Source organism: Mercurialis annua, linkage group LG6 (assembly GCF_937616625.2).
Source record: "Mercurialis annua linkage group LG6, ddMerAnnu1.2, whole genome shotgun sequence".
NCBI classification, from domain to species: domain Eukaryota; kingdom Viridiplantae; phylum Streptophyta; class Magnoliopsida; order Malpighiales; family Euphorbiaceae; genus Mercurialis; species Mercurialis annua.
Window position 1 is genome coordinate 43,411,950 of NC_065575.1, and position 142,995 is coordinate 43,554,944.

Genomic DNA, 142,995 nt, shown 5'->3' on the forward strand with positions numbered 1-142,995 from the left:
TCTTACAAAAATTAACAATTGAAAAATAAAACATTTTTGAAAGTTAAACACCGGAGTAGATAAAGCAAGACATGATGTGGAAATATCGAAAAAAAGAAAACCATTAAAGAGCCAGGTTTAACCAACCAACAGCTAACAGCACACACAGAGCGAGGATTTAGCTTAGAAAGAATAAATGTATGTGGCAGCTGCTTCCTACGCATTAAATCAAAGATTCAACCAAATTAAAAAAGATAGGATTATTTACATTTTCGGTCCCTGAACTTTTTAAATCTTCTCTTTCCATATCTGAATTTTTATTTCTATTATATCAGTATTTCATTTTATTAGAGTTAATTTCATAAAAGACCACAACTTTTACATGAAGTTTCATTTTTAATCACGACTTTTAAAATTTGACATTTAAAAACACGACCTTTCATTTTATTTCAAATCTATCATAAAAGTAAATTCAGTGTATTTTTTTTGACTAAAAATTACTAAACCTGCATATTCTAATGGAAAAATAATATTAATATTTACTGCCGATTTATAATTTGGGTATTTTATTAATGGTTTAGTGAAGAATTTAAATAACAAAATTACACTGAAATAATAGATTTGAAAAATAAAATAAAAGGTCATAATTTTATATAACAACTTTTAAAGGTTGTGATTAAAATGAAAATTCACGTAAAATTGTGATTTTTTATGGAATTAGTCCTTTTTTTAAATGTATCAAATGAGTGTTTTTATTTATTGTTTGATTGTTAAAATACGAATAAAGCCCAAAATAGATTTTAAATTTGCTGATATTTATTATTTTAATATTATTATATAAATAGTTCATTGTACGCACAATCATCATTTTTACTAATGTTCAAAGTCGTAAACTCACTAAAGATATTTGCTTGATATTCTTTTTGTCTCATTCTATTAGAAAACATTTCTCTTTTCAGGTATTTTATTATTTTCTAAATTATTCGAAAAGCCGAGTGCTTGGGAAAAAAACAAACTCACAACCTGAATAAAATAATGCATACCACTTATACCATTTGAACAATAACTCGTTGTTTTTAAGTGTTATATTATAATAATTATTTTTATTTATAGAATACACTTTATGTTAATTTTTTTACCATCTATAATTAATACATTTAGAGAGAATTTTTTTTCAAAAATATGATATATTTAATATAATATGAAAAAATAAAAGTAAAATTATTAAATTTCAGGGAGCACATCTTTAAAAACTTAAAATGCTACTCCTTCCGGTCCATAATATTTGTCGCACTTGAATTTTTTTGGGTCCATAATATTTGTCACTTTAAAATATTAAGAGAGCATTAATTGCTATTTTTCCATGTTTGTTCCTCATTAATTTATTAAAAAATACAATAAACAAATAACAATAGTATTATAGTAGTCATGTAAACAAATTTCAATGTAGGATTAACTTGGAAAAAGTGTTTATAAATTAAGACATATTATTAATTATTTTTTTAGTTCGTGTGTTAAAAACAAATGCGATAAATTTTATTGACCGGAGGGAGTAATACGGATAAAAAGAAAGTTCAGAAATCGAAATAGAAGATTTAAAAACTTAAGACGCCATTAATACAATAAAAAAGAGTAGAAGATGAGAGCATATGATTCTTTTGGCTGCTCCCCACACTGTCACTGACCTCACTTTCTTTTCTGCTTTGTCTTTTTTTTATCTTCCATTCTCACTCTCTCTGCACATTTTTACACTCCCCCCCATAACCCTTCACACCCATTTACCCATTTTCTCCAAAGTTCACTTTTCATCAAAACCCACTTTCAAAAATAGGGTTTATTTTATCTCCATTCCCAAAAGTTTTTCATTTTTTTTTGTTTTGGGTGTGTGTTCTTGAATGTAGTAGCAAATGGGTTTAATGGGCAAGAAAAAAATCAGTAATGTGTTTGTTTTTTTTATTATGATCTTGCTTTTTTTTAGTTACAGTGTTTCTTCAGCTCCTCTCTCAGCTTCTTCACCTGCAAGTCAGTTTTTTTTAGTTCTTAATCTTTATTTATGATCTGTGTTCTTGCTTAGTAACTGGGTTTTATTATTTATTTGTAAATTTTTTGTTTTGAGCAGAGATTGTTAGTGGGTTCTTTCAAAATGCGGTCTCTATGTTCATGAAATGGGTTTGGTCACTCAAAGCCACTACTAAAACAGGTTGGTTATTGTTATAGATCTTCTTTAATTCTATTTGATTCTGATTCTAATTTTGATTATTTTAATGTTGTTATGTGACAGCGATTGCTGGCCGTCCGATGATGAAGTTTGAGAGTGGGTATAATGTGGAGACAGTGTTTGATGGAAGCAAACTTGGAATTGAGCCTTATTCTGTGGAGATTTTGCCTAATGGGGAGCTTTTGATTTTGGACTCTGCTAATAGTAACATTTACAGAATATCTTCTTCATTGTCGCTCTGTAAGTGTGGGTTTTCCTGAAAAATTTATAGATTGATTAGTAATAATAGGTAGCACGGATACGGAGAAACGGTGTTATTTTACGGTTTCCTATGTACAGAATGAAGTTTCGTGTCCAAAACGTTTTCGGAACGGAACATGTTGATTGAATGGAGTGTCCGTGCTATCTATTGTTTTCTTTGCTGGATATTTATTTTATGGTTTGTTTAGAGTGTGTATTGATATAATTTGGTTTGTATTAAAATTACAATCAACTTCTGCTAATTCGTACTATCTTGCTAAAGTTAGTAATTAGGTGTTTGAAAAAAACTTAAAAAGAAAAAAGAAAAAACAGAACTCTAGCTTCATGGTTTGATAATCTGTCTTAACGGTCGTCCTCGATGAACCAACTTGAATCTGAACTACGATTCAGATCAAGGCTGACTGAAATCGGATTTCCTTAGCTTTACTTAATTTTATTTTATTTTCTTTTGGATGCAATCATGCAAGGGATGCAGTGATGCACTAGTTGCTTGTGCACTTTAGTATATAAAGCCAGTTGTCTCAAATAGCAAGCAATAGATCAATATATGTTTTAATCTTGTTTTCTAGTTATTTTTAGGGAGATTGGATCTAGAGACTGAATTTGGAAATTAAAATAATGCTTGTTTCTATATCTTTTTAAGTTATTTGACTCATGTGCTGGCTTTTGTATGCAAATCAAATTCAATAAATTGTATTTTATTTTTGGTGTTAGGTAGATTTGATCTAAAGAATGTCATTTAAAATATAAAATCATTCCTGCTGATTATATATGAAAAATTTATTAGAATGTTACATCAAGATTAACAAAGACAGTTTATGTACTTCATCTTCCCCTCAGTCTTACAGGATCAATAATTAATTAAATACGATAGCAAAGAGAAAAAGTACCAGGAATTTATATTGTTACGTACAGCATGATACTCCCGTAAACAAGACATAATTATGTACCATTGCACTTCTTTAAAATTCAGTTGCTGCACATACCTTACATCTGCACATTAGAATCCCACCAAGTCGTTTGAGAATTTTCGAAACTATGATATTTGATAGTATTCTGTCAAAATCGATTTCTTTAAAAATGTCTTGATATGATTGAAGTTTCATGTAATAATTCAACTATGAAATCATACGGCAGACAGCAGACCTAAGCTGGTTGCTGGATCCCCGGAAGGATACTCTGGACATGTTGATGGGAAGCATAGGGATGCAAAAATGAACCATCCGAAGGGGGTTACAGTAGATGATAGAGGAAATATTTATATTGCAGACACCATGAATATGGCAATCAGAAAGATTAGCGATTCAGGTAAATGCCATTCAAGGACTGTAGTACTGTGTCTTAGGTGTTGAGACTAAAAGTTTGGATTGAAGACACTGGTTGCTGAATGATTGAGAATCTTTCTGCAGGAGTTACAACAATTGCTGGAGGTAAATTGGGCCGTGGAGGGAGCCATGTCGATGGAGCAAGTGAAGATGCAAAGTTCTCTAATGACTTCGATGTGGTTTATATCGGAAGCAGTTGTTCCCTACTTGTTATAGACAGAGGAAACCAAGCTATTAGAGAGATCCAACTCCATTTTGATGATTGTGCTTATCAATATGAAAGTGGTTTCCCCCTTGGTAAGCAGATTATTTTTTACGGAAATTTGTAATTCTGTTAGTTGTTTGCTCAACATTACATCATTTATGGTAAAGTATTTTATTCTTACAGGGATTGCAGTGCTTTTAGCAGCGGGCTTTTTTGGTTACATGCTGGCTTTGCTGCAACGCAGAGTGGGGACAATTGTTTCGTCTCAGATTGTAAGTTTCACTATTTTATAATCACCGATAGCCTCGCTTTGATGTTAGTTCAGATACACTACTTTGAAAGGCCAAAAACTGCCTAGTTCTCTCCATAAAGCATTTATTTAGGGTTTGGCATCATCTTTTACCGGCTGACGGGTCAAATGTTTGTGTAATCTGAAGGATCAAGATATAATGAAAACAAGCATGTCAGGAAGTCCATATCAGAAGCCTCTTAAATCGGTTAGGCCACCTTTAATTCCAACTGAAGAGGAGCAGGAGAAGCACGAAGAAGGCTTCTTTGGATCCCTCGGGAAGCTTTTTGCCAATGCGGGGACATCTGTTGTTGAAATTTTAGGAGGAATTTTTCCCGGTTTCAGGAAAAAGCCGATACACTATCAATACCAAAGCCAGCAGCAGAAGCACTCTAGCACTTGGCCCGTTCAGGATAGCTTTGTGATACCAGATGAAGATGAGCCTCCTTCAGTTGAAACCAGAACTCCAACACCGAAGAAAACGTATGCATTCATGTCCAAAGACGCAGAAAAAGTGAATCAGTGGCGGCAAGGTCGGGCTTTCTATAGTGGGTGGGATGATGATCTTAAGCAGCAGCCCCAGCAGCAGCAGCAGTACCACCAGCAACAGCAGCCCCAGCACAGCCAGCAGCAGCAGCAGTACCACCACCACCAACAGCAGCAGCAGCAGCAAAAACACCAGCATCATCACCGGTCTCAATCCTCGATCCCTCACACTTACTACGAGCAGAGCCATGAGAAAACTAACGAGATTGTGTTTGGGGCAGTTCAGCAGGATCAGAAGCATGAAGTCATCAAGCCTGTCGATTATGGAGATTCTATTTACAATCACCATAATCTTCGTTCTCGATACAATTCTATGGGGTACGCTAATGGGTATTAATCATATAGAAGAGATTTTGGGTATGGAATTAATCATTATAAATTTAGGATATAGGTATCAACATTTATTGTGAGGAGATGAAGGATTTGTTAGAGCTGCTTTAGTAACTTGAAAAGGTTTATTATTTGTGGTAAAATGTTGTAAGCCTGTTGCATAAAGTGGCGCTTCTATAATACTGGTGGAAGAAATGAAGCAAAATCTGCAATTTTTTTTGCCTATTGCCCTCTTTTTTTTCTCTTCTTCATCAAGTTCCATTTATATTTGATGGTTGATGAAGGAATTTTCATTGAAATCTATTTGCCTATACAAGTAGGTGCCTAGGTGGTGTATATAAAAGAGCAAATTACTATAATTTATACTTGCATCTCTCTTGTTTTAGGATCAAACTCTATGATCTCTCGTTAAAATTTAATAAAATGGTCCGCAATTTTGTTATATTTTACCTTTTACAATAATGTAGTCCCACCATTTTAACATTTTCAATAATCTACCACCTTACTTCTTATGCATTTTCAATTAAATTAAATTAAATTAATCAAATTAACAAAATATTTCCTCTTTTCAAAGGGGACAAGCAATTCAATGATTTGAGTATTTAACAAAAGGTGACGTGAATTCCATGCATGTGCTAAAAAGTAATTTATGAAAACAAAAAAAAGATCTGATTTTAACAACTATGATGTGATATCCATTATAGTGTTAATTATTATTTTTGTTAAATATGTTTTTAACAATTTCGTAAATTAGTTTTTTAATGTGAGTTTAACTGCTTAACATTGCTCCAACTATTCGATACTCACTCCAAAAGGAGCTGGATTTAATGTTTTACATCTATATAGACGAGAAATTCTTAGGTAGACTCAGTCTACCACGTCATCTGTGGACTAACCTATCATATTATGACATGTCATTAAAATAATGGCACTATTGTAATTTTGTTTATTACTTATTTACACTTTTGAATAGTAATTTACGATAGTACCATTATTTTAATGACGTGTCATAATGTAATAGGTTTAGTCTACAGATGACGTGGTGGACTAAGTCTACCTAAGAATTTCTCATATATAGACTATAATGATCAACTTTCATTTAATACCATTGGTCTTTATTTTGTTTAATTTATGTTAATAATGTGTATTTGTAATTTCTGTTACTTTATAATTTATAATTTAAGCTTTTATTATTCCTTTTCAACATTTATAATTTTATTTTATTAAAATTAAAATTAAAAATATCGTGCAAAATATTATATAATCGACTAAATTAAAAACAATATTTATATTCATTTTTTTTAAATTGACTATTTTCATATGGAGAAAAAATGTGTGCTACTAGTGGCTTAAGTTTAAAATTTAGTATGTTCATTTTTAAAAATATGTTATTTAGTGAAAATAGCTTGGACCGAGTTTCCATCAACTTTAAATTCACAAGATCTCTTAATAAAGATGTTAAAAGTTAGGGTCACTTACTATTACGCTCGTTAAAAGTTTGGATTACTTACCATTACGCTCATTAAAAGTTAGGAGTACCTACTATTATTATCCTATGGCTATATTTGGTTCATGGTATAGGTGTAGAATGAAATAGTTATTCCATATAAAATGCCTATTCATCGCGTTGGTTCATCAAATAGTAATTTTATGGAATTATTATTTCATAATTTTATGGAATAAATACTCTTTCAGAAAATAAAGAATAGCTATTACATTTCTTATATAAGTAATATTTATTCCATTCCACGGAACAAGCATAGCCTATGAGAAGTTTAAGTGTTGAGTATTAATTCTTCCATTTAAAAGATTGTTATTTCTATAGTTCTCTTTAACTAAAATCCCCAATAAAATACCTAAAAGTCAAGGGGGAAAGTAATTTTTCAAAATTAGGAGGAAAAACATTAATTGAGGCCTAAACTCATGCCATTTATAATAATTATCCCTAAAAGCTATTATGGATAGAAATACAGGTTATGGCATCCTTATGAATGAGAATGGCAATTTCTTCTTCTTTTTTGGAACCTGAAAGTAAGGCATTTAGGGAGTTGCTTATAAAGAAAACATGTAATATAATATAATCATGGCCTAATTACTTAAAAACCACCCACCTTGTAATTTTTTTTCATTTATACCACGACCTAGGAAAATTTTCATTTGTACCCTATTTTTGATTTTTATGTTTCGTTTGTACCCCAAGAGTAAGTTTTTTGATAATTTAATTAATTTAAAGATGAAAATATTAAAAACAAGATAGATAAATGATTATCATTAACATTTTATTAGAATGTAGGTTAAAAATGAAGAACTAATTTAAACTTTTTTTCAAAAAAAATAGGTCAATTCAACTCATTAGGGTAGAGATGAAACATAAAAATCAAAAATAGGGTACAATTGAAAATTTTCCTAGGTCATGGTATAAATGAAAAAAAATTACAAGGTGGGTGGTTTTTAAATAATTAAGCCTATAATCATAAACACCTTAGTTGAGAATAACAATACATAGGTACAAGTCTCGTGGAAATGAAAACCTACGCACTTACGGACCCTGCAAGTTACTCATCTCCTCTTCGTTAAACCTCGAGTCTCTATAAAAGACCTATCCAGTACAATTGGTGTTTCTTTAGCCACCTTAGCGAATCCCATTATGTTTGCCTCTATCATGGTATCTAACCTTCGGTTGCCATTATACGAAACATCACCCCCCAGCTGACCCTGCTCTCTGATCTCGGAGACGACACTGTCCTTCGAGTTTGAAGATTGGATGGGTTCATTAAAGCTCAACAAATCCTTTAATTCAGCACAAAGCTGTGATGTTTCCATCTCGGAACTATTTACATCAGAATCAAGCAACGATACTAAGGCCTTGCTCGGAATTTGAGAAACTATACGGTTGTTAGAAGTTTGAGAACCTACAGTGTTAATCCTAAACATAAGTGACAAATGAGACAGACTCAGCTGTAAGAGCCTCCTCAGGAGTGCACATAGCCTGGATTCAGCAATTGCGCTTCTGATGACGAAGGAGAACATCAGTACTGGTTTCACCAGATTGATTTGGCAAAGCCTCCATGTCTCGCTCCAATGAAGTGGACCGGAGCCTCCCTGTCTATAAAGATAGGTTAGGAAGGTGTAAGCATTCCGTTTTCTGAATAAACACAGTACAAGCACAGAAACTTACATGAGGTGCAATGTGGGGGCGGACCACAAACCCAATGGCAACTCCAATTAAACATGAGAGGACCAGCCCAGGTCCTAGAACCCAAATTGGAACTGCTCCCATTGCTGTGAAATTTGAAAATAACGAGTCAGACCTTGTATGCAAATGCATTAACGTAGATGATTAGTGCGTAGGATCAACTCTTTTTTGACACTCATACAGCCATACATAGCAACACTGATAATGGTCTTCACAATCAATAAGATGGTGGACACAATATCATGTTATTAATCACTAGTCTATATCATAAAAGTAAGAATGAAACTACTTTACACAGAAACCAGACTATTTTTTTAGAGAGATTAGAGATATAACGATAGCTGGAGAGTACTTCGTACACTGGATGGGCCCTTTCTACCAGAGACATAACAATCTGAAAACGGAAATTAACAGATGTATGCAGGCACATAGACATTAACACTAAAAGAATTCATGCTGCCGTTCAAGGTCACTCATCTTACATATATTACTGCTAAAATGGTAATTCACAATATACTAAAGAATTGTGTGGACCAGAAATATACCAGTTCTAACAAAACCATAAAATATACAAGTAATGAGTGAATATAGAAAATTCCTGGAATACAATATCTTAAAGTTAAAGCAGGCATTTTCTGCAGAACCCAAAATGAAACACGATAAAACATGCTTACCAGATTGTTTAGAACCAGAAGCACAATCATCAGGCTTAAGATCAATTCGACGAACAAGTTGATTCCCGTGATCAGAAATCAGCAAAGCACATTCTTGAGCAACAAAAGCCAAATCAAAATCACTCGAAAATGTAGCATTCTGCGCGAGACCATCCTCACGACCCACTCCCTTAGAGTACCCTCCAGCAATAGTACTAGTCCTTCCTGCAACACCAACAAAAACATCATCACAGTCAGTTTCTCACTAGCTAATATAAGAAATTTAACCTAGCTAGCACAGACACTTCATTCAATCAACGTATCCTGTTCCGGAAACACTTAGGACACGAAATTTCAATTTTACACCGTTTCGCTGTGTCCGTGACCAAAAAATATTACCTGAATCAGTTATCTTTCTTATAGCACCATTGTTTCTATCAGCAACATAAACATTCCCTTTGTTATCAACTGCAAAACTCTTCGGTTTGTTAAACCGGGCAGAACCCGCTTCGCCATCGGAAAACCCGGGAACACTATCTCCAGATAACCGGTTAATCACACTGTCTGCAAATTTCAACAACCAAACAATAATTTTCACTAGTGGTTAATAAATTTGACAGTTAAAAAATAAAGGAAATAAAATAAATTACCTTGAGAAATGGGGAATGATAGGGTGTAGAAGGCACTACGGGAAGAATCAAGGAGGACGAGATCGGAGAGATGAGAACGAGGGAGGACTGAGTGTGGACTTATTTTCAGTTTATGACCGTCGATTACTGTTGTTACTGTGTAGCCGTCTTCTAGTATGAGATCAGCTAACACCGAAGAAAAAAAAAGGTAAAAGTAATTAACGGAGGAGAAGTAAATGGAGACAAGGGGGTTAGGTTAAATAAAAAAAATTACCGTGATTTGGAGGAGCGTTGATGAGGAAGGAAAAAATGAAGAGGAGGAGAGGGAGTGGAGTAGGCATTTGACGACGGCGGCGACGATGACGGTGTTTTCCGCTAGTAGACGAGGAGGAGAGTGTTACTGGGAAAAGGGCTTATGTCAAGGTTAATACCTACAAAATATACTGAGGTCAACACTAATCAATATTAAAAATTGTACCCTTCGTGCCAAAAACAAACAAGAAAATAAATGAACAAATATGGATCTATAAAAAAATCAAAACGATTAAAAAATATACAGTAAATAATAATAATAAATTGAGTCGATTTACCTAATAAAATTTATTTACTTATCCGATGGTTAAAATCTTGTGAGCAAGACCAAAAATCCATTATCAATTAAAGAAAAATATGGACAGAAAGATGCGATTAAAGAATTAGTGAAAGATATGAAAGAATTGAGAGAGGGAAAGAGAGAAGGTGAAGTGAGGAGAGGAGAGAAGAGAAAGAGGCTGCTGGGAGAGGTTAGGAAATTAGGGTTTTATTTTTAAGAGGGCATTTTATAGTGTCCTGGATAGATAATAAAATTATGTTGTATAACTTCGGTTTTTCGGTTCGGTTCGATGACTGAATGCTAAAACCAAACCGAAATCAAAAAGAGTAATTTTTATAAATTCTAAATCAAATCAAACCGTTTTAACCATTCATTTTTTGGTTTGGTTTTTTTAGTTTGGTTTGACTCAGTTTATTAGTTTGGTTTTTGCTCACCCCTAAAAAGAGTAGAGTTGTCCATTTGCTTCATATATTTTGTTTCAAAATTTGCATTTATCGTCATCTATTAAAAAATATTAATAAATACTCCCAAGAGTTAAGGATGACTATTTGCCAAAAAAATGTCTGAAGATGGAAAAAATTTCCCCCAAATTCTAGGATTTACAGATTTCTCGAAATTGAAATTCAATAGAAGGCCAAAGATCAACATTCACTATATTAACAACGAGATTGGAATCCAGACTACAACCAATGACATTTGTCATGGCTACTCCCTTCCAGAAAGCATGCACGAAACCATCATTTGCTTAGTGGATAGAGGAATCGTGTCCATAGCAATTAAAGCTGGGTTGATGCACTTATGGAAGTGGAGGGCTCAAGAATCACAAAATGGCTCAATCAAATTGGGGCAGAAACAATCATTTCCTCTTAGTTGTGTATACGTAAAGGCCTTGTAGTTCTCGATATGGTCTTTCCAACTCCTCCTCTATCTCTATCGCCGCCTCACTCAATATTTAAGTGCTGTAATTTGGGCATGGATTTCTATCTGGCTTAACATACTATTACCCCCTGATTATACAGCTTCCTACCAACCTTTGATCACTGTGACTTTCCCAAGAAAAAATCCACCCCACATACATCATACCTACCGTACCACCAACAACCGAAATACCACCTGAAACAACAGATTCGCCCCTCTATTGAATACCACTAATTCCAATCTCCAGACCCATGACAACCAAGAATAGAGAAGTAGCGATAACCGGAGGCTGGCTACAAATAGAGCTGGCCAACATCAACCCATCACAGACGGAAGTCAAGAAAGGGGTGAAGGGATAAATCAGAGAGACCAAATCCCAAATCGACAACAGAACTGCCAAATGCTGAGAGAAGAGGCGGAAGCCTCCAGAGACACAGAGAAGATTGAGAAACAAAACCACAAACAGCCAGCTGGGCCAGAGGTTCCAACTGGAGAAGGAGGAAAGGGAAAAAAGATCGTTCAGGATAGAGCAACAACATCTGCAGACATGGGAAGACAACGAACATTGCTGAGAGGAGAGAGTTCCAACCCACAGGGGAACAGATGGGTGTCAGCTCATAAACCCATACTACCCCCGATCAGAGAAGAGAGATTCATCCCTGACCAGATCCAAAGTGCAAGACCATAAGGCATGGTAGCAGATAATATACAGCGAACCAATCAGATGAGGATAACTGAGCCAACCCTGGCACTGAAATGCAAACCTTCATTGGAAGTTGAGTGTAATAGACTCTCTTTGGCAGCTAAATTTTGTCTAGAAGGGAAGTACAGTGCGTTGGGTCTGAGTAATATGTTCAGATAGGCCATTCGGCTCTGAGGAGACATCACAGTGGCAAAATTTGCAAATAACATGTATACCATCCGGCTTACTCACCAGGTTGACTACAATTTTATTGTCGATGAGCGCCCATGGCTTATTGACAACCAACTGATCATTCTCAAAGAATGGCCAGTTGACACTCCTTTAGAGAGGCTAACTTTTGACACCACAGAGTTTTGGGTATAGGCCAAATGTTTTCCACCCAATCAACTAACGGTGGAAAATGCATTTGAAATTGGGCATCTCTTCCTCAGAACACAGTGGATGTGGATATCAACCCAACAACCCCTCTTTGGAGGCAATTTTTCCTCCGGATCAGAGTGGAAATCAATCTTCTAATTCCTTTCTTACCAAGGTTCTTCAACTCTCTAATTCAGGGTAGATTTGATTGGGTGTCCTTCGGGTATGAGAAGCTACATGATTTGTGCTTCTACTGTGGTATTACAGGACATAGCAAGAACTTTTGCAGGACCTGGATAGAGGAGGAAGAAGCTGGGATTCCATTCACAGGAACCTTCATATATGGTAGGGCCACTCCCCTGTTACATGCCCCTGCATTACACACACATCACATTGAGATGTTGAGATTCCAAGAAATGATGCAGGAAGCAGCTAGAGCTACCCAATTGAACAACACGGGGAGTAGTGAACTGGAAGGAGTTATACTAGAGAGGACTGAGTATGGACTTATTTTCAGTTTATGACCGTCGATTAATGTTGTTACTGTGTAGCCGTCTTCTAGTATAAGATCAGCTACCACTGAAGAAAAAAAGGTAAAAGTAATTAACAGAGGAGACGTAAATAGAGACAAGTGGGTTAGGTTAAATAAAAAAAATTACCGTGATTTAGAGGAGCGTTGATGAGGAAGATAAAAATGAAGAGGGGGAGAGGGAGTGGAGTAGGCATTTGACGACGACGGCGACGATGACGGTGTTTTCCGCTAGTAGACGAGGAGAAGAGTGTTACTGGGAAAAGGGCTTATGCCAAGGTTAATTTATATTATATATAAAAGCACAAATGGGGACATGCACATTTACGTTAATGTCCTTCTCACTTTATAAAATTTAATTATTAATTAAAAACTATTAAAATAATGTCACGACCCAAATTTATGAGTCGCGACCGGCACTAGGGAATGGGAGTGGTAGCTCCGAAACCCGTAGCAAGCCTAAAATCCAGTGTAAATTTTTTTCGCAAATCAAATCATATTTTATATATCAAAATATATGTGACCCCATTTTACAAAAACATCAGAGTTAAAATGCGCTGTACAAATACATAGACAAAACATCTAGACTACTGCGGACTGCTAGAATGAAAATCTTCTTTCATTTCTTGTGCAAATGACTTCCGAGAATTTAAAACTTCGGAAGTTTAACTTTCCAAATCATATCACGCTATCCCTGAAAAATGGGAGGAGCAACGGGGTCAGTATAAAACTGAGTGAGTTCACCAAATTACACGCAATATCACATAAAGGGTTAAAACCGTTGAAAAACCATTTATATATAGAAAATAATCCTTTGAAATCAAATTTCATACCTTCTTTACTTTTTTCATAAATTCATAATTTATACGTATTTAACATCTTTGGTTTCTTATTTTGGTATTAATATTTTTCTTTCTCGTTTTGTTGCAATAATTTTCGATCGAATCTTTAAATCTTAGGTTATATCGTCATGATTCTAAATCAAATTAAATCATTGACAAGTCTCTTGTGACTTGATCCTTATGGTTGGGTCCCGAGATAGTTCAACCGAGTTACCTTCAACCATGTGGCACAGTCCCGAGATAGTTCGACCGAGTTACTCATGCCACTACTTAATCCCAAGTTGTGAGTCCCGAGATAGTTCGACCGAGTTACTCACCAGACACGGGTCCCGAGATAGTTCGACCGAGTTACCTTCGTGTCTGCATTCAGACTCTGCACCCTGCAAGTCTTTTAAACTTAACTGTCGATTCATATAATTCCTATTGTCGTTTAATAGGAAAGTTTGCTCATAATATGCCTCGATCTTATTTCGTATTGATTCTCGATGTATTGTACACACTTTTCATTTCATATGAGTCCCGAGGACTATTATCGAGAATGGATGAGATACGGGTCCCGGGATAGTTCTACCGAGTTCAACCTCGTATCTTAGTTCTTATTATTGTGTGTACCTTAGTACAATTTTCATTTTACGTTTCTGATTGCTTTTGTATTCTTTTTCATTTTGTTGTATTGATCCTTTATGGACCATGACATGCACATTACAATCTACAAACATACATTTATAACACACGCACATATAGGTATTTGTTATGATTAATAGTACGTATAGGAACGTACTAAGTTTCTTTATAAATATTTGCATATTAGTACATATATGGATGTATTATATTCTTTTTATTTATATTTGGTTCAGTTCACAGTTTGTTACTTTACCCATCCCCGGTGTTTAAACATATATACTCTTTTCATTTACTTGTATTATTATCAAAATAGCACAATACGATAAAACATCATTTTCAAAACATACATATATATGCATTTAAGAACATACATTTAAACATAAAAATATTCATATAGCTTTCGTATTAAAATACGTAGCTTTATGAATATTGACGAGTAATTTAAAGTGTACTCACCACTTGCTATCCAAATTCTTCAAATAAGCACGACGATATCTCGATCCACTCGCCTCGAGCCTTATCGATAGTCGCTTCTTTGAGTCTACGCAAATTCGATAACGCTACGAATTAATAAAATTTCTAAATATAACTAATTTATCAAAAAGCTATTTTTCTAGTCTACTTCGGCTAACAAAACTCTTATCTAAAAATAGTCCGGCCCCAAAACAAAATTGACATTCTTAAAGTTCGGAATGTCGCCTACAACTTTTGTTTAGGTCTCGGAATGAAATTCGTACCCGAAGATGTCGGAATCTAGCGGAGAAGTTAAGACCTAAGGCTGTCCAAAAACAGCAGTTCAGATTACACAATAAACTGTTCTGTCCAATTTGAGAAACTTAGAGGCTGATTCATGGAAAATGCAAACTTAGACATTTATAGACGACATCGCAAAGTTTATGTAGCAACAAACGGAATGTAATTTGGAGTTATAAAACTCGAGATATTGCTCTTGCAATATCACTGTTATGCAGTGACAGTTTCTGCAAAAATGTCTAACTAATTTCCGTCAAACTAACGCCTATTTTAACAAATTAAACGAAATCCGGTTCGGGGCTATTTTAACATTAAAAACACAACTTCTCCAAAGTTCGAGGGCTGCCATTGCAGCCCTAAAAGGGCCGTTAGGTTCTGCTCTTAACGAGCAGAACCATACGCTGCCCCAAACAGAATTCTGCTTACGGCAGAATTCTGTTTGGCCGAGCAGAATTCATGGCTCGCTGCGGCATGTGAGGGGCTGGACAGAGCCTCATCGGGGCCTAGGGTCACAACACAAATTCACAACTCTCTTCTCATCACAATTTACTCAACAATTCACCAATTCCATAGTTATATATCATCAAACTACAAGCATCATGAACCACCTATGATTGCCGAACAATAAGCTACACAACTCGTCTATTTTTTTTTTATCAATAACTTTTTAATTTCAGAATTTACCTTGAATGCTATCTCATGGCTGAATGGTTCTAGCCTCCAATTCCCCATCAATATTGCTCAATTAAGCTCACCCTTCACCTTTCATAAATCATCAACCAAAAACCCTTAATCAACATCAATACCTTAATTACAACCTATCAATAATTCACCACAAATAACCAAGAATTCCTTAATTAGTAGAGCTTACCTTAATCTCCTCCTAACATGTGAATGATTTGTCCAAGAATTATTGAGTTTGGCAAAGAATTGAAAGTGGTAGGGTTTGAGAAAGTGGGTTTGGCAAAATGGAGCAAAAATAGGTTTGGAGTTCCATTTTTTCACTTTTATGTAACAAATGAAGAGGAATTAAGAGGTGGGGTATTTATATCTTTGGCACAAATGTCCCTTTTTGTCCTTGATGTTGTCACCTCCTAAACTTTGAATTCCTAGCTTATCTTTCGTCCAACTTAGTCCACTAATCCTTTAATCATTCAATTCTCGTTAAATTTCGTATTATTTATTTCTCAAATAAATAACATTAGTCTAATATCATATATTATCATTTTTCAATAATTTATTTTGGCAATTTTGGCCAAAAACGCTCAAATTTCCATTTTGAGCTAACTTGCACTTTTCGTCCAAATTTCATTTTAATGACTACCAATAACAACTTTATCGATATTATTTTCTTATTTTGAGAAAATAGAATAAAACACAACTTCCTCCGGAAGTTTGTGGTTAAAAATCCACATTAGTCCTTAAAGTGGCTAATTTGCACTTTAACCCTTATTCTTAACTAATCGTCAAACTATCTTCTAAAACGATTTCGTATACTTACAAAACTTGACGATCATTTATTAATAATATTTCACGGACCTTGACGTGAATATTATTAACTCTGGCTTTCCAATTTATTTTATTTTATTCCCTTTTTGTCTCGATTAAATCCAATTTATCGCATAATAATTTTCCATTTAAATTATTATTCTACGATAATTCCAATAGACATTCTTCGGTCTAGGTCCTTATTATCCAGTCCTAATATGATATTCTCGTTCTTAATCTTTACGATTATGCCTCGTGGCACTACACGTAATACCTCAAAAATTTAGGTTATTACAAATAATCATTGAAATTATCTATTTATAACTATCTTATATGGGGGGAGAACAGGCAAAATTACCATAATAGACTTCATTAAGGGTATAATTAATACTCTCCCCGTCCCATTTTATTTGTCCACTTCGTATTTTCATACATATTAAGAAAACATTATAAAATATATTAAGTAACTTATATACTAAAATATATAAGTTGCTTAAAATATACTAAAATATATAAGTTACTTAATAAAGTGGTAAATAACACTATAAACTCACTGCTTGTGAAGCCACATGATAATCCTAACAAGCGACTAACCCTGCGCGGACTCCGAAGCACGAGCATACGACGGGTCTAAAAACAAGACATAAGTTAAAATCCATACAACCCCTAACTCTAAAAATACTAGACACCACATAGGACTAGCATCTCAAATCACAACCAATATACAAACCAAAGTATACATACATCCATACAAACCAAATAAATAAGTTAAGCTTAAATGAGTTCTTCCTTTAAAATTAAAATCTAGAGTTCTTATATAACTTAAATAAATCATTTAAAACCAACTGAAATTTCTAAAATAGAGTGTTAGCCATAAACTACATTATAAGCTCAACACAACATGTCGGATGACACAAGTCCAACTACTACAAAAACTCCAACTGCTACAAAAACTCAAACAACAATAATAAAAGGTGTCCAACATGCCTACCTTTCATAAATTATAGAATTCAATAATACAATAAAATAAAATAAAAAATTAAAACACAATAAAAAAAATCAATAAATGCTAAATAAACAAGCCATAGTTTGGCCGAATTTCAGAGAATCTGGATTTTTTCTCTAATTTTTGTAAATCTATATTTTTCAGATTCTTTCATGTTAGAATTTCTTTAGCTGTGGTTTCGGCCTTTTTTTTATGGCCGTGGTTTCGGCCTTTCTTTTTATTTTTTATATTTCACATTCTCCTTTGCAGTAACAGGTCCTACTGCATTTATCTCCTTTTCTTCAATAGCATTCTCCATCTCTTTGATTCTCCTCTTAAGATCTAGGAGTTTCCTAAGATCAAACGAGGTAGCATTCACAGACACCACAGGTGGCAATGGATCATCATCAATCAACATTGCCTCTTTCTTTTAAAGAAACTTCAAAATTCCCTTGTTAATCCTGTCCTGGACGACATTCCTGAAACTCCAACAAACATTAGTAGCATGATTCCATGAATCGTGATACTTACAGTATTCTTTTCCTTTGAGTTCCTCCTTTGAAGGCGCTTTGTAAGCTTCTGGGAAAGAGATGAATTTTTCTTTCACCAGAAAATCAAAAATCTCTCCAGTCTTTGAAACATCAAAAGTATATTGCGGCTGTGCACTTGAGGGCTTTTTCCACGTGTCAGTTACTTTTTTTTACTAACATTGGGCAGATGCAAGATCCTGAGGAGTTCAAATCTGCTACAGCAATATCATGGCTCATCTCCTGAAAATATGTACCCATGGAAGTTTTTCTCCTGTGGTTCTCCTCTCTCAAGAGATCTTCATGTTCTGTGACTTTTGCAGCAAGTTCGAAAAAATCACGAAACTCCATCCCTTGGAACTTCTTTCTCAACTCTATGTCCAGACCCCTCTGTGCCAGCTTCACAAACTCGGTCTCTGGAAAGTACACTTTATAGCGACTCCTCAGCTTCTTAAACCTTGATATGAACAAATTTGCAGGTTCTCCAGCCCTTTGAGTTATTCTTGAAATTTCAGCAATTGAGATCTCAGGTTCTGCCCGAAAAAATTGGGTGTGAAACTGCCTTTCCATCTCCTGCCAAGCAAAAATGGAATTTCTAGGAAGGGTGGCATACCAAGTGAATGCCGCTCTAGTCAATGAGTTAGGAAATAATCTCAGTTTAAGATTTGCAAAATTAAAAACATTTGCTAACTCTCCACACTGTATGGTAAACCTTGCCATATGTTCCAGAGTTGATTGGCTTTCATCTCCCGAGAATAAAGAAAAGTCAGGAACCCTATAACCTCTGGGATATGGGTTATCTCTGTCAATTGTTTCAGGGTATGGCTTGTGAAACTTTGGCCTTCCCAATTGTCTTAAGCCGGGGCCATAGAGTTCTTGAACTATTTCTCTCACATCATCAATATCTACCTGGGGTTGAAACACAGGTGCTGGAGTAGCATTTGCTCTTGGGATTCCACCACAATTATTTCCCATATGGTTAAAGCCTTCATCATACACATTAGGTTGTGTATTAACATTAGTATGCCCGAAATATTGTGGTTTCGTTCCTTGATGGCAAGCTCCCTTGAGAGGAGTGCCTATCACCTTATTTTTACGATGAGGAGGAACGTACCATTCCTCAGAAACAAGGTTAACAATAGGTGAAGGTTGAGATGCCTTACTTGATTCTGCTACCTCCTGAACATGATTGCCAGATGCATGCCCCCCGAGTTTGACTTGTTTTGGACTCTTCTTTTCAGATTCCTCCTTCTGAGTCCAACTCCTCTGCATTTTTTCCACAGTATCAATCATGATCCTGTATTGTGCCTTGCTTTCTGTGGCCTGCTTCCTGGCTTCTTCTTCAAATTTTTCCTGCCTTACTTCCATTCTTTTGAAATAATCCATCATGTGAGCCATGATGCTTTCAGAAGAATCCTCAACCACTTTCTCCTTTCCTTTCTCTTCTGCAGTAACAGGTCCTACTAAAGGAATAACATTTTATGGCGCCTCTTGATTTTTATTATTCAAAGGCGCAAGTGACTTCTCAAACTGTTCAACCACCATGTGAACCTTTCCTCCTGGCCCTGCTGTTGCAGGCGCGCTTTCCTCCTCCTGAGAGTCGGATACATCTTTCCCTAAAATACTGCGAGTCCTTGGAGCCATCTTCTGACGGTCCCACTAGGCGTGCCAAATTGTTTCCCTGTTTTTTAAGAAAACGGTTGGTGCCTTTGAAGTGTGTGCGAGCGTGCCAGAGGTTGGACCTCAAATTGAAAATTAAAAATTGATCAAGCGATTGTGACTGATTTTCAAAGGACGTAAAAAATCTAAACGGTTTGTAAAGAAAAACTCTTGAAGAACTTTTAAAACAAGAATAAACTTCTGCAATTAAAATCTAGAATTCAAATTGTAAATGAAACTACTACTGCTGAAATAATGTCAAAAACAAAAGATTGAAATTGCAGAAACTGTAAAGTGTTTACAAAAGAATTCATAAAATAAAAGATTTTGGTGGTGATAATCTCCTGAGAGTATTGAGTTTTTGTTGATTTGGATGTCCCTTCAATCGTTGTCTTCTCTTCCTTTTTATAGCAGTCTGCAGAAACTGTCAGGTGATAACTGCTTCTTTAACTGTCCACGTCTTCACAGCGCTTCCCACTTCTTCTAAAAACTGCTCCTGAAATATCGCTTTACAAAAAGCACATGACTTCCTGGGCTTTGGCCAATTGAACTTCTGACAAAAATATCATTGGGCTTCTGGCCTTTTGAGCTTCTACTTCTGCTTCCCGAGTTATTTTGTTTGAACTTAACCTCTGAAATCCTATTTTCCTCAAAGGACAAATCTTGGTCAAACCTCTGAAATTAACTTCTCAAAGGTCAAATCTCCTGAAACCAAATTAATCTTTTTTGTCAAAGGTTAAGGTCAAAACCTCTGAGATTAATGGTCAAACCTCTGAAATTAACTTCTCAAGGGTCAAATCTCCTGAAACCAAATTAATCTTTTCTATCAAAGGTTAAGGTCAAAACCTCTGAGATTAATGGTGAAACCTCTGAAATTAACTTCTCAAAGGTCAAATCTCCGGAAACCAAATTAATCTTTTCTGTCAAAGGTTAAGGTCAAAACCTCTAGGATTAATGGTCAAATCTCTGAAATTAACTTCTCAAAGGTCAAATCTCCTGAAACCAAATTAATCTTTTATGTCAAAGGTTAAGGTCAAAACCTTTGGAATTAATGGTCAAACCTCTGAAATTAACTTCTCAAAAGTCAAATCTCCTGAAACCAAATTAATCTTTTCTGTCAAAGGTTAAGGTCAAAACCTCTGGGATTCATGGTCAAACCTCTGAAATTAACTTCTTAAAGGTCAAATCTCCTAAAACCAAATTAATCTTCTGTCAAAGGTTAAGATCAAAACCTCTGAGATTAATGGTGAAACCTCTGAAATTAACTTCTCAAAAGTCAAATCTCCGAAAACCAAATTAATCTTTTCTGTCAAAGGTTAAGGTCAAAACCTCTAGGATTAATGGTCAAACCTCTGAAATTAACTTCTCAAAGGTCAAATCTCCTGAAACCAAATTAATCTTTTCTGTCAAAAAGGTTAAGGTCAAAACCTCTGGGATTAATGGTTAAACCTCTGAAATTAACTTTTCAAAGGTCAAATCTCCTGAAACCAAATCAATATTTTTTGTTAAAGGTTAAGGTTAAAACCTCTGGGATTAATGGTCAAACCTCTGAAATTAACTTCTTAAAGGTCAAATCTCCCGAAATCAAATTAATATTTTCTGTCAAAGGTTAAGGTCAAAATCTCTGGGATTAATGGTCAAATCTCTGAAATTAACTTTTTAAAGGTTAAATCTTCTGAAATCAACCTCTGAAATCTTTGAAATTATCCACATAGCTTTTTCTATCTTTTTTAAAAGAATATGGGCTTTTATGGTTTTCTGGCCATATTTTTAATTTTGGTGCAAAGAGGATCACATCTAGCTAACTCATCGGCTTCAATGTCAGCCACCGCATTGCTTCAAAAAGCAGCTCAAATGGGTGCAACTTCAAGTTGTAGTAATAATTTGATGAGCTTCTCTGTTGCTACAATGGCGCCGTCAACTTTTTCTGCAATTCAGACACAAAGTGATCATCATCAGACAGGAAGCAACGATGGGTATGTGAATCAGTTTTTTAATGCAAACGGCGTGAGTATATTTGGTAATGATGACCGTGAAAATGAAATATTCAAGAACAAGAAAGTTGCAGGTTCTTTAATGGAGAAAATAATAATGAAAATGGTGGGTTATCATCGTTAAGTGGAGAAGTGATAACCGTTGATCTCTTAGGTGTAGGAGGATCAAGAAAAAGGAATATCAGTGAGTTACAGTTACAGAAACAAGAAATGCAAAGTTTGAGTCATCAGTATGACTCGAGTAGTATGATTGGTAAGTGATGGACCAACAGGCCCAGATGTAGCCCGTCTAGTTAAAGCCACAAATGATCATCAACTCTTTTGCTCAAGGTGTATTTCTGAAAAAATCAGTATGCTCAGTTATTTGTTGTTTTGTCAGATTGGGTCTGCACTCTGAAAACACGTTATATTCGGCAATGGAAATGCTTGCTCGTAGTCTTCACTATTTTGTCCTTTATAGAGAGCAAATGAAGAGTGATGGTGGAGAAGTTAATCAACAATTCTTAACTCTTGTTTGCTTTTTATGAAGGATAAAAGATGACGACTTTCTCCCTTATTAATCTGCATCAACATTGCTTCACCCTTCCCCATAATGGCTGCCTGACTTTCATCTTGACGCGGGTAATATTATTAGCCAAATTTTATTCAAATCTTGATCATTTACTAATCTTATTTTCATTTTTAGTGGATTTGAAGAACTTGGGATTTATCTTGCATTTCCCTTTGAAGTATTTTGAAGTTCAAATACTTTTCACTTTGAAGTTCAAAAAAATGCTGTTTCCATTTAAAAAAGAATTGCAGTATACTTCTGTAGAATGTTATTATGCTTGAGAGTTTATGATCAATATTTGGTTTATACATATACGTTAGCTGCTTGTTAAACTGATGAGACTTGCCCCTTTAATGATTTGAATCTTTTGTATGAACAAGTTAAAGCCGTGATCTTTTTCTTGCTGTTCAAAACCCAATCTGTAGCCATCTTAACCAAATCTAATAACCAGCATCCAATTTTCAATCAAAGAAACCCGACATACTGCTAAAGGTAGGTAGGAGACAATCCAGAACCAAATATTTACTTCTCACGTTCTTGATCCAGATTCGTTCTTCAGTTGCCTCTTTTGTGTCACTCTCGAACATATCATTTACAGAGACGGCAGAAAGTTTCTTTTTTCGGTTAGGATTAAGTTAGAACTGACAGAAGAAGAACAGATGCCTTTAATTACCGACGGATATGTATGAGAATAATCAAATAACAGTTTTAGTTTGCTAATGTGGATTTGTTTTACCATGTATGCATCTATCTAGACGTATTTTATGGTGCTCACTCGGGTTTCACATAGCATATAATATTTTCATCCAGGACTTTTAGTTTAGATATTAATTTATAGTTCAGGGACTACAAAAAAGACTAAAGTCTTATAAAGGATTAGATAAACAAAGAATACAAATTACAGGAGCGGGTTAAGCCTTTTTGTTTTCTTAAGCCTAAATATGCAGTAATTAAATCTTTATTTAAGGTACAAACAAATCAAAAGGCAAAGAAAGAAACAAGAGAGTTTGGTGAGCTGCACCAGAAAAGAAAATAAAGACTTTCAAATTAGAGGGTTTAACTCAAATACATATCTTAATTTTTGTTATTTTCTTTCATTGTTAATGTCAAATAATACAGGTGATGATGGAAGTTTCTCTTCTGTTGTTGGAAAAGAAGTCGAAGAACAACGACTGAATCACCACTTGAACTCCATAGCTAATTCAACTGCAACTCAGAAAAGGAAGAGGAAATTACCTGGAAACTCAGCAGGTAACGTATATATATATTGCAGGATGCATGTTTTGAATTCTTTGTAATTGATTTTCCATATATTTTCTGTATTTTATTGGCTGCACCATTTTATTTCTACATGATATACTCTAAGAAACCTACTTTGATTTTGATTTCGTTTGTTGTTTTGAAACTGGTGAAAAAGAATCTATTAAGACCTCTCTGCAGCTTCCTCTCTCACTCTCACTTAATATTTTTAATTTTCTCAAAATTATTAATGTTCTTAAGAACCTAATTACACACTAATCATATATGTATTTGTATATTTTCATTATTAACATATAAACCGAAACCCTGAAAGTCTAAAATAAACTAAAAATCTAGACTTGTACTTGTTCATACTTCAAATCCAATGAACATATTCATTGATCAGGCGTGTTAGAGATTGTAATAAAATTACTTCAAGTTGAATTTTTGGATGGATTGATTACTTAACACTTTTATCCACCATGCGTATAGCTCAAATGGTAAAAGAGTTGGAGAATTAGTTGGGGGACAAACAATGAGGTCATTGATTCGAAATCCCATTTCCACTTGAAATTTGTATAATACGCTGGAATTGATTGTTACGATTCGTATTGAAGTTGGAATGATGATTGGCTCCTAAGCTAATTTTCACAGAATTTATTAATTCGTATGGATCTGAATAACTCGTAAAAATATTCCTCATTAAAAAAAAACTATTAATTGCCTGAAGTTTTTGTGTAACCATAAAGTAATTCAAGCTGTGTATATATTTATGCAGACCCTAGTGCAGAAGTTATTGCATTATCACCACACACACTTATGGCTAAAAACAGCTTCCTATGTGAAATTTGCAACAAAGGTTTCCAAAGAGACCAAAATCTGCAGTTACATCTAAGAGGGCATAATCTACCATCGAAGCTTAAGCAAAGAACAAGCGATGAAACCAAGAAAAGGGTTTATGTGTGTCCAGAGTCTTCATGTGTTCATCATAATCCGAAACGAGCATTCGGCGATCTTATAGGAATCAAGAAACATTTTAGTCCAAAACATGGTGAAAAGAAATGGAAATGTGAAAAATGCTTAAAGAAATTCGCTGTGCAATCTGATTGGAACGCTCATTTCGTGACTTGTGGTACCAAGGAGTATAAATGTGATTGTGGCATCATCTTCTCCAGGTTAGCTCACTTATACCAATCAAACTGAATTTAATTAGGTCGTAATTTAGTTGATTTTGCTCATATGACAGCCATATTGAATGTTTGTCCTTTTTGTTCAATTTATTGGATTTTCCTTCGATAGGATATTATTTAATGACTGGCATGTGAGTAAAATCATATGTAATTTATTCAATTATGAAAAATTGGTTACAACTGAAATAAAAAATTTAAATCAGGGTATAATTGATAAAGTTAAAAGATTTAGTTAGAATTGATAAAAATGCACATGTTTAATTTTTTGTATCATTAGGCCTTTTCATTATCTAGTTCATTTTTTAACTAATAAAATTGCTAAACAACATGAATTAGTTAATCACGCTACTAATTACATCAGCTTGTCTCTTGTTCATGAACGAGGATTAAACATTTTAGCTGTAGTTTATATTTATTATTAACTAATCAGTATAGCGTTTTGCATTGTATTTGATATATAACTAGAATAAATTGCTAGCTTATATATCTTTGAGTTTGTGTTTGACTAATGTGCAATTATGAAATCATTATTTGAAAATAAAGTCTTAATCATTATTTTTAAAATGTTAATTCAATAAAATTAGCTTGTTCATTATAATCAAAATGACTAATTCAAGTTTCAAAGTTTGAATTTGTGTGGTCCATACAATTGGATTGGACGGCGGATTATCTTTATTTTTGGGGAAAATATATTTTTCTTAACAAGGACACCGGTAACTTACACTAACCTTTCTTGAACTATTTTCTCTCCAAATCATCCATAAATTTTAATTCGTATTTTAATAGGGTCTAAACTCTTATTTAATTTGGTCGTTCATGCCGTGAGTTTCTCATTACTCCGTTAATTTTCGATGATGAAAGTCCATTGGATTACATGTCAGCCAACTTTAATTCTATTGAACCCATAGAAAATCTTAAAATTTCTATGGAACTCATTAAAATCTCAAAAAAGAAAATCACATTGCTGGAGGATTTTCTATTGATTTAATAGAATTTTTGAGATTTTAATGAGTTAAATAGCATCTCACCTGGCCTAAATGTCACGAAATGGCCTATCAAGTCAAGTGACACGTTATCAAATATTAACGGATTTAGAAAAAACTCACGGCATGAACAACTAAGTTCTTAAATAAAAATTTGGGAACAATTACTGCTGTACGAACTAACATTTAGGGACGGTTAGTATAAATTACCCTAGAACACTATAAGTCTTTTGCCATATATATCAAATATTATATCCAATTAGCTATTAGCTATACTTACAATAATCTTGCAAATTTCTTTAAATAGTATATGGTTGCTTGATTAACTTATTAATTTGGTTAGATTTATATAATAATACGATGCAGGAGGGATAGCTTCATTACTCATAGAGCTTTTTGTGAAGAAGATATCAAAGCAAGCCGGCCGCCAATTATACCCAATCTCATATCCATGCCTATTATAAACAACACCACCCATGAACATCAAACTTCTTTAGCATCCATTTTCAATCATCTTGACATTGAAACACCGTCAGAAACCATGTTTTCCGGCAACACTTCAGCTAGCCTTCTTGGTGGTGCAATAATGTCAAATTCTTCTTCTTTTCCTCCCCTTCAGATAAATGCAAATTCATTAGCTAGCCCGGCTTTAATGTCAGTTCAAAAAGCAGCTCAAATTGCTGCATCTGCGAATTTGACAAGCTTCTCTGTTACTGGCGTCACACTTTCAACATTGTCTGCAATTCAGACACAAAATGATCATCACCAGATAACATTGGTGGCGGATTCAGAAATGTTTCATGGTGTGCAAAAACATAATATGGTATATATTTTATTATAGTTTTATAAAGTTGGGATCCATATTAATTGTATTATTTTAAAAAATTAATATGCTCTGCATAGGACCGCTCATGCCAGAAACAAGGAAAAGGAAGGTGAAGATCGAGTCATTGCTTTGACCATATTTGAGAAGTCTATGTGGAATGTTTGAGTAATGTATATAGGATAATCTTTATTTATCCCATCAATTTATCTTCGAAATACTATTATCCTCGTGATTTTAAAAAAAGCCGATTGTTTTTTCTTTGATATTTGATTAAATGTAATTTCCTCTTCCGTCCGTTAGTTTCATTGTCATATGGTTTGAACAAAAAAAGGGGTTAATTTTTTATTTATTTTTTTAATTTAGTTTTAACAATTAGATCTTTTGACCAAATCAACTTACGGACTTGATTAACAGAGAGAAAATAATAAATTTAGTCGAATAGTTGAATTTTTAAAAGTTATGGAGATATTAGTATCCCGGGCCTATACGTGGATCAACCTTTGAAGTGTATTATTAATAGTCTTGCTAGAGAGCAAGATGAAGAGGGATTTTGGCACACAAGAATTAGTAAGCAAAATTTAGTGTGAATGTAGAAGAAATAATAAAAATAAAAGTTAATTTTCAAGTGTCTAGAAAATTATTTTATATTATGAACTGTAAAGAGTGGTTGGAGATTTTAATATAGGCTCATATTATAATAATCAAATGCCAACATGCATCCAAAAGTTTAAACCAAAAATATTTGATAAATTGTCAAGTGCTGAATATCTTTTTATGTATGGTTTATATTAGGTTTAAACCAAAAACATGCCAAGTGGCACATTAAAATTTTACCAAGTGGCTATTATTCATTTAATATTAATATAAAAATTATTAATTATTAATTATTAATTATTAATTAATAATATATAATCTTGAGCTATTTAGAGAAAATGAACAAAAACATGCCAAGTGGCACATTAAAATTTTACCAAGTGGCTATTATTCATTTAATATTAGTATAAAAATTAATAATTAATATTAATAATTTAAAGTTATGAAATATGAAAAGTTAAAACTTGCAATAATTTAATATGTTTCATAACCTATAAATATTAATAGTATATCAAAACTCTTAAACTTTTATAACTTTAACTAATTTTTTTTCAAATTCCATCCACATCAAATTTATAAAACTCTATAAGTCTAAATTTTAATTAATTTTGAGCCATTTAAAGAGAATAAACAAACACATACCAAGTGACATATTAAAATTTTACCAAGTGGAAATTATTCATTTAATATTATAAAAAAATAATAATTAATATTAATATTTTAAGTTATAAAATATAAAAAGTTGAAACTTGCAATATTATAATTTGTTTCATAATCTATAAATATTAATAGATATCAAAACTCTTAAGATTTTATACTTTAAACATGAATAAAAACTTTTCAAATTTCATCACCATCAAATTTATAAAACTTTATAACTCTAAATTTTATATAATTAAACTAAATTTTTAAAAAAATTCATATTTTTAATATATAATAATATAAAAAATTCAAATCTCATAATTTAAAAATATATTTTATTGAATATTACATATATTTAAAATAATATTATAAGAAGAATCAAATTATGAGAATTATAATATATTTTATATTATTACATGCTAAATATATGACAAAAAAATTAAATTAAATTTAGTTAATTAAAATAATATTATAAATTTGATGGTTATAAAATTTGAAGAGTTTTTATTTATATTTATAAATTATAAAATATTAATATATATATATATATATATATATATATATATATATACACACACACCCCCCTAATCATAAACAAACATGGTTTTTTTAGAGTTTTTTATAGTTATTTCTTTCTATTTTTTCACATTTGATATTGTCTAACATTCAACTATTTTTCACGATAAAAGAACTTTTAACCATTCATAATGAAGTACTCTTGGAGTAAGTATCGTTTATTTTTTTGATATTATTTAATTTACGTGTATCGTTTTTGATGTTATATTTTAATTTATTTTGATGACATGTGGTCTAACTCGCAAAAGAAATCAAAGAAACGAAGATTGAAAGCTATTAAAATATATATGTTTTAGATATGAAACAAACTATCGTAATTATATGATTCCAATAATAATTTTTATCTTATGAGATATGATTTCAATAAGAATGTCGATCTTATGAGGTTCATCAAAACATTTCAACGTAAAATATTATATGTTTTTTTAATTTAACTCTTTTTACATTGAATTAATTAAAGGATGACAAATATTTTCTAAGAAATGTCCTTTTTATTTATTTATATGACATTTTTTTATTTTTTTACTATATTTATAAAAAATACACTAATAAAAATTTAATTATTAATTTCAAATATTTAGTTATAATATTGTTATTTATATGTTATGGAATATGATTTTGTTTGAAAATAAATAAAAATAATTAAATTTAATCTTATTAAATTTTTGAGTGTCCTGATTATGAATGAATTTTTATGAAGTTTATGTGTAGTTATAATATATGTTCAAAAATTATGACATTTGACTCTATTAACGTTTAAAATATATGAAGAGTTTTTATTGTACTGAAAAGTTATGAAATTTATTAGATTTATAAATTAAAAGATAGAAAATATTTTTTAAAATTATTATTAAAACCACCCGCGCAACGCGCGGTCATCGACCTAGTATTTATAAAATATTAGGTTAAGTCAACTATAAATGGGATAATTTCAAATTTGGTATCTTAATTTGTTCGAAAATGACAATTTAGTACTTGAATAAATATTTATGACAATGTAGGCTTTTTTTAAGAGAGACATTTAGGGTTTGAACGGGCTAAAAATTGATAAATAATTATTTTTAGGGACATTGCAAAATAAATACTAAAGTTTTTATTTTGTAACGATTTTATCCCATTGTCGAAAATATTACAAAAAAAAATCATAATTTTTTTATTTTTTGCATTTGTAGTCCAAACCGTTTTTCAAAAAAAAATTACACACGTGGCAACCAAATTAGATACATGAATTTACATATTAAATCCCAAATTTTTAAAAACGTACAAATAAAAGAATAGAAATTTGTAAAAAAAAAAATCATTTCAAACTTTATTTATAACATTATTATGATATTGAATTTTTTTTACTCTTTTATTCTAATATTTATTTCAGTACTCTAACTGATTAAAATAAAATAAAATAATATTCTTTCTAATTTTATTTTTAAGAAATTTTTTCTTTTGTCAACGGCTAAATTATTTTTAAAAGCTGTGGTAAATCATGTATTCAAAACCATTTAAAACTGTTAGAAATAGTGGCAAATTTATTGCTTTTACAAAAAAATTGTGCCTTTTATAGAAATGTCTATTTTTTGCTAAATGTTTGCAAAAATATATTTTAAATTTTCTTTTCTTTGCAAAAATATGATAATTTGGTAGATCATTGTTAGATTATTGGTAGATAGATTATTTTTATTAAAATGTTATTTTTACAATAGTAAAAAATTAAAACATATTTTTATAAAAAAAAACGTATAGGGTATAATTTCCTCAAAAATATTGGGAATATGTTAAAAATACTCCGTTCTCTAAAATATTTGCAAAAATACTTCGTTTTTTAAAATATAGTTTTTTTACCCTTTTTTCAAACATTTATTTTTTTACTCTAGAATTTTTTTTACTTTGAAAATTTATAAAAATACTCCGTTTTTTTTTGAAACTGTTTAAAACTGTTTTATAAACGGTTTCAAAAATGTAAATTTAAAAACTGTTTGAAACCTATTGAAACTGTATTAGAAACGTTTTTTTTTTAAATCGGTCTTAAATTATTATTTTTAAAACCATTTGAAATCCCATTAGAAACTGTCTTTGAAACGGTTTATAAAACAATTTCAATTTTATTTTTTTTGAAACCACGTTTGAAACTATATTCGAAAACGGTATATAAAACAGTTTCAAATTGTGTTTTTTGAAACTGTTTGAAACTGCGGAGTAAAAAAATAAATATTTAAAATTTTGAGGTACGACTAAAAATATATATTTTTTGGAGTATTGTGGGGTATTTTTATAAATATTTTTAATTTTTTAGATATTTTTGCAAATGTCCCAAAAATATTTGATATATCAGGACCCAACAGGCCCATCTTTAGCCTGTGTAGTAAAACCCATAAATGATCATCTCTTCACAGACCAATATTTGAGGAAGCACAGCAAAAATTGTGTGGCTCCAACATTTTCCCAAAAAAGAAACCGAACACTCCTACACTATCTTTTTCAGATAGCCATGGCACTGCATGATTTTCATGCATCCCATTGCAAAGCTGCCTCAGGTCAAAATAAAGAAGAATTCCCGAGGATTCCGGCCGAGCAATTCGCACCTTTAGCGTCCACATTCAGGCGACGATTACTGGTCGGTGTTGGCTCAGCTTCTTTAGTAGCCGTTGGTGCAAATTTTGGTGGAATTACAAGTTTTGTCCTCGGATTATCCCCGGAAAATGGTCGAAATCTTAAGCTGGATGTGCTTTACCCAATTCAAGGGTATGGCCGATGTATTCAAACGAATGAAGGATTCGGTTAGTAAGTTGAAATTATTACGTTCATTTGATTGTGAATTCAAAACTGAGATTTGAAGCATTTTATTGATAACATGAATGGGGGAATCCGAAATCATTGATTCAATAGAAGAAAATAGAATACAAAAGTATAGAGGCTAACAATAGAAGAGAAAGACTTAAACCTTAAAATAACATAAGACGTCTTTATATAGGCAAAACTAAGCAATAAAGGAAAAGACCATACTACCCTACAATAGCATATTTAATTACGCTAACATCCCTCCTCAAACTCATGATGCGATAGCAATGAGCATAGAGAATTTGTCAGTCAAAAAACGAAAGCGCAAAGAGGATAATGACTTAGTAAACAAATCTGCAAGTTGTAAGGAAGAACAGACAAATGGCAATGTCAACGTACCATTCTGAAGATGATGGCGAGTAATATGATAGTCAATCTCAATATGCTTGGTCCTTTCGTGGAAAACCGAGTTATGAGCAATCTGAATAGCACTCTTATTATCACAGTGTAAAAGAGTTGGTTGCCGCAAAGAAACACCCATATCAGCAAGCAACCATCGCAGCCAAACGATTTCACAAGTAGTAGAAGGCATAGCACGATATTCGGCCTCTGTTGAAGACAGAGATATAACATCCTGCTTCTTACTTTTCCAAGAGATAAGGGAATCACCTGGAAAAATACAAAAGCCAGTAGTGGACTTGCGGTCAGTAGGATCACCAGCCCAATCAGCATCAGAGTAAGCACATAACTCCAAAGATGAAGTAGAGGAAAGTAAAAGAGTCTGAAACTGAGTGCCACGGAGATATCTCAAGATGCGAATAACAGCAGCCCAATGAACTGTAGTAGGAGAAGTAACAAACTGACTGACTATGTGAACAGCATATGCAATATTAGGGCGAGTGATAGTGAGATAACCCAAACTTCCAACAACTGTTCTATAAAGACTCGGATCTGGCAGTGGAGACCCATCAGAAATAGAGTACCGCGCATTGAGCTCAATTGGAGTATCAACAGTCTTGTTATCCGAGAGGCGAACACGCTCAAAAATATCAGAAATATACTTAGATTGAGAAAGAAGATACCCTTTTGGAGAAGAAGCAACTTCAATACCCAAAAAGTAACGAAGGGGACCTAAGTCTTTTATAGCAAAACTTCGAGTCAACTCGGACTTCAACAAGCTAATCCTAACAACATCATCACCTGTAATAATCATATCATCAACATAAAGAGAGAGCAATATTCGACCAGCCGAGGTACACTTGACAAACAAAGCAGAATCATGGTTACTCGAAGAAAAACCAAGAGAAATAATATAGAAAATTTCTCAAGTCAGGCACGGGGAGCCTGTTTGAGACCATAAAGAGCCTTTCTAAGTTTGCAGACTTCACCAGGTTGATGATCAATACCAGGAGGAGGAACTATATAGACTTCTTCATGAAGGTCGCCATTCAGAAAGGCATTTTTAACATCCATTTGAGTGATATCCCAATGGAGAACAGAAGCAACCGCAATCAGAGTTCGAACTGTAGTCATCTTCGCAACAGGAGCAAAAGTCTCCTCATAATCCATACCACATTCCTGAGAATAACCCTTAGCAACCAAGCAAGCTTTATATCTTTCAATAGATCCATCAGCCTTAGTTTTAATCTTATAGACCCAACGAGAACCAATAGCACGTTTTCCTGCAAGAAGAGACACTAAATCCCAAGTATGAGTTTGGTGAAGAGCAGTTAGCTCCTCAGCCATAGCATGCTGCCAAAGAGGATCAATAATTGCCTCTTTGAAAGATGAAGGCTCAGAAAGACAATGAATAGAAGCAAGGAATGAAGAAAAAGAACTGGAAAGACAAGAGTAATCAAAATCAGGTTGTTTAGTAGACTTACAATTTCGTACAAGATAACGATGTTCAGTAGTATCCGCAGTCTCAGAAGATGATTGGGTAGTGACTGTAGTTGAGGGGCCAATAGGAGTGTCAGGATGGGCAGCAAGAGGTATCTCATCATCATCAGCAGTAAAAGGATCAATGGAAACAAAATCAGGCATAGATATACTGTGAGAACGGTCGGAAATTGTAAAATAAGGAATATGTTCAAGAAAGACAACATGACGAGAAACATATAGCTTATGACTAACTGGATCAAAACAACGATACCCCTTTTGTCCTGCACCATAACCAAGAATAACACATATAGCAGACCGTGAAGTTAACTTACTCCGCTGAACATGAGAAAGAAGAACAAAACATGTAGAACCAAAAACACGAAGAGAAGAATAATCTGGAAGACAACCATACAATCTCTCATAAGGAGACAAGCCAAAATTTTGAGAAATATGAATTCTATTAATCAAATAAACAGAAGTAAGAGTTTCCTCCCCCCAAAATTCACTAAGAACACTAGCAGACAGTAAAAGTGACCTAGCAGTCTCAAGAATATGCATATGTTTCCTTTCAGCAACCCCATTTTGTTCAGGAGTATCGGTGCAAGAAGTTTGATAAATTGTGCCATCTAAAGAAAGAAGTTCCTTAAAAGTATGAGAAGTATATTTGCCCCCTAAATCACATCTAAAACATTTAATAACAGCTGCATGTTGAGTTTTCACAAGAGAGCAAAACTCATTATAAATGCTAAAAAAGTCGGAGCGACATTTCATAAGATAAATCCAACAATAACGACTGCAGTCGTCAATAAAAGAGACATAATAACGAGAGCCCCCCCTTTGTAGAAACAGGAGAGGGTCCCCAAATATCAGAATGGATAAGATCAAAAGGTGCAACAGAAAATGTATTACGTTTAGGAAAAGGCAAACAGAAAACTTTGCAAATTTACAACCACTGCAATCAGAAATATCATGAGTTTTTAAATCTCCTAAAACTTCTGAAGACGCTAAAAATTGTAAACGAGACCTAGAGAGATGACCAAGGCGAGAATGCCACAAATAAAACCCAGAAGAAGACTGACTCAAACTAAAAGACGAAACATCCACAGCAGGAACAACAACCGTAATCTTAGAAGTTTTGAGCTGATCCAATATATAAAGTCCTCATTCCCTATGGTCGGTCCCAATCACTTCCCGAGACTTTGGATCCTGAACATAACAAGCAGAAGAAGAAAAGGAAACTAAGCAACCATTATCACAAATTTGACCAACAGAAGTAAGATTTAAAGTAACACTAGGAATATGATAAACATTAGATAAGGACAAAGAAGGTGCAATAACTGAACCAACACCTTTCAAGGGCATAGGTGTACCACTCGCACTCATGACATGAAAGGAAACTTTAGGGGTCAAAGAAGTAAAAGATGATAAATTAGATGGCATATGATTAGAAGCACCAGAATCTAAAATCCAGGAGGAAGAAGATATACCTGACGAACTAGATGACAAACCTATTTGAGATGAAGCTGACATTGCATGCGGCTGAGATGCAAGAACTAGTGAAACTGCTCAATCATTGATGGATCTAAAGAAGAAGTCGTCAGTGCATTGTGAGGGCGAGGAAGAAGAGGAGGTCCATTATGAGGAGCTGGAGGTCGGTAACTCCATTGTTGAGGCTGTTGATGGGGCTGATGAGGCTGTTGCTGAGCATACTGCTGCTTTCCTCTACCCAACTTTGGACATTTTGATTTCCAATGACCTTTCTGCTTACAAAAACTACATTCACCATGAGCAACAGTTCCATAAGGCCTAACTTGAGAATTAAAATTTGGTCGCGGAGGCATGGCGAAGACTGATGGAGTAGAGACCATAGAAACTTCCTTTGCAGCAGACGGTTTAAGACGAATTTCCTCAGCCAAAAATTCACTAACAACAGAATCAACAGAAGGCAGCGGATTGCGATGAAGAATTGACCCACAAAGTCCTTCAAACTCATTACGAAGAGCCATTAAAAATTGTACCAATCTCTGCTCCTCTCTTCGTGCAATATAAGGCCTAAAGGCGCGTAATTCAGCAGATTATGTGAGAGCCAGTTGATCCCACAAATCTGTCATAGCATCATAAAATTCCTGAATACTCATGCTTTTCTGCTGCAGAGCACGAATATCAGACTCCAACTGGTACTGTTTTGCAAAGTTAGACTATGTGTACAGTCTAACTAGATGATCCCAAACCTCCTTAGCTGTCTCATACTTTGCTAACTAGGTACCTATCGAGTACTTAACAGAATTATTGATCCAAGTAATTATCTTGGAATTAGCAACTTCCCACTTATCTAACAAAGACACATAATCAGCAGCTGTGCCATCCGCAGGTTTAACAAAAGCACCCGAAATATAACCCCATTTTTGTTTACCCTTCATAAAAAATTTCATCACATAACTCTAATACGCATAATTTTTACCATCTAACTGAACACTAACTGCTTGAAGCGAACCATCTCTAGTTTCATCCATAGTAAATAATCAATAGAAAAATAACAAATTAAATCAACAAATCAGAGAGAACAAACCCAAAAGATGAGCTGAGAAGACGATCAACAGAAGAAAAAAAATCGCCAATCGGACGAACAACCAAAATTAAATTACCAACAATTTCGAATAACGAATAATCACCAACAGACGCGCAATCACAAAAAAATCACCCAATACCATGATAACATTAATGGGGGAATCCGAAATCATTGATTCAATAGAAGAAAATAGATTAGAAAGGTATAGAGGCTAACAATAGAAGAGAAAGCCTTAAACCCTAAAATAACATAAGACGCCTTTATATAGGCAAAACTAAGTAATAAAGAAAAAAATTATACTACCCTACAATAGCATATTTAATTACGCTAACATTTATGTGGTGGAAAACAGAGTTTATTTATCCGGCGAGTTGGGTCGGTGATCAGACACTACTGTATCGAGCAGCTGAGAAGAAGGAATTAGAGAGATCAATTGATCCGCCGCCTCTTTATAATGATAATAGACGGCGAAAGAATGTGAATGAACCGGTTGTGGCGTTTGGTCCGCCGGGTTCTAGCGGTGAGCTTAATGTTAGCGTAATTGTCTCGCCGGTGCCTCTTGATTTCAAGTGAGTTTCTTCTGCTTTGATACCGTACTTTCTTATTTTTACAGTTTAGTTACCGAACTTCAAAACATAACAAATTAGTTAATGTGGACAGTTTTTTTTAACAAAGTACGGTCAATTTATGGCTACGTGGCGGCCGGTTTGTGCTTTAACTCCCTCTTACCATCAATAATATAAATCAAAGACATCTCAATCCTTTACCATGTGACGATTTTACTCTCCTAAATTTGAAATTTTAAAGTGAAATTCGGCTGCCATGAGTCACTAAAAGTATAGTACATTAACTAATTTATTACGCTTTATAAATTAGTTACCAAATTGTAAAAAAAGTGCATAACTGGATAACCCTCGGTATCAATTACTCCAATTTCTCCTCTCAAGTTTCAGCTCATGGTTAATTCACTCTTATAAAACAATGCCTTTGAATTTATCAAATGCAATCTATTAGCTGAAATTTGTAAATTTTAAAAACAAGTTTTAGGGCTAATTGATCAAAATTGATAAATTCACAGGGTTGATTTATGACAGTTAATTTTGAAGTAAACTTATCATGAATTACAATTTGAAGGGGTAAATTGATAGTAAACCGAAATCAAATCGTTGGTGTTTGATATATTAGTATCTCAACCTTGCAGGATAGAAGCGTTTGGAGGACCAAAGGAGGTGGGAGAAGCTATAGTTAAGACGATAACCGCGTCGACTTCATCTAGTCGACGACCGGATGTGAAAGGAACTTTGATAGAATCGAGCATGAGGGGGATTCTTTAAGGAATGTTAGGTACTACGAGCTGGAATTCAGAGTCGAAAGCCCTTCGTTTCAACGTCATAACGTAGCAGTTTGTTGTGCTCGCGGTGGCCGGTTATACACCTTAAATGCTCAAGCACCAGAATCAACATGGAAAAATGTTTCAGCAGATTTTCACAGAATTGCTGAATCATTCAGACTCATAGCTTGACATAATTCTAACAAACACTCGCCAGTCCAAAAAGTGTTCTGTCTGGTTTCCTGTCTTCTGTAGCAGTTAATCCTAACGGTATTAAAATGAAGGCACAAATGTTGAATATTATACAGGTACAAATCCAAAATGTGCTGAGATTACAAATGTTACATTTGAACATATCTATACATTTAAACGGTTCTATCAAGCACCATATAAGGAAGATTTTGACAATTAATATTTTCTTCTATATCTAAATTACAATTACTGTGCATTAGAGTTCGAGAACAACTTATCTCTCTTTGCTTAGAAATTTTCTCCAAGTTATCAGAAACTGCTGCAGTTAGATTAGGATCCTCAAATCCTATCTCTGCACTCAGTCTGCAATAGAAACATAAATCTTTCAGAATTCCGACAAAGGTGCATAAGACATACAACGAGTATTTACTATAATTCCGTTCTCGTTATTTGCTAACAGGAATAAGAGAATTAAAACTTGAAATTCTGACAAAAAAAAGTGTAGGCAAATTTCAGGAACGAGTTGCTTACTTGGGATCAAGACCCAATTAAAAACTAACAAAATTATTGATAGGATCAGATTAAGGAAAGCGAGATTGGAAGAAAATCCCCAGACGAACAAAAAAAAAATTCTAGCAAAAGGAAGCACTAATACTTTTAAGGAATATTTTCTTTGCCTGACCTCTAAAACTTGAATTTTTGTTTCGTGATCATTTGGAAGACAGCGTATTTCCTCAGCCATCCTAGCAGCCTCTCCCACACTTTCAGGTGACAAGAAATCAAGAGCCAATAGAACAGTGGACTGCAAATAAAGCAATAACACAACATTAATTAAAATAAGGCTACTTTGAACAGATCTAAATTAAGCATAGAAACGGCTCAATGAATCACGATTTTTCATTTCCTTTTCCGCTTCTTTTGGACTGTACCTTTCTGTTTAGTAAATGAAGTATATTTTTTACTGCCAACTTTTTTGATTATTGCCCGACCTCTATTTATGATCATGCTTTTCACCATTAATTACAATTGCCTGGGCTCGTTAATGTGGTAATGATAATGACTATCAATGAATTGGAAACCAGTTGAATCCAACATTTGGAAGTAAATTATACAAAAGATTAACATCTACTTAACATTTGCATTTGAGGAGCATAGATAAGTTTAGACAATGCTCACCTTAAGATTCCTCATTTGGAAAGGGCATCCTGCAGGAACAAAGACAGCTTCCCCCAATTTCTGTTCAAATGACCATGGCTCAACTCCTAATATAGAAAGAATCATAATTTCCATTTTAGACCAAAAAAGTACATTACTTATAAAGGATCCATGATAAAGCATTATTGACAAAATGGCAAACAAATGCGATGAAAACATCAACATTATCACCACAAGGAAAACAGTAAAGATCAGCTTCCCCCAATTTCTGTTCAAATGACCATGGCTCAACTCCTAATATAGAAAGAATCATAATTTCCATTTTAGACCAAAAAAGTACATTACTTATAAAGGATCCATGATAAAGCATTATTGACAAAATGGCAAACAAATGCGATGAAAACATCAACATTATCACCACAAGGAAAACAGTAAAGATCAGCAGCATTAAAGAATCTATATCTAGGATAAAAAAAAGTAAAGCATACTACTTGCAACAGAAGCATTGCGTATCTATATGCTTTGGAAAATCAAAGAAGATGGTCAAAATGTAAAGAAGTTCCTTCAGAAACTAAATAGTAGCCTACATAGTGTGTTTCAAGAAAACTAGCGATTACTGTTTGACCATGCATTTGTACATCAGAAGAAACAAGGCTTAATACATCTGCGTGTCCCTGCACTTTTCTGTTTTTGCACATAAGGTCCCTGCACTAAAATATCCATCATTAAATCCCTGCACTTTAACTTCCATCATCCCCATGTCCCTCTATTGAGGCGAGTGTTGACGCCGTTAACGCACTTTCAGTTTTCTTAATTTTAGATCCCTGCACTTTTAATTTTTTAATGTTACGTCCCTGCACTTTTAATGTTGAGATTATGTATAAATGTGCACTAATTTTTAGTTTAATAAAATTAAATTTAAGTATAAAATATTAAAACTAATATTTTTAAAGGGTACAAATTTAACATATTTAAATAATAATAATGTCAAAAATTATATCTTTTAGCTATTATTTTATTGAAAATTTCATTCATTCTTACTGAATGTTTAATGTATTATTATTCATCTATAAAAAAAAATTATTTATTTATTTTATTATGTTGAAAATAAAAGTGAATTTAATTTTTTTAACAAGTAAACATTAACTTAGAGAAATAAAACGAATTTAATATTTTTTATTAAATAATTAAAATAATATTCTATATCGATAAATTTTAATTTTTTAAATAATATGATAACATCGCACTTAGAGGTGTAAATGGACGTTGATCTTGATATATGTCAAATTCGAAGTTGAGTATGTTATATAAACTTACAAGTTCGAGCTATCTACTTCCATTTTTAAAGGAGACATATCAAGCGGAAGTCTGAATGAATTTCTAATTTCTTAATAATTTTTTATGTTACCTTTAATTTTTTTTTTTTAAACTACTGTTGAATATTTCTTGAGTAAGGGCCTCATTCACGAAATATATTCTAATATTTAAATCATATTTATTTTGATAAAATGATTGTTAATATAATTTTATTAAATCTTTAAATTATAAATTACTTAACTTTAAATAAAAAATAAAATTAATTAATTTTTTAATTATATTAAAAAATAAAAGTGAACTAGATTTTTTATTTTTTAAAAGTAAATATTAACTAACCTAAATAAAACTAATTTTAATAGTATTTATTAATTATTAAAATGATTTTTTATATCAATGATTTTTTTTAAATAATATATAACAACATCGCACTTACAGAAGTAAACAAACGTATTCTCAAAAAAAAGTAAACAGGCGTCGATCCTCATATATGTCAATTTTGAATTTGAGTGTTATATAAACTTACAAAACAAAGCTGACTGCTTCCATTTCTAATAAAAAATAATAAATAATAATATTTTTATTAATTTAAAAAATATTTTTATTGTTAATTTAAACATTATAAAAAGTTAATTAAATTGCATTAACATCTTATATTATTAATTAAAAATTATATATTTTTTTAAAATATATATATATTAAAATAAATTTTTATATGAAAACAATTATAAGGACTTTGTTTACATAAAATTAAAGTGTAGGGACCTTATTTGTATAAATCAAAAGTGCAGGAACCTTATTTGTATATATCAAACTACAAAACTGAATACTAGTCTCATTAACGGCGCGTGTACTGCACGCGCTAACAGAACCTTAACAGAGGGACCTTGGGATGATGGAAGTTAAAGTGCAGGGATTTAATAATGGGGTACTTTAGTGCAGGGACCTTATGTGCAAAAACAGAAAAGTGCAGGGACACGCAGATGTATTAAGCCAAGAAACAATTTGTAAATTTTGAATGCCATATATAGCTTGTCCGATGCAAAGTAAGAGCCTCAAATCAAAGATATGCTCCTCAAGGAAAAAGGTCTTAACATGTCATTGGTACCACAAAAATGCAAATGAGTTTACAAAAGAAACAATGACGACATATTTCTTACCAAATTCTTCCCTTAGCTTGCTTATGTGATGCCCATTCAGGAAAGATGTTCCATCATAAAGAGAATGTGTCACCTGGCATCCATATCACAACATCATTAACATGCATTAATAGAAGCCAGGAAAAAATGTACACTTTTAAGATGCACTTAAAAATTGATCCCCTACATTGTCAGGCTTGCCAAAATCCATAGGGTGTTTTTGCAAATATTTAACCAATTCTGGAACATCCTGCCGGCGAAAGATATCCCAATGTACCCCTGGACGAGTTTCTTCCATTAATTTTTTATCCTTTATCCTCTCAATGTCATCATTTTCGTTGTTAGCTTCAACCTCTTGATCATCAATTCTCTTAATCTCTCCCACTTGAGTTGGAATTCCAACCCCTTGATCCTCCTCCATTATCTCAACCTTATCTGCAGGTATCTTTGTCTTATTTTGCATACCATGCCCACTAGGCAAAAGATCAGGCAACATTTCCTCGCCTGAGATTGTATCTTGGTTGAGTGACTCATTCCCTTCGAAACCTTTTGGCTTCACTTCATGCATATGAGCCAACAGATATACCTGCACAAAATTCGCCAAATGCCATTACACATTATTTTGTTTACTAATTTACCGTCCTAGATCAAAGAGGGGTTAAGAATAAGATAAGCATTTGAAAAATCCCTTTGTTGGTTCTCTAATGCATTTAAACTTCAAACAGCAGCAGTACATAATTTAGAGATTCAGCAAGTACTCACCATGTCACGCATTTTGTTATGGAGATTGGTCACCGAATCTCCTCTACCAAGTTCCTCATTGGTCCCATAAGAAATATAAATTTTGGGTCCAGCGTCATTCTGCAAGGAATAGTGAAGCAACTTTGCTGCAACATTCAGAAGACCCAACCTTGAATGGATATACTCAAGAAGAGGCAGTTTACTGATAAAATCAGGTCTCTGATATAATAAGAACTCTTCAGAAGCACCAGGAGGAGGCCAATCCTTCAACTTCAACATCTGTAGCGAACCATCTTCACCCCTTCTTCCTTCTGAGTATCCTTTGATAAACTGACCAAGTTCAATATCAACCTGCAGGCACATCAAGCGACATGGAAAGAAATCAGAGTGAAATTAATCAACGAGCAGCACAGATTAATTAACTGACATTTACAAAAACACATGGACCACAAACCAAAATAGATAGAGCAGAACTCACCTCAGACAAGCTTAAAAAATCTATGGCCTTCACAATTCGGTTCCCGTCTTTCATTTTCTCATCTGATGTTTCCTGAATTCCCTTCCATATAACCATCGGATTCCAGCTGGAACTAGATAAGCTATCAAATAACTTTTTCACAATAACAGGCTCGCCCTTGACCCAATGTTTCCTGAATTTGTTTATCCCTTCAGCTTTTAGATCTTCAGATGATGGACAATATAAGATATTGTCATCACTGTACTCCCTGTAAGCACACTGTGTGGAATCATTGAACCCGGACGTAGACAGAGTGCTAGCATTACTGACCTTACAGCCAGTGACCATTTCCTCCACATTTTTCACCAATTTCGCAATCCAGTTCATCTTAAAAATGCGACTTAGTTTCAGTGATGAGTGATTACAGCCACCATACTCCTTCGGTGGGCATGGAATGCTACCATCAGGGTTCGCTTTCCAGCCAGGATACTTATCTGATATACAAAGTCTTGCTCTGGAATCTTTCACTTGCTTTGACACAGCCTCCTTGTCTTGACTTCCCCCAGCCATTTGGTCTTCTACTGCATCATGTAGTAATGCTTCCCGAAGATCTTGACAGCAATGAAGACACAGATCATACAGGCAATTTCCACAATGCCGATGATAATCAATGATGGGTATCCTACATATGTTGCTGCGAGAAAATACATCACAGTGAACTGCAAGCTTGAAAATAAGGAGTGGTCACAATACTTATATATCATGCAATAAACCCCACTAGAAATCAGACGAGCAAACAACCAACCTTATGTAATTAATCAACAGAAGTTTCTTGAAGAATGAGATTGATGAAATAAAAATAAAATATTAGATTATTTATAACAAAGAGAAAAACCAGCCTCCTGATCATATTACATATAATGGAACAAACACATCATGAAAATAGAAAATTAACTAATTTCCACAAAAAGAAAATATAAGCAGCACAAGTGCCCTTATCAGCACATCTGCTCATCCGCATTCAATTTGGCCCTGACAAGATCTATATCAGTTCCTGAAAACATAAACCCAAATTCGTAAGCATGGTAAAAAAAACTTAAAACAGACGGAAATATGTCATAGAAACATTGAAATCTTACCATGAAACTTTTTCTCCAGTTCTACTTCAAAACATTGCTCTTGATGGATCTGCTTAACTACAGGAAGAACAGAAGACAATAGGCAGTAGAGATACTGCAACTTGTCTAAAACAGGTATCTCCCGTATTCTTACCTACAGCTCATAGAAAACAACATAACTGGTCTGCATAAAGAAAATTATTTAATTTTTTTTTACTATACAGCAAAACACTGTAATAAAGTGAATGCCCCTTTTAATTTTAAACCTGGAAAACAAATACCTTGACCATATTATCCCCTCGTAAGCACACCTTGCAATTACAAATACCATGACATGCAGGACAAACCTTCTCAATTTCTTCCAGTGAGATATCTGAGTACCTAGAAGTAAAGAACTAACATTCATTATGCTTCCATTGGAAATAAAAGCCATATGCCCAAGAGGTAAACCTCACCATGTAGAGATACAATGATCACAAAAGCCTCTTCTGTCACATTTGCGAATCCTGATCACTCTGCTCCTATCAATTCTTCGACACTGATGACAAATTTCGTCCACAGCATCTTCGATAGAATATGTACTTCCATCAGAGTGTTCCTGAAGCAACATGTTCATCTCAGCATTGACAAATTAAAACAGGATAGAAAAAACCAAACACAACATAAACAGCATCACATTAAGTTGGGGTAAACATCAAATCATGAAAATACAAAAAAAAATAAAAATTGCTAACCATCATAGCACTGGCATCAAAGCTCCTTTGGGATCTACTCCTGGATGAATCTATAGCGGAAAGAGGCGGTGTTTTGTAGGACTTCCAAGTCTCTTCAAACTCTACATCTCTTTGCAAATCATCGTCATTTGATCTTAAAGAATTGCGCATAGACGAACTCCTCACAGGTGTTTCAGGCGAATATTGAGCCAGATTGTTCTCTTTATACTTCTTAGTCGGAGGTGAATAGTCCTCAATCTTCACAGTAGTGAACGGGGTATCAAAATCGTCAATCTTACTCTCCAAGTATATATCAGTTTCCCCCAACGATTTCCTTTTCGCCTTCTTTAAACTAGCTCGTAAAGAGGAATTAGCAGCTCTCCTTTTCGCCTGGATGTAGTGTTTCTCACACACAGTTTTATCCGGCATAGACATGGCAGTGCATCTCCACTGTTTCCCATCCGACCCCTTGCAACGCAAATCATCGGAAATTCCAACATTCTCCTCGCCGTTCCCGGAAGCTGACTGTGGGTTATTATCCATCAAATAGTAAAGATTTAGCAGTACTAATAAACCCACCAGGTTTACGCCCAAAAAACCAAGCTGAAAAAACCCAATTAAACCTTGTAAACTACAACTCAAAATACAGCAGCAATTAAGAATTAGGGTTTCAAGAAGTGGAGAGAATAATAGTAAAGGGGGCAATAATACCTAATAATATGTAATAGCAGAAGGAGAAGCGTGCTGCGACTGCGAGTCATTGAGAATTTTAAAGTTTTACTAATTTTGCAGAATTTTCTGAACCTGGTCTGAGTTTATTTAAGTTTTTTTTTTTTAAAGTTTTTTTTTCGGACAGCTTGGGTTTTTCATGATTCCATTCAATACGTTCATGGGAAATTCTAACCTAGACCTGGTCCATGGATTTTCCATACACCTATCCAATGATACGTTCATAATCTCGCCAATATGGTTATTAACGTTTATGGTCATGTTCCTATCACTTTCTAACTGCTAGAGATTTGATTCTAATCTTTTGAATGCAAGGCCTATTTTTTTTTTGCTCCTAACACTCTATTTAGATGAGATGAGTTGAAGTGTAAGTAATGGAAAGGTAAAAAAGGGTAAAAATAGAAAGGGAAGGGAAAGGAAAGTGCTTACCTTCCCTTTGTTTGGGAGGAGAATTTTAAAAGAGTGTAAAGTAAAGGAAAATTAAATAATAGTATAATTACTAAAATAGTTTTATAATTTTAAAAAAACATAATATAGATTGAAATTGGATATTATATTTATTTAAAAAATTTATAATTTAATTTTAATGTAGTTACCTATGTTTTTTTATTAGAATTTTAAAATTTTTAAAAAACAAAATTTTTTTCATCATTAAATTTAAGCAAATTAATATTCCTGATAAAAATAATTAAATATTAAATGATATGTGTTGTAGTAGAAAAAATTTATTTTTAACGGTTTACATATTCATTACCATCTTAATTTTTTTAATATATTATAAAATGAAAATAAGCAAATTAAAATAATAATTAGTAGTTAATTTACATAAAAAATAATTTTTTAAAATAAAATATAACTATATTTTTAAGTCTGGTAATATTTTACAGACGATCAAATAAAATTAACAGTTAACTTCATATAAAATAATAACTTCTACTGTTATAGCAAATAAAAATAAAATTAATATTTTTTGTTTAAAATAAAAATAAAACTAATAAAAAAGCATTAACATCATTAGTTATTTCATTTCCATCACTTACACTCCAATTTGGAGTGTAAGAAAAGTGGGGGTTTTCATGAGTTGGGAGCGTAAGACTTCCCTTCCCTTTCCCTTCCCCTTCCTTTAAATTTTATCTTCCAATCAAGGGTAAGTAATTCACCTTCCTTTCTTTACCCTCCCTTCCCCTTCCTTACCCCCAATACAAACAGAGTCTAAACCTCTTGAGTTTTTCCAATATCTCTTATGGTTCTCTATTTCTATTAACTATATCATCCATGATTTATAAAGAAGCCTCTATACTATATTTCAGAACCATATTTTACGTGTTTTGGGGCTAACTTCCCTAAAAATTGATGTCTTCAAGTTGTAGGTGCAGAACCAGCAGCTATTACTCGATGAGCTTTTGCTCGTCGAGCCAGCAACTAGGGCGCGGTGGGAGGCGCGTTGATCCCATTACGCCTAACTGCTTCTTGCAATTTCCAGAAGAGGCACGATGTGAGAGGCGTTGGCTTCTTCATCGCACACCTCATCAATTTTCATCGCCCCTTATGAGCAAAATCTTATTTGGGCTTCAAACTAGTGTTTTAAAAACCGAACCGGTGGCCGAACCGGTAAGGCCACAGGTTTCCAGTTCAACCGATTGAACCGGTTCACTGACCGGTTTAACCGGTTTAATAAATATTAAAAAAATTGATTTTTTTTGGATTTTTTGGTTTATTACCTGTTTAATTTCTGATTTATCAGCCTATTTTTTGATTTTTATAGGTTTAAAACCGGTCAAACCCGATCCAATCAAAAGATCCGGTTTTTTCAGTTTTGAACCGGATCACTGGCCGGTTACCGGTTCAACCAGTTCAACTGGCCGGTCCGGTCCGGTTTTTAAAACACTGCTTCAAACCTCTTGATTTTCTATATTGTTGTGTTTTATATCTTGGATCACTTCATGAACCTGTCCGAAAATTGTATTGGCCTTTAATTCAGCTTATTATAATAGGCTTTTAGTTAAAGCATGGGTTCAACAACCATATTAGTAAAAGTTGTATGTCGCTTTTATTAGACTCTTCGTGTTTGATCCTACCTTAGAGCATCTCCATTGCATGTTGTATTTTTTATGCTATTTTTAGCATAAAATAAGATAAAATGCTACATATAGCACATATTATTAAAATTTGCTCCATTGCAAAATGCTAAACTAAATGCTAAATTTATAGTTTTATAAGTGATTATCATTATTGATGGCAAATCTGTAAATAATTTAGATATAATAAAATTTACCATATGCTAAACTTTCTAACAAATTTGGCACAAAGTTTAGCATATGCTAAATTTAGCACATGAAATAGAAGTGCAATGGAGATGTGCTTTTTATACTAAATGCTAAATTATAGCATTGTGAGGTATTTTAGCACTAGAGTGGAGATGCTCTTAGTATTTGTTGGAATCACTGATATTTATTTATTATTATAAAATTATAGTTCAAGTGTATTTTAACTATAAATTAAAATTTAGATCCGACGAATTTGAACTGACTGGACAAGCAAACCGCGATGCGATAGTATAACATTTTTAAGAGTAAATTACATATTAAATCACAATTTTACATCTCTTTTTAATTTTATCATGATGTTTGAAAATACATATTACGAACGTTGTCATATGTGAAATCCTACGTGTTTTTTCACATCACTAATCGTTTGCCTAGTTAGCCGAAAGTTTTTAAATTTTAAAATAGTGATAGATTTGAAAAAAAAAAAGGTGGTGATTTTATATGATGATTTTTGAGAATGTGATTAAATTGAAAAGGAGTATAAAAGTTGTGATTTAACATGTAATTGATCTTTTTCCTCTCAAATAGAAAACCCTAAACCGTCAAGAATTTTTTTATTTGTTGCTTTGACTGCCATCAATAATGTATTATTGCTATTGGTGGGAGCCATTTCTTTTTTTTATTGCTTTATTTACATAGAATAAAATAAATACCCGACTCCTTTTTCATCTTCTTTGTTTTTGTTGGTAAATTTATCGACGAGGCACATCATATCAATATATATACGATTCAAAAGTCAGAGATAAATCAAGACATTTCAAGACTAAAGATGATATTATTTAGAAGTTATATTAGTTTTTTGGGTTAATTACTGATAAATCACCAAATGAGATCCGAGCTCCACAAACCTATACAAACAGCAAACAGAGGTCAGAAAGAACTCCGGTGGGGGGTCACCGGACGTTCGCTCCGACGCTCAAGTAAGATTTCTGAGTAAGGAAGAAGAAGAAGAGAAAAGAAGAATAGTATTTAGAAAATAGAAAGAATTACCTAGGCTTTGTCCTTAAACCCCTTATTTATAGTTAGGGTTTGAGGGCAAACCTTGCCTTGCTGGCAGGCTTTCCCTTGGAGTGGTCCCTGAAAAACGGTTATGCCTACGTGGAGGATATTCCCCGTATGGAGCGAAGGTTGTTAGGTGTGTCAGGTGGAGGGAACATTCCTCACGCACCTGTCAGAGGATCTTCTGTGGTCCCAGGATCTGATACACGTGCGTGTGCTCGTGGGCAAGATCTCGGAGATCGGTCAGAGCCTGAAGCCCGGATCACTTGGACCGAACTTACATATTTCTAATTTCTGAGCTTGAGTGTAGCTCAAAGCTCGGGTCGTCTGTACCGAGCTTTCATGTCTCTTGTCTAGAAGCTCGGACAGAATCCTCGATCCGACCTTGTCAGAAGTACGCGTCTCGGATGATGCTCGAATGTTCATCGATCCGGTGACCCCCCAGGTCGCGTGGTCTATGATTTAGGAGATGGTCGGAAGTCGACGTCAGGTCGGTGAAATGCTTGACTTAGCGATGTTCGTTCTTGGCGAGGTTGCTTCGCCCCTACTAGATGTGCTACGTTATCAATTACATATTAAATCATGACCTTTGCACCAAGTTGCAAAAATAACATGACCTTTTAAAAGTTGCAATTTTGGACACCACCTTTCAGTTTGTTGCAAATTCAACATCCGTACATTTTTTTGCTGACGTTTCGCTGATTTGGACACTCTAAGGGTGTGCCACGTGTCAGCAAAATGTGTACGGAACCAATGCCATATCCGGTTAAAAAATCTGCCAAAGTCGAGCAATAGAGATCCCTGCCAAGAACATCAAGAGTGGGGCTAAATATTTTTCTTAAGATAAAATTTAAGAACATGTCATATCACATACTTGGCATGAGTAGATTGCGATCCATCCCCCCATGCATATGAATGACGACATCCTCAAATCCTGCAAAATTAGTATGAAATCTAAGTTTGAGCAAAAGGACAGTCTTGCTTAATCAAGAATAGGGGTGCGCATTCCGCTCGAGCCAAATGAACCACCTGAGATTATGATTTGTTTCGAAACAAAACTGAACAAAACTAATCGGCTTGGCTGATTCTTTTAGTTTTCTTCGGTTTATACCAAAATTAAACTGAACCGCAAAATCATAACTTTTTATAACATCAAACCAAATTCAGTAATTAGTTGGTTTTTGCACACTCCTAATCAAGTATATAATGTTCATATGATCTTATGCATCGCGCCCGTGATGCATATGTAGCGCCCGAGATACAAGTCAAAAACCTTAAGGGGTTTGGTTGACTGCTCCATCGCGCCCGAGTACAGGTTTGTCGCGCCCGAGATCAATGGATCTCGCCCGTGATGCTTGAGGCATCTCGGGCGCGAAAACCTACTATTTCCTAGTCCAAATGTCATTTTTTCGATTCTCGCTAGAAAGCTCCGATTCGACCCGGAAAGGTTTCAATATGTTCTTACACACTAATAAACATGATTAGGCTCTTTAAATGATTGTCAAACTCAAAATTAGGGTTCAGATGGGACTTGGTCCAACAATCTCCCCCTTTTTAATTTTGACAATCAATTTACTCAAATGGCTAAGTTTATGGGAGTTCAAATGAACTTTGGCTCCCCCTCACTTTATGCACTCAAATTTTAAAAGAGTTGAGACAAGCATAAAATAAATACGGTTTTTAAAACTTAGTCATTTTCGTAAAATTTGCAATTTTTGAAAGATATGAGAATAATTTTTGTAAATGCAAATATCTCTCCCCTTTGTCAAAAACAAAAAGAGTTAAAGCATGTAGATCAAAGTAAGGTAATTGCGGAATTAAGAAAGTAGGAACATTAAGTGCGAAAACAAGTAAATTCAATACTTAGAGCAAAATTAAGCACAAAACACACTTTCATTAATTAAAAGGGCAATACAAGGACTAAGAACATGAAATAATCACGCAAACAATGTAATCCAAACACATGTAGGAATTACAAGGCATTGGTGGCAAAGGCATAAAAATGCAAAAATTAAAGAAAAAACATTAAAAACATGAAAATGCATGAGTATGAAAATGCAAAGACTCAAGCTTCCTCATCCGAGGCTTCTTCTTCAAGTATTGGAGTGTTGCCGGAAGATGGAGGAAATTGTGAATCAAACCATTTTTTTAAATCCCCAAAGTCGGATCTAAAATTGCCAAATTCCGTTTCCATCCTTGAGAAGCGAGAATCCACATTCGCCTCAAGTATGTTCATTCTTCCAAACATACGCTCATTTTGACTATAAATGAGCGAGAGCATATCGTTCGTACTTGAGCCATAAGGAGCTAACCATGTAGGATCCATAGCCGGGGCCGGAATTTCCAGACCTTGAAAGCCCATGTGAGCCTCTTCCTCTACTTGTGCCGCAAACTCCTCCGCATGAGCCGGTTCTCCCAACTGCCGTTGTCGCTTCCTTGCAAGCTTTTGGACCTCTTGTCCAATCACTCTATCTCCAAATAGATAGACATAATGATTGTCAACGACATTGAAAGCCCCCACTCGATTAGCAAAGTAATCAAGATCGAGGAGGGACTTATTCCATCCAATCACACTACCATGATTTTGGCGTAGGGCCGGAGTATAGGCTTTGGCCTTCTTGACCATTACCGTAACGAAAGATCCAACCCGAAGAGTTCCCTTCTTCTTTCCTAGCGCAAAAAGATGTTCCATAAAGTACCTTGTGCAAGAAAAACGCTCTCCTTTAACCGCACACTACAAAAAGAATAGGTCTTTAGTAGGGACCTTTTCATTTCCTTCGTGTCTCCCATTAATAGAATAAGTGACTATTCAATGGAAAACGAACAAAGGAAGATGGGAAATAGATTTGGCTATTGCGGTGCGAGGTTCACGCTTCACGTCGGTGCTAATTTCCGTCCAAAACTCATGGATGTTGAACTCTTCAACACGAAGATAGTTCGTAGCAAACCCCTCTTCGAACCCAAAATACTCATAGATCTTCCTTGGTGTGAGCTTGTAGGTCTTGCCATAAACTTGAAATGTCACTCCATAGAACCCGGAGCAATGATTTCATTGGTGATCAAGTGAAGAGAAGCAATCATTTCCTTCGTCAAATCTTCAATGGTTTCTTATCTATTTTTAAGAACAAATTTCCGCCATCCCAAAACATCAATGTAGGCCTCAACTTGAGTCCTCAATCCATCAAATGCCAAATCCACAAGAAAAGGAAATCGAGTTCCTTCAATTTCCGCTTTTTCCATATTTTCCCGTCGAATTGCCAATTCCTCCATTTCTAATGTAGGAAGTTGGGTAGAGGCTTGAGCGGGAGTCTTTCCCTTTGATTTAGAAGCAACTTTAGGTGCCATTGATGATGAGGAATGAATGAAATGAGGATGTAAATGCAAGAAATAGGAAGATTTGAGGGACTAAAAAGCAATTTTGCACTTGAAATTCTTTAGAAATGATTGAGAGGTTTTGTAAAAGAGAAATGATCTCAAAATTGGTATTTATAGGCCTTAAAGAGCCCTAAAAACGTCATCAACAGCTAGTTTTTGAAAAACTAGCCGTTTTGACAAGTGTCAAAACGGTCAATTTTTTGAAAAATTTACATGGATCGCGCCCGAGATATGCCCATTGCGCCCGAGATTCATCAAACTAGCCGTTATTTTCAAACGGTCGGATGAATCTCGCCCGCGATGCGTAGATCTCGCCCGAGATCCATACAGGCCAGAGACACTAAAGTCTCTGTATTGATATCTCGCCCGAGATATCAGCAGTGGCAAAAATCTGAATTTGCTCCCCTTGTATCTCGCCCGAGATACATGTGTCTCGGTCGTGATACAGCAGGGGCAAAGAAAAATTTCATTTCAACTTGAATATCTAGCCCGAGATATGTAGATCTCGGCCGAGATTCACAGAAATTTCGATTTTTAAAATTTTTTGAAGGTTTTTCACAATGCCAAGCCTTGATTCCAACATATATGGGTAATTAATTTTAGACAAACACCAAAGACATGTACATCATAAAAAATGGGATTAACATGAATATTGGTCCAATCAATTAAGTAAAAAGAAACACACAGTCAATCAAGGATAATTGAAACAAATTTGACAATAAGCACATTGACTCAAAGTACTCCCATCAACCATACCAAGCTCTCGAATGATAAAATTCATACGATCCTCATTTAGAAGCTTGGTAAAAATATCTGCAAATTGGTTAGTAGTATCGATAAATTCGATTACCACGTCACCTTTATGCACATGATCACGAATAAAATGATGACGAATATCAATGTGTTTACTCCTAGAGTGTCGAATTGGGTTCTTTGATATGTTTATTGCATTAGTGTTGTCACATTTGATGGGAATGTAATCAAGTGCAAGACCATAATCAAGAAGTTGTTGCTTAATTCATAGGATTTGAGCACAACAACAACAGGCCGCTACATATTCGGCCTCCGCGGTTGACAAAGCCACAGATACTTGTTTCTTGCTACTCCATGAGATCAAACTTTGACCCAAAAATTGGCAAGTTCCGGAGGTACTTTTACGATCAATATGACAACCCGCATAGTCGGCATCGGAGTAGCCAAGCAACCTAGGGTCCACATTTCTAGGGTAATAATTTCCTAGATGTAGAGTTCCATGCAAGTATTTTAAAATACGTTTAACGGCATGCAAATGGGATTCCTTAGGACAAGCTTGAAAACGAGCACATAAGCACACACTAAACATAATATCGGGTCTACTAGCGGTAAGATAAAGGAGAGAACCTATCATATCTCGATACATTGTAATATCAATGCATTTACCCGATTTGTCTTTGTCCAATGGAGATGAAAATTAAATAATTTTAGTGATTATATTATACAAATCACAGCAAAACTCTGCTAATCATGTCCTAATGTTTCCATAAATGCAATGTTGGGTGGATAGGATGCAATGACGTGTCGTTTGTGTCAATCTGACGTGTCATACTCCGTGGATTTTTTTAATTTAATACAATTTGTTTATTTGATCCCGGAAAATAAGTAAATAAATTTCTGAATTTATCTTCTCTATACGATACAATTTAACATAAGGGAGAAAATAATTAATTGAATGAGCTAATCATACAAGAGAAAACAAAAGAGAATCATTTTCCTGTCAAATAATTGTCACTTTTAAGCCTTCGTGCGAATTCCTATCCGAATTCTGTTCTTCGCTTGTGATCGAAGAACCCAACATGTAACCTGAAGTGAAATAATCTCCAAGAGTTGAGGGAACTAGCTGCAGATTTGTTTCCAGTATCTTGACAATATGATACATTGTCGGCCTAGCCTGTAATAATGGATGAGCACAAATCACAGCTATATGAACATATTGCTCCATAATTTTTGGAGATTCCATTTCTGACATATCATTTTCAATAACATCTAATGCTCGTCCTTCTTTCACTAGCGACCAAGTCCGATCTGTCAATAAATACAGGTACCTATTTATTCAATTTGAAAGAATAAAAGCTTGAAATCGACATTCGTATATCCTTATCGAAGGAGATTAATTACAGACACAGAATCTAATTACCACATAGGAAATAAGACCAATGCCATATCCTGTTAAAAATATACCAAAATCAAGCAACAGGGATCCCTACCAAGAACATTAAGTGTGGGGCTAAACATTTTTCTTAAGATCAAATTTGAGAACATGTTATATCACATACTTGGCATGAGTAGATCGCAATCCATAATGACATCCTCAAAGCATGCTTAATTAAAAAAAATCAATTATACCTAAAAATAAAAAAATGTACATAAATTTTTTAATAAAAAAATATATTTGATACATATCCAATATAATAGGTAATAAATGAAAACATATTTCGTATTTTCGTAAATGTTTTAGGTATTTGATAAACTTTTTGATAAGTATACGCATTTGTATATATATATTTTAAAATTTGTCCACAGAAGAAACGGTGAGCTGGGCAGTGTCGGGCTTTAACATCGAGGGCTACTACCCATCACATGAAACGGCAGCGTTTCAGAGACAATGAAAACGGTAGCATTTTGCAACCAAGACAGCCGATGTGAAACGAAAAGACAGTTTGGCACGTGCAGCAAGTTGACTCACGCACGCATCAACGATCAGGAAACGTTCGATCGACATCTTTTTCATCCAACCGTTCGTCTCGTTTCAATCGTTGGATGAAGATCCCGCAAAAGGAACAACATTGGCTTAATGTAAAAATGACGTGGCGCAACGGTTGCATGGGATAAACACTCTTAACCTAATCCTCCGTTTCTAATCAACCAAATTTCAAATTCCACGATGTTTAGCCGCGGAGAGCGTCATCTACTGCCATCTGGTTCATCAGCATCAGCCCGGGGAGGCAAAAGTCGAGGTCGAGGTGACAGAGGAAGAGGTCGCGGTGGAAGAGGCGGCGGAGGAAGAGGGGGTAGGACTGCTGGTTTTTCTTCATCAGATAGCATTTCTAAATCTGATTCTGAGGGAGGGTCACATAATCTTCCTATAACTGCCGCGCAGGCAGAGTCGCAGGCCACCGTTGAGGAGTCTAAAGGAGTTGCGGTAATTCTTTCATCTTCCGCATCTTTTTGTGATTTTCACACTTGGATTTACTCTATAGAATTAAATGGTGACAGCGACAGTGAAATTCTTCCCCTGGAACCTATCATTTGCTTTGGTAATGAATTGCCACTCGCCATGACTTTTGTGAATGTCAATTCTACCTTATATATGTTTGGAGGATTTAATCCGGACAATGATCCTCCAATACGATGGGAGTCGCGCATGTATACTTATCCACTTGACTCGGCCCTCCTCTCTAATCCTAGCCCTAGCCCTAACCGTAACTGTAATCCTAAGCTTATTCAAAATGGACCAAGTATGAAGACTCCTAAGGTGGCCCCTATGTCTATTGTTGTTTGTGGAAAAATTTGTGTCTATTCTCAATCTCTTTCGGATGCTCGCAAACCCAATTTTGAGGTTTACGATCCTGCTACTAACTTATGGTCTGAACTGCCTGAGCCCTCTGAATACCATTATTCTCCTTATGAACTCTCCTCCTATCTAAGTCTAAGTCTACCAGTTGAAGATCGCCCCTCTCGAAGTATACTAGTTGAAGGCGTTTTCGTTCGAAATTCTACTTTGTATATCTCAATCTCTTCAATCTCTTCAGCTTCTTATGCCTTTGATTTTGACCCTTCTTCGTCCTGCACCGCATGGCAACCTGTTTCTTTTGCTGGCCGTCGTCCATCCTCACGAATGAGAGGCATCGTTGTTGATGATTATTATCTTTCGCCATATATTGGATTTAATTTGACTGCTACAGAAGGATTACAGCATTCGTTTTATCTTACACCTTCTGGCGATCCTCGAAATTCATTGGCTGCAGTTTGTGGACATACAGATATGTTGGATTTGGGAAAAGGGGCAGATGGAGATTCAAGAATCTGTATATTTACAGCTGGTTTCAAGGAGTATCCTATTGGAAAGGATGGCGATGTTCCTCATCTTCTGGTGGATATATTTCAGTGTCTTACATCTGAGTCCAGACAACTGAAGGTCATTCAGAAGAAATGTTTTACCTTTTTGTTAACAACAAAAATTCGGTGTGAGACCATTGATTTCGCTGGTGCTTTCTTCATTCCAAGTTTTGTATCCAAGGATTACTGATTATCCATTATTGTAGTCTGTTTATGGATATATTTTTCAGGTTGTTGAACTTAATGTTGCTTTTTTTTTTGGTTGATTATTCTAAGATTATATTCGTGTAGGGTGTCATTGATCATATATTAAGGAATATACTGATGTCGATCTTTTTTTATGCACTTCTTATTTATATGATTTTGCTTTACAAAAATTTTACATTGTATGTTCTCATAAGAATGAAGTGATGTTTAGAAATTTAATTTAAGAAGTAGCTGGGAGTATAATATATATGTGTATTTCTTTTGAATAATGACACTACATTTACAATTTTTTTGAGTTATTTCAAACTTGCATTGGTGTTGTACTTTAGTGGTGGCTTTTATACAAGAAAGTTGCAAGAATTTGTCTTATGAAACTGCAACAAACACTGCTATATCGTCTGATCTTGAGCAGAGGTACTTCATTTGCTTGATTTTTTCTTGCTGGCTAGGCTTTTACTTTTATATACAATGTGGAATCTTTGTTGCAATTTGCAAATAACATGTATTTATTCAGACTAGGTTTGAGTTTTAGCTTAGATTATAGATAAATGTAGCTTTGTATATGAGGCAACGATAATGCAAAAACAGCGAAAGGTTAGAGGAAGAAGATGATGACAAAATATAGCTAAAGATCCTTATACCTTACGTGTATTTAGTTTAGATTTCTTAGATCTTCTCTCACTTTGTATTTATTTTGTTACTCAACTTTTTTTTAAAGTAATATTTAGTTTAATTTCTTTGCGTTTTTGCAGTATAAGTTTAATGGAAGATATGATCTGGTTCTGTTTATTAAGACTATCCGGAAACAGGGGCTATATGCTTATCTGCGTATTGGACCTTATGTTTATGCAAGTTGAATTTCAGGTGCCTGCAGATATTTTCCTCATCTAATTCCCAAATTTCTGCTACTATTTGTTATTTTATCTTCCTTAAATTTAAATGCTTTTTTGTTGAACTTGTCTCTTTGTGGCACACTATATAGTGGATTTTCTGTTTGGTTGATGTATGTCTCTGGCATCAGCTTCAGAACAGATAATCAGCCTTTTAAGATTTGATACCAATTCTATTAACGCTTTTTGAGTTCCATTTACCAAGAGTGGAAACTATTAATCTGTTTACACATTGGAATTGAAACTGCACTTTTCAGAACATCTCGTTAAAAGATAGATAGATGTTCTCTTCTTGAACGGTTGTAAGGATAGCTAATGTGTTGCCATGCTTCCGCTACACCAAAAGAAACTTATACCGCCGAAATAGAAGCGGCGCTTCTTAAATATGCCGCTGAATTCTAATTTATAATGTTAAGGGCGCTATGTAGTAGCGGTTTCGGAAACTGTCTTAAATCTGCTGAGCGTAAAATGGACATTCATAGATTAACTAAATAGATTTTAGAAAATTGTTTTTTACGCTAATCATAAATTTTTCTTCAGACACATTTTCTCTCTTCAAATCTCTTCGAAGATTTATATATTTTTGAGATTGAAATTCTTATTTTCAAATCTCTTCGAAGCTTATCTTTGATTTCAATTTTTGTTTTTTTTAGGTTTTGATAGATTCATTTTGCTTTTGTAATCATTTGCATTTTAAATTAAAAAAAAAATAGGTTTTTTATTTTAGTTCATCTGTTAGTTGATAAGTTCTCCGTTTTTTTTATGATCATTTGATATGATTTCTGATATTTGTTAATCTTCTGAACAAACCTTTAGCTATAGCATCATTAAAATCGTTAAGGAACATCAACAGGTGCCTGTAGTTTTATTTTTTGAAATTTCATATCAATAATCATTGTTTATTTATAAAAATGTTTGCAGCTGAATTTCTTGGATTCAAGGATTTCAAAGCAAGTCTTCATTAAAAGTCCAGACGCTGCTCAATATCCAACTGTATGTGAAGTTGTTCAACATTTGGACCTGTATTCTTCTATGTGGTATGATTAATCTCCTAAAGTTTTCCTTTCCTGCTTTATTTAATGTGAAATTACTGCAGTTGGATTTTTATTTTGACTGATTTGTTGCAGTTTGCTGATCAGCTTGGTGTCTGCATTGTTACTGATCTCAAAGTTAGTCGAAATGATTTTGCTCTGCTGCTATTCATCGCCGATTTGCTGATATGTTCTTTATGTCTTCTCTCTAAAGGTACTTATCCAACTGTGTCCTGCTAAAACAGATTAATACAATTTTGTTTTATTGCTTTTTATTTTCAATCTTTTTAATATTATGGTGAGCTTAACTGTTTGGATTTAGAAGGATAGAATAATGGTCTAGTAATGGTTTGTGGTAAAATGCGCAAGAGTGTGCATTAGATATCTGGAATGTAGTCAAATAGCTTCCAGCTCAAGGTCAATTTCATCTAAAGCTGTATTGACACTCTACTATAAACTAAAGCTTACCTTACTATCTCTTCATATTTGCTCTACATGTCTTAAATCAGTTTAGGAAGCCAGAAAATGGTATACATTCATTAGACTTGCACTAACAGTAACTTATCCTTTAAAGTTATCATTAATAGCCTAAAGTTTGAAAATCATTCACCATTTTAATCCAAGTTTTTGCAGAAGCCTGTTTAGCTGGTACACTCCCTCCTGCACTCAGCACACTACTGTTGGAAAAGGAAAAAGTTGTCAGGCTGGGTGTCAGAAATTTTAGGCTTAAAATAAGACTCTCTTCTCTTCCCTTGTGGAGATTTTAGGCTTACAATTTAGTTGCATATTAAAAATTTGACATTTTCTTATGGGGACCATATGTATGTGGCAGATGATTGATTGGGTTAGAGCTTGAAGCACCCTCTATTAATCTTAGATAACACTGGTGTATTGTCTGATCTTGAGCAGAGGTACTTCATTTGCTTGATTTTTTCTTGCTGGCTAGGCTTTTAATTTTATATACAATGTGGAATCTTTGTTGCAATTTGCAAATAACATGTATTTATTCAGACTACGTTTGCATTTTAGTTTAGATTTTAGATAAATGTAGCTTTGTATACGAGGCAACGATAATGCAGAAACAGCAAAAGGTTAGAGGAAGAAGATGATGACAAAATAAGTTAAAGATCCTTATACTTTACGTACGTGTATTTAGTTTATATTTTTGTTAGATCTTCTCTTTCACTTTGTATTTATTTTGTTACTCAACTTTGTTTTTTAAAGTAATCTTTAGTTTAATTTCTTTGTATTTTTGCAGTATAATTTTAATGGAAGATATGATCTGGTTCGGTGTATTAAGACTAACCGTTGGGTTGTATCTTGGCCAAAGAGGAATTTATGTTTTGCTTTTTCTTTGTCAAAATCTGAATGAAGCAGCTTATATTCACTTACAAAAAAAATCAGAGAAAGAAAGAGGGTTAGTTTCATAATTAATTTAATATTTATAGCAATGTTTGTTTCTTTGGTACCTAATGCTCCTAAATGTCATGCTTCTGCATTTTTTGTCTTCCTGAATTAATTTTAATTTAAGTTTTACTGTGAATTTGACATAACTGCAGGGAGGAGGTCGGGAAATACTTCAAGGAGAAGTTTCCTGATAACAAAGCAGTCGCTGCTGTAGGGCACATTATACTCTCTCTCTCTTATTTGCTGATTGATTTGCTTATTCTTAATTCTGGTTTTAATTTAATTACCTGCTTGTTAATTTGGACTGTTTTGAACTTTACAACTGATAAGAAAGTATCATAAACTAAGTTGATGATCAGTTGAGCATAGTTATTTAATCTATTACAAAATAGGATTTATGTTTATAGTTCACGATTAAGAATTCGGATCATTATTAATTCAGGTAGTTGTGTTTTGATTTGAAATAATATTCTAATTTATGTTGGTGATCATTCAACAGAAATTGATAGGATCTCTTTTAATGCACTTGCTGCAAATTATTGGGGTATTAAACTTGTGAGGGTACTGAACTATACAGAAATTTTAAAATGGGTACTGAACTATTTTTTGTTACAAAATGGGTACTAAACTTAGCAAATCGTTATAAAAAGAGGACTTTCAACTATGTGTCCCTTGCTGATTGGATGAAAAATGGCCCGTGGTACCCATTTTGCAACTTTTCGCTAAGTTTAATATCCATTTTGTAACGAAAAATAGTTCAGTACCATTTTGAAACTTTCGCATAGTTCAACGCCCTTTACAAGTTTAATACCCAAATTATTGACAGTAATTGACAAACATTGTGTTTTTTGTTGTTGAGAGAAGCTACTGAGCAATAATGTTCAAACTTTAGAATTGAGATCTGTGTGTAAATCAGTGCTTGTAGGTTGGGAAAGCAGGTGGCAAGAAGTGGAAATCTCTCACTGGTGTGGTATGATATATGTAATTTAAGCCATCTAATTCACTGTAATTCTTGTATTATGTTATGTCTGTGTGTTGGTAAATAACTTGTATGCTGGAAATGTAATAGGAAAAAGCTCTATATGCTGAAAAGACTTTGAAGAGAAAGCTGAGTATTAGATCAAAGTATAATCAGAAAGAGCATATCATAGTTGTTAAATAAACCCTAATGTCTGAAAATAATGTCATTGTATCTGAATAATTTAGCATGTAATTATGTTTTGAAAATTTGGCAAAAAAAAAAATTATGTTTTGAAAATAATGTCTCACCTGCTAAAATTAGTACTGATTTTGCAAATCTAGCATTCTACATTTTGGATGTCTTACGGTTCTCAATTGATTTGGAGGCTAATAATCACCCACGACCCCTAACTTTTGGAGTCCATTACAACAAACTTCCTGATGTTTAAAAACGATTAGCAAATTCCCTGATGTTTGTGACGGCGCTTGCTAAACCCCCTGAGTGTAAAAATCGCTGACTCTTCAAAAAAAAAAAAAGCGGATGTGGCAGCGCTTCTCCTTGTTTGCCAAATGACGGCTCCCCACGTTGCTATTACACATGTCAGTTGACTTTCAAAATTTTAAATTTAAAAAAAATAACCGCTCGGTAACTAAGTAAATTACACCAATGAATGATTGTCACTTCAGCACCGTGTATGAATTTGAAGAAAAAAATAAAAGTTGGCGTATTTTTATGACAGGTTTTAACAGACGTAATTAAATTGAGAAAACGTGTAAATTTGATGAATTTTTATGACATTAACCTTAAAATATATCATGATAATGTTATGATAATTCTTTTATAAAAATAGGTTATGATAATAGCAATGATAAAATACGAAAAAAATTACAAAAAGATTATGATACCGAGATGATAATATTATGATACTTTTGTGATAAATGAATAAAATTATACTAATTATTTTAAATACCGAGAGTAAAAATATAAATTTGGAAAAAACGTGAGGTATTTTTTTTAACTTTTCCGTGTTGAGGTAATAAGTGCAAATATTTTTAATTTTTAGGTAAATACGTAAATTTCCCTTTAATCAATTCACATGCCCTCGGGCCGGCCCTCTTGGGCTGAATTGAAATTCTGATTTTTTTCATAAATTTCATTTCACATTACTTGATTTCGATTTTGATTTTGTTTTAGATTTATTTTTCCAAAAAAAAAAAAAAGAACATTAGACATTTATTTTTTAAAATTGAAATCCGCATAATTTTTTTTTATGGGACAGATTTAGATAATACATATCTCCAATCAGACCATGGTTATGCCTAGGAGTAGATAAGAAGAATTTTTGCTGAAACTTTTGATTAAAAAACTGAAATGTAAAATGTTCCATACAACAATTCAAGTCTGACAAATAATGTTTGTTTCACCTATGAAAATAATCTCAATCTTAACATGTTTTGCAAGGAAATTGAAATTCATATTCAAATTCCATGAAAAACATATACTTTAAAATGAAATCATGTTTCATAGGAGTTTCAAACATCCTTCAAACTGCTAAAAAACTAAGGAAAACTAACTAAAAATGGCAAAAATACATGGTTTCATGGTCAACAACCCAACGCAACCTCTTTGTGTCGTTTAAGATCATTCAAATACTTGGTTGAATTGTATTCTTGGGCATCAAAAAGCTCTTCTGAATAGGTTCTTTGCAGAGTTTTTCTTTGATTTTCTTTTGCTCGCTCTCTCACGTATTCATCGCCTCTTAGCAGGATCACAACCTGCAAAACATCATAAAAATGAATGTCAAATGGGGATATCTATTTGAAAAGATCGGATTTCTTGAATCCTGTGTAGCACGGAAACAAAAACATTCAAAGAAATGATGAAACAGGAGGGTTTCCGTAAAAGTAAATGGAAATGAAATGACGAAACGTAAGACTCTGATAAGTTTTAGGATCGGTACTTTCCTGATTCATTCGAGGACGTAGAAGAGGAGATTGCTCGATGCTCAGAGAAGCAGTCAACACCACGCGTTCCATCTCTTCTACGTCGTAATTTTCGCCCAGGGACGGATCAACGAGTTTCTTAATGTCATTGTTATCAAGCAACGGCTTTGCCTAAAAGTGACAATTTCTGTCATTAATCACTTGATTGATGTATGATAAAATTTGAGCAGAATTAGTGAGATTACCCATATTACATGGCTCTGCTGTAAATGATCCAAAGCCGGACGACCTGTTATGAGCTCCAGAAGAAGAACCCCAAGTGCATAAATATCAGTCTTCTCATCCACTACACCATGCATGAAGTATTCAGGAGCAAAGTAGCTGAAATTCAAAGATAAAGACAAGGTAATCAACATCAAGTCATAGCTACTTAGTTAAGTAATTAAATGGAGACAAGTTCACAAACCCGAAGGTTCCTTCGAATTTTGATATGTTCCGGTGAGTCCATTGTCCCGGTAGCCACTTAGCAAGCCCAAAATCACAAATCTGACATGGAATTTGGCTAGTGTATCAATGAAGAAGAAACATAACATGTAATGCTAAATCAAACATTAACATATTGTCATTTTTGTGCCATTAGAGTATGTTTCACAGAAACTTGTGGAGTTCTACGTTTCTGCATTTCATTTCCATTTCTATAAATGCTTGAGAAACTCCGAAACTTTAAATTTATAACTTATCGCTTTGTTGTTTCCCGTTTCGGCATTTTAGTTTTCGTGCAACTTGTTAGGAAATCATTAACTGAACAATAGCAAGACAAGTTTCTATAACTAAGGTTTGATGTTTGATGTTGTAATGTCTAACTTGATAAAATACCTGTGGCACAAAATCTTCTGTAAGAAGAATATTATCAGCCTTGATATCTCTATGGATGATTCGTTTTCGACAAGTCTCGTGAAGATACAGCAATCCGTCTGCTATCCCGAGAGCGATTTTATACCTTTTGCTCCAATCAAGTTCAACTCCTTTAGAGCCTGAAAATACAATCAAACAACATATAGAAATAGCAAACCAAAACTCAAACTTGAAAAAGATATGCAACAAACCATGAAGAACAGATCCTAAACTCCCCAATCTAGACAGCTCGAAAACAAGATGCATCCCCCCATCGACGCCGGACCCGAGCAATTTAGCAGTATTAGTATGGTCGACATGGGCCATAATGCCAAGCTCAGATAGAAATATTGCTGTCTTTTCATCAGCAGTTCCTTTACTAAGCCTCTTGATTGCTACTAGCTTTCCATTTTGCAGGCAGCCTTTGTAAACCTCAGCGAAACCGCCTTTTCCAATAATGTTCTCTGCAAGAACATCATAAATGTCTTACCAAAACAGATTTATGATCATCAGTTTTCTAAAATACATAGCAAATATAAAAAGATTTTCGATGCTATGTTGCACGAAAACTTCTTTGACTCCTATATTTCGATAGTTTTATTGCTGACACTCCAAAACTCTAAATTTCATAACATATTATTCTGAAAAAATGTACTAATTGTTTTTAGTTTCAATATTTTTTTGTTTCAATATTTCCGTTCCCGTGTCACATAGTTGGAACACAGCCGACCAACTATGTAACAAAGAAACTTCTCAGTCTTAATATTTCGGCGTTTTGTTTCTGTTTACGGAACTGCTTATGAAATTCCAAAATTCTATTTTTACAACCTATTCTTCTGTTTCAGTATTTCTGTTTCCGTGCTACATAGTTGGTCGGTAGATATAAATTCCTAGACTAATTACTGACCAGGGCTGAAGTTGTTGGATGCGGTTTCGAGCTCGGCAAGTGAGAAATTCTGCAATGTAGACTTGTACTTAAATAAATCTCTGAGCTCCGGATTATCAGTCGTGCTTCTGCTTTTTGTTGCTACTACATTTGCCACAGGAAGAGGAGGAAAAGAGGTTAAGCGTTTGATTGATTTTCTTTTCCAAACTTTAAAGGATCTGCTCCAATTTGACCCTTCAACTTCTGTTTCTTTATTGTTGATCTCTGGTGAATCATTGATGGATTCAAGTTCATGAAAGCAAGCATCTAAGACTCCGGTTGGAGACGATCCGTCCGGTATCTCCTTGACCGTCTCGGAAGGTCTCAAGTCTACACCAAATTAAACGAAGCACGAAAGCGTTAGAGATAATACTATTATCGAAGTCTCACCTAAAAGTTTAAACTTTTGAATGAATTGATTATTTGACAGACAAATACAAAACTAAATAAGCAAATGCACATGCTTTTTTGATACAAGATCGTCCAATATCCGGAGTTTTTCACTGCCCCGACTAATTTGGACCCGTTAAGACGACAAAAATACACAAAAAGTCATTACCATTGGAGGATTTGGAGAAAGAAAGCATCTTGATAAATCTTCTATGCTTTGAAGGAGCTTCAGCCAGTTGATTTCTCTCTGATAATAAACAAAAATCCTTTGCTTTCTCCCTGAAAAAGAAGCAATTTTACAACTAATAAAACATGTTCTTGCTACTAATCATTTTTTAACTATAATGATACTAATTAACAACTTGAAACACAAAAAGTGGAACTAATTAATTCACCAACTAAATTATGATAAAAATAGGATTAAGGTCATAAGACCCAGAAATTTCTTAGATGTCAAAACAATATTAACAAACACCTGTATATCATTCTAATTTCTTATCTTAAACATGAAAATTAAGCCTAATTAGGAAGTCAATAACTTATATGAGAGCAAATTCTAGTTGGGTTCTGTTTTAAGTTGCATATAATCTGAAATAAACATGAAAAAGAATATGCCTTTAACACAAATTAATCTTAAATAAACTCATAAACCAATAAAAACAGCTATATTTCTCCATGTATGTGAAAAATTCAAACACAAGTGTAAACAAACAAACAAACAAATTCCATGCATATAAAGAAAATTCAAGAACCTATTCAAAAAAAAACCAAGAAAATATTAAAAAATGTAACAGAAACATTTCATGCATAAATACACAAAAAACAATGGAAAAAAGATTTTAAGACATACCCAAATAAGAGAAGATGAATAAGAACACACTCATATCATACCATGTAGAAGTATTTTCATCAGAAGCTTGAAGATGGTCCGTCGCCATGGCCAAAAACACCAAGAAATCAATTGAAAAACATAAAAGAAACTAAAAAGAAGAGATTTTGAAACAGAAAAATGAGAGCATTAAATTTTCTTGGTGTATTTTAGTGGTTTTTTCAGATTTTTTTTGTTTTGACTAAAAATTGTGAAAAGAGAATCAAGAATTGAGTCAGTGTCTCTCTGACCTTCCATTTGTACGGACACTTAGAATTCTCTTACATGGGTCCATGAAAGTAGCTGTTATGTAATAAGTTTACTCCACTTAACTCCTGACATCTGGTTTTTGCTCTAAGGCGACTTCTGCTCTCTGCCTCTGAACCCAACTCAAGAAAATTTAAAGAAAATACTATGTTCTATGGTTAAAACAAAATCAAAATGGACAAATATGTTTATTTTCTTTTTCCTTTTTGAATTTTGGAAAAGAAAACATCTTCTAAAATAAATCAATAAATATACTACAAGTTAACACAACGCTTGTGCCTCGTTATTCCCGAAATAAACTAATGAGAACTTTTTAATATTAAAATATTTAATTGTAAAAAAATACAAAATAATTAAATATTTCAATTTGTTATAAAAATAGTATAGCACAACCATTGCGTACAATTATATTCTGACATTCTGTAGTACCATTATAAAATTTCTTGCTCTATAAAATACTAGAATTTTGTGACAAAAAATTAATATGGAAATCATTTGAAATAAGATATGTATAATGTTTCATCAATTTATGTGTAATTACTATACATGATGATTAATTAAGATATCTAACAACTAAAATATGTCGTATATTTAACATTTATAATAGTATTCTTATCAATTGTTTAATATTAAAATATATAAAAGGTAAAATTTGTCGCTTCCGGTTAATTTAACTAAAAGGTAAAATAAATCATATCCATAAATTTAATTTAAAGGTAAAATTTGTCGTATCTAGTTAATTTAACTAAAAGGTAAAGTTTTCTGTATCTATTTAATTTAACTACAGGTAAAATTTATCGTATCTAGTTAATTTAACTAAAGGTGAAATTTTTCGTATCCAATAATATGACGTTCCTAATATTTTGTGATAATTATATTAATTTTTTTAAAAAATCGATAATTTTTTTTATCAAATACAAAGATAATCAAATTTATAAAAAACAAGTTTATAATGTATTATACTATAATTATCCAAAAATTATCAAATATCTTTATTTAAAAATATTATTATATTTAATTATTGTAACCATATCGTATAATTATAGATTTTCAAATTATAATGAAAATAAGTATAAACAAGTACTTAAATCAAAGAATGAATGTGTAAAAATAGCGCATCTATCATCTGTGAAGTCTAGTTAAATGTCATATTTTTTTTGATATTTTTATTTAACTATAATCCTAAATATAGTAAAAAAATCTAAGCTTCAATAATTAGATATTAAAAGTTTTTCTTTTTTTAATAATTGGAGAGAAGAAAGCATTAGTGTGAGAATTTGAACACACAATTTAAAAATTTACTGCTCAGCACTTATATCTTCATTGGTGGATATTATAAGTTACAAACTCTCATCTAGAGAAATGGTAAAAAAAAATTGAGCAATAACTCACAATGTGCAATATTTGATATGCGATGAACTTTTTTTATAGGCAAGAGATACAAAATAACTCTCGATTTTTCCTCAAAAGTACAAATCAGCCTTTTTATTTTTTTGGGCATAATTAAGCCCTCGTGCTTTTAAAATTGAACAGCTAAACCCTCGTTGTTTTAAAATCAAACAAATAAACCCTTTTAACTTATTTTTTGGATACTTACCCCCTCAAATGTTCGATAAATATTTTAAAAATTAAAATTATTTTTGAACTTTTATCCTATATGATTATGACAAACATGTCAAACATTAACGAGCGTTTCTAATGGTGTTGGACGAAAGGGGTTATTTGTTCTATTTGAAAACAAAAAGGGTTTAATTGTGCCCAAAAAAAGTAAAAGGACTGATTTGTACTTTTATAAAAACTACGAGATTTTTTTTTGTACCTTTTACCTTTTTTTATATTACTATAATAGGGAAAATCGAATTAAAAATTCTTATATTAAATTACAATGTATGGGGGACATTTGTGATGAATTTAAAATCCAGCAAAATAGGGAAAATAAAGATGCATAATAATGGCTTAAAAGTCTTGAAAAAAATACTCAAATTTTATGTTTAAAATCAATTTTTATCAAATATTTTAAAATCACCTCATTTAGAGTTTTGGAGGTTTGTGTGTTAATTATAACCAATTCAAAAAATAATCATTTTTTTTATATCAACGTGACAGTCATTTAAAGGACCTAAATTTGATAGAAAAAGATCCAATTATTTTTAAAATTGGCTATAATTAACACAAAAATTTTCAAAACGGGTTAAATATAGTGATTTTAATAATTTTGTTACAGTAGATTTCAATAAAAAAATTGATATTTTTAAGATATAAAACCCATAATAAATGTAGTATTAGGGTCAAAGTTCCAATATCATGGAAAACATAACATTAACATAAGGTAATTTTAGTGACACCTATTATGTCACCATAAATAAGAGATGAATGTTTTTTTGTCTAGTGACAAAAACCTGAGGCACACTACTTGCCCGTAGTTTCAAAAATTTGTCTGTCGTTTCCCTTGAAAGTTTCAAGGACAAAACTTCCATTATTCTATTCAAACAAAGAATGTACATTAATCTTATTATTAAGGCTGACATTGAACGTTAATTTTCCTTTAACAATTCTAATAAATATTACAAATATTCATTTTATTTATGGGCTAATTATCAAAATTTAGATGAAATATACATCTTTTACTTATTAATAAAAATCAACATAATTAAATTATTTATTTATTTAAATATACTTATTGAATTGATAAAGTAATCAAATTGAGTTAATTGTATTAATCATATACTTAAAATTTAATTCTAAACTGACTAAATTAGTTGGTCATTTCAATAAAAATATAATTAAAATTAAATTAATGATAATATAATTTGATTAATCAATTTTAAGTTTTTAATCATAACTGTATCGAAAAATTTATTAAACGAACCGAACCGAACCGATCAATATAACCAAATTAATAAAAAAAATTAACTATATTTAACAGAAATTGACTACTCTTTTAATTTAACCAAATTAATTAAAAAATTAACCAAATTTAATCAAAGTTAGCCAATTAAATTAATATGATCAAATTTTTGCTCAACGCCTGGCTTTATGAAAAAGTTTAATTCATCTTAAAAAAAATTGGATTAGAATATTATAAAATTAGACTTTTTTAAGAAAAATGTGTCCAGAATGTATTGTATTAAATTAGTGAGAGACGGCAATAAACTATAGAAATTAAATGTTGCCTCCAAACCAAAAAAGACAAATACTGTGCCCTATTTTAATTTTTGAAATTAAATAATAAGATTCAAAGCATCATAAAAAAAAATCAAAGCAATTTGTGTTGGATTGGATAAAATACGCATTTTAGTTGATTCAGTGTAGCAAATGATGCCGATCAATAATTTTTAATGAATTCTTCTCAAAGAGTAATTCGTTGATTCTTAAAAAGATAAAATTTTTTAGAGAGAGAAACTTTGATTTTGATCGGTTTCGAGCGCATGAGACGGTGATTCTCGGCTTCTATCCGGAAATCATCGTTTCTCAGCTCGTTTATTGCTTTGTTTTCCTTATTTTGTTTGAATAAATTGATCTGTTCATTGATCTTTTGTGTGATTTTCGTGTGTTTTGATTCAGTTTTTGTTTTTCTTGATCCTTGAATCGTTTAAGATTCTTTAGCGTTTGTTCAACCTTCATATTCAAGTTCTTGAAGATTCAAGTGTTTTAAATCGTTTGAAGTATATTTGAAGCGGAACAAGAGATGAATAGAAGTTCTGAAGATGCAATTGGTGTCAGGGAATTCTCACTTGAATTCTTCCTGAATATTTTACACCTGCAAAAGTTGGATCTTTTCAAGTTCTATTGTTGTTTTGTTTCTTTTCGTAGATCGATTATAGCGTTTTAGGTTGTTTTTAATTTTTTGTAATTTTGATCTACGATGTACTTTAACGATTTAGGTTGTAATCCGTTTATTTCCTTAATATATTATCCTTTGATAAAAAAATAATTTTTAATGTATGCGCTGTAATTTTTAAAGGGTATTGGTTAAACAAATCCTAACGTTTCACCCTTTTAGCGATTTAAGTCTAACGTTTAAAATTTTACGAAATAAATTCTAACCTTTCCAATTTTTGCATTTTGTAGCTCAAATTGTTTTTCGGCCATTTTTTGTATATGTGACAGTCATATTATTGGCATATTAAATCCCAACGTTTAAAAATTTTGCAAATAAAATCCAAACCTTTCACATTTTGGCACTTTATAGCCCAAAAATGATTACAAAATGGATGAAATTTGAGATGGGACTACAAATTGCAAAAATTAAAAAGGTTAGGATTTGTTTCATAAAATTTTAAACGTTGGACTTAAATCGCTAAAAAAATAAAACGTTAAGATTTGTTTTGCCAATAACCCAAATTTTTAATTAGTTTGGATTACTGTATAAATTATGGCTTTTTGTAAAAATATTTATTCTTGGCTATGTAAAAATATGTCATTTTTCCTTCAAAGTACAATTTTTTTATAGATAATTGACAATTTTTTATAGATTTTTTTAACGGGAATTTTATGGATTCAAAAAGTATGTATTTTTATAGAAGACAAAATTAAAAACGTAGCGACTTTTGCCAAAAAAATGACAAATCAAAATGTATTTTTGTACTTTACTTTTAAAAGTATACATGGAGTAATTTTCTCTTTAAATTTCGTAAGCATTATTTTATCTACTTAATTTAAATATCTTAAATTTATCTTTTAATTAGTATTAGTTTTAAAAATATTCACAGACCAAGAAAAAAGCTGCTATATTTTTAATGGTCGACCCTTGACAGATCAAACTTCAAACATTCTCATAAGAAGAATGAGTTTAATTAAATTTGTGGATAAAGGGTCAAATTTACTTTGTTTTATGGTTCTTAATTTTGTATTATCAGAGAACGCTTCAAACTTCCAACTTGGCCTAAACCCCACACATTAGAAAAAGGATAAATCATCAAATAATGCCTAAATTTTTCAAAATATTATCCATACTGTTCCATTTTATTTGTCCCTATTATCCGCACAGCTCTATTTTATTTGTTTAAGACTCCATACATATGTTATAATTTACAATTTCGTATTTTTTATTTGAAAATCAAATAATTTGATAACCTCACTTATAATTATATAAACAATTATAACCTTCTGTTAAATTTGGATACCAAACTGTTAACAAAATAAAAAATGAGATAGTAAATCGTTTGAAAATAAGTGATGGAGTCTGCCTTCTGAACCTGTGAGTGAACCTGCAAAACAGGGTAGAAGCTAACCGGACGGTGGTTGTCCGATTAACTCTCCGATGCTAAAGTCAGTCTAGAGCTTTGAGCAGCGTTTTGAGTATGTGAATGTAATTGTGATTCTAGGCATACCTCGCGCTCCTTTTATAGTAGTCGAATATACCTAGTAGAGTTGTATTAGGCAGGTGAATCCTACTTTGTAGGGATTCGGCCGTATCGTAGGGATTCTCCTGATTTGTCGAGATCTACCTTAATCTGATAAGAGTCCTATTTAGGAACGTCTTCCTAAATAGTCTTATCTTCCTAAAGTAGAGCTTATCCTTCCATATGTAGTGTTTGTGTCCAAATAGGACAATATTTCCATATTCAGTCGTTTACCCGAATCCCGGACCTGACGCGCTCTTGGCGGATCATGTGGGATTCGGTCTTTATTAGTGTATTACCGAATCTTAGAGATTCGGCATCTCCTCCGTATCTTTCGGTCTTCAGGGGGAGTCCGGCGTCGCCTGAGAGTGGATCCCCTGCAACTCGGCTCCATTATACTTTCAGTAGGATTCGATTAGCCCCCCCGCAAGTGAGCTGAAGTAGTTTGGCATTTATGCCTTAGTGGATTTTAGCTCTTTTGGAGCTGAGTTCTTTTATCCGGGCGAGTCGTTTCGTATTCCGGGCGAGTCGTTTCATATGTTTGTGGGCGGCGTTTCATCTTTAGTAAGATTCTGCGTTGCCACGTGTTGGCATTTAATGATTAAACGGTTAATGATTCAAAAGCGTTTTGTATTTAATCTCTTCGCATTTCTTCTTTTCCCTCTTACTTTGCTTTTCGAATTTACTCTCATTTCTTGTAGCTATTTCCTTTTCGTTCTTCGTTTGATTATTTGATTCTTCGTGACTTGTTTTCTCCAGATTTTTCAGGTATGTCTTCTTTCGTTGTTTGGATGTTAATATGGCTTTCTTCTTTGTATATTCTCCATGCTTTGTGTTCTGGAAGTTTCTTCTGTACTTGTTGTTCTTTGATGTGTTCTTCAACGTGTTCTTCAATATATTTTTTGTTTGATCCTTATTTTGTGTTTATGTTTGTGATTCCCTGTTCTAGGATGCCTCTTAGTCGAGTGGAAGATGCTTGCGCTGCTATGGCTTTTACCCGATCGAAGCTTCGTAGGGATGAAGTCTTAGATATCTATTTTAAGTATAGTTTTCCTTTTGATTATAGGGTAATATTACCCGGTGCCGATATGGCTGCGTCTGATTCTCCCGGATCTTCTTGTAGGGCGGTTCTTTTTGAAGAGCAATTTGCTGCTGGTCTTAGGTTTCCTTTGGATCCATTTTTAGTAGAAGTGTGTAGGGATTTAAAGGTTGCTCTAGGGCAACTTTACCCTGGTACGATTAGAGTAGTGCTCGCTTTTTCGGAGGCATGTAGGCTCCGGGGCTGTGCCCCTTCTCTCAAAGTGTTATATCATTTTGTAGATTTTAGGAAGTGTGATGGCTGCTTCGTTTTCGCCCTTGGTAGAGAAGGGCGATCTCGTATTTATCTTCCTTGCCTAACCAGTCGCTGGCGAAGGCGTTTCTTTATTGTCTATCATAAATTTGCTTTTCTTCATTTTTCGGATGGTTTTTCTTCTCATCCAGTTCGGAGCTGTTCTTCTCCTTTAAGTTTATCCGAGTCAAAACTTGCTTTTGACATATCTTCTTGTAGTATTGTGTCTCGTCCCATTTTAGATGTCTTGGTTAATAGTCATCTTCGGAGTCGATGGTTTCCTTTGGAGGATCCTCCTCGAGGCTTGGCGGATCTTTGCTACTCTTTTGTTCAAGGTATATTAATTTGCTTAAGTTCTTTTTAATGTTTCTTTTGTAGGATGTCTTCTTCTTCTGACGATTTCCTTTCCGGATTTCAAGTAGATTTGGACGTTCCGATGGGTGGTCCTGACGTTCCTGTCGCCAACGTTATTCCTGGCGACATTGTCGTGGATGGAGCTCCTGTTGATATCCCCCTAGCTTCCGCCGAGGTAGCGTTGCCTGAGGTTATTGTTATAAATGATGATGATGGTGATGACTCGGCTGTTCCAGTCGGCGACGAGGCGATTCCGTCACTACTTCCCCCTCTAGCATCATCTATCGTTTCGGGGGGAGTTGGGGGTGTGGCCTCAGAGGGGCCTGTTGTTGCTGATTCGGGAGAGATTTCTCTAGGTCGAGACCCGGATTCTCCGTCTAGAAAAAGACGTCGAGTTGTCGATGATTCTCCAACGAGGGAGAGTTTTCCTGGAAGCTCTTCTTTTGCTCCAGACTTGGTTCAATGGGTCGAAGGTCAGGATCCTGCCAGTTTGCTGAATCCGAGAGTGCTAGCGGAATATATCCGGACTTTGGCGATTCCTGATGATGTCACGTGGTTCTGTGGTAGGCCGGGTCAGGAGCTTTCCGATCTGGCTTGTTTTCATGGTTTCTCTGTAAGTGCTTTCTTTCTTGAGTATAATATGTTTTTTGTATTCAGTTGCTTTCTTATTTGTTTATTTCTGGTGTGTAGGCCCTTCAATCTGTTCTGGTATTGAACGACCGCCGACAGTGTGCCGAGGAGGAGGTCGAGCGTCTGTCTGCTCTTTTGGCGACTTCCGAGTCTGAAAGGGCGAAATTGAAGGCCTCTTTGGAAGAGCATGATTCCCTTCTGGCGCAGCTCAAGGCGCAGGATGCGATTAATGATCGCCAAGTGAAAGTGATTGAGAAAAAGACCGATGACTTGACTCAAGAGATTGAGGAGCTCATTCGGATCAATTCCCTTGTTGGTGGGGAGAGGGATAGTCTTAGATCGGAGGTTGAAGGTCTTCACATCCGTCTGCTAGATACGAAGGCTTTTTACTCTGCTCTGATAAGCGAGTATCGCCTTGCGATTGGGAAGAAGCTTCTGGAGCAGAATCCCAATATTGATCTTTCTGGGGTTAACGGGTTGGATCCCCAGGCCATCGCCCGTGATCTCCTCGTCAAGATTTCTAAAGACCGTGTCTAGTAGTTTTCTTTTGATTGTACTTGCTGATGTATTAATTTTGCTTTTTGTAATTCGCAATTTATGAATATATTTTCTTCGTTTTTCTTCGAAATGTGCTTTTGCCTTATCTTTATGTACTTGTCTTGCCTCGAGGGTTATTCTAAACCCTGTTCTTGGCGTTGCTTTTTGTAGAGTTAATCTAAACTCTTTTTATTTTTGTTTTTGTTTCGAGTTAATCTAAACTCTTTTTTGGCGATTTGCCTTTTCTGAGTTAATCTAAACTCATTTTTAGCCTTTCGTGGCGATCTGCCTGGTTCGGCTATTTTGCTTTGAGTTAATTTAAACTCATTTTCTTGGCTCTTAGCCTTTCGTGGCGATTTGCCTGGTTCGGCGATTTTGCTTTGAGTTAATTTAAACTCATTTTCTTGGCTTTTAGCTTTTCTTGAGTTTGATCTTTAATTTATTTTTTCTTCTTTCGTCTTTGATTTAATCATTCGTGGCTGTTCTTGATTTTTATTTCTTTATTGGTTCGTCTGGCTAATCAGATGGTAGCGAAATTGAATTTTTATTGATAAAAAGATGGCATACAAAGCATTAAAGATAGATTTGACGCCATCTGGTAAGACGGAGAGTCGTTACCGATGATGGGTCGTTTTTCATTCCTATTCTTCCTTCTTTTCGGTCTTGTTTTCTTGGAGATCCACCACTGACTCATCATAGCACTTCTTGGCTATTCCTTGGTCTCCTCTCAGCGTCACTACTCCCTTTTCAGTCGGTACCTTCATTGCCAGTGCTCTGATGCTGGTTACCGCTGCCGAGTCATGGAGGAAAGGTCTTCCTAGGATGGCATTATATGTCAATTCCATGTCCACTATGTTAAATAGTGACATGATTTTCTTGTTCATTCCTCTTTCTGGGCCGATTATTACTTCCAAGGTGACTGCTCCCAGCGGGGTGATGGAGGGTCCACCGAGTCCTGATAGCGGAATTGGGACTCGGCGTAACCTTGACGCTGTTCCTCCCAACATTTTGTATGCTGCATTTGTCATGAGGTTTACTGCACTTCCTTCGTCGATAAGGATCCGCTCCATGTTCCAATTTTCAATGATAGTAGTCACTACCAAAGCATCGTTGTGAGGTGCTTTGACGTGTTCATAGTCTTCTACATCGAAGATCACTGGCGGCATGTGAGTTTCTCGTATGTTCATTACTTCCTTCCTCTGCTTCCTCCTGATCGTGGAGCTACTATGCCCTCCACCATTAATCATGTGTATGGTTCCCAGAATTTTGGATGGGCGCTCGTCTTCCTTTTCTTTTGGCTTGTCATCTCTGTTTCTTTTTTCTCCCTTGTCATTGCTCTTCTCTTTTCGGGCCACAAATTTCCTCAGTTCGCCTGTGTCGATCATTCTTTCGATCTCGACCTTTAAGTCTCTGCAGCTATCCGTTTCGTGTCCGTAATCGTCGTGAAATTTGCAGTACTTTCTGGTGTCTCTTGCTTCTGCTTTCATTTTGGGTGGCCATACCACGTTTTTGACGTTTTCTTTGATCCACATGAGGACATTAGTTCGGCTGGTGTTTAATGGAGTGAAGTTATTCTCATCATCTCTGGGATCGTATCTCGATTCATATCTTGTCTGGGGGGCGAATCGTCTGCTTTCTTCGGGTCTTCCTCTCCTGTCATCAGGTTTGGACTTGGTTTTTTCTCTGGATCTCTCTTTTGATTCTTTTCCTTTTGCTTCCTTTCCGCGAATCGCCCTTCGCCCTTCGTCTAACTCGAAGTATTTCTGAGCTATGCCCATTAAGTTCGAGAAAGTTGTGGGTTTATTGACTAGCAGCTTGTCCACCAGCTTTCCGAATCGCGTCCCGTCTCGCAATGCTTCTGTCGCCATGTCGACGTTCAGGTTGTCTATCTTCATAGCTTGCTTGTTGAATCGTTCGATGTAGCTTCGCAGGGTTTCTCCTTCTTCTTGGATACAGGCTCTTAGGATACTGGTAGTGGTTTTAGCTGGGATGTTTGTGAGATATCTGTTGAGGAATTCTGTTGAAAGCGAAGCGAAGCTTTTGATCGAGTCTGGTTTTAATTTGTTATACCATCTCTGGGCTGTGCCCGTGAGCGTGGTAGGGAAAACCCTGCAAAGGATGGCGTCCGATACGCTGAGTAGCCCCATGGTTGCTGTGAACCTAGAGGTATGGTCTCGGGGGTCTCCTTCCCCATTGAAAATTGGCAAGGTCGGCAGCTTCATGCTGTGCGGGATGGTTTCCTCCATGATCTCGGGCGAGAGGGGTGATCCTTTCAACCTGAGGTCCTCTATGTCCAATTCTTCAGATTTTAGTTTTTTGAGCACTTTGGCGATCTTCTCTTCTAAATCTTCTTCCACCACATATGTGGCTTTGCTTTTTTGGGGTGTCTCTGACGATTCGCCCTCTCCTTCTTGGTGTTTTTTCTTATTTTGTTCTTTCCCTGCATCTCTTTCTTGTCGCTTACTCCTTGGTGGGGCGTCTTCTTTTTCCTTCTCCCTTCGTTCGTCTCTTTTCGTATTCAGACCGCTTCGGGCGTCCTCCTGGTTGTGCTCATTTCTGGGTGCCTCCGGTGATTCCTCGTTAGATTTTTCTCTGTCAGGACTTTCCTCTTCGCTGGTTTCCTTTTCTCGCTGGTTTCTTGCTTCGTTCCTTTCTTCGTTTCCTCTGGTCCGAGGTTCCTTGCTTTTGTTGTTTTCTGCCCTTGTCTCCCGTCGGCCTGGGTTTGCATTTCCTGTTCTTTCTCTTCTTCTGGGAGCTGTAGGGCTGAAGTTTTCCCTTAGCATTTTCATAGTTTCTTCGTGCCTGTCGTTTGTTCTTTTGGCCTCATTAGCCAATCTGTCAAGATTTGCCTGTACAGATTCTAGTATCTTTTTCAGCATTTCGCTGTGTGGATCTTGTGCCGCTGCATTTGGTGCTTGTTCTTCAGTGCTTAGGTTGAAAGCAATTGGGATGCTTCCTCTTATTGGATTAGTTTGGTACTGGGGTGTTGAGAAAGAGAGCCCTCCGGTGTTGCTTTTTTCCCCGGAGTTGAGAAGCCCGTCTTCCGTCACGTTGATTATCTCCGGAGTGCTTTTTGGGTCCATTGGTTGTTTGTCTTTCAGGTTTACTCTTTCAGAAGTCATCTTCTTCAATGAGATTTGTTTTTGAGTTCAGAAAAGCTCCTTCTTTTGAAGTTTAGTTAAGCTTTTCCCACAGACGGCGCCAATGATGGAGTCTGCCTTCTGAACCTGTGAGTGAACCTGCAAAACAGGGTAGAAGCTAACCGGACGGTGGTTGTCCGATTAACTCTCCGATGCTAAAGTCAGTCTAGAGCTTTGAGCAGCGTTTTGAGTATGTGAATGTAATTGTGATTCTAGGCATACCTCGCGCTCCTTTTATAGTAGTCGAATATACCTAGTAGAGTTGTATTAGGCAGGTGAATCCTACTTTGTAGTAGGGGTGGGCATGGACCGGTTAACCGGTCCACGAGGGTAATATGTAAACCGGTCCATAGTAGTTCGGTTTTTAAAATTAAAAATCTAAACCTAAAATTTTAAACGGTTAACCATTAAATCGGTTAACCATTTAAAACGGTTCGGTTTTTTGGTTTTGCGGTTTTTAACCATGAAACCATTAAAAAAATTAGATATAAAAAAGATAAAATTTATCGATAAAATTTTAAATATAGTCTAATAATTAAACTTTAATTTTCATTCTATTTAATTATTAAAATATAAATTTTATTTATTTCTATTTCAATTAGGTATATAAATATTTTATTAAGAAAAATAAAGTTCTTTATATATTTATATATATATATATATATATATATATATATATATATATATATATATATATATATATATATATATACTCCTAAAATAAAAATATATTGATAAATAAAATATTTTTTAAATATTTTTTTTGTTTAGAATTTTTATATGTGTAGATGTAAAATATATTTTATTTGAATAATTAAAAACGTATGTATGTATATATATAATCTATAAAAATATATATTATTTATAAACCGGTTAACCGATTAACCGCGGTTTTCAAAATTCCAAAACCTAAACCTAAACCATTAACCATAAAAATCAAAAATTAAAACCTAAACCTAAACTCTTGGACCGGTTAACCATATTTTCCGGTTCGGTTTTACGGTTTCGGTTCGGTTTTGCGGTTTGACCGGTTTTTTTGCCCACCCCTACTTTGTAGGGATTCGGCCGTATCGTAGGGATTCTCCTGATTTGTCGAGATCTACCTTAATCTGATAAGAGTCCTATTTAGGAACGTCTTCCTAAATAGTCTTATCTTCCTAAAGTAGAGCTTATCCTTCCATATGTAGTGTTTGTGTCCAAATAGGACAATATTTCCATATTCAGTCGTTTACCCGAATCCCGGACCTGACGCGCTCTTGGCGGATCATGTGGGATTCGGTCTTTATTAGTGTATTACCGAATCTTAGAGATTCGGCATCTCCTCCGTATCTTTCGGTCTTCAGGGGGAGTCCGGCGTCGCCTGAGAGTGGATCCCCTGCAACTCGGCTCCATTATACTTTCAGTAGGATTCGGTATCCATCAATAAGGTATCAAGTCGTTAATATAATTAAAAATGAGATATCAAATCGTTTGAAAACGAATATCAAATAGTTAACGTAACTAATAAAAGCCCTAATTGTTAATAGAATTAAAAATGAAGTATCAAACATTTTGACAAATAAAAGATATCAAAAATATCATTAATTTTATATATTAATCTATATATAGATAAAAACAATATGTGTTAATAATACAAAAGTAATATCTTTTGAAGATATATATAAAAAAAATATGCCAAACAAAATGAAACATAAAAAATGTATTTTAGTTTTTGATATTTTTTATTTTGTATATATCAAATAAGTGTTCGTGGCCATTTTCGATCACCAAACTACTTATAAAAGCAAAACATATTTTAAATTTATTAATAGAATTTTTAATCTGCGCACACTATTTTTCAACTGTGACGATAAAACTTGAATAAATATGATGGGAATAAATAAAAAAGGCTAAATATACCTTTAAAAATTAAATTTACCTATTTTTTTTAAAAAAAAAATTAAAAATATTTTTCATATTTAACAAATAGTTTCATAGTTTTTAATGTTATAGATAATATGAAAAAAAAAAATCTTTTTCACAAATTTAAATTATAATAATAATAAATTTTTAATTTTATTTTTAACCCCTTTTTTTTAGTGTTTCGATATCGTCTCCCTCCACAACGCCCCCTCTTCCAACCCAAAAATCGTCCATAATACTCAATTAATTTTTTAAATTTAAAAACAGATATCAAACTCATGAGTTTAATGTTTTTTAATTTATAAAATTAATTGTGTATGTATTAAGTTTATTTAAATTTAATCAAATTTAAATTAATTTTAATTTAATTATAGTTTTTTTGTTAGTTTTTAAAAATGAAGAATTTATTTGTACTTTTTTAAATGAAAAAGAATATAATTTTATTTTTAAATTTAGTTATTTGAATGATTTTATTTTTAAAATAAAAAATTATAAAAATCAAAATAAAATTGAAACAGAAAGATACAAAATAAAATAAAATCGATCACTTTTGAATATCAATATAGAATTAAAAAGTGGTTAAAAGGTGAGTGATTTTGAAAATATTACCTTATTGAAATTGTTTTGTCACACAAATTAAAGGAGAAAGCTCATTCAAAAGCAAGTGATTGTAACTTTGTAGTCTACTAAATAGACAAATCATTATCCTTATCAATTTTTTTTACAAATTTTCAGTCAAGACTCAGTCTTCTTCTTCATCACTAACTGCCAAAACCGGCCACTAACTGACAGAATCTGAGACATTAATCTAGCTTCCGATAAAATTGAGGTTAATCTAAATCCTATGAAACCTTACCTTAAACATGCCCGTCTCTCAATCCCTTCTGTTTCACTTACTATTTTTCTTACCATTTTCATTATTTTCTTCAAATGTCAGTTGCCAGAAAATTACGTCAAACCAAACCCTAATCGGATCGTCTCCCGCTTGTCCGTTAAACTTCGACGTTCTTTACGATCTGGCCACGGAAGCTCCTCCACGGCTAGCGCTCGTCGACGTGCCGAGTCAATGTCAGTACATGCAGAAAGGAATTCTGTTTGTCCGGTCAGAATATCTCCGAGTTCACCGATCTTTTGTTCCTCCGGTCGATACGAGTCATTCTTGCTGGGAGTTGTACCGGAGTTTAGTCGCCGAGTTTTTGCACGGTTTCGATGTTCAGACAACTTGTGGGTATCATCCTGAGTGGGTTTCGGAGACTTTCAGGAATATTACGAGACAGGAGGAGTTCGAGAGATTATTTCCTGTGTCGGAAATGAATGAAATGAGGGTTTCTTGTAATAAATCTTTGGGGATTCACTCTGTTTGTCAATCTTGTATTCATAAATTGTTTATTCTTGAGAAAAATTACCTTAAGAATCGGGAATTTGATAATGTTTCAGATCCTGCGGATTATCTGTTTATGTATGCAGCTGCTTTTAGCAGTGAACTCGGACCGAGTGATCCGGCAATTGCGAAATGCTTGTTTACGCTTGAATTTTCGAGTCCGGTCCCCTCCGATAAGAAGCATAAGCCAGTTGTTTCTGGTGTTATATTAGGTTGTATTATTGGTGGGTTAGGTGCTTCTGTTTCTGTTTGGTTATTTTGGGTTCTGCATAAGAAGTTTGAGAGAAAAAAGAAGAATTTTCCTGCTATTAAGGATGAGACTAGTTGGGAATTCGGATTCGGACTGCACAGAAGGAGTGCTTGTCTGGTGAAATTCAGAATTGACGAAATCAGAACCGCGACCATGAATTTCTCCCGGAATTTTATAATCGGAAAAGGCAGATTTGGCAATGTTTACAAGGGGATTTTGCCGGACGGCTCAGAAGTCGCGTTTAAACGATTTAAAAACTGTTCTGCTTCAGGTGATGCAACTTTTAAACACGAGGTTGAAATAATTGCAAGCGTTAGGCATGTTAATGTCGTCGCGCTACGTGGCTACTGTACCGCGACAGTTAACTTAGAAGGTCATCAACGTATCATCGTCTGCGATTTAATGCGTAATGGAAGCCTCTATGATCATCTGTTCGGATCACCAGGAAAGCTCAGCTGGCCAATTCGTCGAAAGATTGCTCTCGGAACAGCTCGCGGATTGGCTTATTTACACTACGGAATCCATCCTGCAATTATACATCGAGATATAAAAGCGAGTAACATTCTTCTCGATGAAACATTTGAGCCAAAGGTAGCGGATTTCGGCCTGGCAAAGTTTAATTCGCAAGGAATGACACATTTGAGCACAAGGGTAGCGGGAACTCTCGGATATGTTGCTCCTGAATACGCTTTATATGGAAAATTAACCGAAAAAAGCGATGTCTACAGCTTCGGAGTTGTACTTCTCGAGCTGCTGAGCGGAAAAAAAGCATATGAAAACGACGGGGAGGAAGTTTCTTTATTGACAGACCGGACTTGGTCGCTAGTGAAAGAAGGACGAGCATTAGATGTTATTGAAAATGATATGTCAGAAATGGAATCTCCAGAAATTATGGAGCAATATATTCATACAGCTGTGATTTGTGCTCATCCATTATTACAGGCTAGGCCGACAATGTATTAGATTATCAAGATTTTGGAAACAAATCTACAGTTAGTTCCCTCGACTCTTGGAGATTATTTTTCTTCAGGTTACATGTCTTCGATCACAAGCGATGAACAGAATTCGGATAGAAATTCGCAGGAAAGCTTAAAAGTGACAATTATTTGACAGGAAAATGACTGTCTTTTGTTTTCTCTTGTATGATTAGCACATTCAATTAATTGTTTTCTCCCTTATGTTAAATTGTATTGTATAGAGAAGATAAATAAAGAGAGATTATTAGGTAGACTCGGTCTACCACGTCATCTATACATTAGCCTATCACATAATGACACGTCATTAAAATAGTGGCATTATTGTAATTTGTTTATTACTTATTTATACTTTTGAATAATAATATTACGATAGTGCCATTATTTTTATGACGTGTCATAATGTGATAGGTTTAGTCTATGGATGACGTGGTAGACCGAGTCTAACTAATAATTTCTCATAAATTAAGAAATTTATTTACTGATTTTCCGGGATCAAATAAACAATTTGTATTAATCTAAAAAAATCCACGGATTCTGACACGTCATATCGACGCAAACGACACGTCATTACATCCTATCCATCCAACATTGCATTTATGGAAACATTAGGACATGATTAGCAGAGTTTTGCTGTGATTTGTATAATATAATTACTAAATTTAAATTACTTAATTTTCATCTCTTTTTCAAGGAAAATTCTTACCTAGACCCGATCTATGGAAAATTTATGGAGCTATCCAATGAGATGTAATATCAGGTAACCCTGTCATATATTTAATCCCACCCAGATATGTTTGCAAGCGAGTTAACTGTCTCTTCAACCGAGCCGCATCTCCTTTCGGAAGACGGTTGAGTCTACCTCCGGGTCTAGGTTAGAATTTCCCCTTTTTCAATATCCTCTGCCCCAAAAAAAACACAAAAATTTTGAACTAAAATTTAAATGGCTCTCATTAGATGAATATTCATTTACAATCCATATTAGATAATAGCCGCAAAAGAATTAGATTTAATTATAGGTGAAGCTAAAAATGACAAACTACTTATTACTGAAAAAGTCCCTGTAAACTAATCACATTTAAGACAAAGCAATAAATTTAAAATTTAAACAATAAAATTAACTTTTGCATCCCTAATAACATCCCCAACTTAGGTAAGCAAATGGGTATTAATTCAATTTCTTTTAATCTTTTGCTCGCTGCATAATGTGCATTCTAATTCTTAATTTTGGAACGGACACTTCATTCAATCAACGAATCCAAACGTTTCGGACACTTGACGTTTCGGACGTGAAACTTCATTTTTTTCATTGAAAACCTTAAAATAACACTGTTTTGCGGTGTCCATGTTCAAATGTCCTGTTTTTCCGCGTCCGTGTCCGTGCTATCTAATTTCAGGAAAGTGGAAACTCATTTTTTTGTTGGTTTTCTTGAAAATGATTATTAGAAAGAAATGGCAATCCATGAAGATGTAGAAAATCGTGATGGAAGCTTGTTGGAGCCATTTATTGGGGAAAAGAAGGAGATTGGTAAGAAAAATGGTAAAACTCTCGGAAATGGTTTTTCTCAGCACTGGTATTGCAGTTTGTGGGTCTTTTATATTTGGTTGTTGTGTAAGTACTCAAATTTATTGCTCATTCATTAACCCATTTGAAAAAGATGTCACCTTTTTTATTAATTTGAATTCTGATATAAGGGTTTTGAAAATTGCAGGTTGGATATTCTGCGCCTACCCAGTTTGGTATTATGGATGAGCTTAGCCTTTCATATTCTGAGGTTACAATTTTATATTTCATACTTATTATGTTTAGCGTTCATATTAGTTCTTTAATTGATAAAATTTATAGTTAGAATCTGATCATCTGGTTCTGTTGTCATTTTGCAGTATTCAGTCTTTGGATCCATCCTAAACATAGGTGCTATGATTGGTGCAGTCACAAGTGGGCGAATCGCGGACTTTATCGGCCGGAAAGGGGTGAGTACCCTATATTAAGATCATATGAACATTATATACTTGATTAGGAGTGTGCAAAAACCAACTAATTACTGAATTTGGTTTGATGTTATAAAAAGTTATGATTTTGCGGTTCAGTTTAATTTTGGTGTAAACCGAACAAAACTAAAAGAATCAACCGAGCCAACTAGTTCTGTTCAGTTTAGTTTCGAAACATACCATATTTTCAGGTGATTCATTTGGCTCGAGCGGAATGCACACCCCTATTCTTGATTAAGCAAGACTTTTCTTTGCTCAAACTTAGATTTCATAACAATTTTGCAGGCTTTGAGGATGTCACCATTCATATGCATGGCGGGATGGATTGCGATCTACTCATGCCAAGTATGTGATATAACATGTTCTTAAATTTGATCTTAAGAAAAATGTTTAGCCCCACACTTGATGTTCTTGGCAGGGATCTCTATTGCTTGATTTTGGCAGATTTTTAACCGGATATGGCATCGGTGTTATTTCCTATGTGGTAATTAGATTCTCCGTGTCTGTGTAATGTCCTTCAATAAGGGTATATAAATGTGGATTTCAAACCTTTTTTTCTTTCTAATTGAATAAACAGGTACCTGTTTTTATTGCTGAGATCACTTCCAAAGAACTTAGAGGAGCATTAGCATCTGCAAATCAGGTACGAGACTAGAATGACTTCTAAAGCGATTTGAAAGTTGTTGGACTGGTTTGCATATGCAGACCTCTGAAACAGCTTCGATTTGATATGTAATGAGTCCCGTCATTCCAACTAAATCAAAAGTTATGATCCGTTAAAGATTATTGCTCCGCATTATCTTAATTGTCTGCCTTTACCTTCTGCAGTTCTTCATTGTTGTTGGAATATTGGTAATCTATTCATTAGGTGCACTTGTTGAATGGAGGATCCTTGCCCTAACAGGTTAGTACTCTATGTTGTATGAAAACTTATCGAGTCCTATGTTTCGAAATTTCATTTTCATTTCTAAAAATGCTTCTCAAACTCTATGTTTTAACTTATTTGTTTCGACCATTTTCCATTTCGGCATTTTCGTTTCAGTGCTATAAAAACAGTACTTGATCATAAGGCAAAGACTGAATAATACTTCATTACAGGAACCATCCCATGTTTTTTTGTGATTGTTGGTCTTTATTTCATTCCAGAGTCTCCCAGATGGCTGGTAACATTCTGTTTACGGAAATTTCTGTCAAAATATTTTGTGACGAATTTGTAATGGAAATTGTCCTTGTAAAATTTTGTGACTGCACTTTCTGTCACAATTCCATTGCAAATTCTAAAAGTCCGTCATAAATCTTTCACAATTCCTTCACAAATATTCACAATTGAACTGTTTTTTCATTAATATCACATGAAAACAAAACAACAATTTGGAAAAAAAACAAGATGAGGCTAATGAAGCAATTTCAAAAATGCAGGCAATGGTTGGTCAGCAGGGCGAGTTCGAATCATCACTTCAGAAACTGAGAGGATCTAATGCTGACATTTCTCAAGAAGAGAGTGACATTATGGTAGATCACTCCCCTGCTCATTTCATCAAGTTTGGTGATACATCACTTATAAAAAAAGCTGAATGGCATTTTTTCTGTTTCAGGATTCTTTAGGCCTTATCAGAACACTCCCAAAAGTAACCGTACTCGACTTGTTTCACACACAAAACATCTGATTTGTCATTGTAAGCATCGATCTTTTATCCTGAAGAAACTAATTTTTATGCAAATTAAGTTTTCATTTGGATGAATAATTATCCTGTGAATTGTAGGTTGGAGTTGGATTGATGCATGTTTCAACAATTTGGTGGAATAAATGGAATTATTTTCTATGCTGACCAAATTTTTGCATCAGCAGGTGACTTAACATTGATTAGTTGCTTCAAAATCTCAATTTTTTTTTCCTCTTTTTAACCTAAAATGAACTCATCTTGTAACTCAGGAGTTTCTCCAAGTATAGGAAGTATTCTTTACTCTGGATTGCAGGTTTTTGTCACAGCATGTGCTGCAACCATAGTCGATAAAGCTGGAAGAAGACCACTTCTAATAGTAATTCACCTTATTTACTGCTCACAATTATTTATCAGGGTTAAAATTTCTTACGGTTACTGAACTATAGGCTTATTAGTATTACACTCCGATATTCATGTTTCATTTATTATATTTTGGTAACACAACTTCCATTTTTCCAAAACATGAGGTTACTATCGCAATTCCGGTTAATTATTGCTTATGCGGCAATGCCACATAAGTTTCCGTTAGCCGCATAAGCAATAATTCGCCTGAGGTCACTGAATAACCTCCCGTTATTGAGAAAATGAAAGTCGAGTTACCAAATTATAGAAAATGAAACGACGGTAACCAAAATATAAAAAACCTATAGGTTCAATTACCACAAAAGAATTAACCCTAAACTTCATATTCAGCCCATCAGAATGGTAAAAGAATGAAACTCTTTTATAATCTCTAACTTTATGTTGTTCTATGTCAGATTTCTGCTTGTGGATTGCTTCTGAGCAATCTGTTGATTGGAACTTCCTTCTTATTAAAGGTATTCATCAAGCTGTTCAAGATTTCCAAGTTCATAGGCTTATAGAGATCATGATTGCATTATGTTTTCTGCATCAGGGACAAGGCTTAGCTCTCGATCTGGTTCCAATCCTAGCAATCACCGGTGTCATGGTAATTGCAGAACACTATCCAGAAATTATACTGTCAGGATGCTGATTTCATTTTTAAAATAACAAATTCTGATCCTTTTTCTCGTTAATATCAGCTTTATATAGCCTTCTTTTCAATAGGAATGGGAGCAATTCCTTGGGTTCTAATGTCTGAGGTAATTAACATCAAGAAATACCTGTAGAATCCTAACTCCTAAGTAGCACGCACACTTCATTCAATTGACAATTTCCGTTTTATAATGTGTTAGAAACTGGGCATTTCGGAAATGAATCTTCATTTTTAACATAAGAAAACTTAAAATAATATTATTTCGCCGTGTTTGTGTCCAAGTGCCTCATTTACTCCGAATCCGTGCGACATACTAGAATCTTTAGACTAAGATCATAGTTTCTAATCTGGTGCAATCTTGAATTGCAGCTGTTTCCATTGCATCTAAAGGGAATTGCAGGGAGTTTGGTGACATTGGTAAACTGGTCTGGTGCATGGTTTATATTATTCACCTTCAATTTTCTTATGAGCTGGAGTTCTTCCGGTATTCATTAATCTTTAATTAATTTTCTCTCATAATTAATGGCAGCTTCATGCCAGAACCTGAATCCTGATGATATTTTTTGCCTTATATAGGTACATTTTTCTTGTATGCTTGCGTTTGTGCCTGCAATATCTGTTTCATTGCCAAATTGGTGCCCGAAACGAAAGGCCGAACACTCGAAGAGATTCAAGCATCTGCAGATTAGTTCGAATTGAATAGCAGAAATAGATTCATGAACAAGAAAATAGCCAAGCTTCTGTTGAGTGATAGAACACACATGTATATGGTGAAATAGGCCGTCTGCAGTTACTTGTTGTACAAGAAATTATAAACAAGTGTAAAACTAGTTTAAAAAATCCATTAGATAGAAACTATCCTTTCGAGCTCAGAGATTTTTGTATATTTTTTCCTCGAAAAGTTCGGAAATCATACGTACCGAATGACAGTCTTTTTTGTTTTATATTGTTTTATTTTTAACAAAATAAAAAGTACAGGTCCAATTTAAAATATATTAATGTAAAAAATTTGAATTTTATTTCAGTCGCACTAACTGCAAATAATACACGCACTTCATTTCTATGACGGTCTATAAATAAAACATATAGGAATTCAATGTTTATAAAAAAAATTAAATAATGCCAATTTGAGTTGACTGAACTCAAACATGTGTAATAATATTGACTTTCATTGTCTGTTTTAACTTCAAATCATTAGTGCAGCATTTATCACAAGTTGCAATTAGTTGATGAAGAAGAAATGAATGAAATAATTACAATAAATTGAGCAGATTAGCTCTTCAGAACTTGAGATTGAGAAGGAAAGGCATTTGATTATCTGAGAATGGCGGATCAGAGTATTTTCCGGCCAGTATTTGCGACGAAACATACTGATTTGCAGCCTCAGTATAATGAATACCATCCCAATTAACATAGTGCTATCGTTGCAACCTTTGGCTGAGACTGTGGTACCATTTAGAAACTTTGTTTGCCCACAACTGACCCGACTGTCGTAGTTTAACGGCGGTCCTCCATATCCACAGCAAGCCATTATCGGTTGCTCAAAACCTGCAATTCAAATCCATATTCACCCGAATCAATATTATGTTTGTTTTCATAATCCGTTTTCCTTCATTTTGACGAGAAATGATTAGGAGATAAAATTTACGTACCGTATCTAGAATAGTTTGATATAAGATTATATTTTATAGTGTAGATATCAACATATGTGATATTTGAATCAGCATATTGGCTATGGAGTTTTTTGCAGAGAGCATGAAGCTGCAGATTGAAAAGGTTAGCTGCTTTATTATGCTCACTAACACATCCAAACTCGTCGAGCTTCGATGGATCATTTCCAAATTTCGCAATATTCTGAGTTAAGCATCCGAGAGGACCTGTGTTATGTATCCAGAAATTTCTTGCTCCTTGTTCATATAGTCTCTGTAAACAAAAAAAAAAAAAAAAGCAAATATAATTATTGATCTTTATTTCACAAAAATACAGAAGTTTTGTTGGTAAAGCGAACCTTGACTCCGCTTTCGAATTCTACCAATATATTTGGAATCGATGCTACTACTTGGTCAAACGTCTGGGAGTAAAATGCACCAGCAAGATCGTTCTGCCCTATATCGAACATGTATAGCCCCTTGTCGTAATAATCTTCTGCTGGCAGAACTTCTCGTATTTCTTACCTGTAAAATCAGAAACTTCAACAATCCTAGATTACAATGTTTAAGAGATTCACATACGCACCTTTCGCTATTAATTCCAGACATCGGTTCTTGAAACGAAGGAACTGACTGTCTTGAAGTCCCAGTGAGAATGGACTGACCGATGATGCAGTTGCCGGGAGAATTTTAGATCCTGCAACTGCAAAATTGCATCCTTTTCGGAAATTCGGCAACCCTATTGACTCCAAATATGCATTTAGGAATGGAAGATCCATTTCATCCACTGCAATTATAGTGTAACAACATTAAAAAAATAAAAAACAGAGGAATATATGAAGCTTATTTTTTTTTTTAAAAGGAGTCAAAAATTAACATAATTCTGATTGTATTGTTACTGCAACTAATTTAACTAACTAAAAGTAACATACCCATAATATAAAACATGAAAAGATCAAAACTTTACTTCAAAACATAGAAAAAAGGTGATAACTTCAAATGGAAGACAAGTTTTTGAACAGAGAATTACTAAGAAAATCAATGGTGAGACGACCATCACAGTATCTTCCAGAAGGTTTAAGAAAGTAAATTTGTCCATAAGGTGGACTAATGGTTTCAACGCCGGCAGCAATGAGGTTACCGGTATCAGAATATGAATCTCCGAAGTTGAAAACCGCCGGGAAATTAAAATCTATGGAGTGTACTTTCAAGAAGATAGAAATGGATAGAACAGTGAGGATTTGGATGGTAGAGTTCTTGTTGGTTGCCATAGGTAAGGTTTTTGAGGTGTAGAGTTAAATGGGTATGTTATAAAAAGAAGAGAAAACTACAAAAATATTACTATTTAAATAGAAAATAACAAAAATACACACCAACCTAAAAATTTACATTGATACCAAAAAAAGATAAAAGTTTACATATTCTAACCAAACCACTAAATAGGAGACACATGGCACACACAAAGCAAAAAAAAAAGGTAAAAAACGTGTTATAATTTGTCAAAAACGCGTCTGACATACGTCAGAATCGCGTCTGACAATCGCGTCAGTCGCGCGTCAGCGTGTGTCAGCGATTCTCAGCATGTGAAAATAATTTAAACATGTATCTGCTATGTATCGGCTATGTATCTGTTATGTATCTAGAATGTGTCACTGCTTCATTTTTTTGTTTTTTCATATATTTAAAAATAAAAATAAATAAATAAATATACGTGTGTATATATGTATACACATATATTATTATATGTTCTAATTATGTGTATATGTATAATATATTTTAAATTAAAAGATATATGTATCACAAGCTTTTAAAACGCATAAGTTACGTTATAAAAAAAGTATATATATTATATACTATGTATTAAAAATATATATATCTATAATATATAAATTATATATATAAATTGCTTCTAATATGTATTTGATATATGTATTTAAAAAACGTATCTTCCTATCAAATATTTGATGCTTGCTCCGTCCTTTTATTTGTCCATGTTGCACGGGGTTTTGCTTTTAGCTCAATTGATTGTTTATATTTATAATGTATTTATGATGTATCGGCCATGTATTTACAGTGTATTGCAAAATATAGATAATACATCGGTAATGTATTCAAATTTTATTATTAATTTTTCTCCTCTATATCTATGATGTATCGATGGTGTATTTATGATGTATCAGTAATGTATTACGATGTATCGATAATGTAACTGTCATTTTAAAATTTATTTCGTTAAAATAATCCAAAATATTTAAACATGTATCACCTATGTATCTGCTATGTATCAGAAATATATTATCTATATATCACTAATACACACATGTATTGATCATTTTGAAATTTATTTTGTTAAAGATAATCATTCTGAGTTGGAGATGGATTCTAAAAACTGTAAACAATAATGTATCGGTAGTGTATTACGATGTATCGATAATGTATCGGTCACTTTAAAATATATTTCGTTAAAATAATCCAAAATATTTAAACATGTATCATATATGTATTTGCCATGTATCAGAAATATATCATCTATATATCATAAATACACACATGTATTGATCATTTTGAAATTTATTTTTTTAAAGATAACCATTCTGAGCTGGAGATGGATTCTAAAAATTGTAAACAATAGTGTATCTACGAAATTCATTTCGTTTTACAAACTAAAAAAGATTTAGCTATATAAAAAGATGTATCATCTATATATCACTAATACACACATATCAATATATCTCAGACACATTTTTGATACATCTCTAAAACAATTAACGTTAATTTTCTCAAGTTGAGGATCCGTGTCTCCTTCATACCCCCGTGTTGAATCTATCCCATGCTCTGCACACGCCGTGTTGGATCTTTTTTTTTTCTCTTCTCTGAATGATTTTAAAGTTTTGGAGAAGATGGATCGTTGAAGACATGAATGAGGAACCCAACCAGAAGCCTTATGTGATAAATCCAGAGGGCTAACTCTAATATGAAATGATCTCTTCTCGGAGACATCAATTATAAACCTCAAGAATTTTGATGATGCCCACAAACAATCAATGACCCAAAACTAACTTCAAAAATGAGCGATACAATGCATAGTAGCTAGCAATCAACTAATAAATCTAGCCTATATAAGTAATTCAATTCAACCTTTAAAACAATATACTAGTAATAAAAAGGTTAAAACTTTAAAAACCCACTAACCAGAAAATCAATACCCATAAATTAGCACCACCATAAACTGAATCAGAGCAGGAACTACGCCAACGCCACGTTCCTTGTATTCGGGTGAAGGCGAGATTGATGAGGTAGGACAAGAATTGGCCTTCGATGATGACAAAATTGTTGGTGCTAACATGAGCTCCTTTAATTCAGGGGGGGGGAGCTTCGGATATGTAGAGGGGTGAGGTCATGAATGCGGATCCTACTTCCAGACCGACAAGAAATCTTCGGAGAATAATGAGCAAATTCCATCACTGCGGCACCCATAAATAACACCACATCTGGTTCCAAGATTGCCCTTTTCCTCTCAAACAGTTGGTAACCTAAATTTTTATAATCGTTGCTAAAAAAATATAAATGTCAATTAAAATTGAGTGTAGCTTAAAGAGAATGAAAACTTAGAAGGAAAGAGAAGAGAAATGTAAGATTAAGGAAGAAAGCTTGAGTTTAGATTTAGTATTTCCGCCATTTTTGATAATAGAAGTAAAGCAGAGGATTGGTAATAGGATTACAGAAGAGAGAAGAAAGAATTTGTTAAATGGGTATAAAATGTAATAAATTCACGGGCTCAGTTATAATTTGTAAAAGCGTATTGGTAGAAGAGAAAAGATTAGAAAGAGTTGATATTTTAGAAATTTTTTACCGCATTTGTAATTAATGTGTAATTTTCTCTAAAAAGAAATTGAATTGAAGATGATTAAGAAAGGATGTAGCTTTCAGTAGGATGTTACTCTTGGACCAGATGTGAACCATATAACCGCGGGCCGAATACCCAAAATTCTAAGATAATTGGTGAGGTATTCTATTCCACTTATATGTTCACCATACTACTCATATCTTTTCGATGTGTGATTTCCATCACACTTAATATTCAAAGCCCAATACATTTATAAGACCCAAAATGTGAACCATATAACTATAGGCCGAATACCAAATCAAACCCAAAATCCTACCATTCCACTTATATATTCACCATTCTACTCGTATCTTTCCGATATGGAATTTTCATCACACTTAATATTCAATATTTACTCACCAACCGCAGATCGAAGAAGAACAATGTAGGTGGGTCATTTGTGTAGACTGAAAGTTTTGCTTTTGAATTCTATTATTGTTTGGAAGATCCAAAGAAAAAAAAAACAAGACATTAAGATTTTATGTTAATCTATAATTATTCTCTATAGGACCACTTTAATAATTTATCTTTTATGGTGCATATAAAAAGATAAAAGTTATATATAAATTCATCATCTTTATGGGATTTTGTATTTAAATCACGTCTTTTAAAAATTGATAAATATATACATCGTCTACTATATTTTAATAAATCGATATACCGATTGAAAATTTAGAGAAAAATTGCTGACATGGAAGTCAGATTTAAAGCCAGACTGGAACTTCACTTCGTCTCTGGTTATAATGTATGAAATATGAATAATGTGACCAACTTCGGCTTCCATATTATCAATCATTCATTAGATTTTCAATCTTTATATCCATTTACTAATGTAAATATTTATCAATTTTTAAAAAACGGATAAAGTTGATAAGTTTATATAATAATAACCTAGAATAGATCAATTCTGTTACATAGGTCCACCGAATCTCTAATCAATAAAAAAACCTTATCTTTATGTTTTGTTTTCAATTATTGTTTGAAAGATCCAAAACAAAAAACAAGACATACATTCAAATTTATGTTAATCAGTCTCTATAGGACCAAATTTGTCCTTTCCTAGTACACATGCATAAAAGTAAAAAATAAAACAAAAAGATGAATGCATATATATGAGTGAAATGCTATTATAATTTATAAGGTTAATGTTAGCTAAGAAAATTACTTAAGAAGTCAACAATTAGACGGCCATCACAGAATCTCCCAGTTGGAGGTTTGAAGTAAGATTGTCCATTAGGTGGTTCAAGGAAGAAACCATAGGCAGCAACAAGATTACCAGTGTTGGAATTTGAATCGCCGGGGTTAAAAACAGCAGGGTAATTAAAATTAACTGATTTTGCAAGAGATGGGATGATGAATAGTAGTAGGATAAGAATTTGGAAAGTGTTTTTTTAGCTTAGTTTTCATGGCTAGTTGTATTTTTCAATTCAGACTCAAGTAGAAATGGAGGGTTTTTATGTTCATAATAATGCATTGTGAAGTAGTAAAATGTTTGCTTTGAATTATAGAAAGGCAAATATGAGAACCATTATTTCCATTTTGATTTTTGGTTGCATTCTATATAGCAACAATCAAATGTATTTACTAATTAAAACAGAAATCAAAACCTCTAGTAAACACAGAATCACACAAATAATTCACTTTTTGAGAGGGATGAGTGCAATCCGATGTATAATTAGAGGTCAATTTGTAGAATAATTCGAGGATTGCACTAGAGAGTGGGACAAACATGAGCACCAATGTACAAGCAAATGGTGAAATTTCCCTTCAACGAATGGCATACTTTAAGTAACCACCTTACTCCAAACACTTTTCTTTTCGCAAAATAAATTTATCTACCAATAATAGTCCATTTATCACACACACAAATATATATATATATATACACACACACACATTTTTTCGAGCGTTGTCATATATACACACGGCTTGTTTTGGAGCATTGGCGCAATGTTATATACGCTAACTAAGATAAATTTTATATACATAGATGTTGAACGTCAAACTGGTTACGCAAGGCTTGAAAAAATGCTAAACCAAACTGAAAAGATTTAAACAATATGATAAATATGGCAAACATGATAAAATTATGGGTAAATAAATTTATTTTGCCTTTTCTTTTCTCAGTTTTTTTTGTTGGTTGTGTGCTCTAAAAATAGTTTCTTATGTGCACGCACAGACTACACTTAATGCAGCAAAATTACATCAGAACAGAGACTCTTAGCACACAGTATGGTCTTGGTCAGAACACAGATACTGGTATTTATAGTTCGCCAACAAAGGGAACTAGAGATGCTAAACTTATCAACTAACTCATTTGAACGACAATACAATATAATTCATTTCACAGCGAGAAAAATAATGTACAAAAGGAAATTCATAACAAGCTCAATGAGGGCCAATCTTAATGCTTAGGTAGATTATTCTCGACCAGGAATATTCGGTTTTTCTCCATGTGATGCTCTCTGGCTAAAATAAGTCGGACGTAAAATGCTAAAATATACAACTTGTTATATAAAGAGAAACAAAATATCAATAGAAAGTGAATCAAAAAAGAAGTCACTTACTGTATTGAGCTCATAGATGGCCAGTTCTTCATGCGCTTTAGACGGTATATAGCTATATTTAAATGAAATCATCAAGGTGATGATGTTTGATTACCAACAGTCATGATTGCACAAAACACACCCTTCAATACCTTGCAATATAAGCCACCAAACTAACAAAGGTTCATTTCAGCATCTTAAACAAAGGGGATAATCCAGCCCACGAGACGAAGCACTAACAGTGTCTGAAATCTTTTTCGCAGCTCTTCTATTTCCCTCATGTTGTAACATTGATACCGATTGTTGAATATTTGGTACCAATTGTCGTGACCGGTTCGTAATCGGATTGGTATGCGCAGCGGAATCGAAACCATTCGGTAGGTATTTAATTATGGATTTGATCACAAACAATAATATAGCAAAATAAATAAATAACACAAGAGATTTACGTGGTTCTGCTTTAAAGCGTACATCCACGGGCGAAAGAATCGAGCCATCCACTAATCATCAAAAGGAGTATAAATTGGTGGAGAATCACCAAATAGAGAACATCTCTAGTAAATATGCCCTTAGAAGAAAAACCCACAAAGTGTTTAACTCTCTACAAGAAGTAACCCAAAGGGTTAGAATTAACTTTTATTCCTCACACCACACACACCCCCTTTTCCCCTTATTCACATCAATGTCTACATTGTGTGTTCGGTTTTGGTGTATATTCTAAAAGGTGAATAAAGTAGGCTATATATAGTGAGTAAATAATCTATATGACATTTGAAATATTAATCCTGGATTATAATTCCAAATTGCACAATGAAAAATAAAGTTATCTTTCACCTAAATAAAGTCCTAATCCAAATAGAATTCTAGGCATATTCCAACACCTCAACCTCCTTGTGCACAGAATTTTCCATTTCAGCAGCTGCTACTCTCGACTTCAAAGCCTTGTTTTCGCATTTAAGCTGTGAAATTAAATATTTCACAACTTTTATTTTATTTAGTAAAATAATTATAATATAATAGTTCATCAAACATCTTGTGACAGTCCCAAACTGGATGAATATACATATCAGTTCAACATGTGAATATAATTCTTAAAATGTCAATCATTAACTTCCGTGAAGCCCAAAATAGCAGTCGACTGACATGCTTAGAAGTTCAGGATATACAGTTATACACAATATATGATCAATTCTGACCTTTTTATTTTCTTAAATCTATGAGTAAACTTAGAAAATATGGCGTTCCAGCCTTTAGATGAATAATTAAAGCTAGAAATCTTATCCGTCCAGACTGCTCTCATATTAAATTCTTAAGTTTCTGCTTACCTCCTCATTGGTAAATACAAGCTCTTCCAGTGCATGCTGCAATGAACGCATTGTTCGTATAGTTTCATCTTCACAGGCTGATTCCAAGTCTCCTTCAACTGAACTAGGATCAAATAGTATTCCCTCCAGTATGAATAACTCTTCAAGTAACTCCATATATTCAGCTTCCATTCTTTCCCTCAACTACGGAAAATGGATCCATATAAATAACCGAAAAAAGCTGAGCAATAAAGGGACTTTCCTCCAGGTATTGGTGTGCATTTTTACAATAGGGACTAGCTTTAATCTAAAATTCTCTCACATGACTCATTTTTGGATGGTGCATCACCAGTCTTGTTCCTTTTGACAAGTTTATCTTCGCTTTGATGTACCACAGGTGATGACTTTATATGCTTTGCCCTGCCAAAATGTCAAATCCACAAATGCAATTTTAGCGTGATAGAGAGCTCTCAATACATACGAAAACCTATAACGACATATACAACTAAAAGATAACTCGAGGATTACTCAATTGCTGAAAATATTTCGCAAAGAAAGTGTTGAATATTAAGTGTGATGGAATCCCACATTGAAAAAATATGAGTAAAATTGTGAATATATAAGTAGAATGGACTACCTAACCCATTACCTTAGGATTTTGGGTTCAATGTGGTGTCTGGCCCACGGTTATATGATTCTCATTCTGGGCCTCATGAATGTATTCTCCATACATTGCGCTCTTTCTGGTCCAACAATTGGTATCAGAGCCCGGTTCGGCTGGATGGAACAAGGTGACTCCGAATATAAAGTTCGGGGAGTGTTGTTAGCCACTCCCGGATCCCCACGAGCTGGAGTCGAGTTCCGAGAGAAGTTGAGCGGTCCAATGTGGAAGGGTATCACACTTAAGGGGGATATTGTTGAATATTAAGTGTGATGGAATCCCACATTGGAAATATATGAGTAGAATTGTGAATATATAAGTGGAATGGACTACCTAACCCATTACCTTAGGGTTTTGGGTTTAATGTGGTGTCTGGCCCACAGTTATATGATTCTCATTCTGGACCTCATGAATGTATTCTCCATACATTGCGCTCTTTTTGGTCCAACAGAAAGTAAGCTGATTTGAAAAAATCTCCTTTCTGCAAGAGAGTAAAGGTTGAACGTCTTTCATATAAAAGACAGGTGAACCATCTCCAGGTCCCTACACTTAAATAAATTTGTTATCTAAATCCCTGCACTTTGGAAAGTATACTTCAGGTCCCTGCACTCTAAAAAATCTTTAAATCGTATCCCTGTCGATTTTTTAACTATCAAAAAAAGGCAATTTTGGTTCCTATACTTTTTATAAGACCAAGTACAAAAAGAAAAAATATTTTCAATTTAGTCCAAATATTTTTATAATTTTTGAATAAGAAGTATACATACTTCTGGAAAAATATTAAAAAATATTTTTTGAATAATAAATAATTAAAGAGGTAAATAAACTTCTGAAGCAGTGCTAATAACACTGTTTGAATTTAAATTATTAAATTTAGTTTATTTTAAACTAATTTAATGGGCAATCCCCCTGCCGAAAGTTCTGACTCTACCAAAAAGTCAGAAGTGACTTCGTTTTGGAGTATACACAACGAAGTGAACCAACTCCTAGAAAAATATCATGCAATAGGAAGTTTAGGTGATTCACCAGAAGAAAGATCTGCTTTAGCACTTGAAGTAGGAAATTTGGTGAATGCAAGATTAGATGCGATAGAAAGGGAAAAAGGGTTAAAAAATACAAAAGGTTCAATGACTGAAAAAGATATTCTTAAATTAAGAAAAGAAAAAATTGTTCATTTTATTGCAGATCCGACAATTAAAGCAGCCAACATGAATAATAATAATTTGGCACAAGACCTTAGGAAATCCTTAGGTTTGGTAGAAGAAGCTCCTCTACACATAGATGATAGAACTTTTAATGAGCTAGTATCTACGAAAAGGAATCTGTACAAACCCAATTATCCTTATAGGACAAAAGAAGAATTTGTACCTAGAGATAACCCTTTGAGACCGATAATCAGTCCGGCGGTATTTCTCAATTTAGATTGTGAGAAACATGCGTCTAAAAAAATAGATGAGTGGATTACCATGATTAGATTTACAGTCAAATCAGGTGGTTACACTCCTGGAGGTGCCTACGAATTGTGCAAAGCCACCATGGTTGGCAATGCTCAAAAATATTGGGAAACATTATTAGCTCACACTCCAATAAAAGAAGAAATCGATAAAAAAGTGTTTGTAGATGGAGTACTATCTATTGTAGTAGACGCCTTGAAAAGAGAATTTTGTGGTTTTTCATTGTCAACAGAGTCATTAGAAAAAGAACAATCTTTAATGGCTTTAATAAAACTAAAAATCTGTGACATGTGTTATTTTGATAACTTTGCCTGTGAATTTCAAAAGTATTATTATAATTTAGACTTGGCAGCTCAAAATTACATGTCAAAATTATTTTTTGCTAAACTCTTGGATCCTTGGCCGGAAGTAGCAAAGACTGCATTCCAACTTCTCCTAAATGAAGACAAAGTTGTCGATGGTTTGGGAGGAAGGATACAGGCAGTGAGGTATGCTATGAGAAAAGCATGCACTGTACTCCAAGTAAGGCAAGATGCAAAACGTCTTCCTTATTTGAATAAGAGTTGTTGTTCTCAGATTAAGTACGCTCCAAAAATATATGGATGTTCTACTGGGACGGATGAAAAATCTAGAGCAGGATATTCTTCTAAAAAGAAAAGCTTTAAAGGATATAAGAAAAGAAGAATATCGAGAAGAGAAAGAGAGGACAAAAAAAAGTCTGATAGGCCTAGAAGGTTTATTAGAAAAAGGAACAACCTTAAGGACAAAGATAGGATAAAAGCTTTTAAGAAAAAATATGGTAGAGAACCTAAGTGTCCAAAAGGAAAACCTTTGAGCAACTGTTCATGTTGCTGGGTGTGCAACTCAAAAGATCATAAAGCCGACACTTGTCCAAAAAGAAATAAGCGAAGGGAAAACCTTCGTAGAATATTCTTTGAGAATGAGAGTCTAATGTATGAACCAATAGATGAAGAAGAATTCCTTGACTTAGACTCTGAAATAGATTCAGTTTATGAAGTGGTTTCTGATTATGAAATTGACTATGATGAATCTGATCTATGGACAGCTCAATTATTCATGATGAGTACATCAGGAGCTAACATGGATGAAGAGTTAGTCCCGTTGGATAACACTCTGGTACATGAAGAATCCTTTCAGTACGAGGATCCATCTAGAAACTGTCTAGAATGGAAACTGCCTAAGGTAGACATCAACTCAATTTATAATAAGTCTAGATTTAGCTTTAAATCTATAGTTGATGTCTCCCAATCTGAGTCTACGACTCAGGTTTCTAGCACAGAGTTAGAAACGTTGGATGTATCTCTGATTACCCTTACAAAAATTAGGGAAATGATGAACAAATCTAAAGGAGAATACAAATACATCCATGTTGGTTTAGTCCAAGTAGGATTAGTCCCTTTGTTTAGTCTTCCAGCGGACAGTCCTGTGATAGCAGCAGTCTTAGACAAGAGATGGAAAGAATTCAAAGACCAACTGATATAAGGTGTTCAGACTAATCTAGCAAATGGTTCAGTCTGGTTTCAAGCCTACCCAAATTATTTGATGGCTTTAAACGATAAATGTTTGGGAAATTCTTTAGCTCTTAGAATAAAATCCTCTAAGATGAATAGAATGAATTCTCAGGCCACGTATTTGGCGTATCATACTAGGATTGTCTTTAGACTTATAAACACTACTAATCCAGGAGTGAGGAACATTTCTAAAGTAACAGAATTGTTCGAAGAAGGTTCAGAAAACTATAGGCAATTCAATAGGAAAGAAATAAATCCTATAGAACTTAGTTGGCCTAAGAGTTGGGTGCTTACAGAACCAGCTGAATCTTCAAGACAAATAGGATCTTCTCAGATAACACAGAGAGGTAAAGACATCATTCTGAACTTAGAAGAACCTGGAAGAAGCTTTAGCATCTCGGATCCAATTCTCAGGAGATCAATGTCATCTAGGAGTATGTTTAATCCTTTAGATCACTTACCTAGAAGATCAGTGTCTAGTGAACAAAAGATAGAAACCCCTAGTGCTCCAGTAAGAGAAGAAGATGGTCAGTCATCTGATAATAGGAAAATCATAGGCTATAAAGAAATTAGCTTGCCTATTTATGCAGATGATGATGCAGGAAGTCAGGAGAGTATAAGAGCAATGAGACATGGTATAATACTCCTTGAGGTTGTTCGAGAAATTCATGCTATCTCACAACAACGTTCAATTCCTTTCGAGGAAGTTTGCAATATGATTTCATCTATTCCAATGGCATCATAAAAGATCTTTAGCCTGGAAAAAACTAATTTGAGTACTTATGTTTCATTAACATTTAAGTTTTCAGGTTATTATGATTACTCTTTGGATGCGTTAGTTGACACAGGAGCAACGATTAGTAGTGCAAGGCCGAATGCATTACCTAATGAATGGTGGCATCCATTGACCGAAGCCATGGTTTTACGCATGGCAGGAGGTGAGGTAAATCTGGTAACACATTATGCTAAACAGGTTCCTGTTATCATTAATGGAACTCAATTCATTATTGATAAGGTGTTAGCTTTCCCTGAATTAGATGCAGATATAATTCTTGGAAATGCTTTCCTAAAAGGACAAAAAGAAAATCTTCCTTTTGTGCAAGATGAAACTTATATTTCACTTGCAGGTATAAAAATCACAACTGTTATAAATCCCAAATTAAAATTAAAATTTGGTTTTTATCCGGTAAAAATTACCGAGTTGTGTGGATCTGTTCCATGTGAACCAGCATACAGAGTGTGAGCACAGCGTGGTGAGTCATGGATAGATTGTTTATTTGGACCAGAAAATCCAAATGATACCAACTGGTATGAACATTTGTGCCAAGCACAAGGTGTAATAGAAAAACCTATTACGCGTAGCCTACAACTTGTAGAAAACAAATGGGATAAGTTTCTAAACAAGTTGGCTGATAACTTTAGTGATGATCCATTAAAGTTATGGGTTCTAAATGGTGTAAAAGCCAGACTAGAACTAAAAGATCCCGACACTGTTATCAGATCTAAGAATATAACATATTCTTTAGAAATGATAGAGGAATTTGATAAGCAAATTCCTGAATTGCTCGAAAAAGGTTTGATTAGAGATAGTGAAAGTCCACACTCTAGTCCAGCTTTTATGGTTATTAACCATGCAGAGCAGGATGCCTTCCTTTTGGAGGACATCAGTCACTTGTTCAAGGTGACTCATATGTTCTTCTTCATTATTACTGAAGACTAACACATCGTCTAAATAGATCACGCAACACTTTTTTAATGCTTTAAAGGCATTATCCATTTTACGTTGAAAAATGCCTGGGGCATTCTTCAGACCGATGGCATAACTAACCATTCGTACATTCCTTGAGGAGCATTGAACGCAGTAATTGGGATTGAGTCTTCTTCCATTTTTACTTGCCAATATCCACTTTTTAAATCAAATTTTGAAAATATGGAAGGCTGTTTAAGACTTAATCTATCAATTACATCTCCTGCTGTAGGAATCTTATAGCTATCATCCTTGGTATTTTGATTGACCTGGCGATAGTCTATAACCATTCGTGCTTTACCTCGCATTGCATTGCATAATAGAACATAATAATTAGAATATGCCTATAGGATAATGCCTCAGATAGCTAGAACCTATAGGAAGCTATATCAACGAAAACGCGCCCAATAAAAGAATATTTAAACATAATTTACAAGAACAATAATATAACGAATATTACATAATATGTTTTAGCGCGAACGTAATTCCTATATTACGTTATAGAAGAGATGGATTACCAAAAGAAAATCGCTGCAGAATATCAGAACATGTACTTGTATATGATACGATACAAGTATAGCGAAGAGTGAGTAATAATTAAAGTTATAAGAAGTTTCTGAATAAGTTGGGTTACTGGAGACATGCATAAAGGAGTGATATAGCAAAAGAAGCTTGGAGAACGACAGAAAGTGACGGCAGTACTAAGAAATTATAATGTACCCAATAAATAATAAAGAAAAGCCGTTAAATTGTCGCAGAGTGTACAATCTAGAGTAATTTACAATTTTATGAAAAGTATACAAATTTTACGATTTTTAAAGGTACAATTAAGCTCAGACATCGCATATGACATTGCATAATCACAATAGGAATGCATAAAAAATGATTTTCAAAATTTTAGATCATGCATCATATCTTTATAATGACAAAGAAATGCGATTTCGAGCAACTCTTTGGTGATGAGAGATGTCATCACTCTGAGCTACAATTGTACTAACGATTTCAATCAATTTATGAAAAGTGGTTTAAAGAGCTGGCCAGCCAAAGAATGTTTTGAAATCTTTTGTTTTGTAAATAAACTCAGATGTGAAACTCTGCGACGAATAATAAAAGATTCTTAATAAATACGAATGAAATTATAAAAGAAATCCCAATAACGAAATTAAGCCATAATAATGCTGAACTATAATAAGACTAACAGAATTAAAAAGGGAGACAAAAAAGAAGTCAACGCCAGAAAAGCGTAAGTGATCAAAAGACTTAATGCGCTAGCAAAGCCTAGAGGATGCAATGTTTATTCTTACATCGAGATAAGGAAGATAACAATCAAGAATTATATCAGGAGGAAGGAAAGTAAAAGATACGAAGCGATGGAAAAGGTGATTTTAAAAGAGTATAAAGACTTAAAATTTGAAGAATCAAGAAGTAAACAATATTACGAGATGGATATTAAATGACGTTTGAGTATATATGACATAACTAATATCGGTATCAGAAATATAAACTACGTATCAGAAAGGAGAAAAGCTAAAGGAGGGGCTCAGTATAAGGACAGAGACTACGCATAGAGACATACGTATCAGTAAATGTAAGAATGGTGAAAAACATGAAAGAAAATGTAATGGGAAACACATATACCCTCAAATTCTAGTAAGATGATTAAAGGAGTGGAAAGTTATAGAGATATATCAGAAGGATTATCAGAAAATAACCACAGCAATAAAGCTGTTATAAACAGAAGGAAGACGTAATAGATACAATAAGTAAAGGACAAGATGACATTTCATTGCTATTGGACAGATAGGAGTGAACTACATCTAAGAAGCCATGATATCATAAGAACGAGAATCGATACTAGTACAAAGGAAATCAAATTGGTTAAGAGACAATTAGAACCATGTTATAAGTACTAAGGATGCATAAGCTGTATAAGACGATAAAATGGAAACTATCTTCTAATTTTGGAAATTACGAAGTCAAGTATAACCTAAATACTAGGAACAGTCGGAAACATTTCAAGAAGAAGATAAAAGACAGAATAAGGACAAACTAAGAAATGATCATAACCAGTACTAAGATGATATCTTGAAGAGTGAAAATAAGATCGTGGAACTACTTGAAAGTAGGAAGCAGAAATGCAAAATGAAAAGAATAAAGTTGTTTATACAGTAAGGAGGAATTACGATAAAGAAAGTGATGAAAACCTATAGAATTGTCAGATTTAGAACAACTCAAGTACAAAAGAACATAAGCCATTAAAGATCTATTGGATCAGCTAGACCTTAAAGGTAAGGATGAAGTTGAATGAAGATTAGTTAGTAAGAAACAATTTTAAGACAGTCAAATGTTAAAGAAACATATGAGATTCTTTTGAATTCAACGTGAATAAGGAATAGCGACGTAAAGGAAAGACAATTTTGACTGAAAAGTCAATAAGAGATTCGAGATGAGCTTTAAAGGAGCAACTAAAGAGGAGTAAAGAGGATAAGAATACGAATAGTATCGGTTAGAGAAGGCGGCTATACCAATTACACAATTAAAAATCAACGCAAAGAGGAGTATTTATAGCAATGGAAGACGGATAAAGATCATGATTAACAAAACAACACGAAAATCACGAAAACTGAAAAAGGAAAGGAGAGAGGAAACTAAAGATAGTAGAAGGTGCAACGGATTTAGCTTTGATAAGGAATGGCAATTATGGTAAGTGAGGTATAACCCAAAAAGGTATAGTTAATAAAGGAACTAAGTACCAGAAGTGACAAAGAGAAAAATAAGAAGTGAAGACAACAGTTTAAGAAAGGAAAGTAGCGACGATAGATGATAGCAAGAACTATAACAGCAGCTTTGGGATTATAAGAGGAATTCTCGTGGAAGTATGAATAAAGTAAATACGCTATTAAGAATGAGATAGTAAATCAAAAAGACATTAAGCCAACGCTTAATCATGACAACAAGAAGAAACCCCTGATCAAGTGGCAATGACGCAAGAATTTCAACATCGAAAATGCGTCTGAAGTCGCACTATTTTGAAAAGACAACAGGCGAGAAGGAAGTAACAGTAAGAAGATTTTCAACGACACAACAGCAAGAAGCTACTATGAATAAGATTGATAATCGAATAGCAACAAGTACGAAGTCACAACTATAAATGAAGGCTAAGAGTTAAAGTGAAAAAAGAAACTACGACTGACACGTAGTAACAGACGTTAAGAAAGACATAAGAACGATTATAAGGTCTCAACAAGTTTTATGAAAATTCGAGGACGAATTTTTATAAGGGGAGAAGAATGTAATATCCCAAAATGTTTAATTATTTAATTGGCCACGTGTCCAGATTTAAGACACCGGAGTGGCAATATCTGAAGAATTTCTAAGAAATTAAGATAAATAAGTTTTAATAGGTCGGTTTCGTAAAAGATTATATGCGGGAATTTAATAATATATTTCAGTTCTAAAGTAGAATTGGAATTAAAAGGAAAAATGTCAGGAAAAGTCCAAAAGTAAAGTGCAGGGACTAAAATAGTAATTTAGCCACTATGTTTTGAAAATGGAAATTTTAAGTTTTGACGGGAAAATAGTAATATCAGGATTCGTGTTATTTATTGGATATAAATAATACGTATAAAGTTGTAATTAAAGTGTTAATTGATTCAGTTATGGACTAAATCGTACAAAAGAAAAGTTTAAAGAATAAGTTGTAACAAAGAAAAAAAGAAGGACCAAGATGAACCTTCAACCATGATATATAAGATCATTTCATTTGAAAGAAGAAGAGATCAGGGAATAGAAGAAACCTCCAGAAGCTATCAATCGGCGATCAACTTCGACATCACGCCGTTTCGCCGTTCGGAGTCCAATTCAGACGATTCTCGCGCCAATCTCTTCAGAATCGAAAGCTCTATCGATATTAAGCTTCAAATCAAGGTAAAAATCTGAAGATTTGATGTTAAATTCGAAGTATAAGGGCTGTTTTATATTTCTAAGCTAAGAATTTGGAATTTGACAATTTTAGCTTATTATAGCGTTTTGATGAAAAACGGAAATGCGGGTTTCGAAGGAATTGAGGTTGTGAAGGTGCAAAGCATGTCGGGGTGCGGCAAAGCAGCCCGGAAACGGCATTTCCGGGGCTGTGCATAGCGAGTAGCTATGCGCCCGCGTAGCTCAGGCTATGCGAGCGCATAGCCAAGCTGTGCGCCCGCACAGCTTGTGCGAGCTACGCGCTCGCACAGCACACTGTGCGGACGCACAGTGCCCGTATGCTCCCGCACAGTGGGTCCCAAGGGGGACCAAATTGGCTTTTTGCCCTAATTGATCTAGATTTTGACGTGTGACGGATATTAAAACCGAAAGGTGAATTAAGGACCCCGAGAATCATAAGTTTCGAGTTAAGCTCGACGTTTTACGAGGTTAACGATAATGGAAAACGTTAAGGGTGTTATACGATTTTCGAATACGAGAAATAGAGTTCGATGTATCGTGAATACAATAAAGGAACATCGAGTTCACGAATAACATTAATAATAAAACTAAAACCTAGAATCTAAAAGTATTATACATATAAACATAAAATTCACGTCTAACCATTACACGTCAATTAATTTGCATCAGACGTGTCAGCAAGCAGAGAGGTCAGTAGACGTGGGATAGCGAGAGCATATCATTTCATCGACCACGTCATTGATTGGATTGCGGTTTCAGTGAGTTGCACTTTACTTTCGTGTATTAATTATTAAAGTTATTTAATATTATATTTTATATATACGTGGTTTGTTTATATGCATCGCATTATATATGATTTGACTAAATGTTATATGTTCCTATCAAGTTTATATACGAGGAACTAGTATGCGATCCGAAGAAACTAGCTACCTATTGGGTGTCAATAGGCCGTGTGATCACCAGAATCGAGTCAGTCCAGTGTGTTTGCATATGAGATATGAATATGATATGAACATGATATGAATATGATATGAATATGAATTTCGAAGTTGGATAATGAATTTGATACGAGCAAGAACTCGGTTACGGTGTAGCCTGAGCCCCGTATCTAGTGAGTTGGACTCACACTTTGGGATTATGAGATAGGTCGCGATCGACGAGGTAGAGTGTGAACACTCCCGGGTCGGACCATTTGGATCAATATGATTTGATTATTTGAAAGTTGTGTCGCATGCTATGATATTAGTTTCGAAAGGATCAAATACCTGTTTATATATATTGTTTTATATTATCATTTTCTTGAAATGCGATGCTATGTTTTTATATTAATGCCGTTAGTAAAATGCAAACTCACTCAGTATTTTCCCAAATACTGACCCCTCACTTTGATGTCTTTCAGGTGCTTAGCGTCTGGGCCTAGTTAGAAGCCAGTTTTGGGATCCGGAAGTCAGCCGAGTATGTACAGTCCTCAACTTCCGTAGTGCTGCAGTAGTGGTCTAGTGTCAACAGAGTCGTAGCCTGACAGCAGTACAATTTTGATTGTATATATTACTTGCTGTTTTGTTTATATGTTCTGATAGGCTACGTAACGATATGTTTCGTTCACGGCCCCAGATGCCGGTGATATGTTTTGATACACTAACTTTTGTATATAGTACCGCGAGGCCAGTTCGTACTGGGTACGGTAACTAGAGCCCGCGAGGTTTTGAACAGTTAGTGTAAATACTTGGCTATATGTTATATATGTATATTTGCTTCCGTTGATTGAAATAAATTGTTTATTATTTGCGAAAAATTAATAGTGGTTTGAGGCTTGCTACGGGTTTTGGAGCTACCACTCTCATTCCCTAGCGCCGGTCTCGGCTCAATAATTTGGGTCGTTACAAGTGCTGCCCAATTTTTTGTAGAAATTTAATGTACCTATTGCGTGATATTAATTTAAATTGCAAAATTATGGTTTCAGGTCAGCCGAATAAGGCTCAGCTGCAGGCTTACTGTATACAAATTTTAGGTATTCTCCTAGAGGATCTGGTGAGTAAGACGACCAAGCATTTTGCCCAGGGAGGTGTGTTGATTGAGTTGATCATCAGTTTATGTAGGCGTGACCGTATTCCAGAGGTGGAGGCGATAGCCTGGATCTCGTTGACGTTAGGTTGCATTTTATCGTTGACAAGAGTGGCCATCAGATTAGACCTGCAAGCATACGTGGAGTCCATACCGATTATCCAGTAGTACGAACGTAGTAGCCTCACTGAATCGGGATGAGCCATCAAAAGGTGGGTCACCACACCTGTATCCTCCTCAGCAAGAGTCCAGTGCACATAATCACTCTTCTGAGCCATGTGATAAAACTGACCCACCACATCTCTACCCTCAAAGCTAGACTTTCTCAAATTCTCTCTGTAGTTGTACACTTGCCTTCTTGTAGGGTTGTCAGATGGTATTTTTTTTCTTTCAAAGCTGCCATAATAGAACACGGCTTCTCTTGTGCCGCACTCATATCTCGCACAATCTCTTTCGCCTCATCACTCAGCCCACTCATCTGACGGTATCCCTCAGGATACACAGCTAAAGCATGGTTGTGTGTACTCGAAATACCAGGCTCCCTAAGTACAAACCATGCAGTCTTACCTAATTTGACAACAATTTTGAATTTGCACTGACACGCATTTGTCTTCGTATTTTTTCGTACGAATGAATCAGAATCTGTGAATGAACCTCTGTAACGCTCACCCCGAGCACATCTCAAAAGCTTTCGTCTTCCCTCGTTCTTATGAGACAAAATGACTAACTCAAACCCAATCCCTATAGCAATGCTCTTAGCCCAACTAATTGCTTCAACATCAGTATCAAACCCATATCCTACATTAAACCGATCGCTGTAATCAATTCCGCCACCACCAAAATCTTCTAAATGAACATGCACAACATAAATAATTACGTTTAACAAATCCTAAAATTTAACACATTTTTTTTAAATAAATCTATTGCCGGCGGCGATATTGTTCGCCGGCGCCGGCGGTCTGGGACGTCCCTCTAGAAGACGGGACGTCCTAGAGGGACGTCCCCTCTAGAAGACGGGACGTCCCCTCTCCTGGAGGGACTTCCCAAGGAAAGTCCCTCCAGGATTCAAAAATAAAAAAAAATTAAAAAATTGTTTTTAACCTCGGAAAAGCCGAAAAAACTTGTTTCCGAACGTTGATACTCGTTGTCCGACGAATTGTAATCGTTGTCCGTCATTTTAATCGACTTTTTACGTATTTGTTCGAATGTGTTTGAATGAGTTGATAGAATTTTTTTGTGATGGTTTTGCTAGAAGGGCGAAAATGTTTTTTGTAGGGGTGGTGTTTAAGTAAAAAAAAGGCGGCGAATAGTAAAACCCAAGGAGTATTAATTTATTTTCGGCTGAAATTATTATTTTCTTATTTTTGCTGTTTTTCATTTCTTAACGAAGACGACGTACGAAACTCGCATATTATAACTAAAAAAAAAAAAGCAAAGCACTCACTATTTCTTCTCTCTGTCTATGTGTTATTTTTCTTTTCCAGATCCAGAATCTCTCTTCATTTCCCCCTTCTGTAATTTCAGATCGTATTCGGATCTTGGCACAATCGAGTTCGGGTCAATCCAACTGATTCCGACAGTGAAGTCCTGATCGGAGTTCTTGGCTATTGCTTCCCTTTGATCTAATTCCGGTGGATCTGAATTTTGAACTCAAAGCTAAAATACGGACCCAATCATGAATCCCTTCTCGTCCGGTACGCGTCTAAGGTAAGAGTTACTCTAATTCTTTAATCAGATCATGTAAATTAATTCTTCATTTTGTTAAAATCTTAATTTGTGTTCATTACAGTAGTGCAATTCGGGTTTTAAGATTTTAATTGCCCTAAGTAAGTAGAACGGAAGTATAATTTGTGGTTTAATCAGTTTTATTTAGCTTCTAGCCGTGAGAATGAAACATTATGCGTACGATCCTTAGGTTAGTAACTTGAGAGAGAGGTTGATTTTGAAACTAACGGATGTGTAAATGTAGCTTAATTATCATTTATCAAGCTCGAGGTGAAGCGTCGAATTGTTGGGGATTAATAAGCATTTCGGAATTCTTATTTTTGAAATTTCTTTTGAAAACTTAGAAGTTAGAATCAGTAGTGTATACTGCCTCAACGGAGATGATGGAGTTCGTAGCATATAATGTATTTGTTTGTTTAGCGTTTTGATTGACTAGAATTATACTCTGAATGAGGTGTTAGACTGATTAATAGAAAACTAACTGAACAGGTCTGTTTAAGATTTGTATTTAGCGTTAGGATATGGCCATTAGTATTCTATACATTTTCTTTTTTGACTTGCTGTGTATATTGATTTATTATGGGAAAGGAGAGTGTAGTTCTTATGACTGCGTTTGAAGTTAATTAGAGGTTTGTGTTCATTTTATTCGTCATCTTTCTTGTCCATGGCTCTTCATCTTTATGATTCTGTTGTTTACAGTTCGCTTATAATCATTAGTCTGTCACAGTGCAACTTATGTGTGAGTTGACTTTTTGGATTTTCATATCGGAATTAGGGTAATTAGGTGGTTGTATTTTTAAATGTCAACGTCCTATGAGGACATCTGGTCATTAATTAGGAAATGACAGAAGCTACATGCCAGCCAAATTATAATGTTTCATTGATATTGGTTTCTAGACTTAACCATGAATTTGGGGATTATGTTACTATGCAGGGACATGATTCGGGCAATACGCGCTTGTAAAACAGCTGCAGAGGAACGTGCTGTTGTAAGAAAAGAGTGTGCTGCTATTCGTGCTGCAATTAATGAAAATGATCATGATTATAGACACCGTAACCTGGCAAAGCTCATGTTTATTCATATGCTTGGTTATCCAACTCATTTTGGTCAAATGGAGTGCCTGAAGTTGATCGCATCAGCTGGATTTCCGGAGAAGAGAATAGGATATCTTGGCCTCATGTTACTTCTTGATGAAAGACAAGAAGTTCTTATGTTGGTCACAAACTCATTAAAACAGTATCCAAACCGATTTATGATCTGTAATATTCATTTTTTTCTGATATTTTCTTAACTTTGCAACAAAATATTATTCATGTTGAAGAAGAAAAGTCATGTTTTCTGTTTTAGCAACCTTAACTTATTTACAGAGATCTCAACCACTCAAACCAGTATATTGTAGGACTTGCTCTTTGTGCTTTGGGGAATATATGCTCAGCAGAAATGGCCCGTGATCTTGCTCCAGAAGTTGAAAGATTGCTGCAATTTCGGGATCCGAATGTTCGCAAAAAGGTGATTTTTTTTCCATTGAGAATTGTTCTAGAATAGAATCCTAAGATACGCTGCTCTCGATGAATTTGATAATTTAGTTTCCTAACCAAGTGGAAATGGCAAGGAAGGTTGCGTGGGCTGTTAGACCCCTAATTTCTGCAATGCTGGTATATTTTGAAACCAGTAACAACTCTTGGAAAAAAAAACTGGTGCAGATTCAAATATATCTTTTGAGAGAATAAAGCTTTGATACACAGTACACTGTTCATTGAATTAATTTGCTGGTCATTTTCTACGAATTAGAGGTAAATTATCTCAATGGTTTGTGGTATCGTGTTGTACTGGATGAAATAATATGGAACTTCCTTCCCCTCTATCAAAAAAAGAGGACGAAAAGAAGAAAAGGTCTAACAGTAAAAGTATCAAGTTCAAATTTATTGCTTTTCTCCAATGAGGAGAAGCAAGTGTCATGATTCAGTTTTTTGGATATCTTGATGAAGATATTGTGCCACGCAACTGCTTTATAGTACTTTGTTTGTTGATGTCTCTAAATGGGTTTGCTGCTCTTGTACCCTTGTATTTCATTGATCTAACTTCACTATTGTTTATGTGTATACAGGCAGCATTGTGTTCCATACGGATTATAAAAAAAGTCCCTGACTTGGCAGAAAATTTCATAAATCCTGCTGCTGCCTTACTTAAAGAAAAACATCATGGAGCCTTAATAACAGGCATTCAACTTTGTATAGATCTATGTAAAGTCAGTCCAGAAGCGCTTGAATATCTCAGAAAGGTATTGCCTTAACGGTTTGGTGTATGTTTTTGCTATTCGTAATAAATTCAGTAATCGAAGTTACCAACCTATATTATAGTTTAAACCAGAATGATATGCAGCAGTTATCATTTTTTTGTTCTCCCCATCTGATCTATACCAGGATAGACTGCAAATGCAAATGAGAATCAACAGCCTTTTTTGCATTATACAACTTTTTTTATTTAACAATACACCAGCTCACATTTTTATCAAATACTTCTAACATCCATCTTGTAAAACCCATATGTTTGAAGATGAGTTACTTTCAGCTTTCAAGTAATTACAATAGATCACAGACTATAGGCTGTGTCAGCAAGTTGTGGATATATAGTGTTAGAACTTATGATCAGTGCTTTTCATGAATAAGTGCATCTACTCATCATGAAGTAAGTTTGTGTCAAAGGAATACTCGTTGTTGGCTGTTAATTGAAAAGAAATGTTCGTTATAACTCTTTAGAATATTGCTATGTGGTCCAGTGGATTTTTCTGTGTAATTAACTGAACTTTTAGTTCATACTTTGATACCTTATTTTGATTTTTTCCCCTCCAATTATAACATGATCATTAAAAAAATTGTGTGTAGAAATGCACGGATGGTTTGGTCAGGACTCTAAAAGATGTTGTAAACAGTCCATATGCGCCTGAGTATGACATTGCTGGCATTACAGACCCCTTTCTTCATATCAGATTGCTCAGGCTTTTGCGGATGTTAGGCCAAGGAGATGCTGATGCCAGTGATGCAATGAATGATATACTTGCACAGGTCAGTTGCCATTTGTATCATATAGCTTTCTGTCAGAATTTTATCCACTCTGAAAAAGTGTGATTTTTTTGAAGTAGGTCAGTTGGCTATTAAATGAATATGATCTTGGGTTTGATTATATTTATTAACTTTGATTAGTAATATGAGATACTGTAAGCAAATCGAATTTTTCTTCAACCTTTTGGGATTGTTTTAGTTCCAATAGACAATGTAAGAAGATCAACTTTTCCTCCATATTTATTATTATTATTTTTCAGGATGCAGTTTGTTGCTTCTTGTAGGAGTCTAGGAGATATGCACTCTTAGTAGATGCTATGTGGATAATTATGCGGTTTGAACTTGTGTCTTGCACGGAATGTGGAAATTAAGTCTGAGTGAAATTACTTCTATCGTTTAATTTAGGACTATGGAATACAATTTACTACTGTTGAAGCTTCGCACTTTCATGTCATAAAATAATCTTTGTCCTTGTTCGAGTAATCTGTTTGGGCTTAAGTCATTTAGTTGGCCTTAAACCATTTTTGTGTTTGTGGAACATCGATAAGTTGATCAGATATGAAGGCTAGTCCCCAACATCTATACATGCCAATCTATTCCAATCTTTTCTCTTAATTCATAAGTACATCCTTTTTTAATGTGATTGCTAGATCCTTTCCTCTGGTCTATATTCAGAAGTGCAAATGCACTTGTTTATAGTTCTTTACTTTCTTATCACTTTGCTCATATATTATAATCTCAAAATGCTCAGAAGTTGTTTATGAGATTGTTTCTTTGGATGGCCTGTTTAATAATTTCACAAACTAATCTTATTTTGTGGCTCGGTATTCTCATAGGTGGCAACAAAAACCGAGTCAAATAAAAATGCAGGGAACGCTATTTTATATGAATGTGTTGAAACTATCATGAGCATTGAAGACAATGGTGGATTGCGAGTGCTTGCTATTAACATACTGGGAAGATTCTTGTCAAACCGTGACAATAATATCAGGTTTGTCAAATAGAACCAATATTTTTTAAAACATGATCATGTTTAAGACACTGTAATTGAGATTTAGTTGCTTGATCAATCAGGATTAATCCTTTATTCTTTTCTTTTTGTCCCATGGCACAAACTAAATATATAATAATTATTTAAATGATTACCTCAAGCTGTGTTATATGACTCTCTTCAGATTTAACAAAATCTTACCTGCTACTAGTATGAGTTTGTTATTTCATCTAGGGTTGATTACTAAAAGATTTTTTTTTGGGCATTCTTGTACTAATTGTGTTACGTCCAATGACGGATAGAGGGGGCTGGGGAGGGCCTTGCCCCCTCAACTTTTCAAAAATACTCAAAGTAGTGTACGAAATTGCCACCCCCAAATTTTTAAAAATCATCTCTCCACAGATGTTTCTCTATTTTGCCCGTAGATTGCTAAAGTATTCAATTTGTGAACTTGTTGAAACAAATAACTCAAAACTTGTGTGATCAGTTGTTACAAATCTCAAAGCATTTCGGTATGCAAAGAGAAGGAGGAGATGTATTTTCTCATTTGGTAGTCTTGTAGGCACCTATCTAAAGTAACACGGACACTTCATTCAATTAATGTTTTTCGTTTCAGAAACTTGGCGTTTCGGACACAAAACTTCATTTTAATACAAAAAATCCTTAAAATAAAACCCTTCCGCCGTGTCCGTGTCCAAGTGTCATGTTTTCCCGTATCCGTGTCCGTGTTACATATGCAATCATTCTAAGTTGAATAATGGTGCATGATTTATCTCAATTATTTGTAAAAGAAGCTGTATGTTATTTGAAGGTAATTTATCTATAGTTTGTCTAATCTTTCAAGGGCTTTATTTTTGGAACTTGGAGCTAATCTAATTTTTTTTTGGCAGTGCCTAATCTACATAGCAGATCCATTTCACGTTGAACTATCTGTTTTCAGATCATCAACCTTCATTTTCTTTTTTATATTTTACTAACTAGCCACTGCACTGTTGATTCTCACATTTGTTTCAGATATGTTGCATTAAACATGCTGATGAAGGCCATTTCTGTTGATGCTCAAGCAGTACAGAGGCATCGGGCAACTATATTGGAATGTGTTAAAGTATGTATTCTTCTTCCGACATTCATCTTCAATATTTATATTAATGGCGAAGTATATAATCTCAAAAGGAAAAAACACTTTATACAAAAAATATTTGGATAGCAGTAACACTGGAATAAAAAGATATTGAACAATAAAAGTTTAATGTTTGGACAAATTTGTCCCATTTTCTGGTAGAATTATTAGTACTTTGTGCAAGCAATATCTTTGTTTTTCTTCAGTAAACTGCATGTTAGCTTGGTGCTGAGGTATCTGACATGTTTTAATTCGCTCATATAACTATAACTGAAATAGAAAAGAGTGAGTGAACTTGGATATTTACTGGTTCTGGAATTATATATTATCAATTTTGCCATCCACTAGCTGACATACTGACAGAATTAGTTAATTGTTCAGTGAATCTAATGACTTTTTTTGAATATGGAGTGTTCATATCATGATCTGTGTTTCTTTAACATTAAACATCGAACTTTAAGTCTTGAAAGTTGAAACTTACTTTACTTGATTCTATTTTCCTCTTCTGGGTCCTTTTTTTACCAGTTTCTGTTAAGTTTTTCTCTACTGGCGTGTTTTTTGACATATTACTTAGGTGCATATTTATTTAAATTTAAAATCAATTTGTTAAAAGTGAACCTGATGCAATTCTCTATTACTTAATTATAGTTGCTATTGCTGAAATGGTGAATCTCTAAACAAACTTAAAAGTCCCAATTTTCCTTTTTCCCTCTCAGGATTCAGATGCTTCAATCCGTAAAAGAGCGCTTGAACTTGTTTACGTTTTAGTGAATGAGAATAACGTAAAGGCTTTGACAAAAGAGTTGATTGAATATTTGGAAGTAAGTGATCAGGAATTTAAGGGGGATCTTACAGCCAAAATTTGCTCCATTGTTGAAAAGTAAGTTGTGCAGTTTGTTAACGATTAATAATTTAATTCCTTCCCATGTGGTAAGTGCATATGTTATATGTAGTGCATTAATTCAACAAACACAGTATTGGTTGGTTCCAATCCGTTTCTCAATGAAGGAATCAGCACTAGTGGTCACAATAAAGTCCGGTTTAGCACAGAATTTCATGTTATATTGAGAGATATAGATGGATTTAGTATTGCTACTGTGGCCATACATGCATATGTGTGGCTTGGGGACAATGTAACTGTCAATTTCCAAGCTAGTTAGGCTGATTTTTCTGTAAATGAAAATCATCCTTGAATTTATATGTATTTCTTAAAATACACTTTTTCATCAATTTTACCCTTAGTATATATTTTTTTTGGTTTTTCTTATGGTTTATTTTGTTTACTCTAAATCGCTTTTATAAGGCCTCTCGCTCATTGGAGGGTAGGGATAGAGATTGGTACAACTGTTTCAGTAAGGTGGCTTTTTATGAAGAGTCGTAGTAACTAATGTCCTGAGATGTTTTGTCTGTTTGCTTTTGTTTTTGGTGCTTTAGGTTCTCCCCTGAGAAAATTTGGTACATTGATCAGATGCTCAAGGTTCTTACTGAGGTAAAAGTCTGAATTCCAAATCTTCCGAGGTTTCTTTTACATGTTTGAAGTTTCATGGTGCTTTCAATGTTTCAATATAGCATGATCTTCTTACTCCTCTAGTGGCATTATATCGGGAATTTTTCTGAAATAATTCATAATCTCCAGAATTGGACATTGTGCTTTTTTCTCATTTGAATTGAAACAAGAGTGTGCTGTACTCGAGGTTTCTTTTACATGTTTGAAGTTTCATGGTGCTTTCAATGTTTCAATTTATAGCATAATCTTCTTACTCCTCTAGAGGCAGTGTATCGGGAATTTTTCTAAAATAATTTATAGTCTCCACCAGAATGGCACATTGTGCTTTTCTCTCAGTTGAATTGCGCTCTGTTTGACTTTGAGCATGATCTGTCAACCGCCTTCGTCATGTTTCCTTGTTCTGTGACCGTCTCCTTTGCAATCACGTAGAACTGAAATCCCTCTGAATTGCTAGATCAGCAGACTTTTAGATGTTTCAAATTAGCTGTCAATTGTTAAATGTTGCACCTGCATTGGCTATGAGCTGCCTACTGTATGAACCTTGAATACCCCTAGATCCTGGAAATAAATATGTTTTACTCAAAATATGACTAAGTAATGAAAATAGTTCTTTTGAAGGTAAGTTATGATTAGTGATAATTAATAAACTCTGAATTAATAGTTTGAGCATATCAATGAGTTATCCCTGAACTACTGGGAATTGATTTATCTTTAATATATGCTTTACTTCTACTGTAAAAATTTCTTACCTGTATTCTATGCTTAGTAGGCTGGAAATTTTGTGAAAGATGAAGTATGGCATGCCCTTATTGTTGTGGTAAGCAATGCCTCTGATCTTCATGGATATACAGTCAGGGCTTTATACAGAGCATTTCAAACATCAGCAGAACAGGTATTCAAAAAATTTATACTGGTAGTTATATGTGTTCTAGTCTCTAGAAACCTATCAACTTGATTATTCAAGTGTCCATTGTCAAATAAAGAAAATATGCATGATATTGTCTCTGTCTAAGGCTTGTTTAATTATTAATATTTTCAGGAAACCCTTGTTCGAGTGGCGGTGTGGTGCATTGGAGAATATGGTGACATGTTGGTCAACAATGTTGGGGTGCTTGACATTGAGGATCCTATAACTGTGAGTATAATTGATACTAATACATCAACTTTACCAAAGCTGCTATTTCATCTTCATTGGATTGTTGACCGCCAGTGATATTATAGGCTTGTAGCAAGTACGCCAACTTGGTGTTAATTGCTATTGCTTTTGATCAAAATATTAAAGAAATTCTTTGTGAATCTTCTTATTTATTATTCATAAATTTGTGCGCAACACGGGATTAAGGATGACAACAATTGAACCCTAGTTTAAAAATAACATTGGAACTATTTATTGTTACGATGATATGCCGTGAAAATTCTTCATTATTTTGTTGTTCTTAAACGTTGAAGGTGCAACATATATGTTGCTAACTAAGAACATGTTTAAAATTTGAGTCAGGACTGAGTGTGAAATTATCACTAATTTCTGTTCTTTCTCATTACATAAGTTTGACATCGCCATTTAAAAGATTATTGATTCATCTAATTGGATAGATTAGGTTTTCATAGTGTTCTACACATGATGTATGATGATTTAATTTGTGAATACTAAGGTTGTATGAATTGTTGGACATGTTAATTACTATATAGCCTCTTGCTCTGCTGACCATCTTCAACTAGCGCAAAAAAAAAAAAACAAACAAACAAAAGAGATGCATAAATTTCTTTCAATGGGCAAAAAGTTGCCAAATCTAATTGGTTTGATTCCCCAGTGTCTGGAACAGTAGATGAACTCATCAGGCATTGCTTCTCTATCTCCCGACCAAAGCAATTAGATCATTAATGAAAAAAAGAAAAACAACATGCATTCATTTGCTAACTTTTGTTGGTATCACTTCAGTTATTTTCTCTTCGTTTAATGGCCTGCTAAACTGAGCTTTCTTACCAGGTAACAGAATCTGATGCTGTGGATATTCTTGAGCTTGCTATAAAGCGTCATGCATCTGACCTCACTACTAAATCAATGGCTTTGATTGCTTTATTAAAGCTCTCTTCTCGCTTCCCATCTTGTTCACAGTATGTTAACATTTGTTGATTCTGTTCCAAGTCTAGTACTTTTCTTCACATATTCTGATATTTTTATCATAATTATATTTATATTTATTATTATATCATGCTCTTCATACAATCTTATAAACACACTTTCAAAGGGCCTTTCCATTTGAATAAGCTGCGTGAAGATTGGGAAACATAAATACATAGTTAACAATGCTATTGACATAGATAGTGTGAAGTATATGGACCTTATATATCTGCGCATAAGTATCTTGCAGAAACGTGGGTACTCTCAGATATTCAATTTTGAGTATAATCTGCAATTTCTTCTCATTTGCTCTTGTTACAAAAAAAAAATCATTTTTCTTTTGAATGATATCTTTCAGTAATTCTGTAATCTAATGGTTAAGAATTGTTCCTTGGATTATTTATAGGAGGATCAAGGATGTGATTGTTCAACATAAAGGAAGCCTTGTGCTTGAATTGCAGCAGAGATCCCTAGAGTTCAATTCTATTATTGAGAAGCACCAAACTATTAGGTATGCAATAATATTTTTACCATTCTCTCATTAACCTAAATACGTATCCATGTTGCAGAAAAATTGTAGGTTACTAACCCGATAGATGAGTTCATGCAGGTCTGCGCTGGTTGAGAGGATGCCGGTCTTGGATGAGGCTACTTTCAGTGGGAGGAGGGCTGGTTCTTTGCCAGCAACTGTTTCAACATCCAGTGCAGCATCTGTTAAACTTCCAAATGGAGTTGCTAAGCCATCAGCAGCTCCTCTTGTAGATTTACTTGATCTTTCAGATGATGCTCCAGCTCCTAGCTTGTCTGGTGGTGACTTCCTTCATGATCTATTGGGTGTTGATTTAGAACCGGCTTCAATGCGACCAGGTTAGTTGGGAATTTGAGATATAGCTGTACATCTTCACAATTGCAGGACCAGGTTAAATGAGAGTAACCCACAAAGATAGGCAAACTTGCTATTTTGGGCATCCCAATATATAGACTTGCTATTTTACTTTGAATAATTAAATTGAAATACTAATTTATCCTTCATAATTTCAACTATACTATTTTCTCTTTATCATTATTAATAATCAGTTTATCCAATAAAAAAAATTATAGTAAATATTGTTTTTCGAAATTTATTCTTAATCTCAAGAAATAATTGGTGTTCTCAAAATTTATAAATAATGATGTTGGTTAATTTAATTAAGGGTGTAATAATAAATTAATTAAAGATAACTAATTAACTAGTAGTATTTCTTAGTACATGTGCATAATAAACTATGCCTATCTATAAGGAACAGAGATAGTATTTAGCAATTGTTTCCATTTTATCATCTCGAAAAGATAAAGCAGATCAGATGGGTTTTAATTGAATTCCTATTCTGTTGACTATGAGATGTTCTAACTTCTAAGGTTATATACTAATTGAATGAGCCATGCCTCACTTGCAAACATATTGGATCATAAATCATAATGCCTTAGAAATGCATGTACATAAATTTAGATTTTAGATTATAATGTTTATATGAGTTTAGATTCTGCAATTACTTGGTGATGATTTGTGGTGGATCTACATACTGATGAACCGTTTTGCTCCATATGGATCTGTAAGTATGGGCTTATTTTTTCAGGCCCTTTCTTGCTGAATGCTGTTTCAGCTTATAGTTTGTTTGTATCATATTCATTTATTTATTCCATCTACACAGCTCTCATTGTATGCCTCGTATTTCTTCAAACTTTGGCATGTCAATTTGTATTAGTTTGAATGTTATCTATTGAATGAACTTGCTTTGAAGTTGGATATCTTTTCCACTAGAAGGTACTCATTACGCTAGTGGAATTTGCTGTAATTTCTCTCTACATTTTATAGGTGCAAACCAGACTCCAAAAGCCGGCACCGATGTTCTGTTGGATCTTTTGTCAATAGGATCACCTCCTGTGCAAAGCAGTTCGCCTACTGCTGACATGTTATTATCTAGTCAAAATAACCAAACACCCATCAGTACATTAGATTCAGTATTATCATCATCACCATCTTCACAAGTCAATTCTTCTACCAGAGCTTCTCCCATGATGGATTTGCTGGATGGATTTGGCCCTAGCCCATCAAAACAAGGTACAATTCTTGGTCACCTTAAGATTCTGTTTGGCTGCTTTTTCTTCAGCATCCGAATGTTGACAACATTATTTCTATTTAACAGAGGATAATGGCACAGCATATCCACCTATAGTTGCATTTGAGAGCAGCGACTTAAGAATAACATTCGTCTTCTCGAAGTCACCTGGAAACCCGCAAACCACAGTAATCCAGGCAACATTTGCAAATTTGTCATCTAATACATTTACAGATTTTGTTTTCCAGGCAGCAGTTCCAAAGGTAATTGCAAAGATTTATTTTTGTCTGTGTCATACTTGCTCTGTATATTACTCTTTACTTGAGAATTAGTATTCCACTCTCTGAATTCTTATTTCCTCTTAATTTTCAATGAAAATATTTAATTTTAAGCTTGTTTTATTCAAGAAATTGCCAATAGTTTTGGATCGACTGATTGTGAGTTTGACATCGAATGGTCAATAATGTTGAAAAAAATTAATAAGATGGAACAAAAAGTTATAAGTGTTCTGATCCAGTTACTTAGAAAAGTTTTAGGTCTTTCTTCTAAATTGCTGTTCTGAATCTTTCCTGTTATCAATTTACAGTTTCTACAGCTGCATTTAGATCCAGCTAGCAGCAATACGTTACCTGCAAGTGGTAATGGTTCAGTCACACAAAACTTGAGAGTAACTAACAGCCAACATGGGAAGGTACCTCTCTTGCATTTTCTTCTACTTTGCTTGACCCTGAATTTTTCTATATCCTGTTAATCTATTTATTGTTTTGATGACAAGCAGTAATTGTCTTGTTTTTCTGTGGGGGAAATTATATTCCCGTTAACCTGGTTGTGCATAATCTGGATTTAGAGATAGCTAATTTGGCTTTTTCTAAAAGTGAAAATTGTGTTTCCTGATTTGCCTTGATACATCACTTGAGCCATTTTCACCTCAAAAGGATTCATTAATCAGATGTGTGTGAACAGCCACGAGGTCCTTTTAGATTCAAAATTCTCAGTGAGGGTTGTATATCTACTTAAATAGCCTTTGATTTGATATCCATCACTTTGGACAGCTGTCAAGCTGAGAGCTGGTGTGTTACTGGAGAAAATTATTTAGGCTAGATATGCATCTGTTGCTTTATGGTGGCAACAACTGAGACAACATAGGTTATCTGTCTTTGTCTGCCCGACTAGCTTGCGTAAACGTGTCATAATAACCTGTCTTCCTGGTTTATGAAATATGAGAACCTTACTGCAGTTTAATTTAGAGCAAATTACTCTTTCCTTGGTATTTGCCATAATTCACACGTACATTCCTCTTGTTTCTGGATCAAACCACATGATCCTTTAGTTCTAACAATATAAACAAATAAGATATTCTTTTAGAACTTCATAATTTTACCGTTAAATTCAGTCATATGGTCCACAATTATGTCCTTTTATTTGTCCTTTTCCAATACTTTAGTCCCTTTCTTTTAAAATTCTCAATAATTTATTTCCTTACTTTTTATGCATTTTTACGGCAGATTCATAAAAATTTCAATAGAACATTTTAATTGTTTATATTATTCAAACTAAGAGATTGTATCTTATGATCCCAAAACAAGACGAATGCAAGTGTGGATTATGGTAAATGACAAGGGTGTCCGAATAATTTGCTCAGTAATTTATATGTTGATGTCTAAAAGTAGGTAGATTTACAATTTCAGTTTGTTTTCGAGTCAGTATCTTATGTTTTGCTTCTATAGATGTGAATATTAGACGGTTAAGTATATTATGTTGTTTACAGAAATCACTTGTTATGCGCATAAGGATCGCTTACAAGATGAACAACAAAGATATGTTGGAAGTAGGACAAATTAATAATTTCCCACCGGGTTTGTGAAGTAATCGAGAAGATGCTACCGTGTATGAGCTCCAAGTTTTTTCCTCTGAGAAGCTCTTCCTTCTGTTTGTAGTGATAGTAAAAAACGTCTTGTTTCAATTCTTCTACTCGAGGGCAGTTCTGTAGCAGTTAAATCGATCTCGAGTTTGGGATGCGTCCGACTGTCTCACACTTCCAATTTTTTTCCCGTTCTACTTGGGTGATTTGTGTACAATATTGCAGAAATTTCTGTACGGAATTGTCAGAATTAAATTTTGCCTTGCAAGACGCATAGCGAAAGCCTTCAGTATGAACTTTTTGAGTTGCTGTGTAGTGGTTTGTGTAGTGGTTTTAAACTCTCAAGTCTTCTGAAGTTTCAGATTTTGTTACTTCCAATTTCTAATACTTGTCTCTGTAAATGTATTTTGAGTTATTCAGTTAAACATTTATAATCGAATTTTACACTCTCATTAATCCCAATGTAAATGAGATAATCCAATAGTGAAATAAAGAGTAATTTTAAAAACAAATCGGTTCAACCGGAATGGATTGCTTGTTCAGTCCCAATGATGGTTAAAACCGATAAAAAAATCAGCTAGATCACATTTTGATTGATTTGATTGGACGTTATGGCCGGAAATGGAAAAGGTTTATCCGACGAGCTGGTTGGACCATGAATCTAGAGTTGGATCTGTCCGACGAGCTGGTTGGACCATGAACCTAGAGTTGGATTTTTAGAACTAGGGAAATAAATTATCAAATGTTTGAATGAAGGTTAGTCTTTGTAGTTACTAGTTTGTTCTTTTTCATTGTACTTTGGGATGGGCGCAATTCCTTTGTCATTAAATTATATTTTTAGTTTTGTTTTGATGCATTAGAGGTTATATTTAACTAATTTTGCTCATAGCTGGCGTTAACCTGTATTCGACATTGATATTAATGACAATACTTATTTTTATTGAAAAAATGTTATTATATTATATATTTTACATAAATATTTGGTATCTTAAAAAATAAAGTAAATAGATCATTTAAAATCAACATTGAATATTGTGTTTATTGTATTATAAAATGACATATTTAAAAAAAATAGCTGGTTGGACCATGTATTATTAATCACAAGCTTTTCACACTTTAAAATTTATTTGATAAATGTCATCAATATTAGAATTTAAATTCAATATTACCCAATTGAATACAAAAAGGGGGGAATTCCGAGTGAATTCTATAATTATCTAAACACGGATATTATAGACATTTGAATGACATGTTTTTTATTTATAATTAGGAAGGGGAGAGTGAGGCTCGAACACGAGACCTCTTACCAAGATGCCTGTGACTATTACTACTGTACAGGAGCACTCGTATTTGAATGACATGTTTAAATTTATGAAGTACTTAAGTCAAAGACATTCTTAAAGTTTGACTCAAGATCTAAGAAATTTGATAAAAAAAGAAGAAAAAAAACTCACTCAATCCCATTTAAAAGAAAAATATCTCGTTTTAAAAGTCCATTTTATGATTTATGTTTCAATTTATATTGAATTTTTATTTTTATCAATTTTAAATATGCAAATGCAATGCAATTTGTAATATATCTAATTTATTATTAAGTGAATTCCACTAATCAATAGAGATGAACAAAATAAGACGAGCCAAAAATATAATACTCTCTCTCTAAAAAGTTATTCTCTCCCTTTTCTCTTTAAAAAACTCCTTTTTTTTTATTGTTCTAAGGGTGGGAGAAGATGATTTTTCCGGCTAACCGGAAAATCATCTTCTCTCCGCCCATTTTAATAACTACTATAAATCTACTATTCCCTTTAATAAATCCTTGTTAAAATTTTAGTTTTGAATTGGATCTTTATTTTATTTTTTATTGAATAAATAATCAGGTCTTTTATGTCCCTCCTTTTATTTATATTTCTTAAATCTCCAAGAACATAGTGTTTGTTTGAGCTTTAGATTAAAATTTTTGTAGATCTAAAAAATAGTGAGGATGTGGAGCTATTATTTTAGGATCTAAATGAAGATGGAGATCGGAATAGTAGGCTTCAACGGATTCAAGCGTTTCGTCGAGTAAATCGAAAAAGAAACTATCTAAACACCCGTTCAACGTAATGTGTTTAAGTTCGGGATCATAAGTCTAGATTGTTCTCTATTTTTCGATTTTTTATAGCTTGTATTTGAATTGTTGCTTATTAGTTAATATCTCATATTTTGGAAAGTTCGTATAGATAACTTTTGTTATATGATTTTCACTTGATGTAATTTTTAATCTTCATAATTGATTCTAACCTGAGAAAAAAAATAAAAATAAGATAAGTTATTATCATATTTTATTACTCTTCATGCAAAACTCACTTATCCCTTTGAAAACGGGACGAAAGGAATATATAAGAAATGACATAGGATGCTTAGTGAACATCCATTATGTGTGTTACTTTGGAATCAGAAAATCTTTGAATGCTTAGAAAATCTGTGCATCATTACATCAACCTGAGATTCAGAAGAGAGTTGGTATTGTAATGATCTCAGCTTACCAACTACTAATTCATGGCTTTGATCATCTTCCAAAATAAAAGAATATTTCAAAATAAATTGATTTGATTCGATTGTTAGTTTAGTTTACAACCAACAGTAAAAGAAAAACTATTCTCAATACCGAATCACATAAATTATTAATTCGGTTCGATTTTTGCACATCCATGTATACTTTTACCTATATTTCGAAACCGGTTTTATACTATTATCAACATTTGATTGGTGATCCCCATTGACACATACAACGGTAAAAAAAGGTATCTCTTACTTTATTTATTACTCACTCGCATAAATAGAGCATAGAATCATTAGAACAGGAGGGAACTCCATGGTCCTACTACAAAACCCACACTTATTATGTCAACGATACAAATCATGGCTCTTCATCTCAAGAGTCTAAAAAATACTTTTAACCATCCAACGGCGGAACGGGAATTTTTTTAACTTGGACTTAAACTTTTTTTCAACTTTTATTTTTCGGCAATTCGGATTTAAACCATCTAGCCTTAAATTTACTATCAATTTATCTTTATTTTTTAAAAATATTATCTTTATATTTTACATGAATGAATTCAAGTATTAAAATTCTTAGAAGAGACCTTCATGAAAGAGTCGAAAATGCAATTCTTATGAACTCAGCCTCAATAAAACTTCAATTTGCCCTTCTACTTGGGTACAGGGGATGAAAAGACTCCAAATTTGTGGCTTTGGATAACACAAATCCAACTTATTAATTTTGATCCATTTACATCCTAAACTGATATACGTCAGTTTTTATAGTCAAAACAAAAGTATAAACTGATCCAAAATTGACAAATTGTGTATTTTTTTAATACAAAACCACAAACTCACTCTTTTAATCTTTTGTGCAAAGTTAAAGGGGCAAAGTGAACCTAATTGATATTCACCCTAATAATTTCATTTTATTTCAACAACAAAAAAGACAATGCAAGACACCTAGATAAGTCAATTACCCAGTCAACATCATTAGCCAAATATTTCTGTCTTTTTTAAAATCAATAGTACTAACAACTAACAAAATAAAAGCAAATACAGTAGCTCAAACCCTAATTAAGTTTACCCAAAAAGAAAAAGCATTTTCTCAGCCTTATATGAAACTTCACAGAAAATAAAACAACAATAAAACATACTTCATAAAGCAAAAACAAAGCCATTTTGCTTAAACAATTGGATTAATTAATTGATAACACCATAATTAGTACAATTAAACCAAATGATACAACAAAAATTACCTTCAAGTCCCATGAGTTGTATCACTCCATGGCAAGCCACCCATATGATGATTTTCTGAAGAACTCAAAAATTTACCCTTTTTAGACCATTGCCATATCTTTGAAACAGAAAAGCTTTCACCTTTACTCCTAATATTAATCTTCTTCCCTTCAACATCCCCATCATTTGATGAAGACCCCTCAATTTGTCCATTTTTATTTCTCACAAACTTAAAACTACAATTAGGTCCAATACCACTACCAATTCTACTACTAGGACATAATGTGGTAACTTGCAAATCCAATTCAGCCACAACATATTGGTATGACCCCATTGAATAACACCTTCTTGAATCCAAATTACTACTACTACTCTCTTCCTCAACTACTTCATAATTTGAGCTTTTAAATTTCCCTAATCGAACCGAAAACACCCGTTTCGAGATCATTCTTTCGCTCTCAACGGGTTTTTGTCCGACGGGGATACCGGAACCTACATTGCTCGAAAAGCCATCATCTTCTCTTGATTCTTGAGATTCAAAAACAGGGTTTTCATAAGGTAAGCCAGGTGTATAAAGAGTAGCTCTACATAGAGGGCAAGTTGAATTAGACAATAACCAAGTCTCTATACAATCTATATGAAAAGCATGACTACAAATTGGAAGCAATCTAAGCTTATCTAACTCAGTAAATTCACAGAGACAAACAGCACAATCAAATGGCTCCTTTAACCCCATAATTTCTTTGTAAAGAAACACAGGCAATGCATCAATAAAAGACTGATCTAACCCTGAATCATGGAGGTGAAAAAGCTGCTGTAATTGTCTTTGGAAAGCATTGGAATCTGGGTACCTATTGGATTCAGACACTGAGGAAGATGATGAAGATCTGTGCTTTACAAGAAACCTAACTAGTAAGTGAAGTAAACCAGAAATAAAAAATATTACAGCTAAAATAACTATAATAAACAGAAAAGCTGGGTTTAATTTGTTACTTGAAGATGATTGTTTTTGGTAATCACTATTATATGGTGATAATGATGAAGACATTTCAAATATTAGAGAACAAAACTTTGCTGGTTTGAGATCATACCCAACTCAAAAATTAATTGAAGAACATAGCTTTTTTTTGGTTTGAGATCAAACCCAACTCATAAATTGAGGCAAAACAAGAAACAAAAATATTTTTTCTTGCATTTGCAGCAAACCAAGTTCATTAAAACTCAAGAATTTCAAGAAAATGTAAGCTTTTGTAGTAAAAAAACATCAAGATTGTGGTTTATAAATAGGAAATTTGGAGGTAAAATAGACAAATTTGTTAAAGATTTGTAGTTTACCTACCTCAAATCAATCACTTAAGCCTTAGTCAAGCTATAATGGGAGTGTTTTTTGATTAACTAAGTATTTGTTTTTTGTCTGAAGAAATTAAGAAAAAAGACAGGAAATTTAAAGGGCACATAAAGAACAAGACTGAGGTTTAGTATAATGAGTAATGAGTAGTGTGGAGACACAGGTTAAGTATGGTAATTGTAGTACCTTCCAAAAAGATGCATTGCCTGAGAGGCCCCAGCAAGGGTAAATTTGTCTTTGTGTTTGATTTTATGCCTTTTTTGTCACGGGAGGTGGCCAGTCACCATTATTAGTTAATACATTAACAAAAACTAATGTCCCTCTTAGTTTAATATTATAAAGGAAAATGCTATTATAAATTTAATTTCATTTAGTTAAAGTTTAGAATAAATTACTATGAAGTCCTTCACATTTGTCATAATCCACAGTTCAATATCTTTTGTTTAGAAATCAAACGATTTGATATCTCACTTTTAATTTTATAAACAATTACAACTTTATATTAAATCTTAAAAATGAGGTATCAAATCGTTAAAATAATTATTGTTTACAGGACTACCAAAGCCCATAATTATAAACGGAATTGAAAGAGATATATTAAATCGTTTGATTTTCAAATAGGATGTGCGAAACTATAAATTATGATATATGTGAGGGGTAGAGTAATTTGTTTTAAAATGTATTTTAAATTCAAATCTCCTCTCTTTGTTCTACTAATAAAAGAATTTGCTAGTTGGACTTTGAAAAAAAAAAACTAAAGTTACAGTAATTAAAGTCTTGCTATAACAATGTTTATATTTACTATTAATAGTTGGGTTTATTGCAGATCTGTTTGGTACAGTATTACTAAGACATTCATAATTCGATCAAATCTGTCGAGATGAGGAATATTTGTCATTTTAATTTATATTCTTTTCAGTTTGAATTGGAAGGTTATAAATAAACAAAAATATATACTCCCTCAAAAAGGTAAAAATAAAAATAGTTCATGAAAAATATATTTTAAATAAACTACCACATAATTTATCAAAAATTATATTAAATCAGCTTGGAGGTTTCTCTAAGATTAAAAAATAAAAATTTATTTCTTAAATGGATTTGGAAGTTATTAACTTACGATAAAAATTCGATGTGGTATTTAATAGTTCGTAATAGCTCCAATCTATCTTTTTGGACTGATCTCTTTGATTCAAGGAACCGGAATTTGTCGATTTTGTGAAGGGGTATAAAAAAGCTTTGTGTGGAATCTGTTTCAATCCAACATCAGCTTTTTAATCGGAAACGGCAAGGATATTCGGTTTTGGCATATGATATTTGGTTCAAAAATCAACGGTCCTCTTTTTTTTGTCTCATCCCCATTTATTCAGGCTGACCATGAATCAAGAAGCAAGCCTCTTCAATTCGGTTTCTGCAGATAATGTTGGTATGCTCATGGCGATTATTCTGCTATTGTTTTTGTACATCTCAGCATGGACACGGAGAAGACTGTTGTTCCTTTCCTGTCAAGGTTATGGTAGCTCAGAATTCCACCACGCATTCAGTTTTTTGTATGGCTTGTTTACAAGGATCGTATCGCTTCTAATCGGTTCCTTTTTGATAGAGGAATACTGACTGCGAATCAGATTTTATGCTCTCATTGTTTGCAAATTGAAACCGCCCCCCGTATCATCATTCACTGTTCTTCGGCATGGCAGTTTTGGTGTTATTTTTTGCGGAAATTGAACTTATCAGCTTGGACATTCCCGGCAATTATAGATCAGTTTTACTATCAATGGTTATCCATGGCAAAGTCTTACCCAAGACCTCTTTGGATCACAATTTGGTTTTTTTAGTATTTGGGAGTTTTGGAAAGTCAGAAATAAACGTGTGTTTCGTCAAGAATCAACGGACTACCCAGACTTTATTTTCATTTGTATTGTAAATGGTGTGAACCATTATAAGTTTCATAATCCTAGATTTGATTATAGTGGTAATGATATTATCTGAAACTTAGCTTTTTTCGCCGAAAGCTGGTCGGTTCTTTTTTTACCTTCCACTTCTTGTGGTCGTGCTTATATAATAATCATTTCTAAAAACAAAAAAAGCATACAACAATAATAAACTAAATTTATTACCAACACCACCATATAAAAGCAATGTTGAAGAAGTTGGACTCGTGCATCAGTGGGCTGGATAAAAGCCCAAAAGTGGAGTGATTGATGGGTTGTGGACTGAAAAACACAGGAGCCAAGTTTACTCTTCTTTGCTTGGTGTTCTTCAGCTATTATTAAAGTCCAGATCCATAAATTTATATATGGATTTCAGAACCACAACATTGTCTGTTAGGCCCAAACTTCTACCCACAAATCTACTGCTTAACTTGGCAATTTGGCTGCCACCCTTAATTTGAGACGGTCTATCTAATTTAATGCGATTATATAATGGAGTAATCATTTGTAGTAGTATATTTATCATTTGGGGAGGCTGAGCGCTTGTAAAAATATTAAACACAGTGAACCGCAACATCAAAAAATTTAAGAAGAGTCTCTAACAACCAACCTAAATTTTATTCGACATAAAGCAACACCAAAACCTGAGCAATAATCTCAAGATAAAAGATTCAGCTCGGGATAACAAACAATATAAACAAATAAAATTTAGCTCGGGATATAGCAACCGGAGAACGCGAGGATTCTGGAATTTAAGAATGAAACCTACACCCGAGCAGGAAAACTAATACTACACATACCTTACGAAAGGAAATATTTCTCCGCATAATACGCGTGCTTAAAAAATAATTAGTTCAATTAAAAATTCTTAACTTTTAATTCTTTGAAGGTAAAATCTCAACAGAGGTGGTGGTGGTGGTTATGCAATGTAACGGTTGGCAACAAAAAATCTACCATTCTATTCTAACTCAAGTTTTTCTGTTTTTATATTTTTAAAAGGTTGATTGCAGAAAACATGCATTAAGATTTAGCGGTTTGGCAACAAAAGCATTTCCACTCGCAAATGTAGTTTGATTTCCATATTCACTATTTGCAGGAAATGCTAGGACTAATAGTAATTAATTATTTCTTTTTAATTTTTGCAATTAGCTATCTGATCATCTTTCAATTTTTATAATTAAATTTCTAAACCACTGATCGCCGGACATATTTTGCTGATGTGGGACGATAAAACAAAACTATTAAGCCAAGTCATGTAAGTGCCATGCCAAACTCTTTTATTTGATTTGAAAAATATATAATTTTGTAATTTAATCACATTTTTTCAAATTCAGCAAACAAATTTATATTAAAAAAATTCATCGAATATAACCAATTAATTGATATAAATAAAAAAATGAAAATAAAATTTTCACTATAATTTTAAAACTATACCATACAAAATATTAAAATGTAAATTAAATTTATAATGAAGTAAATTATTTTAATTATTTAGAATTTTTAAATTAAAATATTATTTTAAATAACATAAAATGTTATTTTAGTTATGACTTTGTTCATTGATTAAAAAGAATTAATCACTAATGGAAAAAAATAATTTTTTACTTTAAAACCTTAATGGAAAATACGTATACATTTATATTTAATACATATTAAATCAATATTAACTTAACGTCAAAAACTTTATATATGAGTAAACATTAGTACATAGCTATAAATATTAAATCAAATAGTGATTCGTTTAATTACTATCATATCAAATATTAAAATGGTACATTTAAATAACTTTTTTAAGCACAAATTTATTTGTTGAAATTGGAAAGATTATGATGAAATTGTAAATCGTATCAAAGGTTGTGTATTTTCTGTTATTAAATAAATTGTTGGGTTTCCGTGTGACGCCTATATGGCATGACTCAATTGTTTCGGCGGACTACACCAACATAATTTGTCCGGTGATTATTCATATACATCAAATTGTAAAAATTAAAAAGATTATATATAGTAAAAATTTAAAAGCATGATTAAATACTATTGTTTTGGTGTATTATTAATAACAAATATATGTAAATTTCATTAACTAAATTGTATTCCTAATTAATCTCCAAGTAATTATGTGAGATCAAACAGGAAGTCGTGTATGGAAAAACTAAATTCCCAAATTACTCAATTTAGTGATTATTCCAAACTCTGCAATGTATTTGGCAAAACTAAAATAACTATTTAGATGACTGTTACAACTATGATGCAAAATATGACTCCAACTTAAAGAACTAATTAAAAATGAGAAACACTTAGACCAAATTTATAGAAGAATATATATATATATGTCACCAAAAATAAATTGCGGATCGATACGGTGCTGAGAATCAGAGATTCTTACCCAGAAACTATTCGTTAAAAAATATATGAATCCAGCCGATTAAATGTTAGAAAATAAAAGTTAGAGAGATTATATAAGATTTTCCAACATATGCAAGCTTGTCGTGCAACGTGTAAAATAGGTACAACCTTACCCAGAAATTTTTCTTATTAAGAATTACAGAACCTAAAATTACAATAGAAGAACAACTTAAATCCTATAAAAAAAATATCAAAAACATTATAACACATTTTAGCAAATTAAGTTTTTTTTTTTTGAACAAAAGCAAATTAGGTTAAGCTAATGAAGAGCAACAAAACGTACGTAGTTCCACATTAATTCTATATACATTAATAGATATATTAAAGAAAGTTGTATGTATTTATATAAATTATAATTAAGCAAAGAAATTAATGTACCAGATAATACACATATAAAAAAAAAAGATGTGCATTGCTTCAAGCTTCAGGAGTATTATTATAAATATCAGAAAGAGCTTGCAATATATTTACTTGCGACCGCAACTGCATTATATAATCCGCCGTCCGTAAGAACAGCCGCTCCGGTTGCAACCCTTCTCCGCCCGGAATTATTCTCTGTAGCTTCTTCACCTTCATTTCAACGCGGCCGCCGCCACAAACGCCTCTCTTCCGCCGCGTCCTGATCTTCCTCCTCAGCTTCATCTTACCGGAATCTGTACGACCAGAACTCATTCCCATTGTATGATCAGATTTGAAATTGGAGGAGTAATGAAATATATTGGAGAAGACAGGTGTAGTTATAGTTATAGAACGGATGGCATGTGAGCCGAGCTGAGGAACGGAACGTAGCTTAAATTTGGTTGTCGTTTTGTGAGATGTGGAGGTTTAAAACGACGTGGTGGGGTCGATAGAGTGATTAAAAAAGTATGCACGTGTCTGACAGCTCTAACTCGCACGCTTAAGACGGCAGCCATCTCTGTGATTCAACTATATAATCTGTCCTCGTAATCCCCGAATCACGACACTTATTTTTGTTACATGTGTACTGATTTTGGTTTTGTCTTCCACTTAACCTTTGTGTTGTTCGTTTTTTAATCAGTTGGAGAGAGTTAAGAGTTACCCATGAAAGTTTCACTCACAAAAGATTCATTTTACTCTCTCAATTTAGCACAAAATATCACTGAAAGACAAGTTTATATGATTTGAAAAAAATCATAGATTAGTTAATTTGGCTCATATTTTCCTTTATTGAAAAAATAATTAGAAAAACTAACGCTGAAATAGCAACAAACTATTGGTTCACTTAAAGTTAAAAAGATCGAACAAGAAAAAATTCATATCTTGAATGTAATTTTGTTCCAAATACCTAATTTATGATGTTTTTATTCAAAACCACAATATTGATCTTATTCAATTTTTTGTTCCAAGTTGAAAGGCCAAAATTAACCTTCATTGAAAGTTTTACTAATGGAGCAGATTAATCTACTAACGAGAGTTAAATTAGTTAATTATGCGTACTGCATACATATACTTATTAGTATAATTAAGTTAAGCATCATGAGTAAATATTGTAGTCAGAATTGTACCGATCACGAGCAGCTCAATATTCGGTTTCATTAGAGTTTCTTAGAACTTGTTCATTAGTCTACATGAACGGGTTCGAACTCTAATTATATAAACTAAAACTTAATAGTGTTGGAACTGTTCATGTGTATATATGACTCATATATGAATTGACAAGTTAGTTCAATTAAGAGCTCAAAATGAAATCATATGTTAGCTCGTGAATTGAATCGTATATAAACTGAATAAAGACATTTGAATTAACTCACATTTACTTAAAACTATTATTAGTAACTAATCAATTGCGGTTTGTGCTCATTCATTTATGTGCTAGATCATTATAGGTGTTCAAGTGGATATTTTTGTCAAAAGATAAAATCTAATAGTTTTTCATCACTACCAAGTAATCAATTAACACAAAAAAGGCTCCAAAAATATTATAATTATAACACACACAGTCACACGGATGTCCATTGAATTTGAACGTAAACAAACAAACAAACAAACGCTCACCTTATTTTGTACTTAAATATTTTAATTAATCAAATAGGAATTGTCAATGATCAAACACTAGAACTTTCAATCATTTATTTCAGAGTAAGTCCTAATCTAAGTTAGTTGTTAGATATATTCTATTTTATGTTAAATCAGTTTTAATTTGATTGTTCTGAAACTTGACACCAAGATTTCAAAAATACACTTAAAAGAAACTCGAAACCGAGATCTTAAAAATGCACTTAAAAAATCTAGCCATTTAGATTAGGATTTGTTGGTCTAGACCTTGCAATCATAGAAGCTCAAGTTCCTAGGTAAAATTCAACAATAATATTATCTTAGCAAGTATATTATATAACTAATAATCAATTAACCAAGAAAAGAGAGGGGGAAATGGGAGATGATTTGGGTACACATGGTGTGTGGTGATGAATAAATGAAGTGAAGTCCAACAAGGTTCCAGATGTGAAGCAAACGTGGCTGATGTGATCAAAATCTGGTTAGTTGTTGTGACCCACCCGCTTCACAACTTGCCTATCCGTTTGACCATTAGATTTGATTCAGCACATCTCTCATCTTGTGGAGCTTCCTCTCTTTTATTTGCATATTTATCCACTTCCAACTCACCTTCATTTTCCACTCCTGCTCTATTTTATTTGGCTGGCAAACTTTGTTTGGATCTTTGCATCCAATTGATACAAAAATCAAAAAAACTAAATTACATATTTTCTTTTTAAAAAATAAATTTTATAATTTGTAACATTTGGTTTAAAAATAGAATCTAACATGTTATTATAGCCTTGTCCATTTTCACAATTTGAATTTAACACGGCCCATGTAAAATGCGTGAGTAGAGATTAGTTGCTCGGTCCGGACACGCTACACGTGAGGAAGAATGTTGAAGTGAGAGTATCACACATTAGTTGTGTGTGTGAATGAATATGTGTTTAAATATTGGTTGAACATTAACACCAATTGGTTTAAAATGGAATCTAACACACTCTACATGCTTATCTCTTATTTTATTTTCTGTTAAAAATATAGTTAGTTGTTTGTGTTAAATTTTTATTTTTAAATTGGTCTTAAATTACTAAGTCTATGGAGATTTAAAACTGAACTCTCATAAATACATTTGAGAAGTTTTAATCACATAGGCTAAACGGATAATTAATTAATTATATGAGAGTTTTTAAATTTTAGAATTTAAAAATTTTAGTTACAATGATTTGGATATTATATATGTAATTAATTAATCGGAAAATTTAATATATATAATTATAATTTTATCATCTCCCTTCCGATGAATTTAAATTATATCGTGACCATCCTTCATAAATAACAACTAACAAGTAAAGTAATAAAATTTTAGAAAAAAAAGTTCCATGAGCGATTATTTCCAATTGAAAATTTTATGATCATGAATTGAAATTCATATGAATCATATCAGCTTTAATAAGAGTGTGGGCAGCATTTCGCCAACAATCCAAAGCATGGCTTTTTAATTGAAGTCATGAGAATAAATTATTATTTAAGCTATATTATTCCCAACAGATTTTGGAAAATTCTTTTGTTGAAATTATATCATTTTTTAACATATAATCATGCACGTTTCCATCAGATTATTATAATGGGTCCAAAACAAGACACATTATATTGATATATGTTTGCTAAACATGTATTGGAATGATTACTAGATAAATCCATCTCGAAAACGAAAATAAATCAATTTCTTGATACCTCACCAATAATTTAGTTAAAAGAATAAGTTTAGCTTAATTATTTATAGAATAATAATTAAAAATATTCAATTTAAATGATTTTTCTAATCATCAAATTAAATGGCACATGGCTTAGAGTACTTCAGTTGGATGGAGTTCACAATCACAAGAATGTTTAGCAAGCAAATGCAAATAGAACAGTACTAGCGAATTTCTTCTACTCATGTCATGTAAATAGGAATGAATCAGAAAATATATGAGAAAAACTGCTCATAATTAAAAAGAAGTAATGGAATAAATCGGTTAAAACGATTTATGCTGAAAGAAATAAAAAATAGGGTTAATTACAAATTAAATCACGAACTTCATTTTAATTTGCAATTATAACACGAATTTTAAAACTTGATAATATTAGTAACCAACTTTTTCTTTTGGCAAATTGATATACCGACCAATCATGTAACTACACGTGACAGTAAATTACAATGTCCACGTTAATATTTTTTTAGATCAGTGTACCAACTTGCCAACAAATGAAAGTTGGTTACTGATATTTCCAAATTTTAAAATTTGTGTTGTAATTGCAAATTAGAGTAAAATTCGTGATTTAATTTGTAATTAACCCTTAAAAAATACTCCAACTTAAGAGGATCGGAGACTACAGATTTAGAGCCGTCAATCCTACCCTAATATATAAAGACTTTATGACCTTTTAGAGTGACAGACCAAACCACAAATAATCAAAGTAGAAATCATCTTTTAAATATTCGCCAATATACTCATAACTTATTTGGAGCCGACATGGTGTAAAATTGTACACGCGAATTTGTATATGTATATGAATAATATTGTGCCATATCAGCTCAAAATAAGTTATGGATATCGTAAAGATAATGAACCAAACTGGCAAAATTTAAAGATCGTACTATATTTGAAAAAAAACATAAAAATTGTGTATAGATAAGTTAATTTTACCTATATAAATTCTATGTACCTCAATGTAATAAATCAAATGACATATAACAAGATTAAAATTCATTTTATACAAACTAATCGGCTTGCACTAAATATCATTAACCCCTATTTGTAAATCACATAATAATCTCTTACTATTTATTTAAGAGCAAATTACGCTAAGATTCCTAAGATATATCATAATTAATAGTTTAGAGCTTCTTGTTTCAAAAGTTTATTTAATAGTTTTTCAGTTTTAATTCTGTTAACTATTAGGTCCCTCTGTTAATTTTGACATTTATTTTCAAACGATTTTATACCCCGTCTTTAATTTTGTGAACGATTCCGTCCCTCACTTTTAATTTTATTAAACGATTTGATCCCTCACTTTTAAACGATTTAATATCCGAATTTCACTCCGTTAAATAATTTGGTAGCTCAAATTGACAGAAGAATCTCGCAGTTAACGAAATTAATTAAAACTGAGAGACTATTAAGTAAACTTTTGAAAAAAAAGATAGCAAACTGTTAATTATAGTATACCTCAAGAGCCTTTAAGTAATTTGCTCTTTATTTAAATGTGAAATTTTCTAAGAATATATATAACATGATATGTCTGCAGAAGGTGTGAGGTAATATACATGAGGTTTAGCAATAACGGTCCCCAGCTAGATTACCTCAGGAAGTTGCATGAGTTCACGAGAACATACATTTAAAACCCTAAAAGCCATGTGAAGGGTGATGATGACTGTTGACAGATGTGTGAAACCTCATTATTCGCATATACAGTACATTTACATGTGCATTTATTCAACTTATTTATAGTTTTGTGTGTGTGTTATTCACTATATAATGGTGATGGCCGATGGGGTTACTGGTTTTTATAGCTTTTGTATCTATATATTTATTTGCGCATATTTCTTAAAATTATGTATGTATTCCTTGTGGGACTGCAGGTTAAGGATCGTGGCAACTTGGCGATTCAACTCATGTGCCTTGTCCTCTAGAACCTAATGCGCAAACTCATCATAGTATATCGGCTAAAATAACAAAAAAGAAATCTAATTTTTTCGAATTTTATTTCTAATTTATAGCACAATTTTTAAAAAATGTTAATTTTAATTTAATTTTGCTAAGTATATCTTAATTATAATTAACTAAATATATTTATAAAAAATAATATAAATTTATCCACCCATAATTTTAACTCGTTTTTGTCAAATATCTATAATATTTAAATTTTATCAGTTTGATCTATCCTTTTTTTTGCCAAATATATAGATAACTCATTTGGAGTTGAAATGACTTGATGTTATATACATCAAGTAGGATAACTTCTCCCACATAAACGTCAAAGATCGAGACACGTCAGTTTAAAATAAGTTATGAATATATCTGATAAAAATCGAATAAAAATCGAAAAGACAGTCAAACAAACTGGTAAAATTTATTAAAAATCACAGTATATGGTGCAATGGATTATTAAAAATTTATTAAAAATCACTGCACCTTTGCGTATTCGGTTTGGAGCTTAGTTTTATCGAAATTTGGTTTGTTTTGGATTATGCCAAATACTTTCGAAAATTTTATGGTGCAATGGAGACACTTGATTCAAGGGGGTAGGTACTTCAATCTTTAGTGCTTGATTTGGGAATCGGTTATTTGGAAACTTTGGAAAGCTCGCAACAAAAGAATTTTTCAGTCTAAGAACACGGATGCTTTCTCAATCGTTCAATGGAGCTTTACTAGGGCGGTCTTCTTTTTCAAATGTAATGATGCTAGATTCCCTTATTCTAGCATGGATTTATTCAGAAATCCAGATTGTATTGTTCTGAACAATTGTTTGTTTCCTCCTAATTCAGAGACGTAGCCTTTAATGTGCAATTAGCCATTATTAGTGCGTAATCTCTTGTTTTAGGTGTTTGCCACATCTTGTGGCTTTTCTAATACAACTTCATTCATCAAAAAAAAAATCACAGTATATTTGATAAATAGATTAAAGTTGTGAATAAATAAATTTATTTTATCTTTATAAAATTAGGCTACAATCGTCGAAATTAAAAGATTTTGGTTGTATATAAAAAAATTAAAAAGATTTAGTATTAAATATTTGCCCACAATCAAAATATATTTACGGAAACTATATTTTTTTAAATAGGGCTATAAATAAAAATTAGATATTTTTAAATGATTAATGCTTAAATATATTTTTTATATATAAAAAAAAGTTGACTCTAAAATTTGAGGAAAATACACAGTTAAATCTTTTTAAACTTATTTAAAAAATTATACAAAATATTAAAAATTACATGCATACTTTATAATATTTACATTTTTGTCTTTATTTTAATTTTTATCTACAAACCCAAAACACCTTAAAAATATCGCTGAAGTCTTGCCGAAATTTTTTTCAACGTCGAAAATTGCTGAATTTTTTTTCAGCTGGCGGTGGTGAACAATGATCAACAACATGGTCAACACATGTTGTGTGAGTGTCGACCAGTGAACTGTTGATTTTGTTGACATTTATGTTTGGGTATTTCTAAGTGTTTTTTAGGTGTATTTTAAGTTATGGTATTTTCTAGTGTTTTATGAGCGTTTACAATGTATTTTGGTGTTTAATTGATTGTTGTTTTTGGTGTTTTTTATATACTAGTTTCGCATTACGTGTTATGCACGTGGCTCGTAACATAACTCGTAAATGTATATATTAGTAAATTTATTATAATTATATCAATTTTTTATTTATAATTAATATTAAAAATAAATATAATATATTTGGTTATTAATTTTTTTCATACTGAATTTATTCTTCTTTTGATTTTATAATAATCATAATTAAATAATTAATTTTATTTTATTAATAATATTTTTAAAAATAATAAGATATAAATTTAAATAATAATATATTAATCAAATATAATATTTTAATTTTGTAGTTAAATCAAACTAAAAGATAGGTATTCCTACTAATTTGGAGACAATTTAGTTATTTTTACATATTAAAAACTAAATTGGAGATAATTTAGCTACCTATTCTAATTAGAACTTTAATTACAATAGTGATTAATTAAATAACTAATTAGTTAATGACTATAAAACTTTTATTTAGTAATAAATTGAAAAGGACTATTCAGTAAATTTGCTTGTCCCCCCTCCCATCCGTGCTTTTATATATAGTACTAGTTTTTCGCCACGTGCTACGCACGTGAGCGATACCTATATGACCCGTTATATTTAATAGTAATTAAAGTATTATTTTTAATAATAAAATTAAAATTATAGCATGTGAGTAATATTTGTATGACCCGTTATAATTATTAATTTACAATTGCAGATGTAAAAATATTTTAATTTTAGTTCATATTATTTATTTTAAAATTATTCAATAAGTTCAAAAATATTGATATTGCATAAGTAATTAACAATTATAGTACTTACTTTATATTTTTATATTTTTTATAAGTTTTTTCTTATTAAATTAGATCCATAAAATTAATATCACATTACCAACGCCAAGAGACCCATCAATTGTGACATGTTAAATTTTCAAAACGTTATACATTGATCAATACTAATAATAGATGATTAATCCAAACAAACCCACTGTTAGTTCTTATAACTATTTATTTTAGTTATAGTTAGCTCTTTTGTAGGACAATATTCCTTTTTATACGATAATCATCCAATAATACTACTTAAAAAAATTCAGTTTTTTTGTTAATGGTCCCATATTTGCAATTATAATTTTAAATTTTTAGTTAACCTATACTTTATTATTCGAGAGGTTATTATCATATTTTTGTACTTAATATATTTCACCCCACAAAACATAGTCTTTTTATGATGAATTGTTAAATTAGAATTATATTTGTACGTGAATTCATAATTAACTACTGCCATAGACATCACCGACGAACATTTCTCAAAAATTTATCAAAAAATCAAATCAAAATCTGAAGATATAATTAAATTTATGTCCTAATTATGTACAAAATTGTTCAATTGTTATTATTTAGTTATTAATATGATGGAGTGGCAATTAAATTCGAACTTGAACATGTCTCTAAAGATTTAAAAACCATATTTAACTAATAATGAATTATTGTACCTATTAAGGTCTTTCAACATTGTCCAGTAAATTTGATAAAAATCACCTAAAGATACTAATACCTGGAAAAAAAAGATCAATTGAAAAAAATTATAATTGAGAGAGAAAATTTAACTTTTTAGTAACTACAATCAATCAACATAATGAGATTTTAGCCCATCATAAATCTCCCACGGGCATGTGTAGAATCAATCTTTACAACAAACCATTCTCGTCGAATTACAAATCATGAAACACAAAACTAACATAAATAATTTAACTATTTTCAAGTCAATTCAATTACTGGTCTATAGCCAGCATAATCTAATAGTTGAGTTCATAATCCATGCAATACATACCTTGTTAGAAGCAAAGGCGCCAATCTCTTTTTAATGAATTTTTAGCTTTAAATAGATCGTCAACTTTTTATGAATTTCCAGCGATTGTTAGCTTATCAACATTAATTAACTTTCAGTTGAAGTAGCAAGTTCAATTTATATAAAAAAATAATAATTAAAATTGCGTTGAGAAATTTATTAAACTTAGAATTGTTATAGTATTCCAATACTTTAAGAATTCTATTAAACTTAAAGTTGTTATGATATTTCAATTTCATTATATTTAATTCTACTTAAATCAAATTATATTTGATTTAATTTTAAAAGTTAATTTTAGTATATGATTTTTTTCTAATAATTCGATTCCTGTCTAGTTTAATGCTTTTAATATTAAATTCATAATTAATTTTAAATTCATACTATCATTCCCTAAATTTTTATATTTTTATTAGAATTATAGTTATACTTAATATTTTAATTTTTTTTCTTAATTAATGGAAACTAATAGTGTAATTTGAATGTAAAAGAAACACTGAAGCTATATACCTACACACACAAAAGAAAAGAGATTAAAACTAAACTCTTATCCGTATTCTTTGGTTACAATTAGAACTTCTATGTGATGTCCAACTCTTTTTACTTTATGTTAATACCAAAGTGCTGAAATTTTATATCACAACAATTACTAAAGACACGTTTTTTTACTAAAGTTAAAATTTCAGTTAATTATTTTTCCTATTGTAATTAGAGTTGTACTTAAACTTGTAAATATTTTAATTATTAGAGGCTAATATTGTAATTTTACCTGTCTCCCCTTCACACTTATAGAATAGTTACTAGCATTTCGCCACGTGCTACGCACGTGAGCGACATTTATATGACCTGTTATATATATAATAATATTAATTAAATTATTTGATGAAATATAAAAATATTTGTTATTTAAATTTCTTAATATTATTTTTTAATTAGATTATGTTTAAAACATTATTCATATTTCTATATTAAAATTAAACCCTATCATTTTGCGCACGTGAGTTATATTTATATGACCCGTTATCCATAGACATGATATGTTAATTTTTAATAAATGATCAAAAATTAATTTTTAATTACAATTTAAAATTATCGCATGCGAATAATATTTACATGACCCATTATAAATATTAAATGTTAATCAAATTATTAAATATAATGTTTTATTTTTAAACTTTTTATATTTATTTAAAAATTTATTTATTTATTAAATATTATTCATTTATTTTTTATTTTTTATTTTTTAAAATTATTTTTAGTTAGATCAAAATTACAGGTTGCAAATAATATTAATACATCCAGCAAACTAATGCATGTTTGCCATTGATTGTTTTTAACAACCATCAGACTATTATTAACAGAGCAAATTAAGTGAATTTAATGTTTTAATAAGTCTAGTATTAAAGCTATGTCAGATAAACAAACTCTATGACTACAGATAGACTTACATTTGCATCTATATGTTAATCAACTATTTAGATTTACACGTTTTATTAAACTATTAAAATCAAACACTTATTTTTTTAATTACTTTTTGTTTCTACGGAAGAAAAAAAAAGCAATCATAATCTCAATACAATTCTATTATTATTGTACTTTAATATTGGAATTAATGTTTTCTTATTAAAATTGAACTTGCACATAATGACTATTATCTTAATAATTTACCCTTAATGAACCCTATTATCGTAATTTTGCCTATCCCCCTCTTCCCACATATAAGATAGTTATAGATAGATAGATAGATATAGATAGATGTTGTAGTGTTTTTAAGTGTGTTTGTTTTTTGTAAAAAAAAATCAATACCTCGGATAATTTCAAACTTTATCCAGGTTTTAGTAAATACTTCTTTTAGATGGTTATCCCCTGAAATTTTAGGGTTCGAGTATTTTCCTTCTATAAAAAATGGTAATAAAATTAGCATTAATTTGAATATGTGGTACTTTGGATTGATGATGAGCACGAGAGATTTCATTTATCCGTGAAGTATATGGCTAAGTTTATAAAAATAAATAAATTTATTTGTTAATATATACTTAGCATAAGACCTAAACAAATTATTTGTTAATATATCTTTTAAATTTTGTAGAATAAACTGGTAATATTTAATCCAGTCGTAAAAGTAAAATTGACCTAAATATAATTAATATCACTTGGTAGGATTTTCATCCTCAGAACAATTCTCAAATAAAGAACTTTACTGATCGAATCATGACTGAAAACGGATATTATGTTTATGTTAGTTTTCTCTTATTCTTATGATTAATTACCTTATTAAAACAGGAAATTAATAATTGAAAGCAAATCCAAGCATTGTCTGCAGTTTGTTCTTCCACAATATTTAGAAAGCTCAAAGTGAACTTAATAACAGAAAAAAGGTGGGACCATATGTATTTCTGTAACAAACTAATAACTTTAAAGGGAAATAAAAATGGCCTAACGATTTAAATTATTTATTTATTTAGATTTTCTAATTTATGGCTCATCTAATTTCAACAAATATATTTTAATTATAATCAATTAGACAATTATCAAAAAGCGAACATTTATGATTTTCTCATTTATGACCAAATCTAATATTTTTTCAATCAAAATATACTTATTAAATTGGGCTATTATTAATGATATTAAAAAGTTTTGACATAGTTGAAAAGAAATTTCAAGAATATTCTTTGGAAAAAATGAGTAATTACGCTAAAAATAATATTTTTAAAAGTTTGGACCATAAATTTTTTTGAATATTTTGAGTGGTATGCCATAAAATTTCTACTACTTTAACTAAAAGATCTACGCACTTCCTTATAAAATAAAGGTATAAATTAAATAATTAATAGAGTCTAAATTAAATTATTCACCACCATTCATTTTAGACTTAATCAATTAAAAATATCAAATTATTCGACAGTTTTACTTATTGTCTAACTTTTTTAAAACATTAATTTTGACAGAATTTCTATAAGTGCGTTTAAAACTGTAGCCAATTAGGCGTATCTATTAAATAACAATCATTTTATTTTTTTATAAAAAAACTAACCTTTTTCCAATTAGATTTTAATTGAAAAAAAAATTTAAAAGATATGATTCAAAACGTAGAAAAGGTTTGATTTTTGTAAAAAAATTCTATATCTAAAATTTATTAATTAAAATTAAAATAAAATAAACATTTTTTTAAATGTTGGACTATAAACAAAAAATTATCAATATTAGATCTTCGTTGCAAATGAAATTTATAGGTTAACTAAATATGACATATCATGTTCAATCATTTCAAAAAGATTTTACTTTTAACTGGCTAATAATCACCCACGGCCCCTGACTTTAGGGGTACCTTACGACAAACCCCCTGATAAAAAAAACGATCAGTAAACCCCCTAATCTTTGTGGCGGCGCTCGCTAAACCCCTTAAACCCCAAATATGACGAAAATACCCCTGGCGCCGTTTTTTTCAGTCAACTGTCATTTTTTTGAAAAAAAAAAAAAATCTGACGGCGCCACGTCAGCTGCCACGTCAGCAAAATACCATAAAAATTTTAAACACCCAAAATACCCCTAATTTAATTTAGAAAAAGACAAAAATAAAATAAATCAACCCAATCTAAACCATTTAATTAACCGACCCAACCACCGCCACCCGACCACCGCCGGAAAATTTTCCGGTCATCTTCTCCGAGATGACCGAAAAATTTTCCGGTCATACTCAGAT

The 142,995-nt window shown here is 33.3% G+C and overlaps 13 protein-coding genes and 3 pseudogenes across 22 annotated transcripts; 8 read left to right on the top strand and 8 right to left on the bottom strand.

Moving 5' to 3' along the window:
• The first annotated feature begins 1,554 nt into the window (after positions 1 to 1,554).
• On the top strand, positions 1,555 to 5,378 carry LOC126687274 (uncharacterized). The gene is made up of 7 exons (XM_050381771.1): positions 1,555 to 2,001; positions 2,099 to 2,179; positions 2,261 to 2,437; positions 3,596 to 3,766; positions 3,868 to 4,080; positions 4,172 to 4,260; positions 4,426 to 5,378. Exons 1-7 carry the CDS (start codon positions 1,887 to 1,889, stop codon positions 5,158 to 5,160), a joined length of 1,581 nt encoding a protein of 526 aa, XP_050237728.1. The 5' UTR covers positions 1,555 to 1,886; the 3' UTR covers positions 5,161 to 5,378.
• Positions 5,379 to 7,542: 2,164 nt separating this feature from the next.
• Positions 7,543 to 10,425, bottom strand: LOC126687338 (uncharacterized). 3 transcript variants are annotated; one of them, XM_050381879.2, is made up of 7 exons: positions 10,222 to 10,425; positions 9,906 to 10,062; positions 9,653 to 9,817; positions 9,402 to 9,566; positions 9,024 to 9,227; positions 8,332 to 8,435; positions 7,543 to 8,255 (listed from the first exon to the last, which is right to left on the bottom strand). In XM_050381879.2, exons 2-7 carry the CDS (start codon positions 9,970 to 9,972, stop codon positions 7,713 to 7,715), a joined length of 1,248 nt encoding a protein of 415 aa, XP_050237836.1. In that variant the 5' UTR covers positions 9,973 to 10,062; positions 10,222 to 10,425; the 3' UTR covers positions 7,543 to 7,712. The 3 variants fall into 3 exon arrangements, with proteins under 3 accessions (XP_050237836.1, XP_050237837.1, XP_050237838.1); XM_050381880.2 differs by having other exon boundaries at positions 9,906 to 10,074; XM_050381881.2 differs by having other exon boundaries at positions 7,927 to 8,259.
• Positions 10,426 to 23,153: 12,728 nt separating this feature from the next.
• Positions 23,154 to 26,650, top strand: LOC126686299 (protein indeterminate-domain 7-like). The gene is made up of 4 exons (XM_050380338.2): positions 23,154 to 23,403; positions 24,170 to 24,566; positions 25,931 to 26,387; positions 26,468 to 26,650. The coding sequence occupies exons 1-4, from the start codon at positions 23,256 to 23,258 to the stop codon at positions 26,501 to 26,503; spliced, it is 1,038 nt and encodes a 345-aa protein (XP_050236295.1). The 5' UTR covers positions 23,154 to 23,255; the 3' UTR covers positions 26,504 to 26,650.
• Positions 26,651 to 30,585: 3,935 nt separating this feature from the next.
• On the top strand, positions 30,586 to 36,950 carry LOC126686492 (psbP domain-containing protein 7, chloroplastic-like; annotated as a pseudogene).
• Positions 36,951 to 37,033: 83 nt separating this feature from the next.
• LOC126686493 (E3 ubiquitin-protein ligase JMJ24-like) lies at positions 37,034 to 44,523 on the bottom strand. Its single transcript, XM_050380551.2, has 13 exons — positions 44,295 to 44,523; positions 43,605 to 44,186; positions 43,326 to 43,468; positions 43,152 to 43,251; positions 42,892 to 43,024; positions 42,753 to 42,806; positions 41,774 to 42,447; positions 41,317 to 41,646; positions 40,742 to 41,140; positions 40,576 to 40,648; positions 38,123 to 38,208; positions 37,624 to 37,748; positions 37,034 to 37,375 (listed from the first exon to the last, which is right to left on the bottom strand). The coding sequence occupies exons 2-13, from the start codon at positions 44,124 to 44,126 to the stop codon at positions 37,120 to 37,122; spliced, it is 2,895 nt and encodes a 964-aa protein (XP_050236508.1). The 5' UTR covers positions 44,127 to 44,186; positions 44,295 to 44,523; the 3' UTR covers positions 37,034 to 37,119.
• Positions 44,524 to 51,704: 7,181 nt separating this feature from the next.
• Positions 51,705 to 52,412, bottom strand: LOC126687918 (secreted RxLR effector protein 161-like). Its single transcript, XM_050382469.1, has 2 exons — positions 52,068 to 52,412; positions 51,705 to 52,025 (listed from the first exon to the last, which is right to left on the bottom strand). Exons 1-2 carry the CDS (start codon positions 52,410 to 52,412, stop codon positions 51,705 to 51,707), a joined length of 666 nt encoding a protein of 221 aa, XP_050238426.1.
• A 1,657-nt stretch (positions 52,413 to 54,069) lies between these two features.
• Positions 54,070 to 59,806, top strand: LOC126653722 (HMG1/2-like protein). 4 transcript variants are annotated; one of them, XM_056106280.1, is made up of 8 exons: positions 55,532 to 55,729; positions 56,068 to 56,179; positions 57,127 to 57,242; positions 57,333 to 58,147; positions 58,495 to 58,653; positions 58,796 to 58,853; positions 59,569 to 59,613; positions 59,713 to 59,806. In XM_056106280.1, the coding sequence occupies exons 5-8, from the start codon at positions 58,505 to 58,507 to the stop codon at positions 59,803 to 59,805; spliced, it is 345 nt and encodes a 114-aa protein (XP_055962255.1). In that variant the 5' UTR covers positions 55,532 to 55,729; positions 56,068 to 56,179; positions 57,127 to 57,242; positions 57,333 to 58,147; positions 58,495 to 58,504; the 3' UTR covers position 59,806. The 4 variants fall into 4 exon arrangements, with proteins under 4 accessions (XP_050203607.1, XP_055962255.1, XP_055962254.1 ...); XM_056106279.1 differs by having other exon boundaries at positions 55,542 to 55,729; positions 57,333 to 58,378; XM_050347650.2 differs by lacking the exons at positions 55,532 to 55,729; positions 58,495 to 58,653; positions 58,796 to 58,853; positions 59,569 to 59,613; positions 59,713 to 59,806 and adding an exon at positions 54,070 to 54,191 and having other exon boundaries at positions 57,333 to 58,378.
• Positions 59,807 to 60,934: 1,128 nt separating this feature from the next.
• Positions 60,935 to 65,069, bottom strand: LOC126654049 (receptor-like cytosolic serine/threonine-protein kinase RBK2). 5 transcript variants are annotated; one of them, XM_050348091.2, is made up of 9 exons: positions 64,876 to 65,069; positions 64,648 to 64,672; positions 63,926 to 64,035; positions 63,349 to 63,696; positions 62,424 to 62,905; positions 62,014 to 62,093; positions 61,793 to 61,928; positions 61,568 to 61,718; positions 60,935 to 61,378 (listed from the first exon to the last, which is right to left on the bottom strand). In XM_050348091.2, the coding sequence occupies exons 1-9, from the start codon at positions 64,880 to 64,882 to the stop codon at positions 61,209 to 61,211; spliced, it is 1,509 nt and encodes a 502-aa protein (XP_050204048.1). In that variant the 5' UTR covers positions 64,883 to 65,069; the 3' UTR covers positions 60,935 to 61,208. The 5 variants fall into 5 exon arrangements, with proteins under 5 accessions (XP_050204048.1, XP_050204049.1, XP_050204047.1 ...); XM_050348092.2 differs by having other exon boundaries at positions 62,424 to 62,581; positions 62,654 to 62,905; positions 64,648 to 65,065; XM_050348090.2 differs by having other exon boundaries at positions 64,648 to 65,069.
• Positions 65,070 to 71,510: 6,441 nt separating this feature from the next.
• On the top strand, positions 71,511 to 73,096 carry LOC126686191 (uncharacterized). The gene is made up of 3 exons (XM_050380238.2): positions 71,511 to 71,901; positions 71,989 to 72,533; positions 72,611 to 73,096. Exons 2-3 carry the CDS (start codon positions 72,003 to 72,005, stop codon positions 73,085 to 73,087), a joined length of 1,008 nt encoding a protein of 335 aa, XP_050236195.1. The 5' UTR covers positions 71,511 to 71,901; positions 71,989 to 72,002; the 3' UTR covers positions 73,088 to 73,096.
• Positions 73,097 to 78,963: 5,867 nt separating this feature from the next.
• On the top strand, positions 78,964 to 80,906 carry LOC126687920 (probable LRR receptor-like serine/threonine-protein kinase RKF3; annotated as a pseudogene).
• A 1,026-nt stretch (positions 80,907 to 81,932) lies between these two features.
• On the top strand, positions 81,933 to 86,391 carry LOC126653764 (sugar transporter ERD6-like 8). The gene is given in 19 exon segments (XM_050347700.2): positions 81,933 to 82,288; positions 82,290 to 82,346; positions 82,447 to 82,509; positions 82,619 to 82,708; positions 83,012 to 83,071; positions 83,145 to 83,210; positions 83,304 to 83,369; positions 83,555 to 83,630; positions 83,825 to 83,889; positions 84,146 to 84,238; positions 84,322 to 84,402; positions 84,490 to 84,507; positions 84,509 to 84,575; positions 84,660 to 84,766; positions 85,209 to 85,268; positions 85,346 to 85,399; positions 85,494 to 85,553; positions 85,817 to 85,931; positions 86,024 to 86,391. Coding segments are annotated over 19 exon segments (1,413 nt in total). The 5' UTR covers positions 81,933 to 82,186; the 3' UTR covers positions 86,137 to 86,391.
• Positions 86,392 to 86,579: 188 nt separating this feature from the next.
• Positions 86,580 to 88,416, bottom strand: LOC126653765 (GDSL esterase/lipase At1g54790-like; annotated as a pseudogene).
• An 18,141-nt stretch (positions 88,417 to 106,557) lies between these two features.
• Positions 106,558 to 107,408, bottom strand: LOC126687921 (uncharacterized). The gene is made up of 2 exons (XM_050382470.1): positions 107,354 to 107,408; positions 106,558 to 107,078 (listed from the first exon to the last, which is right to left on the bottom strand). Exons 1-2 carry the CDS (start codon positions 107,406 to 107,408, stop codon positions 106,558 to 106,560), a joined length of 576 nt encoding a protein of 191 aa, XP_050238427.1.
• A 205-nt stretch (positions 107,409 to 107,613) lies between these two features.
• Positions 107,614 to 121,159, top strand: LOC126686498 (AP-1 complex subunit gamma-2-like). Its single transcript, XM_050380556.2, has 18 exons — positions 107,614 to 107,939; positions 108,892 to 109,194; positions 109,326 to 109,467; positions 110,066 to 110,239; positions 110,844 to 111,023; positions 111,857 to 112,011; positions 113,026 to 113,116; positions 113,848 to 114,011; positions 114,566 to 114,620; positions 115,408 to 115,530; positions 115,678 to 115,773; positions 116,626 to 116,753; positions 117,167 to 117,271; positions 117,371 to 117,627; positions 118,616 to 118,861; positions 118,947 to 119,122; positions 119,446 to 119,550; positions 120,628 to 121,159. Exons 1-18 carry the CDS (start codon positions 107,908 to 107,910, stop codon positions 120,721 to 120,723), a joined length of 2,628 nt encoding a protein of 875 aa, XP_050236513.1. The 5' UTR covers positions 107,614 to 107,907; the 3' UTR covers positions 120,724 to 121,159.
• A 3,242-nt stretch (positions 121,160 to 124,401) lies between these two features.
• LOC126685872 (RING-H2 finger protein ATL47-like) lies at positions 124,402 to 125,983 on the bottom strand. The gene has a single exon (XM_050379849.2). It carries the CDS (start codon positions 125,525 to 125,527, stop codon positions 124,502 to 124,504), a length of 1,026 nt encoding a protein of 341 aa, XP_050235806.1. The 5' UTR covers positions 125,528 to 125,983; the 3' UTR covers positions 124,402 to 124,501.
• Positions 125,984 to 130,477: 4,494 nt separating this feature from the next.
• On the bottom strand, positions 130,478 to 130,963 carry LOC126688183 (transcription factor IBH1-like). The gene has a single exon (XM_050382791.2). It carries the CDS (start codon positions 130,834 to 130,836, stop codon positions 130,576 to 130,578), a length of 261 nt encoding a protein of 86 aa, XP_050238748.1. The 5' UTR covers positions 130,837 to 130,963; the 3' UTR covers positions 130,478 to 130,575.
• Between the last annotated feature and the right edge of the window lie 12,032 nt (positions 130,964 to 142,995).

What these genes read in the sequence shown, in the direction of transcription:
- LOC126686299 (XM_050380338.2), top strand. Translation starts at nt 23,256, where the DNA reads ATGTCAAATAATACAGGTGATGATGGAAGTTTCTCTTCTGTTGTTGGA. An exon ending in ATTACCTGGAAACTCAGCAG is followed by an intron (nt 23,404 to 24,169) that starts GTAACGTATATA and finishes ATATTTATGCAG; the next exon opens with ACCCTAGTGCAGAAGTTATT. An exon ending in GTGTGCAAAAACATAATATG is followed by an intron (nt 26,388 to 26,467) that starts GTATATATTTTA and finishes TGCTCTGCATAG; the next exon opens with GACCGCTCATGCCAGAAACA.
- LOC126688183 (XM_050382791.2), bottom strand. Translation starts at nt 130,836, where the DNA reads ATGGGAATGAGTTCTGGTCGTACAGATTCCGGTAAGATGAAGCTGAGG.
- LOC126686493 (XM_050380551.2), bottom strand. Translation starts at nt 44,126, where the DNA reads ATGGATAATAACCCACAGTCAGCTTCCGGGAACGGCGAGGAGAATGTT. An exon ending in TTGATGCCAGTGCTATGATG is followed by an intron (nt 43,469 to 43,604) that starts GTTAGCAATTTT and finishes ATGTTGCTTCAG; the next exon opens with GAACACTCTGATGGAAGTAC. An exon ending in ATAACAAAATGCGTGACATG is followed by an intron (nt 41,141 to 41,316) that starts GTGAGTACTTGC and finishes AATTTTGTGCAG; the next exon opens with GTATATCTGTTGGCTCATAT.
- LOC126687338 (XM_050381879.2), bottom strand. Translation starts at nt 9,972, where the DNA reads ATGCCTACTCCACTCCCTCTCCTCCTCTTCATTTTTTCCTTCCTCATC. An exon ending in ATCATTCCCCATTTCTCAAG is followed by an intron (nt 9,567 to 9,652) that starts GTAATTTATTTT and finishes TGAAATTTGCAG; the next exon opens with ACAGTGTGATTAACCGGTTA. An exon ending in TTCTGGTTCTAAACAATCTG is followed by an intron (nt 8,436 to 9,023) that starts GTAAGCATGTTT and finishes CAAATTTCACAG; the next exon opens with CAATGGGAGCAGTTCCAATT.
- LOC126654049 (XM_050348090.2), bottom strand. Translation starts at nt 64,694, where the DNA reads ATGGCGACGGACCATCTTCAAGCTTCTGATGAAAATACTTCTACATG. An exon ending in ATCCAACAACTTCAGCCCTG is followed by an intron (nt 62,906 to 63,348) that starts GTCAGTAATTAG and finishes ATGTTCTTGCAG; the next exon opens with AGAACATTATTGGAAAAGGC. An exon ending in ACGTCCTCGAATGAATCAGG is followed by an intron (nt 61,379 to 61,567) that starts AAAGTACCGATC and finishes ATGTTTTGCAGG; the next exon opens with TTGTGATCCTGCTAAGAGGC.
- LOC126687274 (XM_050381771.1), top strand. Translation starts at nt 1,887, where the DNA reads ATGGGTTTAATGGGCAAGAAAAAAATCAGTAATGTGTTTGTTTTTTTT. An exon ending in CTCAGCTTCTTCACCTGCAA is followed by an intron (nt 2,002 to 2,098) that starts GTCAGTTTTTTT and finishes TGTTTTGAGCAG; the next exon opens with AGATTGTTAGTGGGTTCTTT. An exon ending in ATCTTCTTCATTGTCGCTCT is followed by an intron (nt 2,438 to 3,595) that starts GTAAGTGTGGGT and finishes ATCATACGGCAG; the next exon opens with ACAGCAGACCTAAGCTGGTT.
- LOC126687918 (XM_050382469.1), bottom strand. Translation starts at nt 52,412, where the DNA reads ATGTATCGAGATATGATAGGTTCTCTCCTTTATCTTACCGCTAGTAGA. An exon ending in CAACCGCGGAGGCCGAATAT is followed by an intron (nt 52,026 to 52,067) that starts GTAGCGGCCTGT and finishes CTATGAATTAAG; the next exon opens with CAACAACTTCTTGATTATGG.
- LOC126686498 (XM_050380556.2), top strand. Translation starts at nt 107,908, where the DNA reads ATGAATCCCTTCTCGTCCGGTACGCGTCTAAG. An exon ending in TGAATGATATACTTGCACAG is followed by an intron (nt 111,024 to 111,856) that starts GTCAGTTGCCAT and finishes GTATTCTCATAG; the next exon opens with GTGGCAACAAAAACCGAGTC. An exon ending in CGCTTCCCATCTTGTTCACA is followed by an intron (nt 116,754 to 117,166) that starts GTATGTTAACAT and finishes GATTATTTATAG; the next exon opens with GAGGATCAAGGATGTGATTG.
- LOC126685872 (XM_050379849.2), bottom strand. Translation starts at nt 125,527, where the DNA reads ATGTCTTCATCATTATCACCATATAATAGTGATTACCAAAAACAATCA.
- LOC126687921 (XM_050382470.1), bottom strand. Translation starts at nt 107,408, where the DNA reads ATGACGGACAACGATTACAATTCGTCGGACAACGAGTATCAACGTTCG. An exon ending in GTATCAACGTTCGGAAACAA is followed by an intron (nt 107,079 to 107,353) that starts GTTTTTTCGGCT and finishes ATGTTCATTTAG; the next exon opens with AAGATTTTGGTGGTGGCGGA.
- LOC126653722 (XM_056106280.1), top strand. Translation starts at nt 58,505, where the DNA reads ATGGAAGATATGATCTGGTTCGGTGTATTAAGACTAACCGTTGGGTTG. An exon ending in AAATCAGAGAAAGAAAGAGG is followed by an intron (nt 58,654 to 58,795) that starts GTTAGTTTCATA and finishes ACATAACTGCAG; the next exon opens with GGAGGAGGTCGGGAAATACT. An exon ending in GGAAATCTCTCACTGGTGTG is followed by an intron (nt 59,614 to 59,712) that starts GTATGATATATG and finishes GAAATGTAATAG; the next exon opens with GAAAAAGCTCTATATGCTGA.
- LOC126686191 (XM_050380238.2), top strand. Translation starts at nt 72,003, where the DNA reads ATGGGTGGTCCTGACGTTCCTGTCGCCAACGTTATTCCTGGCGACATT. An exon ending in CTTGTTTTCATGGTTTCTCT is followed by an intron (nt 72,534 to 72,610) that starts GTAAGTGCTTTC and finishes TCTGGTGTGTAG; the next exon opens with GCCCTTCAATCTGTTCTGGT.